Source organism: Panthera uncia, chromosome E1 (assembly GCF_023721935.1).
Source record: "Panthera uncia isolate 11264 chromosome E1, Puncia_PCG_1.0, whole genome shotgun sequence".
Taxonomy (NCBI): domain Eukaryota; kingdom Metazoa; phylum Chordata; class Mammalia; order Carnivora; family Felidae; genus Panthera; species Panthera uncia.
In genome coordinates this window covers 32294687-32438865 of record NC_064814.1, presented here as the reverse complement: position 1 = coordinate 32438865, position 144179 = coordinate 32294687, and the positions used below count along the sequence as shown (strand labels likewise).

The following is a 144179-nucleotide window of genomic DNA, read 5'->3' as shown; positions in this document are numbered from 1 at the left end:
CTGAGAGACTGCAGAGGTGCCCCCTCTCTATTAAAGCTAGCAGTCAGGTGTGAAAAGACACCAGAGAAGGCTCAACCTCACAAGACAACAGGGATCCCCATCAGCATCTGCCTCAGCTCCTCTCCTGGGTTCTAGATCATTGAGCTGGGTCTGAAAAAGGAGGAAAGGGACTATTCCCAAATGGAGCTGTAAAAATGAGCCAGCATGTTCCAGTAGGAGCCTGAGAGTACTCGTGGGATGAAATTTTGAGGGTGCTTGATCAAGGGAGCCAGAACCTAACACTGGAAAAAGTACAGTTTATTGAAACCTAACACTGGAAAAAGTATAGTTTATTGAAATCTCGTATCTCTACCCTCCCAGGATATGGGATTTAATATTGAGCAAGAACCCCAGGGGATGGTGCAAATTCACTGCTAGGGCAGCTCTTAGAAACATGGAGAAAGTGATGGTCCACTCTGAATGAAGTCAAAACATCTGAATTGCTGACAGATGGTAGAGGAAAGAATCAAGAAAGTGAGAGAAGTAAACACATTGGAATAGATATTTTGTGAGGCCGGATGACCTACCAAAGGATACTACATGTATGTATATTACATATACCCAGACAATGCTACATTTGTCAAAGCTATCAGGAATATGCTAGTGAGAGAGGCACCAGCATCAGTTAAAGTTTCAGTGGTGGCTAGGGTTACCAGTAGGAGAGACTGTCATAGGGCTTGGCCCACTGACAAAAATGGGCCTGATGGGGCCCTGAAGCAGTAGAGACTAGGGGGCAGCACCTAACTACCATAAGCCAAGGCGGGGTGGGCGGGGATCCCACAATTATTGCCATGACCAGCAAAGTGGAATGGCAGCCAAGGGGGCTTGACTCAAAGAAAGCTGTGGAGATGGTTAATAGAATCCTAAGGGGCAAAATAGATAGGCAGCTAATGTGGGTATTGCTTAACATACATCATCCAAAGAAAGCAGGGATGGAGAGCACAAAGCTGAGAGCAGTTGTCCAATAAAAAGCCATGATTGGGGCATCTGGGTGGGTCAGTCGGTTGAGTGGGCGACTCTTGATTTTGGCTCAGGTCATGATCTTGCCGTTCGTGAGATCATGCCCCACATGGGGCTCTGTACTGACAGAAATGACCCTGCTTGGGATTATCTCTCTTCTCTCTCTCTCTTGTCTCTCAAAATAAATAAATAAACTTTAAAAAAAAAGTCATGATTGGGGAACCAGCAAGAACTCCATTTGAACTACAAGTTATGGCTCCTGCCTGGACATTTTTAATCCCTGTGTCCACGGATGAGCAAGCAAGACTCACCATCTTGGCAAAAGTAATTGGCTGTTGTTACAAAATGGCGGGAAGGAGGAATATGTATGGGAGTCAGGTGATCCACTGAGTGCTTTATATAGTATCTCCTTGCCCAACTAAGAATGTATAGGGACAAGTACAGCAACCAAAGCCTGAGAAAGGTATGGTCACCAGTGGCTCAGACCCATCAGAAATGAAGGTTGTGTTTCACCACCAGGTAAGTCACTGAGACCAATAGAGATAATAGATAAGGGCAAATAAATTTAGAATAGATAGTGGAGAAGGGAGAGAATTAGTACCACTTGTGGCCCCAAGGCCACTGCAGTGACAAGGACTATAGTTCATCCTACTAACCTCCCTCTTCTAAGTTTCTCTGCAAGAAGAAAGACCCACCACAGTCCTGGAGGAGCTGATCCCCAAATGTGAAGTGGTGGATCTGGATGGTGAAAGGGTGGACTGTGACGGTCAGGAAGATGTACTACTTGGATCCCCCTTCAAGAAAGAACTTACATCCAGCTGCAAGGGGAACAATTAGCAGATGATCTCCAGCTGCAGTGTCTCAGACTATACTCAATTTTTGAGCTGAGGCCATGCTTTTCCCTGGAAAATAACTGAACATGATGGGAATATGAGAGCCTGACTAGTTCTGCCCAACAGAGATACCCTCTGATTGTCAATCTTTACTCCAGAGCTTCCAAGTGAGTTGGCCAAAACTTTGTTCTAAGCATCTCCTTATTCAATCTTTTTTCCTCCCTACTTTTCTTTCACAAGTGGCAGATCCACACCAGGGTCCAGAGGCTTTACCTGTCCTATCCTGCCTCCTCCCCCTTTTTTTCTTTTTTTTCAACGTTTTTTTTTTTTTTTTTTTTTTAATTTATTTTTTTGGGACAGAGAGAGACAGAGCATGAACGGGGGAGGGTCAGAGAGAGAGGGAGACACAGAATCGGAAACAGGCTCCAGGCTCCGAGCCATCAGCCCAGAGCCCGACGCGGGGCTCGAACTCACGGACCGCGAGATCGTGACCTGGCTGAAGTCGGACGCTCAACCGACTGCGCCACCCAGGCGCCCCCCCCTTTTTTTCTATTACAGGCATTTCACCAAAATCAACTCCTTACACTCTTAACTCCATCTCAGTGTCTGCTTCCTGGAAGATACAACTGATACAGAGGATTACAAAAGATGGCTTCCTGCCTGTATGACTTTGGACAAGCCACTCAATCTCTCTATGCTTCAGTTTTCTCAGTATAAATGAGGATATTTGTACCTCTCTCATAGGGTTGTTGGGGGCTTAAATGTGATATTTAAGAGATTTATGAGAATTAAATGAGAGAATGCATGTAAAATGTCCAGCAGTCTTGCACATGTGATAAATGTTAGCTGTTATGCTGATAGAAGAGATAAGGCAGACTATTGGAATTTTTTAGGTTTCTCCCATCCAGGCAGATATGTTCATTTTCCTAGCACTGGAGAATAGTTATTAGTTTTTTCCCCCAGTATGATTAACATCTTCACCTGTAGTGAGAAGTATTGGTTATGCCAAATCAAGACAGTAACAATAGACCCGAAAGATACGTAATTATAATTGTTTCTAGAAATGTGATTTTTTATTAATATAATAATGACAGTCAAAATTTGAGATAGAAATTGAATTGTGATTTTGTAACTGAATGTAAATTTACATGTTAAAACAGGAAGAACAATATGCATTTTCCATATCTAAAAACAAGGATGATTTATCCTCCTGCAATGAATTTTGATGTAACATGCATGGGGTCACTGCTGTGATACATTTTGGTTTTCTATAATATGTGGTGTCCTTTTTAAATCAAACTTTTCATTTAATCTCATTCTCGTGTATAAACATGTACACATCTATTTTGGTTACAGTTTTCACAAAGGTAGGAAGAGGAATACCAATAGGAACTTTATCCAAAAGGTTAGAAGAGTCTAATTCAGCAAAAAAAAAAAAAAAAAAAAAAAAAATGTTTATTAGTCCAGTGGCTAAAAGTGCCTATTATGTTATTTGAGCTGACTTTAAGTCTCATCTGAACTACATTTATGGTGAAAGGCATTCATTAAAGTACTTATTGGGGTGCCTGGGTGGCTCAGTCAGTTAAGCATCCAACTTCGGCTCAGGTCATGATCTTGCGGTCCGTCAGTTCGAGCCCCATGTCAGGCTCTGTGCTGACAGCTCAGAGCCTAGAGCCTGTTTCAGATTCTGTGTCTCCCTTTCTCTCTGACCCTCCCCCCGTTCATGCTGTGTCTCCCTGTCTCAAAAATAAATAAACGTTAAAAAAAATTATAAAAAATAAAATAAAATAAAGTACTTATTACTTCCTCTGGTGAGTCCCTCGGCTAGTGGAATTTTATTTTATTTCATTTTTTGAGCCAATCTTTTAAAAATTTAAATACAATGTAACATTGGTTTCAGGAGTAGAATTCAGTGATTCATCACTTACATACAACACCCAGGGCTCATCACCAGTTCCTTCCTTAGTACCCATCACACTAGCAGAATTTTTTTTTAATGTTTATTTATCTACTTTGAGAGAGAAGAGTGCAAGTGGGGGAGGGCAGAGAGAGAGGGAGAGAGATGAATTCCAAGCAGGCTCTTCGAAGAAAGCCCAACAGGGGGCTCAAACTCATGAACTGTGAGATGATGACCTGAGCCAAAATCAAGAGTTAGACATTTAACCAACTAAGCCACCCAGGCACCCCATGCTAGTGGAATTTTAAAAGACATGTAAGCTGAAGGATTTACTTAATTATATTCTGCATTTGATTTTAATGGGGAAACCAATCATTACAATGCACTAAGCCATGAGGTAGAATTACCATCCTTTAGGAGAGAAGTTGACACTCTTTTATGTTTAATTTGGTAAATTTTTTTTTATCACCATGCCATTTTCTGCATCTGTTGCTGTTCAAATTAATTTTGAAGCAATTTTCTTACTGTAGATGGACACTGTGAGGATGAAAAATTCTCACCCTGGAAGCATCCTGGTACTTTATTTAGCCTTTCCCCCAAGAACTCGCCCTGAAAATCAGATTAATAAATTCACAAATGTACACATCATTTCTGAAAAAAAAATTTTTTTAACTCTGCGGGTCTAGTCAATTAGAACAAAAATAATTGCCTTTTCTGTTTCTTAAAATATTATCCTAAATTTCTGTTTCAACCTCCTAACAATCTCCTTGAAGATCAGTTGAATATAAAATCATAAAGATACACCTGGTCCAAAACAACAATTAAACACATCGTCCCTCCTTCTACTTTAAAGACACCGAAGCATAACAATATATAGTCTACATATTCCATGCCTAGTCATTAGTTGCTGTTTCGCAAAAATAAAGCCACTGGCATATCATGTAATGTTTCTTCCTGATTCACTGCTCCTCCCTGTGACTGTTTAGAAGCTCTTTCTATCCCTATATTTGCTTCCAACATTGCACACATTTTCTTCTCGCGCTTAAAAAGAAATGTCAAGTTCCTGATCTTTTGTTAAAGATTCATTGCCAGAAATGGTTTCACAGCAGGAGCCTTCGTAGGGAGAGAGTTGGCTCACATTCCTGCTAAGAACTTAACCTGGGAATGATGGAAAAATAATTATAATCAATGTCAGAGAGCATGTGGGTTTCTACCGAGAAGCCTGCCAAATAAGACCCACACTAATCCTTCCCATCTACTATCAGTCAGTTGACTCTAGCGGACAAATTCCTCATATTTGAATAAACGAAAGCCCAAATCTCACACATATTTCTCCCACATCTTAGAGGTTTCTGAAAGAAACCAGTAAGTGCCTTGCATATTTCTTAAGCTTAGTTTCCATAAACCTACAGTTACTGTGTTTTCGTGTCTACAAATGTGGTAGTGCCTTATTTCTACTTCATCCTTTAACCTGGGTGATCCATTATGATCAGTCTATAGATAGTGGAAGAAATGAGGCCATTTAAAAATATACACTGAAAAAAACCCCACATTTGAATTGCATTGCACTTTGTGTTGATGTGTCTTTCAGCTGGATACACCTCAACAGTATGTATCATTTCTGAAAGGGGAATAATGCTGAGCTGATTAAATGGAGGCAGAGACACCTAGTGCATATCATTGCGGAATAAGGTCCTAGATGATTTAATTAAGATATTTATTGGTAAAGAGTGGCTTTCCAAACATTTTTCCACTGCGTTTATGTTTCACTTTGCCATCTACCCTGCTTCGCTTTTCTTGGGTTATGTGCCAGGTAGTTTATAAATATATATATATACATATATATTTATATAAATGTATATGTATATATGTGTTTGTGTGCATATATATATATATATATATATATATATTTTTTTTTTTAGGAGAGGATTTTCTGTTTGCAGAATCCCAGAACAGAGGGAAATCAGAGGCAGATTTGAATTTTCCTCACAAGCCTCTGTATTTCAAACATTTAAAGCCTTAGAATAATTTGCTTCTTTTCTACACAGTGGAAAGATAAAATCAAGCCTGTCTTAAACTAGCATTCTATTATTTTTGTAAGTGTAAATAAATCAATAAACACAATAAACATATTGCATTCTTTCTGGCTACACAATGCAGAGAGTAGACAAGGTGGGGGGGGGACATTCTTATTAAATATTGGTGGTTCTTATTTCCAATATTTAGAGAATTTTAAGCAAAGAGAGAAATGAATTGGAAATGAGGTTGCTGTTTGCTATTATGGAGCCCCATTTACAGATCTAGCATTTAATTAACAAAGATACAATATATTTGGCAGCTGCCTCTTTATCCTAATGCCCTTCTACTCCTATTGAGATATTCAATATAGCTGTCTGAGCATTCAAGTCATATTGTAAAGCAAAGATTTTTAGAGAGGAATTGTATATTGACATGGTTATTCCCCTAGCCATGCAACTCAGCCCCAACTCCCAGTGCTAAATTTACAAAGATGAAATGGCATTTTCCCCAAAGCTGCATTGTCAGCTGTTAGGAAGACTTGCATTTCACTTCTTATTTCCTCCAGCATAGTTTGTAAAACCTTGTGAAAACTCCAAGATGACCAATATCCCTGAAATAAACAGGGTGCAATTCTGTATTTACAGACTAACATGAACCAGAAATGGACATTCTCACATAGCAACTATTGAGAGCAGGATGAAAACCGGAACTCAAAGACTTTAAGGTTTTTGACTCAGAAAAAAATTCTAGCTATATTTTCTCTGTAACTGGTTTGACAGGACCTAGAAATCCAATTTGCCAGATACTGGTCCCATGTATTTTGTGAGGATACTATGTATATTACCAAAATGCCTCATAATTCAATTTATGAGGTAGCCAAATAAGATTATGGGAGCTTTCTTTCTTTCTTTCTTTGAGCAGGCTGTGCTATGTTTATTAATAATAAAAACACCTCACCCACTCGTTCACTATAAAGGCACTATAAATGCCCTAGTGAATTATGTTCCCAAGTTTATTAGTAAGTTCGTTACTTAAAAAATCCAAATGGTTTTTCCTTAGACACAATGGTATAAATGGTAGTTATATTCCAAGCATAAACCCCAAATTTGATTGACCTCTAAATCATAGGAGTAAGACCAGTCTGAGTTCCGGTTGCTAGGAGTCACATCTCTGCTGATCATTCTCCATTTATCACCTGCTCTGTGCTTTGAAAGGCTGGGCTACAAATGTATTCATTCACCTGCATTTCCTTTCAGGCTGGTTTTTACTTGGTTTTAGCCAAGAAAGGGCATGGATCATCGATGAGAGAGTAAGAGGAGAGTCAGGATGGGGTATTTCTTTGGCTATTCCTATCCTGCTTAGCTGTTGCCAATCTGGCAGTGGCTATGTTTCTCCAGACTACATCTGTAGCTGGATGGCCCTTCCTCCAAAGCTCCAGCTCTTACTGGGCCATAGGGACACCATTCATTTGCTTCCTTTGTCCTCACCTTTTGAGGGGTATAATCGCTCCATGCTCATGCCAGTCTTTGGTGTCTCAACATCCTGTGTTGGTTCTCATAACCCTGCCCATGTCTCAGTTAGCAATTCCTTCATTAGGGGCACCTGGGTGGCTCAGTCAGTTAAGCATCTGACTCTTGATTTTGGCTTAGGGCATGATCTCACGGTTTGTGAGTTTGAGTCCCACATCAGGTTCTGGGCTGACAGTGCAGAGCCTGCTTGAAATCCTCTCTCTTTCTCTCTCTGCCCCTCCCACACTCATGCTCTCTCTCTCACTCAAAACTAAATAAATAAACATTTTTTTAAAAAAAAGAAATAATTCCTTTGGGTGCCTGGATGGCTCAGTTGGTTAAGTGTCCAACTTCTGCTTAGGCTATGATCTCGCTGTTCATGGGCTCGAGCCCCTCATCGGGCTCTATACTGACAGCTCAGAGCCTGCAACCTGCTTCAGATTCTGTGTCTCCCTGTCTCTCTCTCTCACAAAAATAAATAAACATAGGGGCGCCTGGGTGGCTCAGTCGGTTAAGCGGCCGACTTCGGCTCAGGTCATGATCTCGCGGTCTGTGAGTTCGAGCCCCGTGTCGGGCTCTGTGCTAACAGCTCAGAGCCTGGAGCCTGTTTCAGAGTCTGTGTCTCCCACTCTCTGACCCTCCCCTGTTCATGCTCTATCTCTCTCTGTCTCAAAAATAAATAAACATTAAAAAAAAATTTAAAAAAAAAACATAAAAAAATTTTTTTAAAGAAATAATTCCTTCATTAAAATATCTTCATTTGTATGATCCATCAAGACCCTGACTAGGACAGTGAAGGATGAATGGGAAAAAGAATTTCTTATTTCTTTGCTGGGTGCAGATGTTGCTGCCAGAATTTCAAGCAGGATCATTCATGTATCTAAGAGATACTAATTATGCTCTTCTTATGTGCCATTCAGTGTGAATAAAACAGATCTGGTCCCTGCCTTCAAGGAATTGACATTCCTACTTGGGAATACAAACTTAGTAAATACACAAACAAGTAAACAAAATGGTTATATATTCTGGGAAGTGTAGTTTAGGAAATACACAGGATGCACTGATAGAGGATCATTGAGGAGGGAGGGCCATTTTGGATAGGGTGGTCAGGGAAGGGCTTGTTGAGAAGGTGACATTTCACTGAGACCTCAAGGTTGAAGAGGAGACAGCCACTAGGAAAAGAGATGGCAAAGGGTGGAGAAGACGTGTTCCAGGCAGAAGTTGTTGAAAGTGTAAAGGCATGGGTGGGAGGAACAAACGTGGTCCACAAACCAGGACCTATGGCAGCTATTTGACTTCGAAGGAAATTGATGACAGATATTTGCAAGCCACATGGGGGGTTGAGGAAAGAAAAGTATGACTGGAGTAGAGGCCAGGTGGAGAATGGCACAAGATGAGGCTTGAAAGTTTGCTCAGAGAGCTCAGGGCAGAGCCCTGTAGGCCAGCATGAAGAATATGGATTTTATTCCAAGTATAATGGGAAGCCATGAAGAGTTCCAAAGTACAAAGTGATACAATCTTGTTGGGATGAGCACTGGGTGTTGTACCTAAGCCAATGTGACAATAAATTACATTAAAAAAAAAACAAACAAAAAAAGTGTTACAATCTAGCTGCTCTATGGAGAAGGGCTTCAGGGGAAAACAAGTGGAACTGGGGAGAAGAGTCAGAATTCTATTACAATCCAGGACGAAGATGACTATGTTTTGCTGTAAAGAGGTGGGAGTGGAGATGTAGAGAAGCAGACCTCTTCGAGTTTCATGTTGGAGATAGAGCTGACAGGACTTGATAGGGAACGGTTAGGAATGGGGTGAGGCCGGGGAAAGGGAAGACTCAAGGTGACTCCCAGGTTTCTGGCTTGGGCCACTGGCTGAATGGTGGAGATGTTAACTGAGAGGAGAAAGACTAGGGGAAGAATAGGGATGGAAAGATTGGTACGGTGAACATGTCTAAGAGTCACCCAAAGGTAAATGTCAAGCAGGCAGATGGCTCTCAGAGCCTGGGGCTCTGAGGACAGATTTGAGTTGTTTCTTAGTCAAGTAGATTCCTCAGGCCAACCTGGCTTAGGCCAAAAGTGATCTCCACCAGGCCTGGATGTAGTCACTAGAAAGCCATATGGGGTTTAGGTGTAAAGCCCCATTTAGTAAAAAGCATGCCTAGATCTTGCTTTGTCATTAGTGTACATATTTTCTTTGAAAACCTCAAAGAAGGAAATGGCTGGTTGAAAACAAGATTTGAGAATTCCTAGGTCCCTGATTAAACACCATCATAATCTTGCCTCTAGAGTTCCTATTTTAACATGACTTAATGGTATATTTAAAGAAGAGCCTCCAGAGTCCAGTTTGGCAGATGTACAATAATGTCCTTATGGGGAGGCACCCATAATAAAATATAAGGTTCCAAGGCTTTTCATTCCGGTTGTCATGGCAACAGCAGCAAGAGCTCTGGAGGTAGGAAGAAGGAAGAGGGAGGCGAGTGGAGAAACCAGGAGCTGTGGTGTGGTGGCTGTTAGTCTTGGGAAGATAATTAAAGATAGATATTTGTAAGCTGAATGGAGAACATACCCTATAAATTCAGGCAGTTATAAGTATATAGTTTGTAATTGGACAATTTGTTCATTCTAAGGACCGGAAATACACTTAAAAGCTTTTTCAGACCCGGGGCCTGGGAGTACATCATGCAACTGTTCTATCCCCTGTGCCCATTGCACCGCCTGGAGCTCCATGTACTTGAATGAATGAGCAGACGAGTTCCAAAAAGAAGAAACACTACTTATTTTATTTGGGTTTTAAATTGCTAGGTGGACAGATCCTTTGGGTAAAGATTCTATTTTACATCAAAACCACATACATCTTAACTACAAGTGTTGGTGAGGATATGGAGAAAAAGGAACCCTCATGCGCTGTTGGTGGGAATGCAAACTGGTGCAGCCACTGTGGAAAACAGTATGGAGGTTCCTTAAAAAAGTAAAAATAGAACGACCATATGATCCAGCAATTCCACTACTGGGTATTTACCCAAAGAGTACAAAAACACTAATTCAAAAAGATATATGCATCCTTATGTTTATTGCAGCATTATTTACAGAAGCCAAACTATGGAAACAAGTGTCCAGCGATAGGTGAATAAATAAAGAAGAATATATATATATATATATATATATATATATATAATGGAATATTAAACATAAAAAAGAATGAAATCTTGCCATTTGCAACAACATGGATGGAACTAGAAAGTGTAAAGCTAAGTGAAATAAGTCTGTTAGAGAACAACAAATAAACACAATATGATTTCACTCATATGTGGAATTTAAAAAACAATAAAAACAAAAAAGGAAACAAAGAGACAAACCAAAAAACAGACTCTTAACTCTAGAGAACAGTTACCAGAGTGGAGGTGGGTGGGGGATGGATGAAATAGGTGAAGGAGATTAAGAATACACTTATCATGATGAACACCGAGTAATGTATAGAATTGTTGAATCATTATATTTTACACCTGAAACTAATATAACACTGTGTGTTAACTATACTGGAATTAAAATTTAAAAAAAAAAATTTTTTAACGTTTATTTATTTTTGAGACAGAGAGAGACAAAGCATGAACGGGGGAGGGTCAGAGAGAGGGAGACACAGAATCTGAAACAGGCTCCAGGCTCTGAGCTGTCAGCACAGAGCCCGACGCGGGGCTCGAACTCACGGACTGCGAGATCATGACCTGAGCCGAAGTCGGCCGCTTAACCGACTGAGCCACCCAGGCACCCCTAAAAAAATTTTTTTTAAAGCATATTCATATTATGGTCAGTAATTATAGGTGACAAGCCTAAAAGGAAGACTCACCCCCAAACAAAAGACCAAGTCTGGAAGTCTCACTCTTTAGGACTAATTCTAACAATCATTCACTAACTGTGGATGGGATATTATATAACTACATACTTCCGATGAAGGTCCATTATATAATAGGCTTTGGATTAGATTCTTGAGGTGATTAAATATTATTTATAAACTGAGGATCCAGGCACTTGGGTGGCTCAGTTGGTTGAGTATTTGACTCTTGGTCTCAGCTCAGGTCTTGATCTCAAGGTCATTGAGTTCAAGCCCTGCGTTGGGCTCCATGCTGAGTGTGAAGACTACAAAACAAACAAACAAACAAACAAAATGTTTTAAAAATAAATAAATAAATTGAGGATCCTCAATGTATTGAAAGTTGTGAAAGTGAAGAAAGGGGACAGTGTGGACAAGAGATTCCTGTCAACCCTAAAAATCAAGGCGACCTGGAGAATGAAAATTCGTTCAAGGGTATGTAGTACATCAGGTGCTCACAAATATCCAGACATTCAAAAGGGCAAATCCCCAATGGTACGGACCCGTCCATAGCCTATGCAAAATATCTCTCAAAACCTTTCATTTATTTTTGCTCTAATTCTGTGCTCACCAAGTAGCCAATATTGTAATTACTAATTCTGTTTCCTTCAGATGCTGAAGAGAGTACCCTGGATGAGAAACACATATACCCCAATAACTGGAAAAGTATATTTTCCTTCTTCAAGTTGCGCTGAGGATAAAATTCAAACCCCACCAAGATTGCACAGACCTTGTGATCTGGCCACTACTGATTTCTCCAAGCTCAACTCCCAATACTGCCCCCCTTCACTGTAAGTTGTAGTCACACTGGTTCCTTTCCATTTCTGAAACACTCCAAAATGTTCCCTGCCTACAGCCTTTGCCCTTCTAGTTTACCTGAGAGCAATGCTTTTCCTCAGATCCCCCTATGGCTGGTTACTTCTTACCAATCCTGTCTCAGCTAAATGTCACCTCCCCACACAGGCTTTCTGTGATCTCTGTGCCTACCATTGCAACCCTTCCCCTTTTATGCCCCCTACCACCACCACGGTCCCTAGCTATCCCTTAGCCTGTCTTATTACTATATAATATCTTGTTTACTTTTTTATTATCTGATTCCCAAACTGGAATAAAAGTCCAACATAGCTGCAGCCCCAGCAATGACCACAGAGTTAATACTCAATAAATACTTGTGAAATCAAGTGAATGGGATGGGGTGAGAAATGACATATGAGCTGCTCTGCACTAGAGAGAAGAGATACAAATAGGGAGTGCGATCTGAGATAGATGGAACCTTCCCTTGTGCCCACAATGTAACTTCTACAAAGCACCACTGAAGTACCAGTCATTGCATATATTTTTGGTTTTGTGTGTCCCTTTACCCCAACTCCAGTGTAGACCATGAACAACTTGAAAACAAGAACCGTCTTGTTCTTGTCGGCGTCCCCAATGTCCCAATAAATGTTCACCGGATCCCTCAATTCCCTGCTGAGGGAAATCGGCAGTTCAGAGAAAAAAATAGAGATTTCCTGTTAGATGAGCTTTACTTAATTGGCTGGATAAGCGCCTGCCAGAATGAGCAGTTTCTATAAGAAAACAAAAAGATACACTGTATGGTAGTGGCAGCACCAAAAGATAGCCTTAGGTGAATCCTTTAGCCCTCCATCTGTAGTCTCCATCAGCACCCTCCAAGTAACCTCCAAAAAGATTTCAGGCAACCCCCCAGCCAGATGGCCGGCGTGAGCTCTTCCTGCCTAGAAATGCTACCACCATGTCTGTCCATGGAAATCAGACAGAAACAGCGACTACTTGACAAAAGTCCAGAAACAGACTTATAAAAACAGCCTAGCTGAAAGTAAGGGTGCACAAAGGAAGCACCAGTAAAGACCAGCATTCAACAAGGAGTGACTGGAAAGAACTGTTTAATGTTTTAAACACTGCCAAGCTGAGTAACATGAGACCGAACTTGTTATTTTGCTCGACTATATATAGTTTGCATCCTGGAATTCACTCATACTATATATAGTAGAGTTTTATTCATGCACTCCAACTGATTATGTGTGCTGGGCTGAAGTGTTACAGTGGTGCCAGAAATGAAGAGAAAATGGAAATCTTCCACAGACCTATGGGCATGTTCTTTACGCCCACTGCCATTTTCACTAATGCGTGGCGGCGGCAGAAAGCTAATTGAGACCAGCCATGGAATAACAGGCTAGAACCTCTGCTGCAAAGAATGCCTCTTTTCAGTCTTTTCCTTGTGGAGTATTTATTTATTTAAGAACTGGCTATGGTCATCATTCAGAAATACAAAGAGGGTTTAAAGGCCCAAATAATTACCCAGCTTTTATAACAAAAGAACAATACAAAAATAGTTTCTTGTCCTGTCTCACTCAAGAAAGCCAGTTCTATTAAACTGCTCATCATTAGCTGTTTCATAAATCTCAGTCTTTGGGATTTAAGTAATTTTTATTTAACTGCTGCTCTTTCTTGATTAAAATAGCAATTGTTCTGACCTGCTTCCTAAAGTAACATGTCCTCTGAATAGCCTGTTTTAGGCTGAGAAACTCATTTTAATTTCGGAGTCTCAGGTCTCTTTTAAAAAGCTACTTTTGGTCATCTCCTTAAAACTGGAGATGTCTGGTAAAGTTCCTCAAGGGTCTTTACTGAGAGGGGAGTGTGGTAGACATATTTAGTGTTCTTACTGCCCAGCATCTATCATCCCTTATTGACAATATACCCCAGTTTCCCTTTGGGGTATTATTTCTCTCCTTTCTACCATCACACTTCCCATGAAGCACACTTCACTCCTGTGCCCACAGCACAGCCAATGGTAGCATGCTATCTCTTTGATTACAGGGATGGATTGGGAGTTGAGCACATGGTTCAAAATAGGCCAATCAAAACCCATAAGACTCAGGCAGCTGGGTGGCTCACTCAGTTAAACATTTGACTCTTGGTTTCAGCTCAGGTCATGATCTCATGGTTCATGAGTTCAAGCCCCACATCAGGCTCCATGCTGACAGTATGGAGTCTGCTTGGGATTCCCTCTCTCTCTACCTCTATCTCTCTCTTGGCCCCTCCCCCCACTCTCTCACTCCTCAAAATAAATAAATAAACTTAAAAAAAAAAACCATAAGACTCAATTCTGGGACATTTACTGGAGCTCTTTGAGGAAAAGGTGGTCTTTTTTCTGTACTTGGTTGTGGTGGTCTTGATTGCCCATAGCTGCCAGAGACCACTGGCAACTATAGAACAGAACTAACTCAGGAAGTAGAGCTGAGGATCCCGATCCCGATCTTCCAAGTATTTTTTATTTCAACTTAACTTTGTTTTTCATGATTCCAAACTGAAAGGTATACACAAATAGATTCTACTCTTTCTCTTGCCCCACTCCAGCTCTTTTCCTTAATGGGTAATAATTTTTATTGTTTTTGGTTTATTCTTCCAGTGTTTCTTCATGCAAATAAAATAAAATATGAATATATTTTTTACTTCCCCATTTTTGTTCTGCATGCATTTTATTTCTTCAATATATGTTCATTCAAGGAATACCCTTCTTTGAAATTCTATGGTGCCTTTGATTATTCCTGGTTGCTTTCCACATAATATTTGAAATGGCTCAGAGCCTTATTTAGCATATCCTACCACTTCTCTGCTTTGTTACCCTGGAGACATCATGATTTAATACTGGAGAATCCTATTTCACCAGAATTAGAGAATTCAAATGGAGGAGCTAAAATGAGGGTCCCATGCCAAACTAAAAAAAGACTTTCTAGAAAGTCTAATCTGAATACTACCAAACAGAGACTATTTCAGGCAGTGGGGGAAAAGCAGAGGGGGATGCCAAGAAGCCTAATTTTTTAGACCAAAAACAGAGATTGGCAGTGACAGGTACCTGAGCAGATAACCCAGAAAGAAGAGTATACATTGCTACCAAATGATCCATTATTTTGAATAGATGTCAAATTCAGTTCTTTTGGTTGGTCAGAAATCTCTGATCAAAGTAATACACTGACCCACATGATCTCTTTTTTTTTTTTTTAATTTTTAAATGTTTTTATTTTATTTTTGAGAGAGAGAGAGAGAGAGAGACAAACAGACAGAGTATGAGTGGGGGAGGGGCAGAGAGAGAGGGAGACAATCTGAAGCAGGCTCCAGGCTCTGAGCTGTCAGCACAGAACCCGACACAGGCTCAAACCCACGAACGGCGAGATCATGACCTGAGCCAAAGTTGGACGCTTAACTGACTGAGCCACCCAGGCACCCCTGTTTGTTTGTCTTTTTAAAGTTTATTTTGGTCACTTTTTCTTTTCTTATATTGCAGAACTGTATATTGATATACCCAGTGAGGGCTGATATTTTCTCTGACTTGGATAGATTTTAAACAGGTTACATAAACACATTACCATTTATGGTTTCGTGCAGGTCTTTTTCTTTTTTAATGTTTATTTATTTTTTTGATAGAGAAAGACAGACGGTGAGAGAGGGGGGGGCAGAGAGAGAGGGAAACACAGAATCTGAAGCAGGCTCCAGGCTCTGAGCTGTCAGCATAGAGCCTGAGGTGGGGCTCGAGCCCATGAACAGTGAGATCATAATCTGAGCCGAAGTCGGATGCTTAATCAACTGAAGCCAGGTGCCCCCATGCACATCTTAATAGAAGTAAATGAGCTAGGCATTCTGTTCTTTTATCCTTTAAGCATTAAATAAATAAATAAATAAATAGCATTTATCGCTTACTCTCTTTTTGATCTAAAATTCTAATTGGGGAGTTAGAAGAGTCATGAGAAATTTTTTTTTAGGTAAATATATTTGCCAATTGTGTTTTACCAAGCTACAAACCCCAAGGAATGAATGAAATACAAAGCAGATGTTCACAAAGAAAATAGACCTTATAACAATATACTGCAGTAGTCCCCTCTCCCCCACCACCCCCTTCCCCCCACCTTATCCACAGGGATATATTCCAAGACCTCCAGTGAATGCCTGAAACTGCAGATAGTACTGATCCCTATATATACTGTTTTTACCTATACCTTGGAGATATCGTAGGTTTGGTTCCAGACGACCGCAATAAAGCAAATATCACAATAAAGCAAGTCAAATGAATTTTTTGGTTTCCCAGTGTATATAAAAGTTATGTTTACACTATACTGTAGTCTATTAACTGTGAAATAGCATTAAGTCTAAAAAAACACACCAATGTATATACTTTAATTTTAAAATATTGCTAAAAAAATGCTAGTCATTGTCTGAGATTTCAGTGAGTGGTTAATCACTGATCACAGATCACCATAACAAATATAATAATAATGAAAAAGTGTGAAATATTGGAAGAAGTACTAAAATGTGACACAGAGCAGAAAGTGAGCAAATGCTATTGGAAAAATGGAACCAATAGATTTGTTCCCTGCAGGGTTGCCACAAACCTTCAATTTATAAAAACACACTATTTATGGAGCGCAATAAAGTGAAGCACAATAAAATGAGCTATGGCCATACATACATACCTATGACACAGTTTAATTTACAAACGAGGCCCAGGGGCACCTGGGGGGCTCAGTTAGTTAAGCGTCTGACTCCTGGTTTTGGCTCAGATCATGATTTCAAGGTTTGTGAGTTGGAGCCCTGAGCCCTGCATCAGGCTTCGTGATGATAGTGCCCAGCCTGCTTAGGATTCTCTCTCTCTCCCTCTCTCTCTGCCCCTCCTCTGCTTGTGCTCTCTCTCTCTCTCTCTCTCTCTCTCAAAAATTAATAAACTTAAAACAGCAACAGATGAGGCACAGTAAGAGATTAACAACAAAAACTAATAATAAAAGAGTAATAATATATTGTAATAAAACTTACGTGAGTGTGGTCCTTCTCTCTCTCTCAAAATATTGTACTATATTCACCCTCCTTCTCCTGATGATGTGAGATAACATGCCTATGTGATGAGATGAAGTGCGGTAAATGACCTAGCCTTAGGCTGCTATGGACCTTCTGAGAGTCAGAAGGAACATTTGCTTCCTGACCACAGATGACTGTGGGGGTGGAGGTGGGGGGGGGGGGGAACTGAAGTGGCAGAAAACAAAACCCCAGATAAGGGAGGGGGCAGGGGATTAATGAATAGTTTTGGTAAAACGTAGCCTTTGTAACTACGGGATAAAGCTTCATCTTTTCTGTCCTAAAAATGAAATATTGTTTGCTGGTCAGGTGATGTTGTGAATGCATTTCCAGATGCTGGATCTTAGGAAACAATTATTGAACATACTTTATTCTCAAATATGTGCTACTATTAATTAAGATAAATGTTTTATTCTATTGTCAAATTTCAGTAATTTTGTTTTGGGTGCAAGAAAGCCACCAAAAACATTTATTTTGGAGCTAATGCTATTTTTCTAAGAAAGCACATTTTATGAAAGCTAATTCAGCATAAACTTATCCTAGCCATAAATCCATAGACTCAAAATGTGATTTGGCTTCCAGATTTACACTTGTTTCAATTAAAAAAGGTTTCAATTAAAAATCACTAAGTTATGCCTACACATCAATTAATTTTTGCCTCAGGGCATGAACCATTTCTATATTAAGTAGCCTAATAGAAAACACTTTACTTTAAAGGTTTTATTTCTTCACTAACACACCATGTGTGAAAATACATTCTTGGCACAATATATTATACAATAGAGTTTGATTACTTACGCATGTTCCTGACATTTAAAATACCTGTATTGTCTTCAGGAGGTAATACAGAGTATATGAGGCTATAGACTACAAACAATAGAAAAACAAGTTGGTTCACAATTTGAATAGACTGGAATGTGTAACCAAAGAACAATGGAGACACTCCTTGTTTGTGGCTTTCTTAGAATGTAGTAAACAACCGTCTTTCAAGGACCGGGTTAGCAACCAAAAATTGTAACAAAACAAAATCTTAAGGAAGCCTTGCAGAAGAGAAACTAGTACATTAGATGAGTAATCCAGAGGGGGAGTGGGGTGGGGGAAGGAGACAATGAAATCCACAAGAAGATTTGGCCATCTAGAAACCTGGATTTATAGGGGCACCTGGGTGGCTCATTCGGTTAAGTATCCAACTTCAGCTCAGGTCATGATTTCATGGTTTGTGAGTTTGAGCCCCACATCTGGCTCTGTGCTGACAGCTCAGAGACTGGAGCCTGCTTCAGGTTCTGTGTCTCCCTCTCTCTCTGCCCCTGCTCCACTCACCCTCTGTCTCTGTCTCTGTCTCTCTCTTGCAAAAATTAATAAACATTTAAAAAAAAAAAAAAAAGAAACCTGGATGTATATACATTTATATAATACTAAGGGCATTTGATTCTGCTATGATGCCGACCTAAAAGATAGTGGAATTAAAAACAAAAAACTGCAATAATTAGTACAATCGCTTCTTTGTTTTTCTTCCCTCCTAACTGCTAACCACCCCATCACAGAGCTTCCACTTCCTCTTTCCTTGCTCACCAAGGACCTTTGATTCACTTTTACTCTTTACAAAATTTAATTGACAATGATGCTGTTATAAATATCAAATTATTCTTCGTGAAATTATCTGCTTTATAATGACTAAATGTCACCATTATATTCTAAATCCACTTCCCTTATAAAAATGCCTTTATGGAATGAGTCATTTTTCTTTCAAGGCTTCTCAAGCTGAGAATGTCTTATCAGTCATAATTTTTTAAAATAGTATCAGGGCACAGATCTTCTAGGTCTCAAACCATTTTATAGGGCATTTAGGTCTAATACATTTGTGCCTCTGCTGCATTTGTGTGAGGGCTATTGTTAGCATTGGACCTGAGGTTTTACAAAGTAGTTAGTGAGGGATTAAATTAATTTAGGTCAGACCTTTAGCCACTGGCTATCATAATAATACATTTTCTACTATTTGCATGTTTCCATATATTTCCAGAACATCATGGTTTTGCTATTTACTTTGTAGAATTTGCAACTCCTTCAATTACCTCAGAGTTATTTTTAATTCTTAAAACAAGATTAAATTGCTTACATTTAAAAAATGTAATACATACTATTTAAAATATATTTATATATTTTATATATGATTCCATATATAATGTGTATATGTATACACGCATGCACACACACACACACACACACACACACACACATAATGGTGCCTTTGGAGAAAGAAGGAAAACTCCAAACTAAATGCAAGCAATATGGAAATTTCTTTGCCCTAGATTAATTTACTTAGAACAGAGGACTCTTTGTCCATGTCTGGTGGCAAAAGAGAAGTTCTAATGATCAATATTCTACAGGATTCTATCAAACAAGCCTGAATTGAGTTGCTTTTTTGAATGTTGTTTGCATAATTTAGTTAAAAAAGGAAATGTCTAGAAAGGACGGATGGGGAAAAAATAAATTTCTGTGATGTTAAATTCCTATATGTGCACTCTGACGATTTAAACATTACTCAACACACGTGCTAGTCAGCTTAAGTTGCTAACTGAATATAGGTCCCAAGAGATTAATAAATGTACCTACCACCTTTGGAGAACTCTAGTTACAGATCAGCCATTTCCTCTTCCTGTCCCTGCTTCTCAATAAGTGACTGCTGTTTCACATTATCCAGAGTGGCATAGTCCAACTTAAGTAAAACATCGTGGTTCTTAATGAGAAGTTTCAAATGCATCTTGCCCTCATAGTTAGCTTTTAGTGAACAGCCAGGGCTAAAGAGCTGCTATTAAAAGAACGGTATTTTCTTTATAGCCGGTTCTTGCCCTGAGACTAAAGTATGTTTGGTTAAGGATACTAAGTTGAGACAGGCTCCTTCATAAAAAAGAAGAAGAAGATGAAGAAGGAGAAGAAAAGAAATATTAAGAACAAGTTCTGCGATGTTTTTATAATGATTCAAACTGAAAGCAAACGAATGCTCCACTTTTTAGCACACAAAAAAAGAATGAGTATATATTTCATTCTATTTATTTTTTGAGTTATTGCCAAGAAAAGACAGTTCTTTATATAATCCCATGTGGAATGAGTCTTAGGGGTAAAAAAAAATGGATTATGTGCCTTAAGAAGGACGATGCTACAGATTCAAGAAGAGAGGATCCAGAGGGACTGACAAAACTCTTAATTGCTCAGACTTGAGGGGACTGTCCCTGAGTTGAGATAAGTGATTTTCAGGATATGCAGTTTTTAAAAAATGGCTGCTTTGGTGGTGTTTACCTTTCATACTTTTCTTCTCTGCAACCACGCATGACCAAATTCAATTATTATTTTTATTCTCACACTTGAACAGGTATAAGTGCCCCTCTCACCACCTTCCACTTCCCCTAATACATGACTTCTCTCTTTTGTCTCCTTATTTTACCCTCTCTTTGCTCTCTCTTACCCTTCCTCCTGAGGATTTCCTAAGCAGTGTTTACAGGTTGCCTGCCACGCACCAAAAACATCTCTCACCATAATCTCAGGCCTTTTCCTTCTATATACTTCTTATGGGCAGCCTGTGTAAGAACTGCCCAGTCCTGTTATTCTGGAATCGCTCTCCCCTGTTCATTCTTTCTCTAAAGATAAAGCAAGGAACTCTAATGTTGAGAACATGTCTAACCAGAATGAACATGAAAACCAGCCAAAGAAAATGTCCCCATTTCCCCTTCTCAAGTTTATGAGGAAATATATAATGTGGGTCTACATCTGTGTTATCGCACTTAGTTTATACAGATCATGAGAGAAAGATTTGATTCCTGGCTCTGCTACTTATTGTCTGGGTGATCTTGGACAAGTTACTTAACCAGATGCCTGAAATCCTTTCTGGAACAAGGCAATGGTATAAACAAATAAATGATCTTGCTCAAACTTAATTTCCTAATTTAGAGGAAAGATAGCTTAGAGGTTAAAAGCACAGCCTCTGAACTTAAATATCCTTGGGTGGGAGTCCGGGACTTTCCATTGACTTGAAATAAGGCCTTAGTTTCCTCATTTGTGAAGTAGAGACAATAATAATATCAACCTCATAAGGTTGTGGTAAACACTGAGTGAGATGATGCATAGAAAGCTTTTAACACATGGGAATGCAAGCTGGTGCAGCCACTCTGGAAAACAGTATGGAGGTTCCTCAAAAAAACTAAAAATAGAACTACCTTATGACCCAGCAATTGCACTACTAGGCATTTATCCAGGGATACAGATGTGCTGTTTTGAAGGGACACATGCACCCCAATGTTTACAGCAGCACTATCAACAATAGCCAAAGTATGGAAAGAGCCCAAATTGTCCATCGATGGATGAATGAATAAAGAACATGTGGTATATATATACATTGGAGTATTACTTGGCAATCAAAATGAATGAAATCTTGCCATTTGCAACTACGTGGATGGAACTGGAGGGTATTATGCTAAGTGAAATTAGTCAGAGAAAGACAAAAATCACATGACTTCACTCATATGAGGACTTTAAGAGACAAAACAGATGAACATAAGTGAAGGGAAACAAAAATAATACAAAAACAAGGAGGGGGACAAAACAGAAGAGACTCATAAATATGGAGAACAAACTAAGGGTTACTGGAGGGGTTGTGGGAGGGGGGATGGGCTAAATGGGTAAGGGGCACTAAGGAATCTACTCCTGAAATCATTGTTGCCACTATATGCTAACTACTTTGGATGTAAATTTTAAAAAATAAAAAATAAAATTAAAAAAAAAAGAAAAGAAAGCTTTTTTTAAAATGTTTATTCATTTTTGAAAGACAGAGAGAGACAGAGCACAAGCAGGGGTGGGGTGGAGAGAGAGGGGGACACAGAATCTGAAGCAGGCTCCAGGCTCTGAGCTGTCAGCACAGAGCCTGATGCGGGGCTTGAACCCATGAGCTGCGAGATCATGACCCGAGCTGAAGTCAGATGCTCAACTGACTGAGCCACCCAGGTGCCCCAGAAAAGAAAGCTTTTAACACAGTGCCTGGAACTCCATATGATCACTAATGCTGTTTTGTTTTTTTTTTTATTTTTTTAATGTTTATTTATTTTTGAGAGGGGAGGACAGAGAGAGACACACACACAGAATCTGAAGCAGGCTCCAGGCTCTGAGCTGTCAGCACAGGGCCTGATGCGGGGCTCAAACCCACGAACCACAAGATCATGACCTGGGTAGAAGTTGGACACTTAACTGACTGAGTCACCCAGATGCCCCTATACTGTTATTTTTAATAAGGTATCATCATGACAAAATCTTGGAGGCTGTATCACAATGTTAAAAATGAAATACCATTTTATGGAAATAATCTGTGAAATAATAATAGTCATATATATATAATATATATATTATATATATATAATATAATTATAATATATATATATGGCTCTGCCCTTGGTTCTTGGCTCAGAACTCCTAATACTCTTGTAAATAGGGGGTGGTAGAAGAATTTTTTGTTCTAACATGTAGTCTTTGGTTCCTGACATAGAGCTCCAAAGATCTTCGTAATTTCCTCCATGATAGGACTGTCTTTTGTTCTAATGAGGTGACTCTTGGTGGGTTCCTAGATGGGAGCTGGTCATTAGAGAGACCAAGCTGTGATTCAAAGCTTGGAATTTTCAGCACGCCCTCCCAATTCTCTACTCCAGAGAAGATGCATCATGCCTATGTGATGAAGCCTCCATAAAAGTCCCAAAAATGCAGAGTTCAGAGCTTCTAGGTAATTATTTTCACATGCAAGTCAAAAAGATAAGACTTTTTAAGCAATCTGTTCAACCCAAATTAACAACAATCTCTTAATATAATCAAATATTTAGCATTTAAATTTCCAGTGTCTCAGTCTCACAGTTCATAGGCTCAGGCCCCACATCAGGCTCTGTGCTAACAGCCCAGAGCCTGGAACCTGCTTTGGATTCTGCATCTCCCTCTCTCTTTACCCCTCCCGCAGTTGCACTCTTTCTCTCTCTTTCAAAAATAAGTAAATATTAAAAACAATTAAACTTCCAATGTCTCATGTCATAATTTTATTTAATGTGTGTGAATCAGGATCAAAATAATGACCACATATTGCAACATGCCATTGTCTTTTAAGTTTAAAAAAATTTTTTTGAATGCTTATTTATTTTTGAGAGAGAGAGAGACAGAGCATGAGTGGGAATGGGGCAGAGAGAGAGCGGGAGACATAGAATCTGAAGCAGGCTCCAGGCTCTGAGCTGTCAGCACAGAGCCCAACGCGGGGCTCAAACTCATGGACTGCAAGATCATGACCTGAGCCAAAGTCGGACACTCAACCAACTAAGCCACCCAGGCACCCCTATGTCTTCTAAGTTTAAATTCCCTTGCCATCCCATTTTCCTATTTCTTGCAATTTATTAGTTGAATAAATTGGGTTATTTGTCCTAAAATTTCCTATAATCTGGATTTTGCTGCCTGCACCCCTGTGGTGCAATTTTACTTACTTTTTTGTGTTTTTTTTTTGTTTGTTTGTTTGTTTTTCATCTGCATTTCCTGTATATTGGTAATTGGATATCAGTGCTGAATCAGATTCAAGTTTGATTTTTTTTATCAACACTACTTGATGGGTGGTATTGAGTTCTTTCATTGGGAGGCACATAATATCTAGTTGTCTTTTTGGGACATTGACAGTCATTGATGCTCAATGACTAGATCCATTAATTTGTTAAGAATTACAAAATGGGGCGGGGCGGGGAGGGGGGGACACCTGGGTGGCTCAGTCGGTTAAGCGGCCGACTCAGGTCATGATCTTGCAGTCCGTGAGTTTGAGCCCCGCGTCGGGCTCTGTGCTGACAGCTTGGAGCCTGGAGCCTGTTTCAGATTCTGTGTCTCCCTCTCTCTGACCCTCCCCTGTTCATGCTCTGTCTCTCACTGTCTCAAAAATAAATAAAATGTTAAAAAAAAATTAAAAAAAAGAATTACAAAATGGGGGAAAAGAGAATTATAACATGGGGATATTTTGTTTCAAAGATGCATTTATCATTTGTTATCTGGAAGTTCCGTAAAGAGAAATTTTCCTCTACCTACCATGTGGTTACCCAAGGATACAATTAGAATAGAAAAAGCAGAATGGCATAATAAATACTTCAGTCATTTCCTTTACTTTCCAGTTTTCAAAACAGTGAGTTATTAAATTACTATTTAAAATTCAAGTAGGGACTTATTATGAAAAAAAAAAAGAACTTTAGAATGTACAGTGTATAAGCATCAGAGTTTTTGTTTTATTTCTTAAAATTTTAATGACACATAAAAATAAAAGGCTAAGAATTTCAAGGTTGGCAGCTGTGTACAGACCCAGAGAACATTCTGTCTATACAGGAGCACAAAGGAAGATTCTGGAGAGCTCTGGGAAAACTGTGGAAGTGGCATGTGCTAACATTTGGGATACATTGTTAATAGGTACACGACTGGGTACTGAAATGCTTGGGAAAAATTGGATGGGTTCACGAACAAATAAGCAAATAAAAACACATGGCAATTTTTAACATAGGAAAAATAAAGATTGTTGAAGATAGGCGGTGTGGTTAAGAATGCAACTTGGCTTGTCTGTTAACAGTATTTGTTTGGCCATAATAATGTAAACACAGCCTTTGGTATAACAAAAGTGTTGATATGCTTATGCAGGGAACACAGGAAAAAGGGAAATGGGAAATGTGGTATGGAGATACAAAACCCTCCTCTCTACAGCATGGTGGGGAGTCAGTAGATTTTATCTAAATCATTCAGTCAAGAAGCTATATAAAAGAATATTATTTAGAAAGAGTAATAAATGTTAGGAAAAAAACAGTTAAAAGAGTTGAAGTGATTGCCTCTGGGGAGTAGAACTGGGTGGTATGTGGGGATGTTGCAGGGGACTGATTTTTTATTAGAAATCTTAGGCAACATTCATGCTATTATATACGTGTATTACATGTATAAAATAGAAATTAACATATAAATAAAGGGATAAATTGTCCATGCAAGATGAAAAATATAGAAAAAAGAGCTGAAGGGTGAAGTTTACTCTCAGGTCAGAAAAAACAACACACAAAAACGTTTCAGCTTGCATTTAATCTGTAGATTTAACAAAAATCTCTTTCACATACTCGCAGTAGGCTTCTATGCCTAAAAAACTTCTCTACTTCCAGTACATTCTTTTTCTTTTTCTTTTTCTTTTTTTAACGTTTATTTACTATTGAGACAGAGAGAGAGACAGAGCATGAGCAAGGGAGGGGCAGGGGGAGGGGGAGACACAGAATCTGAGGCAGGCTCCAGGCTCTGAGTTGTCAGCACAGAGCTCGATGCGGGGCTCAAACTCACAAACTGTGAGATCATGACCTGAGCGGAAGTCGGACGCCTAACCAACTCAGCCACCCAGGTGCCCCAACTTCCAGTACATTCTTAATCATAACCACCAGCTTGCACTGCAGTCCTTCACAGATTATCCAGTCACTTTTGTCTTATGATCTCATGCCTAAATCTAAACCTGATTTCCAGCTAAATCCTCTTCTGAATCAGCGTATCAACTACATTGATCTCACAAGCAGTATGTGATCAAGCCCCAGTAAACACTACAAAGGCTTGGGTAAACTTCCCTTTTTGGCAATACTGTGAGCACAAGGTCACACACATCATGGTCAGGACTCCATGATCCCATGGCGAGAAGAGGGCCAGAAGTTCTATGTTAGGACCCCTCCTGGACTCTGCCCTTGTGTCTCTGCCTTGTCTGATTTTAATTTGTATTCTTTTGCTATATTAAAACTGAAATCATAAGTGTAGTACTTCCTGAGTTCTGTGTGTTGCTCTAGCAAATTATAGAATTGAGGGTGGTCATAGGAACCTCTGAATTGATAGCCAGCTAGTCTGAAATGAGGAGGGCCCTGGTTTTGAAGTCTGGGGTGGTCCAGAGCCAGCGGCCAAGAAGAACCCGCGGGCAGGAAGAGCTGCACCGGGGTCGTGAGGGGTAACTCATTACATACCCTCAGATTGAGAGGGGGGTCAGGGATAGAGTAAGTCTCCAAGGAATTTTGGAAGCAAGGTTTCCAGGACCTTGAGGGACTAGCTGTTGCTAGGGAAACACCATTTATTACTGTTTACTAAAACCTCAGTCATGAGACCCTTCAGATGTATATCAGGGGCCATAAGCTTGAAGTACGATTGCCAGCATATATCTTGGAGGAGTTGAGATAAAGGCAGTTTCCAAAGGAATTTTTATATGTTAAAGTAGACTTACAAGATCCTCCAGGTTGGGATAATGTTAAGCTAAGATTCCCTTTTGCCCCTAGCAAAGTGTCATCATCCAGGCAGCTGAACTCCTAGAGGGAGGTCACTCTACTGGTTTCAAGGACTTGTCAATGGGCTGTAGCCAGTATGGGAATTTAATTTTTCATTTGCCTCAGTTTCCCACAACACCATGGCAAGCATTTAAACCCCTTTCCTTTGTTCTTGGGCAGCCAGGAGTATCCGAGGAAAATCACATACATTCATATCACATACCTGGGAGTGGGGGTGCTGTTAGCCTCCACTTTACCCCCAGCTTGCCCATGCTCCCTCATCACTGGGAACCCACAAACTTGTGACTGGTGTCTAAGTGAGAGAAGTCATGTGGGGACTGTTCCCCAAAATGTACACTTAGCTAAACTCATTGTAGTAGCTGAACATTAGGGAGGTGCCAGTGTAGGAAAGGCCACGTGGGAACTGCAAGTCCTTCTAAGTGAGTATCAGACTCTGCTCACTTCTCTAGTCTGTGCTGCAGCGCCCTCCCCACACCTCCAGCCACTGGACAACCACCTCAGGCTCAGCATGTCTTCCTATAGCCCCAGATCTCAGAGACCAATCCTGTCCTTAGACTACAGGTGTTTAAGGAGCTCTGGCCCAACACTCTGGGACTCAACACTAGCGCTCTGTCAGAGCACAGGGAGAAACAGTCAACAGACCTGGTGTAGCAGCTGGGGTCTTGTTAGAAAGAAGTTGACTAGGGCCTGGGTGGCTCAGTCGATTAAGTGTCCAACTGTTGATCTCAGCTCAGGTCTTGATCTCAGGGTTGTGAGTTTCAAGCCCCAGGTTGGCTTCTGCACTGGGCATGGAGGAAAGGAAGGAAGGAAGGCAGGCAGAAAGAGACAGAGAAGGAGGGAGGGAAGGAAGGAAGGAAGGAAAGAAGAAAGCAAAGAAGGATTTAAAGGAATTTCCTACAAAAGGGTGGTCCCAGGCAACCAAAGGGATAGATCAGTTGGTAGCCAAGAATAGCAGCCCTAGACTCACAGACAGAAGGAGGGAAAATGGAAGAAGATTCTGTAAAGGCAGCTGTTCTGTGCCACAGCCAGTGGCAAGTAACCTGTTTTTTCTTCCCCCTTGTCTGCAGGGCTCTCCAGTAACAGACGCAGCTGGAGTTAGGGGCAAGGGAGGCTGTTGACATAGCCCATGTAGGTCAGCTGATGGGGTGGAGAGGAACAGAAAGCAGATCTGGAGGTATAGAAGGGAGATATTAAGCACCTGGTTTCAGATCTGTTCTCTGTAACTACCAGCTATGTGATCTTTAACACGTCATGTAAACTCAGTTCCCTCTTTGATAAAACAGAGGGTTTCAGTAACCAAGGACCAAAAGGAAATAATGTACATGAAGTATTTAGCATAGCAAGGTCATAGCAGAGGCTCTGTATCCAGCAGACAGTAGTACGAAGTAGGATTGCTGCTCTGCCTCTGCCTTTAAGCCTAGCTCTCACACCTGGGCTTCTGACTTGCTTCTGAGACCCAGATGCCCCCAGTACCCCATTCTGATAATAGGATCCAGGTTATTTTTATTGTGCCAGAGGCCCTGTTATTCACTTTATCCTACAGCCTCCTAGGAATGACACCTTGCTGCAGGCTTGTAGGTAACCATGGAAACCCGCTGCCTTCATCAGGTGACTAAAAGCAAATTGGTAACAGCCTGATGAAGGTGAAGGGGAGAGAAGCTGAAAACAAAGACTTTTAGGAGGCAGGTTAAGCAAAAACCATGCTCCTGACTTGGAGTTGAATATTTTGATCCCTAGAGACAGTTAGCACCCAGCTCCACTCAGTGGACCCCTCCCTTAAGTCACAGTGCACATAGGACAGAGTGTACTCACAGTGCAAGGCAGGGTTGGAGGCCCCCATGCCACTCTGTCAGCTGACTTCCAGTGAGTTCGTAACTTGCAAACTCTGCAGGAGCCATTTTGATTAAAAAGCTCTCGGTTTCAATCAACCTCCTCTGAGAACTTGGTTCAGGAAACCAGGACTAGATTGGCCAGAAGCAGATGGAACACATCTACAATGTTATTTTTTTAATTTTATTTTTTGAAAAATTTTAAAGTTTCTTTATTTATTTTGAGAGAGAGAGAGGGACAGAGAAAGAGCATGAGCAGGGGAGGGGCAAAGAGAGGGAGAGAGAGAATCCCAAGCAGGCTCCTTGCTGCCAGCACAGAGCCTGATGCAGGGCCCTAGCCCACAAACCTCGAGATCACGACCTGAGCCGAAATCAAGAGTCTGACGTTTAACCGACTGAGCCACCTAGGCACCCCCAGAGCTACAATTTTAGAGAAAGGGAGCATATTAGATTTTTAGGGCTGCTGTTACAAAATACCACAAATTTCTAGGGGCACCTGGGTAGCTCAGTCGGTTGGGCATCCAACTTCAGCTCAGGTCATGATCTCGAGGCGTGTGAGTTCAAGCCCCGCGTCGGGCTCTGTGCTGATAGCTCAGAGCCTGGAGCCTGCTTCAGATTGTGTCTCCCTCTCCCTCTGCCCCTCCCCTGCTCACGCTCTGACTCTCTGTCTTTTAATAATGAATAAACGTTAAAAAAAAAAAAAAACAAAGTACCACAAATTTCTGGTTTTGACAGCAGAAGTTTATTGTCTTACAATTCTGGAAGCTAGAAGTCTGAGACTCAGGTGTCAGCTTTCCGAGGACTGTGAAGAAGATTCTGTTCTGTGCCTCTCTCCTAGTTTCTGGGGCTTATCTGTCCTTACTTTGGCATTCGTTGGCTTCTAGAAGCATCACCCTGACCTCTGCCTTCACTTTCACATGACATACTGTGTGTGTGTATGTGTGTATGTGTGTGTGTGTCAAATTATCCCTTTTTGTAAGGACACCAGTCATATTGGATTAGCCCCCACCCCTTAATGACCTCATCTTAACTAATTGCATCTGCAAGGACCCTATTTCCAAATAAGATCATATTTTAAGGTGCTAACACTTAGGACTTCAATGTATGGATTTTGAAGACACAATTCAACCCATAACATAAAGTGGGGAAATTTAATCACGTGATACCTGTCTTGGTTCTTAAATATTGACCCTTCTGGGATTTCTCACCACTGGGCTACCTTCCTATCCACAAGCCTCCGATATTCTGGGTTGTGCCTTTTGCCCTACACCACTAGTCTTGCCCATCTACATGCTCCCCTTCTGCAATCTAGCTCCCTCTGACCCCTGGGTATATACCTCTATATCTCTAATCTTCCACTATTTTTTCTGTCTGCGTGCAAAAATTGAGTGTTTTCTTAGAACTGGCCTCACTTCAAGGGTGTGATTAATCCAGGTCCCTGTTTCTTTAGCTGTGCCCCAGCATCTGTAGATAGTGGGGCCAAACCTAGCTGCCTTCTAAGGGAAACCAGCAGTGTTTGAAGTTCATGAAAGTGAGGACATTTAGATCCAAAGTTCAGAACCAAGTAGGAGAACGCTTAGGTAAGCAGAGTTACAGTGTATCTTGGTAGATCTAAGGATGTTTACTACTGGCCGCTTGAATGGATGGCCCAGGCCCATAGGCTGATTATGGCCACATGGAGGTCTGCAGATGGGTCCTACCCGAGGGTAAAGCAAGAGTAATCTGGCAGTGGTTAGGAACATGAATTTTGCTCACTAAGCCTTAATTTTTGCATCCATAAAATGAGACCCACAAACAAAAGTTATCTTATGGGATTTTTGAGGTGATTAAATGAATAATGAATGAATGGCCTTAACCCAGTGTCTGATAAAAACTAAGCATTCAATGGGGCGCCTGGGTGGCTCAGTCAGTTCAGTGTCCGACTTTGGCAAAGGTCATGATCTCATGGTTCATGGGTTCGAGCCCTGCATTGGGCTCAGTGCTGACAGCTCAGAGCCTGAAGCCTGCTTCAGATTCTATGTCTCCCCCTCTCTCTGCCTCTCTCCCATTCATCCTCTGTCTCTCTGTCTCTCAGAAATAATACATAAACATTAAAAAAAAATTTTAAAAAACCAACTAAGCATTCAATACATGTTTGCTATGGTAATCATGATGGCCATTTATAGACATTTTACTGTTTCTACAAAGTTCCATGAGGTTGACAACTAGTTTCTGGGTATGACAGATTAGAACTGCTGCTCCTTTCTTCTTGAAATTATTCACCCAAACAAAATTCCACAAACTCTTTGGGGGGAAATGTTAGCTATTCTTTGTGGTATTTCTACACAGTACTATAGCTAGGTTGTGACCATTGATCCAGAAGAGAAGCTACCAATTTGTGATCTACTTAGATAATAAGTAGCTCTCTCGGCATGAGCAGGAAAAGAGTAAAAGGTATCTTTTTCTTCCTCTCGAAATTCTATGGGTTCCTGAGATTCCAACACTGGGCTAGAAGTAGATCCTCTGAGTGATAACAATTATCCTACACACTTCCTAACTTAGCTCAAAAATACCCACACTCTTTCTAACAGGGTCAGGAGCACCTGATCATTTTAAAAAGATAATTTCCTCAGATGAGACGTGAACCGCACAAGTAATCATTATGTGCATCCCCTCCTGCCCCTCCACAGTGTGATTTAATGTATTTTAGGAACCTAAAGTTCAAAATGTGAGTTTCCTGGGTAGAAAAAACAATCTGTCAGAAAGCACTTAGGAAAAGGCATAGCAGACAGATTAAATATATGCAAAGATCTGTCCTTGGCCCTCTTTTCTGTTTTCCTTGACAATGTCATTCAAATTCCAGTTTGTGATGGAGGTTCAGGTATCTGCCTACAGCTGCAGCTGACAGTCTCTGGAAGGCTGGGTTCTCCATCTCTAGTGCCTACTGGAAGATCTGACACCATCGTAAAAGCAATAGATCTCAGAGGGAAGTGATCATGTCTACTCTTCCAGCCCTGTGTGTGTGTGTGTGTGTGTGTGTGTGTGTGTTTCTGTATTTTTCTCATGACACTCTCTTAGTCCGTTCAGGCTGGTAAAAACACAATAGACTGGGTGACTTAAACAACAAAATTTTATTTCTCATGATTCTGGAGGCTGGGAAGCTCAAGATCAAGATGCCAACAGATTCAGGGTCTGGTGAGGCCACTTCCTGGTTCATAGATGGCCACCTTCTCGCTGTGTCCTCAAATGGCAGAAGGAGTGGGAGAGGTCTTTAGGGTCCCTTTTATTAAGCACTAATACCATTCATAAGAGCTCCACCCTCATGACTGAATCACCTCTCAAAGACCCACCTCCTACTATCATCAAAATGGGGGTTAGGATTTCAACATATGAGTTTTGGGGCAACAAAAACATTCAGTACATAATGGACATTTACTGCTTTCTATGTTGTATTAATTTCTTTATATACATGTCTTATCTCCCTTATAAAATTTTCAACTTCTTTTAGATAAGATCTGTTTTTAATTCATTTATATTGTACAGTGTGCCTCTCAAACAGTGAGTGTTGGCTTTAGAGTTGGTTAGTCCTGGCCATATATAGGACCTCAAGGACATTCCCAAAGAGGGCTATGATCTTCTCAGCTGACACAGTTTATACTTACTGGGGAAATGAAACAGGGATGATCTTTGAAAACAGTTTTGCTGGTGAGTGAGCCAAGTGGTTTAAATCTTCCCATTGTTTACTCAATATTAGGAGATACAACACCCCACAGAATTGGGCTCAGTTATAGAGAAGATTTCCGAGTAAACATATTTATTTATTTATTTTTATTTTAAGAACAAGAGGGAGTGTGAGTAGGGGAAGGGCAGAGAAAGAGGAAGAGAGAGAATCCCAACCAGGCTCCTCCCCACTGTCAGTGCAGAGCCGGAGGTGAAGCTTGATCACACGAACTATGAGATCATTACCTGAACCAAAATCAAGAGCCAGACGCTTAACTGACTCAGCCACCCAGGCACCCCTGAACATATTTTTTAAATGACATTAAGATTTGTTAACAAAGAGGCTCACTTTATTGTCAAATTAGTACCAGAGGTGGGAACATCATAAAATGGATATAGGATTGTTGCATGATTTTTTTTATCTCAATACCTGAGATTTGTTGTCTCACAGCTTTGAAGAATGAAGAGGTGGACACAGAATAAAATGAGCAGCAGGCAAAAGTTTATTAGAATATAAGATTAGAAAGAATAGTATGAAAGCTCTCTTTGCAGAAAGGGGGCATCTGAAAGTGAATGCTCCCAACTATAGGCAAGGGTCTTCATTTTATAGGGTTTTGGTTGGCCCCTCCTTCCCCCCATTCCTTCTCAGGTTCTATCCTTATTGGCTTGATGACTCTAGGTGTTGGGTTGTCCACTCCTGATTGGCTCGACTCCATTGTGTGAGGAGTTAGAATACGGTCATACTGTCCCTCATAAACATAAGTTTTATGGTTTACTTACTTTAGTTAGGTATTTTGATTGTCAAATTCCTAAGGGGAACCTGAGGGGCATAGGTGGTGTCTGTTACATTCTTAAGAGGAGCCTTACGCTTGAGGAAGTTTGCTGTGGCCAACACTCCCAGCATTGTTCCAAAATGTGTGTTTTCCCCATCCAGGGACCTCAGGTCCTAACCATTCCCTCTCTGCCTATCTTATCTTATCTTTCCCCTATCATAGGATGAGAATTTCATTAAATACTAAGCAAAACAACATCTAAGTGCTGGAAAATAGACTATCCATGTGGATTATTGGAATAGTAGTTGGAGATTAAGAACCTAGTATTTTTTCCTGTGCCCAGTGAAATGAAGAATAAATAATGAGAATGAGAAAGAGGAGGAAAAGAAGAAGAAATATTTACTAAGAAATTGGACAGGGCACCTGGGTGGTTCAGTCAGTTAGGCATCGGACCCTTGATTTCGGCTCAAGTCATGATCTCATGGTTTGTGGTTTCGAACCCTATGTCAGGCTCTGTGCTGACAGCAGGAATCCTGCTTGGGATTCTTTTTCTCCCTCTCTCCCTGCCTCTCTCTCTCTCTCTCTCTCAAAAATAAGGAAAGAAAGAAAGAAAGAAAGAAAGAAAAAGAAAGAAAGAAATTGGAATGTGCTGGGTACCTGAGGTACACTATCTCATTAATCCAGAGTGGTAGGTAATATTATTTTGATTACACAGGTCACTAAATAGACATCACTCAGAGTATAAGCCATGGATCTGGGACCAAACTTGGTCCTGTCAATTTCCAGAATCCAACTCTTTTTTGTTGCTGTTTTTTGCTTATGTGAACATTATGTCTAAACAACAATAAAGATTTTAAAAGAAAACAAACACAATCTTATAAATGGTGGATATCTTATGGTAAAGACTTCTTTGTACTTTTTGTAGATGTGTTTAGAAATTTTTTGCTTGGATCAACTCTGTTTAGTTAAATACACATAACTGTAGTATATTCAGTTTTCAGTGAATTTTCCTAGATAATCAAATGAGATTTGGTGGCATATCTCATGATTCTCTATCCTCCCCCCACCAATCCTCATTCCAGAAGTCCTAGAAATGGCTAGGATTTAGAACAGAAACTCTGTGGCATGCTGCCTACCTAGATTCCCTGCTTCAGGACAGAAGCACTCATTCTCCCACCTGCTAGGAGAGTTGGTTGACAGCTCTCAGATAAACATCTTTCCAAGAATTGCCCTTCCTCAACTGAAGAAGGCTACCTTGCTGAGGTCATGCCCTTCTCCCTGGTGGCAGCCACTGCTGATGACTGGCCAATGATGGGAGAGGTTTTTAGGTGCTTAGTAAGCAAACTGCGCTGGGAGAGGATGGGCTCAAGAAGCTCAAGATGCCAGGACAGGTCAAACTCTGTCCTCTTAGTGCCCGCACCAGCAGCTGCAGACATTCTGGCCCCCTTGATAACTCTTCCCCAAAATAGACACTGTGCTCAGGAGCATGGGAGCCAGGTATGGGGTCACCACCAAGGCTGAGAGGGAGGAAGAAGACCTCAATGACTTTAAAGAATTAGGTGGATACTGGTTAGAGTTGTTTGCCTTCACCTCTCGCTGGAGGAACAGCAGCTGCAGGCAGAGCTATTTTATGATGTGTGGCTGTTTGCCAGAAACAGTACTATTTAGCCATTAAGATGCAAAACAACAGTTTCACAGGATGTTTGAGGCTTTGTTTTTATTGTAGCTTTCTTACTAAGTGCCAGACACTGTGCCAAAATTTATGTGTGCACTATCTCATTTAATCTTTACAATAGCCCTTTGACACCAGGGTTGTATTAACCGATTAAAAAACCGAAGTTTAGAGAGATTAGGGAATTGCCCCTGGAATTCACCATAATAAAGAACATCTAGCAAGCATCAGCCAAGTCTGTCAGGAATTTCAGAGTTTTGACTGCTGTTTTCCACTGACCACCCTTGATGTTGTAGCTCACCACAATCATCCAAAGACCTCGTGTGACAAGCTGAAAAAGATCCAGCTACCATCTTCCTATCAGCAGCAGTGCCTAACAATGTGTTTTGTAGATAGAAACTGACTTGAATTAAAAGGTGCTGACAGATCTCTTTAAAAATAGATGTCAATGTGATAGACCACAAGCATATCAAAAAAGGCAGAGTTGACTTTTTATTCACACTGTGGAAAAGAATTGAAGTCCCATCCTCATTCATCAGAGTCTCCTATTACCTGTAACAAAGCAGAACTCGCAAAATCAGGTCCCAAGGTGATGTGTTTTTCTAAAACTAAAAGTAGAAATGAGTGAAATGCTGTCACTGCCCTCCGAGATAAGTGGTGAGGTGGACACATCTACCTGCGTGAACAGCTTCCTTCTGAGCAGTTCCCTGCTGCCTGCTTTGGCTCCCCACCCCCCTGCCCCCCGGGTCCCCAGGTGCTGACACAGTTCCTGGCACATAGGAGCCTTTGGATAAATCTATATGAAGGTCAATGTGCTGTTCTGAGTGTCGTCCCAGGGTACTGGGACCAGGAAAAAGAATCAACGTTTATCGAACACCCACTGAGCATCAGTACTACGCGAAGTGTTGGGGGTACAAAGGTGGATTCAGACAGCTACAAAATTTGCAGGGTCCAGTGCCAAATGGAAATGAGGGGTGCCTGCACCTTGTTCAGAAATTAAGAATTTCAAGACAGTGACAGCAGAGCATTGAACCAAATGTGGGGCTCTTTTGAGTATGGGGTCTTGTGTGACTGCATAGGTTACATGTCCAGGAAACTGGCCCCCAGTGAATTAGAAAGTTTCTGTTATCAAAGGGTTCTCAGCTCAGTGGTCAAGAAAAAGGCACACACAATGATGATTTGGTGTGATAAAAAGTGTGAGTTGGGGAGGGGGTATGAGTGTTATGAGAGCAAAGATTCATTTAGACCTCACACAGGTATTGTAATCTCCTTTTTTTTTTTAACCTAAACTATTTTTACTGTATTGCCTGTTTAATGGCTTTATTGTGGTATCGGTCACATACCATACAATTCAATCCACCCATTTAAAGTATAGAATTCAATGGTTTTTAGTATATTGATAGAGATGTGTAACCATTACCACAATCAATTTTAGCACATTTTCATCCCTCCAAAAAGAAACTCTATTCGCATTAACAGTCACTCCCCAGTTTCCTCCACTCCTCCCAGCCCTAGGTAACCAGTAATTTTGTTTCTGTCACTATAGATCTGCCTATTCCTAGGAATGGAATTGTTGGTTATATGGTAACTCTGTGTTCCTGTTTTGCTTTTTTTAAATAACAGCTTTATTGAGATGTAATTCATATACCATAAAATTTACCCTCTTAAAATGTGCAACTCAGTGGTTTTTTGTGTATTTACAGAGCTATACAATTGCTACTATCTAAAGCTAGAACATTCTCATCACCCCAAAAAGAAATCTCATACCCCTTAGCAGTCATTCCCTATTTCCCCCTCCCTGCAGGTCCTGGCAGCCACTAATCTGCCTTCTGTCTCTATGGATTTGCCTATCCTAGAAATTTCATATAAAACGGAATCGTTATATAATATATGGTGTCGGTGTCTGGCTTCTTTCACTTAGCATAGTATTTTCAAGGTTCACCCATTTTGTAGCACATGTATAATCTCCTATTTACAGATGAGGAAACCAAGACTCTGGGAAGCTAAATGATTTGCTCAAGCTCACACAAGTGAAAAGTAGCAATATCAGGGTGAACAACCATACCAGTTTACCCAGGACCGTCTCAATTTTAGCAGCGAATGTCCCATTCTTGGGAAATTCCTTAGTCCTAGTCAAACCAGGTGATCACCCCAGGCAGGACTCAGCCTAGTCTGCCTGCAGTACAATTGAATGGCTTTGTGTGAGAAAGAACAGCAGGACTCTTCAGGTGAAACCAAGCCAGCGTATCCTAGAATAGTAGGAAATTTGGACATTATCTCAATATCCCTTAAGTCAATTTTTGTGCTCCTTTCATTTATTTATCTAAGTTTCCATTTTAATATTCCCCAACTTCCCCCCACCCCTCCTCCACTATTTTTTTCCATAGCACTACACAATTCACTGATTACTTATTATTATTACTTATTATTATTGTTTCTGTCTGTCTCCACCACTCCTCTCCTTGAATATAAGCTTCACGGGAACAGGAGATTGCTTTTTTGTTCATTTAAGTATCTCGGTTGCCTAAAATAGTGTCTGGCTTGTATTTTACCGAATAATCCTTATCTGACACCTAGACCTTGCATTAGGATGTCTAGCAAGCCTATTTTAATATCTACCAGAAGGTGACTATGACAATTGGTCATGATAATACTCTTAAAATTCCTAGGTATAGTATGAAAGTCCAAGACTTTTCTTCTGTCTTTTTTTGATAAGTCTTAAACCTCCAAAGAAGTTGAAAGAATAGCTAAATAAACATCCTAAATCCTTATATAGATTTACTAATTATTAACATTTTGCCATAATTGCGTCTACACACATACACACACACACACACACACACACACTATCCATACTCAGTAGAGCACACAATTCTTGATCCCAGGGTTGGAAGTTCAAACCCCACGTTGGATGTAGAGATTACTTAAAAATGAAATCTTTTTTTTCTTTTTTAATTTTTTTTAATTTTTTTAAATTTTTTTTTTAACATTTATTTATTTTTGAGACAGAGAGAGAGCATGAACAGGGGAGGGTCAGAGAAAGAGGGAGACACAGAATCCCAAACAGGCTCCAGGCTCTGAGCTGTCAGCACAGAGCCCGACGCGGGGCTGGAACCCACGGACCGCGAGATCATGACCTGAGCTGAAGTCGGATGCTTAACCGACTGAGCCACCCAGGCGCCCCAAAAATGAAATCTTTAAAAAAAAAAAAAAGTAGGATGAAGTTGTATAAACCCTAAATTCCTAAAATATGGATCTTCTTGAAAAAGGAAATTCTACTAAATAACCACAATACAACTACTATCACACCTCAGAAAATTAACATTAGCTCAATGATATAATTTAATATAATATATGTCTATATTCAAATTTCTCCAATGGTTTTAAAAATGTCATTTATAAGCAGGCTTTTTTCTCCTCTGATGCAGAAGATTTACACAGTGCATTTGGTTGTTATCCGTTTACTCCCTGTTAGTCTAGAAAAATCTCTGCCTTTTGGTGGTTTTTGTGACATTGAACTTTTTTAAGAAACTAAGCTAGTTGTCTTACAAGTCTTTTCCAAATGCTGGATTTTCCTATTTCCTTATGTTTAGATTCAGACAAGAATTCTGCATAAGGGGTGTTGTGTACCTCTTACTGCGTAAGATCAGAAGCTGCACATTGTCTAACTATTGGTGATGCCAAAGTTTGATTGCTTGGTTAAGGTGATGTCTACCAGATTGTGCAATGGTAAAGATACATTTTCCTTTTGGAATTATTAACTGATCTCTGAGATGCTACTTTGAAGCCACATGATTATCTTGTTCCCCAATATCCTTTCACTCAGTAGCTTTAGCATCTGTTAATGATGGTACCCTGACACAATTATACTGGCAGCTGCAAACTCTAATATTCATCTACATTTACAAGCTGGCATGCTTTTGAATCACTGTGAACACAGGTTTTTCTACATTTCATTTAGTATGTTATAATCCACTACCATCATTAATTTTTTTTAACTTTATTTATTTATTTATTTATTTTGAGGGACAGTGCGAGTGGGGAGGGGCAGAGAGAGAGGGAAAGAGAGAGAATCCCAAGCAGGCTCTGTGCTGTCAGTGCAGAGCCCAACACAGGACTCTAACTCACGAACAATGAGATCATGACCTGAGCCGAGATCAAGAGTTGGACGCTTGAGGCATCCAGGTGGTTCAGTCGTTAAGCATCTAACTTTTGGTTTCGGCCCAGGTCATGATCTCACAGTTCATGGGTTCACGCCCTGCATCAGGCTCCGCACTGACAGCATGGAGCTTGCTTGGGATTCTCTCTCTCTCTCCCTCTCTCTCTGCCTCTTTCCTGCTCTCGCTCTCTCTCTCTCAAAATAAATAAATAAACATTAAAAAAAAAAAAAAAGAGTTGGATGCTTAACTGACTGAGTCACCCAGGCACCCCTACCATCATTAATTTTTTTGAAGCCCAGATTGCCCCAAATTTGGCAACTGAGTGCTCCTAAAACCCAAGCTTTATAATATTAGCTAATGTATGTGTCACAAAATATAATGATTTGGGGGCCACAAAATGCAAAAAAAATAGAGACCATATTTATATATTATTAAATGCTTTCTGGATAGTTTGTTGGCACAAAGTGTTTGCTACCTAAAACAAGTATAGAAAGAATCTGTTGACAATACCTTTAATATTCTTAGAAGCTATGTTGTAGAATGTTTTCTTTAAACTTGATGTATTGTAATAAGACTTCTTCCTAAGAATACCAATGAATTTTTATCTTTATATATATTTTTGAGCTTGTAACAAGATTTTAAATATCTTCAAACCAACTTTTCAAAGTGGCACATGAAGAGCTGGAAAATTAATACAACTGCTTTGGGTGCTGGAAATTTCATTTCCTGAGCAATGTTGATGGAGTATAAAAATAGAAGGAAACTCTAAGTAGCACCCAAACAGATAGAATTGAGTCGGATTGCAAGTTATAGAAAGACAGACAATGGCTTTACCCCATGGGGACTATATTTCTCCTCATATGATAAAAAAGCCAAGGTGGTCAGTTCAGGGCTAATGAAGCTGCTCAATGATATCATCAAGCTTTCCTCCTTCTTTCTATTCCACTATCCTTAGTCTGTCACTTTTGTCCCATGTTAAAAGATGACTACTGAACCTCTAGGTTGTTGCATTTGTGTCCTAGGTCAGGAAGAAGAGGGAAGGGATAGGAGGCCAAACTGAACGAAGGAACGTTCTCAGAAGCCCCAACCAGATACTTGTGTTTATATCTTGGCCAGAATTGGAACACATGGTCCCCTTCCCTGCAAGGGAGTCTACAGTAGAAGAAAGCAGAGAAGGAAGCTACAAATAGCTTTTGGTACTCAGTACACAGTATCTACAAGCATGTAAATAGCTAGGCATCTTTAGTTATATTTCATAAAAGTGACATCTAAAGATGTTAACATGGCCAAATTCTGTTGCCTTCCATTCATAAAACAAAACATTTTTGGGGCGCCTGGGTGGCGCAGTCGGTTAAGCGTCCGACTTCAGCCAGGTCACGATCTCGCGGTCCGTGAGTTCGAGCCCCGCGTCAGGCTCTGGGCTGATGGCTCGGAGCCTGGAGCCTGTTTCCGATTCTGTGTCTCCCTCTCTCTCTGCCCCTCCCCCGTTCATGCTCTGTCTCTCTCTGTCCCAAAAATAAATTAAAAAAAAAAAAAAAAAAAAAAAAACGTTGAAAACATTTTTTATTATTTTTTTTAAATTTACATCCAAGTTAGCATATAGTGCAATAATGAGTTCAGGAGTAGAATCCAGTGATTCATCCCCTTTATATAACACCCAGTGCTCAACCCAACAAGTGTCTTCCTTAATGCCCCTTGCCTGTTTAGCCCATGGCCCCACCCATAACCCCTCCAGCAACTCTCAGTTTGTTCTCTATATTTAAGAGTCCCTTATGTTTTGTTCCCCTCCCTGTTTTTTATATTATTTTTGCTTCCCTTCCCTTATGTTCATCTGTTTTGTATCTTAAATTTCACATGAGTTAAGTCATGATATTTGTCTTTCCCTAATTTCGCTTAGCATAATGTACTCTAGTTCCATCCACATTGTTGCAAATGGCAAGATTTCATTCTTTTTGATTGCCAAGTAATACTCCATTGTGTGTGTGTATGTATATGTGATATATGGTGTATATATTTGGTATATATATGGTATATATGGTGTATATATGATATATATATATGGTGTGTATATATATATAGGGTATATACATATATATGGTATATATATATTGGTGTGTGTGTGTGTGTATATATATATATATATATATATACACACACATATGTATATGTATATACCAAATCTTCTTTATCCATTCATCTGTCCATGGACATTTGGACTCTTTCCATACTTTGGTTATTGTCGATAGCGCTGCTATAAACATTGCGCTTTTGAGACAGCACACCTGTATCCTTTGGATAAATACCTAGTAGTGAAATTGCTGGGTCATAGGGTAGGTCTATTTTTAAGTTTTTGAGGAACCTCCACACTGTTTTCCAGAGTGGCTGCACTAGTTTGCATTCCCACCAGGAATGCAGAAGAGATCCTCTTTCTCTGCATCCTCCAACATCTGTTGTTGTCTGAGTTGTTCATTTTAGCCATTCTGACAGGTGTGAGGTAGTATCTCATTGTGATTTTGATTTGTATTTCCCTGATGATGAGTGATGTGGAGCACTTTTTCATGTGTCTGTTAGCCATCTGGATGTCTTCTTTGGAAAAGTGTCCATTCATGTCTTTTGCCCATTTCTTCACTAGACTATTTGTTTTTTTGGGTGTAGAGTTTGATAAGTTCTTTATAGATTTTGGATACTCACCCTGTATCTGATATGTTGTTTGCAAATATCTTCTCCCGTTCTGTCAGTTGCCTTTTATTCTTGCTGATTGTTTCCTTTGCCGTGCAGAAGCTTTTTATCGTGATGAGGTCCCAATAGTTCACTTTTGCTTTTGTTTCCTGTGCCTTTGGAGACATGTTGAGTAAGAAGTTGCTGTGGCCGAGGTCAAAGAAGTTTTAAAGCAAAAAAATTTTTGAGCATTTTCTATGTACTATTATTTCTTTGAGAATATAAAGCTAAAGGCAATATACGACTTCATTTGTTCTCTTTATAACATCATTTTGAAAGTTTCAAGTAGCAGTCCCAGCACTCAGGGGACAAACAGGTGTGCTCAGCTTTATGTTGCTTCTTCATATCAGTTTCAAACCCAATCAAAACAGGAATTGAATCACTCCATTGAGTTAACCAGCTCAGTCAACTATTCATTGTTCTGTCATGTGAACAGTTCCCTTTCTGAAAAATTACCCTAAATTACATTCGTATTCAGACAGTCTTGGCAAACTAACTGAGCTTGGTTGAACCAGCATTATTTGCAATGTTTATAGCAACTTGTATATGTTTATAGGACAAATATGATAGCTTGTATTATACTAAATGATAATAGAGATCTATTTGGGGTAACCTACCTACAAATGCAACTTAAAAATCCTAGCGCTATCACCCTAATTTCTTGTCTGAATAGGCAAAGCATAAACATGTAGATTTCCTTAAAAAAACTGTCGCATTAGGCTTCAAATTTGCTTAGATTTTCTAGATCAGAGATAGGCATACTATAGCCCATGGGCCAATTCTGGACTGTCTGTTTTAAATAAAGTTTTATTGGAACACAGACATACCCATGTGTTTATGTATTGTCTAAAGCTGCTTTGTAACTACAGCTGGCAGTGCTGAGTAGTTGTGATAGAGACTGTTCGGCCCTTAAAGCCTAAAATATTTGCTACCTGGCCCTTTACAGAAAAAGTTTTATTTATCATGACTTAGCATATATTAGGTGCTCAATAAATGCTTCTTCCTTTATTGAATGACTATATTCAAGGCTTTTTAGTTGGATATGATAAATCAAGAAACCAACAAATCTAAACACAAAGCATTTTATACATCCCCAATTTATCTAATATTTGCTTGTTTGATGGTAGCTTGCTTCTGTTGACAGACCATATGCCTCACAAAGAACATATTAATGCTTTGAGATTCCAGAATGCAAACTGCTCTAGGTCCAAGTTTTCAAAGAGTTGGTCTTTGGGCTAAATATGTCTCATTGACATGTTTTATTTGGCCCACATGATGTTACTGTTGTTTGTTTTTAAAGTAGCATTAGCTGCCAACATTTAAAAATAAGGAGACTTTACATAATAATCGAAATTTCCAGCTTCTCTTGAAGATTTGAAAGATCAGGCAGACAATGGGGGGTACACAAATGGATAGGGCCATAACCATCTGGGGCCGAGTAGCTGTTGCCTCCCCAGATGGGGTAAATGCTCTCCAGTTCACCACAGTTCCAACCACTCACTATAGTCTTACGGCTGACCCCAGCCAGGTACCTTATCTGCCTGGCCCTTCTGTAGACAATTGTACTTAGGATCATTACTCTAGGAGTATCATTAGCTACAAAGGCCCCTCAACTATCACACAAGTTGACAGCTATACATTTGCTTCATTCTCTTGGATTGAAAATAGACTGGTACATCTGAAGACAAAACAGGAAATATTGACAATGTTAAGACCGTTACCTTCGGGGCACCTGGGTGGCTCAGTAAGTTAAGCGTCCGACTTTGGTCCAGGTCATGATCTCACGGTTTGTGAGTTTGAACCCCAGGTTGGGCTCTGTGCTCACAGCTCAGAGCCTGGAGCCTGCTTTGGATTCTGTGTCTCCTTCTCTCTCTGCCTCTCCCCTGCTTGTGCTCTATCTCTGTCTCTGTCTCTCTCTCTCTCTCTCAAAAATAAATAAAATGTAACAAAAATATATATAAAAAAAAAAAAGACCGTTGCCTTCATTCCAACTAGAACACAACTTGATTCCACCCCCTCTTTCCTTTTTCAAACAAGCCTGAGGACTCAACCTGCTTCCCTTCCAGCTATTCAGGTCCTTCCACCCACTCCATCCCCTGGAGTTGTTTACCTCAACCCCTGGAGTGCTGTCTCCCCAGTTCCCTGCTTCCTTGCTGCCCTTGAACACAAACACCTTGGCCTTTTTTGTTTTTAGAGTTTTACTGTTAATCATTACAGGGAAACAGACAGGAAATAACAAAGGAGGAAATTACAAAATTAAAAAAAACCCTTACAGTCATAGTCCCTGATTCTCTTGATGAGGTGGCACCTGGAAGTATCCTGTTTTTATTCTGTCCTGTTAGGTTCTCATTGCTGGTGCATTATATTTTTTTACAAAGGGCCGAGAGATTTTGTATATCCAAATGGTGCTGAAGAATCGCCTTGATGGAACTGGAACCATTAGGTGGCAGCACAGGGCATATCTTTGCAAGTCTTTCTGTATCAGGCTGGTGGATGTGAGGCACCAAACTGTCTAGGAAAGGATAACTTAGTACCATATCAGGGCAAGCATTTGGGCTGAAACCAGCAAGAGGATAAGAGCCTACTAAGAGGCTCCCAGTCACATTGTGCTGTCAGGTAACCAAGTGTGGATTTCTTGTCTCCTCTGTGCCTTACCCTGATATGTTAAGAATCTTCAAGTCTGACACCTTGATTTTATAGACAGAGGCTTGACTGTCCTCCTGTTGGTTCCAGGCCATGAGACTAGTCAAACATTCTTGCAGTTTCGCTAGACCCCTCTGGTCTGTCCCTTCTGGTTAAAAGTCTGCTTCGTATAGTTAAAGACTAATTTTTCTAGTTTTAAAGGTGAAACTAAGATGGGGTCCTTTGCCTCTGACAGAGCAGGGCTTTTTATTAGAAACAGAGACTTCACTAGACACAGGTAAACAAAAGTAAGCTTTGGTTGTGTCTCAACTGACTTAACCCATCTGAGAGAAAAGTGAGGGCCCCTTATCCAGAAGGGGAGTTATGGCTCTCAACACTCTATACAGGCTAGTGTGTGCTCACCTTTATGGGACCAGCTAGTATCAATGTGGCTCTTAACAAGGATGGCCTAGCATATCAGGGCTAGGCCAGGCACATCCAAATAATTCACCAATCCTCTTAAATTACATTAGTAAAATCCACTCATACTCCTAGAATTTAAACACAGATTCAAACAACTGCTTTATAATAAAATCATGTCCTCAGGCTTCGATTAGCTTAGAGGACTGTCTCATGGCCAGAGGGGAAGAGGCCTTACTGTGAGATAGCATTTGCTTGAAGGGGTCAGATCTCAGAAGAAGAATTTTGTTGGAAACTACCACCACCAATACAGTCTTACTTGCTTATATAATTGCACAATTCTGAGTGTTGTAGGGCCTTGCTACTCAAGTTGTGGTCTTCTGACCAGCAGCAATACCTGGGAGCTGGTTAGAAATACAGAATTTCATGTGATGCCTGGGTGGCCCAGTTGGTTGAGCATCCAACTTTGGCTCAGGTCATGATCTCACAGTTTGTGAGTTCAAGCCCCACATTGAGTTCTGTGCTGACAGCTCAGAGGCTGGAGCCTGCTTCAGATTCTGTGTCTCCCTCTCTTTCTGCCCCTCTGCCACTCATGCTTTGTCTCCCTCAAAAATAAATAAACATTAAAAAAAAAAAAGAAAAAAATACAGAATCTCAGGCCCAACCCATTCCTGCTGAATCAGCATTTCCATTTTATCAAGATCCCCTATCAATGCCCATGCACAGTAAAGCTTGAGAAGCACTGCTTTAGAACACCCTAGAGAAATACACCCTTAAATGGTCCCAACCTCAAAGAACTTATGGACTAGCTTAAGAGCACAAACCACATATGTGAAAAATGTCTTGAGAATGACCAGTAAGAAATGTGTCATTAACACCATGTAGGGTGCTCTAGAACATATAGAACACACACATTTCGAAAGGGTACAAAAGAACTATTATGGTTAAGAGGTGTCTGTGAGGTGTCAGGTGTATTAATAAGCATGTATTAATGGAGAGGGAAAGGACAGGGGAAGGCATTTCAAGTGGAGAGATCAGGATAAAACCTGGGAGGAGGCAAATGAAATTCTAGGCAGGACAGTGGCCTACATATGTTTTATTATCTTATGCATGTCCCCAGACTTTCATGGGGTCCTTATTACATATTGCTTTCTGCTGTGGCTGCACATGCATATGACCTCAACACATGTTAGGTCTTTTGGTTTAGTCAGTGGTTCTTGTGGGAATTCTTCAAAAGCATTCACCAACATGCAAACTTTTTTCCTTTGGATTCAAACAGGCAGGTCCTTACCCTTTCCTTTCTTGTACAGTTGGCTGTGATTTCTAGCTCTTCTTTTATAATCCGGTAAAAGGAAATTCCTTACATGTGCACTCTCATAAATTGCTTGAGCCTTTCTAATGTGGTGCAAATCTTCCCTGTAAAGCTCTTAATCAGATCTCATAAAAGATTAGCCCAAATGTGTTTTCAGTTTCTAGATAAAGTTAATCATCCTGGAGGGCCAAGAATTAACATGAAAACTGGAAACTTGTGGCGTTCCTGTCTTTATGTCTAGGTTTAGTTTGCAAAGCAAAAGTGATTGCACAGGAAATGAAATCCAGAGTTTCAGTGTTTATTTTCCAAATGAGCTGGTGTGATAGTAACCCTCTCCTCTTCATACACGTATTTGATAACCCAGAGTTGACCCCAGGGTGAAACAGTGGGTTTGAAATGGAGAGTGTAAGAGCGCCCCCACTGGATGCCTGAGGGAAAGCACATTAGGAGAGCCTGTCAGGCTTTTCTGAAGCAGCACAGGTAAACTGGAGACTCCAGAAATGAAATATGATCAATTTGAGGAAATAACACCTTTTATACAATTCTTTAGAATGATTCCACCATAAGCTCAGGGACTCTTCCCCTTCTCTGAGCACCGTTGTGGGTCACTGACATGAGGATGGAGCGCCAAATCTGTCCCAGTGGGTGTCACCTTTGGCTTCAGGGCTGCAAATTCCTTTGACCAGCACCACTCTAGTAGGAAGGGCCTCAATTGCCCAGGAGCAGCTCCGTCACCGCCTACCAGCAAGCATCTTGTCACCAGCTGCCCAGTACACCCAGAAAAAAAAAAAAAAAAAAAAGGTTCCTGTATTCACAGAGATAATTTGAGTTGGTAGGAATAGCATCAGGGGAAGAGAATGGCGTCACCAAATCAATACTTGAGCTTCACAAATTAATGTCTTGCTCTGGCTCTGAGTTTATATTCAGGAGGCCACTGCTCCCAGACAGAGACACTAAACGGAACAGACATTTCGTTCCCAACAAGAGCAAATTCCCTTTCCTTAATGAGGAGTCAACTAGAGACCTGATATGTTAAAGAAAATTCATTGAGAACATCCATTAACTGTGAATTTTATGTTTATTGTGGCACACCTCTAGGAAACAATGTGGAGATGCTGGGAGAGGGGAGCTGCATGCCTGATGTGAATGCTGATTATGGAAATGAATCTTTCTACACCCATGTTCACGGCAGCATTATGTGCAATAGCTAAAACAGAAGTAACCCAAGTGTTCATGGATAGATGAATGGTAAAACAAAAACAAAAACAAAAAATGTGGTAGATACATACAATGAGATGTCATTCAGCCTTTTTAAAGGAAGGAAACCTTGATATGAGCCACAATATGGATGAATGTTGAAGACATTATATTAAGTGAAATAAACCAGTCACAAAAGGATGAATATTATATGATTGCATTTACATGAAGCACCTAGCGTAGTTACGTTCGTAGAAATAGAAAGTAGAATGGTGGTTTCCAGGGTCTCAGGTGAGGGGCAATGGGAGTTATTAGTGGACACGGAGTTTCAGTTTAAGAAGATGAGAAAGCTCTGGAGATGGCTGGTGGTGATGGTTGCACAACAATGTGAACGGACTTATTGTTACTGAACTGTACACTTAAAAATGGTTAAGATGGTAAATTTACGTTATGCATATTTTGTCACAATAGGGGGGGAAATGAAATTTTCATCCATCAGTTAGAGAGCAAGCCCTTTATTTATTTACTTTTTTTCGTTTATAGCCTGCATTTTTTTTCAATATACAAAATTTATTGTCAAATTGGTTTCCATACAACACCCAGTGCTCATCCCAAAAGATGCCCTCTTCAATACCCATCACCCACCCTCCCCTCCCTCCCACCCCCCATCAACCCTCAGCTTGTTCTCAGTTTTTAAGAGTCTCTTATGGCAAGCCCTTTATTTAAAGGAATCTCAACATCATTGGTTCCAAGGAGATTTCTTGGAAATGTTCAATGGAGTACAAATAGTTTAACCCCTGATTGAGTTTACTTTTGGACATAAATTTATAATCATAGAGGTTGACAAACTGATTACATATCAAACAGCCATTTAAAACAACACAGATTGCAACATGGTGACATAAGATTTACCAGCTAAGCAGTTTTTCAGTTTTTGTAACTCAGGGGTTTTCAAACTTGAATGTGAATGGGAATCACGGAGGCATCTTGTTAAAAACGCAGATTCTGATTTAGTAGGCTTGGGCTGAAGTTTAAAATTCCGTTTGTCTAAACAGCTCCAGGTGCTGCTGATTCTGCTGGTCCAGGGACCCATTTTAAGTAGCAAGAGTGTAGATCTCTCTTCAGTTAAGATTCCTGGCCACACCTTGGAGATAATAGCCCCCTCCTTAAAACTGAACATTGGCATGTCCAAATTTGAATAAAAGAAGAGTTTCTGGGTGTTATTAATTACTTCTGGGATCCTCTTACTTTTCTTCTTACTGCCATCAAAATTCAGGTCTTAGAGAACTACAACTCCTTCTTTTTCTTCAGCTCAAGCATGGACAAAACATAAATAAATCTTTAAGTATAGGCCAGATCACCTGCAATTTCCAAAATCATGCTTGCAGGAAGGATGAAGGAAGAAAGGAAGGAAGAGAAGCAGTCAAAACAGAGAGAGAGGGAGAGTGGGAAATAAGACAAAAACCAAAAGCAAAAGACTTCTGAAGTCCTTTATAAGAATCCTTCAGTGTCTGTCCATTGTTTTCAGGCTAAAAATTTAGACTCCACAGAAGGGCTTATCAGGGCCTGGTGAGGTCCCTGTCCACCTCTCCCAGATCATCTCTTGCCATTCCCCTCCATGTTCAGCCATTAGGAAGTCTATTTTTCCTTGCCTTTACAGTTATTCTCTTCCTGATCTGGAACCTCATCCCCCTCCTTGTATCACCTGGCTGAGGCACTGTCTCTTCTGGAAAGACTTCTCTAACCATGTTTGCCACCCTCATTTCCTCCCCTCTCTGTCTTCAGCTGCACTCAGTGCTTACCTCTATCACAATACTTCACTATATACATATACATATACATATACATATATATATATATATATACACTTTTAAATTTTTTAAATATATTTTTGAGAGAGACAGACACAGCATGAGCAGGGGAGGAGCAGATGGAAAGCGACACACAGAATCTGAAGCAGGCTCCAGGCTCTGAGCTGTCAGCACAGAGCCCAACACGGGGCTCAAACCCACAAACTGCAAGATCATGACCTCAGCCGAAATCAGACACTTAACTGACTGAGCCACCCAGGTGTCCCGTACTTCACAATATATTTTAATTGTATTGGACTGTGAGCTCTTTGAGAGGTGGAAGGATGTCTTTCGTCCGTAGAACAATGTCTAGAACAAACTCAAACAGTTCAATGTTTGTTGAAAGAATGAGCAAGTGCAAAAGAACTGTAACCTTGTGTGATGTTTGAGGAAGACATTGCTTAGTTCCTAAAACACCATGAAGCTGCCCTCAGAATGACTTTTCTAAAGGTCAAACACATTGACACCAATTTCGATGTTCCAGCAACTGCAACTGAACTCCCTTATTCTGATAAGCTGTATTACCCCAGCTTCCTCATTTTATAGCATCTTCTCTGGAAGACCAAATGCAAAGAAATACACAAGATGATAACAGTAATTTTTAAAATGGAATTTAGTGGAAGGCTAGAATCTCTTTGAATATTAGTATGCTAGTTGCATTCTTCTTATTGCCAGTGTGGCCCTAAAATAAGTCTTTAGAATTGCAGAGCCTCCAAATTGGAGGTCTCAGGACATCTAGCTGTTACTGGCAACCTCCAAATTGGTATATTTATAATGTATCTGTAGATTTTTACATAGATCCCGCCTGCTTTGTGCAAAGTACAATGCCAGGGCCTGTGGGGATTATCAAACTCCTAATGCCCTCAAAATCTTTGCCCTTTAGTGGTCTGTGCTATTTTATTTCATGGCCTCAGCACCTACCTATCCTCTGGTCAACCTCTAGCCTCCATCTCTCCTGTCAGCTCTAGACAGATGTTTCTACCAGCCAGCAGGGCTCTCACACCTGAATGTCATGCACACATCTTACATGTACAATGTCATCATCCCTCCTCCCAAACCAGTTCTTTTACTCACTACTCTGGTTAATGGAACCCTCATTTCCTCATCTACCCAGACTATTGATTTCTAAGTCATTCTTAACTGCTTCCTTTCCCACATCATCTCCCATCAATCAGTTCTCAAGTCTTCCTGTTCAATCTCTCAAGTCTTCCTTGAACCCATTCTTTTTTTTTTTAGTCTTCCTTGAACCCATTCTGTTCCCTCTTTTTCAACTATCAAGACCTTATCACTTCTCATCTAGGTTATTGAAATAACCTGTCTGCTGATTTCTTTGTCTCCAGTCCCTCCCCAGGATAACCCTTCCTGCAGACTACTGCTAGAGCATCTTTCTAAAACCCAAACCTAATATTGCCCTTCCATTACTTAGTCCTTCAACAAATCCCTTTTATCTGTAAAATAAAGTCCAAAGCCCACATCGAGAGCTACACAGCTCTATGTGACTTACCTTTTACCCCATTTCTCTTCTGACGCTCTCCCTACATACCTTAAGATCCCTCCAAACTCCTTACCGTTTCCTCGGTACACAATGTTGGCTCCTCCTGTAGGGACTTTCCAGATGCTCTACAGTTTCAGCCCAGAAAACTCTTGTTATCTTTAGATCAATTCAAATATCATCTCCTTTGTGAAGACTTCACCTCAAAGCACTTGGTACATGCTTCTATTATAGCACTTCTCATGTTATATTATAATTATTTTTTATATGCCTCCTCCCGTCTAGTTCCTCTAGGAATTGAGCTCCTAGAATATAGTGGCCATGTCTCACACTGTTTTGTATCTTGGTCTTTGACACAGTACTTAGTGCATTTCAAGCCTACCATGGGGACGCCTGGGCGGCTCAGTAGGTTAAGCGTCCAACTCTTGATTTTGGCTCAGGTCATGATCACATAGTTGGTGGGGTTGAGCCCTATGTCAGGCTCTGCACCGAGGGCATGGAGCCTGCTTGGGATTCTCTCTCTCTTTCTCTCTCTCTCTCTCTGTCCCTCCCCCACTCACACACTTTCTCTCAAAATAAATAAATATTTTTTTAAAAAACCTACCATAAATGTTCAATGAATGACTAACTGAATAATTGAATGAATAAATGATTGACTGTGATAGGAGTCAGAATAAGAGCAGTAAGAAAGGTGAAAATAGGGCCTCCTGGGTGGCTCAGTCAGTTAAGTGTCGGGCTTTGGCTCAGGTCATGATCTCATGGTTCTTGACTTCAAACCCTTTGTCAGGCTCTGTGCCAACAGCTCAGAGCCTGAAGCCTACTTTGGATTCTGTGTCTCCCTGTCTCTCTCTGCCCTCCCCTGCTCACACTCTGTTTCTCTCTCTCTCTATTTCAAAAAATAAATAAACATTAAAAAAAAAGAGAGAGAGGTGCAAATAAAGGTGCAACACTCTGCCATAGTGTTCAGAGGACTGAGTCATATTTATTTGGGAGACCAAAATAAGACTATATAATTGATTGCAATCTTTCAATTTAATCCTATATATTTGTTTATGCCTTAATGCAAGATTCACCCATGGCCCACTCCTCCAAATTTCACCCCAAAATGACACTAATTTTTAAGAGAGAGAGAGAGAGAGAGAAAGAGAGAGAGCATAAGTAGGAGAGGAGCAAAGGGAGAGAGAGAGAATCTTAAGCAGGCACCATGCCCAGAGCAGAGCCTGACTCGGGGCTTGATCCCACAATCAAGACCTGAGCCAAAACTAGGAGTTGGATGCTTGACCGACTGAGCCAACCATGTACCCCACAAAATGACACTAATTTTACCTTCTGTCTCTGGTGTAATAAACCTTTAGTTCATATAAAATATATGATATTTCACATAAGAATCTGGATTCATAATAATTTCCCTATTTGTAAATAGAGATCCCTTCTTTTTTTCTAAAAAGGATTTAAGCGACAACCTCCTAATGGCTTATGTGTTCCTACTGTAGCTTCTTGTATAGAAGGTACCTAAATGTTTGCCGAATGAAGATGTAAAGGATTGCTCAGGCCCCACTGATACTTTTGACTTGCTAGGCAAACTCTCATACCTTTAGAGAACTAGCTGTGGTACTTAGCTGAAGCAACCATCCCTATCCTGCATGTCCGACTGCATTTCTGTCCATTTCAATTCACTGGGGTTATATCTTTTTTCACACAGATCTTTTGAACTTAGAACACTGAAGACCTGTGTATCGTCATGGCTCATAGCTCTGTAGTGCTGATCTGCCCCAGTGTGGTTAATGTTTAGCCCCTAAACCATTGCTTGAATGTCCTTAAGTCTAAAAGAATAACAAACACATGCTAATGGATATCTTGGGTTTATTTACTGACAGGTGCTTTGTGAACAGCACCTCAGTTATCCTTTTAGCATCCCTCTCAGGCACATGTCATCCTCCTTTCCAAAAAGTGAAAAGGACACACAGAGCAGGAGAACCCAACACAAGGGCAATTCCAGAGGCACCTGATCAAGAAGCAAAGTCTAGGGGTGCCTGGGTGGCTCAGTCGGTTAAGCAGCCAACTTTGGCTCAGGTCATGATCTCGTGGTTCATGAATTCAAGCCCCACATCAGGTTCTGTGCTGACAGCTCAGAGCCTGGCGCCTGCTTCACATTCTGTCTCCCTCTCTCTCTGCCCCTCCCCCACTCATGTGCATGCTCGTGCTCTCTCTCTCTCTCTCTCTCTCAAAAATAAATAAACATTAAAAAAAATAATATTAACGAAAGAAGCAAAGTCTACTAACCTCCAGAACTTTCCTATGGGTCTGTTGTATATTGGGATCCTACACAGAATTGGAACACAAATTTCTGGATTCCCAGACCTGTGCTTGACTCACCAGGTAGTAATGAATGTTTTCTGCAGGCTGAATTGTTCCTTCAGAGCAGAATTATCTAGTATTTATTGTCTTTTCCTTCTATCATGGGCAATTATCAGTTGCCGCCCCCTCTCTTTTCCTAATAGGTCTCCAAATTTCTGTGCCATGTGGGAAGGGTCCAACTTTCTTTCTTTTAGGGATGAGTTCTACCGGCTATAAGCTCATCTGTGTATCCTATCACACTGAGCCCAGTCGCAGCTTTAGGGATGGCCTGTGATTTAAAATGGTATAATCAGAGTGGGCCTCGGGAGTTTGCAGGGAATGTTGGGACTTGGACTCTTTTCAGCCTGGTAAATGGTATGTCTTATTTCTGCTGCAGCCATAGTGAAAAGCTTAATGCTGGCAGGAGAGAGGAGCGGGTGCATCATGTGATGACAAGAGAATGAATCCACCCAGAGGAAGCAGAGCCAAGAAATGGATCCCTGTTGTTGGAGTCCTGGATCAAATCATGTGAGCCAATAAATTCTCTTTATTGCTTAAGCCTGTTTGAAGTTGTCTTATTTCACCTGGACCATTAAACCTTCTCATTGATATACCCTAGTTACATTATAAACTATGTGACAGGAGAGACCCTATCTATCTTGATCATTGTACCCCCTGGCATATAGTAGGTGTTCAATAAGTACAGCTGGGAGGAACACCTTCTATAAACTCCCTTTACTCATTTGACTACGAAGGAACCCGGCGTTCAACAGGAAAGTAGTGACATGGAACTAGGAGCCAGGATCTCACCTCAACACAAAGCTATTTCTAGCTACCAGCAAATCTCCCAGAAAATATGCTGGGATCTGTGTAGAGCCCACAACAGAGCAGTCTCCCCACTTCTCCGTGAGTTTTGAACTAAATTAGAGGACTGTTGTAAGCTAGGTGAGGACCAAAAATAACCTTTATTACTAATAAAGCTGATATTAGAGAACGTGGCTTATATTGTCAAACAAATGAGCTTCCCAATACTCATCCTCAGAACTAGACAGACTTGGCCACTCAGTGATAGCTGGGCCAGAACGGTCTCCCCTTTGCACCCTGGGGGAGCAGCGCTGACCCGCAATAAAAAAGAAAGAGAAGAGAGTATAAGACACAGTTTCTCCTTGCAAACTCACCAGTCATATGAAACCACTCCTCCTTCCCAGGGAAGAATGAGGGGGTGGAGAGGAGCCAGGAGTGTTATGCTAATTGGGCTCCTCACACAAGGATGAAAACAGCAAGAGTAGGAAGTCTCCCTAACACATGTCAACTATGATTTGGTCAGGTCAGTGGATTCTGCCTTGTTTTTAATCAAAACGGGTTATTTTTCAAAGTAGCAGAATTAGCTACTCCATGGAATAACTCTCACCACAGTAATACCAAGCTCTAGCAGGGGTTAGAAATCTTCATTTTAAATCATGCAAAATTCATAGGAAGAAATAAGAATTCATGTTAAAATGACACAATCAGGGGCACTAGGTGGCAACAACCCTTGTGTGCACTCCCCATGCCCATCAAAGGCATTTCAAGAGCACTGAAACCTCACACACTTCCCACACCGACTGTCAGTTTCTTTCTCGCTGATCTCAGAGCCACATGGTGCCTATTAGTCACCAGGAGAGCAGAGCCAACATTTAACTCTTTGGTGACACAAGGGAAACAGTCCTTCAAAGTGGATTCCAGGAAATCTAGGGAAATACTAGACAGGAAGTCTGTTACCACCTTCCAAATTTCCCCAATGTCAAGGGTGGGGTTGGGAGCATTTTTCAAAACAAATGGTCAGTCTTGCAAATGTGACTGTGTGCCTCAGGCTTTTGGTTTCACTCACCAGGGCATTTTTCCTGCTTTAGTGTTTTGGGTTTTTTTTTTATTTTTTTAAGGTAAACATTTACCATCAAGGCTCCAAGGGGATTTCCCCAAAACCATCGTTTGTAAATCTGAAGTTTGGTGGACAAAAGAATTACCAGATCAACTAGATATTTGGCACATAGGGTGCATTTGGTACATAAATATTTAAAATTCAACAAGTTTTACTGAAAACTGTGCTGTTGGCTGTTTAATGCCACTCTGAGCAGTGAGAACCAGGATGCCCTGAACCCAGCACGAATCTCTTCTGGCTGCTAAGACAAAGCTTTGATCTCATCCTGCACAGCTCCCTGGTGGACTTTTTGCTGGAGGTCACTAAGTAGGTTTTGCTGGCCAGTTCTGGGACAGAACCCAAGCTAACAGTGGAAACCCACAACACAGCAGATTGAGACAATATGTTCCCATCTTCTCTTCTCAAAGGCAAAGCTATTTTCTCCTCTATTACCTGCCCCTATTTTTACCATCAAAAGCTCTCCAATGCCACTTTAGCTATTGATAATTGGCAGTGAGTTTTGCAATTTAACAGCTGCCCAGAATCAATTCCAAGCAGCTGCACAGAAACCACTTCCAAGAAAGCAGATTTGGGGGTTACTCAGCTGCTTACCTGTCCTCTACTCCCTTTCGTCCCAGACGTCATCTGCGGGAAGAATCTGAAACTTGAAACGTGTCTCTGCCCAGTTCCGAGTATGCAGTAGATATTTGAGAAAGTCTCTTATTGATTAATGATTGATTGGTGTGTACCCAGAGGAAGGGAATGAGCATTTCCATGAAGAACTGCTGTGTAATTCATAATGAAGGGCATTCCTGCTGACCCATAACTCCTTTCTAATTTCAGTCCAAAAAGGCCCAGGGAAAGATGTGGGTAAAAAAGTTGGCCTCAGGAAAAAGCCAGTGAAGTCTGTTTGTTTCCCAGAAGAGAATCAGTTGAGAATTGCCAACTGTGATGGGCTCACCTCTGTCTTTGTTGTTTTATCCCACTCATCAACAGTACCAATGAGGGGGCGCCTGGGAAGCTGAGCTTCCTACCTCATCCAGGCCAGCTGGAACCATAACCCAAGGCTCTGGTTAGTTTCTCACAGCTTCTGCTCACATGCAGCACGGAGGTAGCGAGTCCCGTTACCATGACCTCTAAATGACACTTTCTCATACTGAAGACAGCGAGGCCTCCAATCACTTGAGAAATGGGAGGCACATATGTTTAGAGACAGTCTGTCATCTGGACAGCCTTGTAGGTGTTTTTTTTCTGTCTTTCCTCAGCTCCTGATCTGTTGGGTCTGGGGTAAGAAACCCTCCAAGGGCAGCAACCTTTTAAGAAGTGCTTGCTAATGCAAGAGGGAGAGCAAGGGCAAGAGCTGCTGTGGCCTAGAGCTGCTCAAGCGCCTGGAACCCTCAGGGTGCTCAGGCAGAGAGATTTCCAGGCCTGCCATTCCCTCGTGACTCTACATTGTGCTTCTTTAAATCAGCCTCCGCCGAGGAGGTATCATGGGGCCTGGTATTTACAGCAGTGACAGAGATCACACAACCATGGAGATGCCACCCCTGTTTGCACGCTGACCTAATGGTCAAGGGTCATTCCCTGGGCCCGAGAGCAACCTTTGTTCTGTTTCCTTTGTGCAAAATGCTAGGATGCCTCTGCCTTGAAGAGGTTGGCTCTGTTGTCAGCTGTGGGAAAAAACAGCCAGAGTTGCTATTTACACCCTGAATTGCAAGCTGGGTAAAAATAGCGCTAGGCAGCTCGGTCCAGCTTCAAACCCCACTGCAGAAAGAGATTATTTTTGGAAGAGAAGATTTTCCTCCCCACCCACAGATCTGAAAATGGTCACCTCCCGGGAGGAGAAGAGGAGAGACAATCCCACGCAAAGGTGAAAAATACCCCCTTCTCCACCTGCCTGCCCAAGACAGCACACCAAGAGACAGATTAGAAATGCCTTCCCCTGTCAGCCAGGTCAGGCCTCAGCACAGACCTGCAGGTGACCTAGTTCAAAGTACAGTGGGAATTAATTAACTTTGACTACAGTAAGTAGCCTGAACCTGGATATACGCCACCATCCTGTTGACTGTTATTACTGTTAGGCTATTTGTTTACCTTTTGAAAAAGGAAGAAAAAGGAATTGACCAAAAGAGTACCTAAGACCCCCAAACAATAGCTTAGAATATCTACTGCAGGAGGGCTTGGAAATTACTCTTCAACACCCTCAAGATGTGCTATAAAATGATGAACAAATTCCTGTAAGCCTGGTCTGGTCCACTTCTGTGTTTAGGGCTCCCTGATAACTGGAAGTTGAAACTCTTCCCTCATGAACTTGCTAGAGCTTAGGAGCTGGTGTCTGGGATCCTGGAGATCTCTTTCAGTTTCAGGAAGTGACCCATATGACAATCAGTGGAGGGGCACCTGGGTGGCTCAGTCAGTTAAGCGTCTGACTTCAGCTCAGGTCATGATCTCATACTTCATGAGTTCGAGCCCTGCGTCGGGCCTGGAGCCTGCTTCAGATTCTGTCTCCCTCCTTCTCTGCCCCTCCTTGGCTCATACTCTGTCTCTTTCTCTCTCTCAAAAATAAATAAACATTAAAAAAATTTTTTTAAAGTCAATCGGTGGAAGGAAAGTCCACCCTATCAGTTAAAAAAGTATTTTATAGATCTAAGTGTCTAAGGTGTCTATTATTATACACATGCGGATGGTTCCTAGTACATGTGAGAAAAATACCAGATCAACATTGAATTGTTCTGTAGTCTGAAAGTGGCCAAGCCACCCAGAGCTGAGCCTAATAGGTGCTTCGTAAATATTTTTAGGAGGGACAGGAAAAATCTTCCATATCCTATCTCCATCTGACCCTCTTTCTTCAGAGATCAGGAACCAAGATGAATCTTCCATCTGGAGGAAACATACCCATAGACATACCTAAGCAGCCAAAAGACTGGTGAGGAGATCACAGCACCTCCCAGCAACCCACACACAGACTGCCATCACCCTGACTCAGTGAGGGCACTGGAGTGGCAGCAGAGGGAGGGACAACTGGGTCTACGTGCCCAGGCACAAAGGCAGCTTGCTACAGCCTGGCCTTTCCTTAGACCACCGACAGACCTAGATTTCAGTCCTATCTTTGTCACCTTCTAGCTCTGTGACTGTCACTTTACCTCTTTGAATCTCACTTTTTCCCTCTGAGAAGACGGATAATAATAGCCACCTGATGGGGCTGGTGGGACTCACCGTAGCAGCATAGAGAGCAGGTGTTCCATGCCTGGTAGAGAGCAAGGGATACTATGAACCCAGCATCCGGGAGCAGTTCTATTTTTCCTATGGCATAGCATGCGCCAGATTTTAGAATCTATCCTGTTTCCAGCTGCCAGGTGATGGTGAGTCTACCAAATGGCTGAAGCCCTAACTCCCTGAGAAATGCACTGCATTTACAGAAACTGTTGAAAACTTTCTGCCACATTATCAGGCCTTTCTGGACCATGCCCTTCATTCACTGTGGATCTTCACCTCTCTGCTTCCACCTTCCTGTAACAGCCACTTCCCCAAGCCTTATCGAGAAGCCAGAAACAGAATCTCCCTACTCTGACATCTCTGCCAATGGGGAGCTCTAGCCAGTGCAGGGCTGGGTCAGCACTGGCTTCTCGGTTGAGGGAGGCCTCAGAAGGTAGCCCTCCACGGCCCTGCTCCAAGTCACATTGTGAGGGATGAGTTACAGCTCTGTTGCGGCTTAGCTATTTCAGCTATTTGTGCTCAGGGCCCTGAGACTCCCCAAGGACCTGGGAAAGATGGCTACATAGCCCTTTGATCGGGACCGCTTGGGTTTCTATTGCCAAAGTTGAGAAACCCAGATAGTGCTGACTCCGGCCCAGGAACAAAATGAGCTCAGGTCTCTCTCTCTCTCTCTTGCTGACCTCTCACTGAGGATTGTAGGCCAAGGTGGCCAGGCTCTCCTGTCCAGCCTAAGTCAGCCTCCTCCTGAGTCAGCTTTCTTCGCCTCCCTATTAATAGCCACTGCTTTGGCTGGCTTCACTCACAGTATGATTACAGTTTAATAATACATCTCAAATAAGGAAGCAGCGAACTTCCTGGAGTTGTGTTGCCGAGGGCCGGTAAGAGCTCACACTTGGTCCCAGAAGGCAGAGTTGGGGGCTTGATTTCTGCAGAAGGAGCAGCTGGATACAGGTTGGGGCAACTAAGTCATTGGCCTCCAGGACAAGTCACTGCTTTGGGGTTTCTGTCTTGCTGAGCTGCCCCCAATTTAGGGTGGGAGGCAAGCATTCGGAATAACTTTCATTTTATTGGAGCCTTGGACAGGGCGGCAAAACTACGGCTTTTATGCAATAAGAGTAGTCAGTTACCCTGAATGGAAGTTCTGGTCCAAGCTGGGGTTTGTCCTCACCCAGGTCACCTTTCCTCCAACACTATAATAATAAGGTGGCCTATTTAGAGAGGCTCTGATTGTCTGGATGGGACAAGGTGCTGAGAGCAGATTGAACGCCAGCAAAAAAAGTTGTTTTCATTCCACTCTCCTCTCCCTCCTCCTCTGTCTCTCCCCGGGAAAAGCAGACACACTGAACAACCCTTAGTGATAGATTGATACTATTAAGCAACGTAGTCAGGTCATCCTGTAATGTGTTCCAGCATTTTTGTTCTTTGAGAACCCTAAATTGGAAGAACACACAAGTTTAGGAGTGAGACACCCTGGGTTCAAATTATGACTCAGCCTCTTGGCTAAGAGGGCTTAGTAAATGTATTCTACTTTTCTGAACCTCCAACTTCTCACAAAGGGAATAATAATAATCTCTCCTGAAATGGTTTTAATGCAAATGAACTGAGACAACTGTGGAAAATATGCCTAGTATAGTACCTAGAATACAGAAGGTGATTAATAAACTCTTAATTTCCTTTCCAGAAGATAAAAGGCAGGAAGCATGAGGGCACACCAAGACTGTCCAAGCCTCTCACACTAGTGGAATAAAAAGACCAGCATCTCTAAATGTGTGGACTCATGACGTAAACATCTCTGATAATGAAGGCTCACAAGAACAACTAGAACTTTGTTTCCCTTCTCTAGATTCATACCACTCAGAAGTCCCAAATTGAGGCCTAGTCTGGCCCACAGTGCAACTTGCTGAGGTCACCGTGAGGAGTCTCCTGGCTCCATTTATCTTCCTTAGTAATATTTGTCACAGTTCGGAAACAAAGGATGGCATCAGGAAGAATGGGTAGGCGATGGGTAGGGAAGGGCATCTGTCTGTTCCACTACCATGTGCTTATCTATATTTCAGGGTCTCCCTTAAAAGAACCAGGTCAACCAAACCTCAAGAGTGAACTCTGCTATCAGCAAGGCCAAAGGAGAAACAAAGTATCATGCATGCCCTGTTTTCCAACCTGCTGAGAAATAAACTTCACCCCTCCCCGCAAAAAAACACTTGCTTACTAGATGGCAAATAATGGTCTCTTTAACCTGGTACCAGCTGGCTTCCTTCAACCAACTACTTCAAGTCCGTGGGGGTGGGGAGGCTGGCGGACTTTGTTCCTGCTACAGCTTGCTTCCTTCTTTCTTGCCAACAACCAGCATATATCTGATGGGAAACAGCCAGAGCTCCTGGCAGTGCAAAGTGGGGCAAGCCCTAGCATGACCTGCCCCCATGATCTGCCCCCAAGTGGGCACTGACAGGGGACAGGTGTAGGGGAGGAGAGAGCTGGGGCTAAATTGACTAAGGCTCATTTCCATAAAAGCAGCCCAGAATTCCCTTCACTTCAGTAGGCAGATGAGCAGGGCTTCCCCTGATATCTCTTGGATAATGATCCTTAATTCCTCTTTGAATCTATCCTTGGTATTAATTCTAACCTGATTTTATCTATAGGTACAATGTTGAAGGGATGAGTAAACCATAATTTATTCACATGCCACAGAGACCACTCGATCTAAGGATCAGACGCCCAGACACCATTCACTCCTTCAGTTGCTTAACAAATAGTTCTTGAACATTTACCTCACCGTTCTAGAACAGCAGCACCATTCTAGGTGCTGTTCTATACACGTTGGCAAATAAAACAAAGATGGTCTCTGCCCTACGGGGCGAGACAGACAATGTCCATGAAAATTACTAACTATGTAATTATAAATTGTGAGAAATGCTATTGAGAGAAGTATCAGGTACAGTAATAGAGAATTATGGGGGGGGGGTCTCATTTAGATGAGGGAAGGCATCTCTAGGAGGTGACATTTAAGGACTTGGGATTTCCATGGCAGTTGCCCATGAAGATCTTCCCTCACTGCTCAGCTAAGTTTCCTTGTCTTTTAATGAAAGGCTCTAAGAAGAATGAAAGTGTACCTCAGCCAGGGATGCAGTGAAGAACATTCTGGGAGAAGGTCAGGGGCTACAAAATGGTTCTTCTAGATCTCCTGCTGTGGATGAATTTGCTTCTCTTCCCTTTCTCCCCCACCCCCACACCCATCTGTCTTCTGTCCAGAACCTTTCTGGTACATTTTTTTCTTCCCTACAACCTCTTCCTTGTTCCTGTCCCCCAGCATGTTCTCATCACTATGAGCATACTGCTCTCCCTGACGCAGCTCACAGAAGCCCTTCTTTGTTTTTGAAAACAGTTTTCTCCTTGGTCCCTATAGTCCTGCCCTTGAATCCCCAGATGCCAAATAGCTCTGACCTACAGGAGCTAAAACTCACCATTCTTGCTGGGCCAGCAGGCTAATTAAGAAGTCTTCTTTCTATAACTCTATCTATCTCAGGATTGTTTTTCCTAAATTAGCATTAGCTAGTTCTGTATCAACACCATCTACTCCCCACTTTAAGGAGTTGGTCTCTAGACTGTTGTGGAACCAGCCTAGATATCAGAGCCAGAAGACCTGGGTTTGAATCCCAGCTCCCCCTTTTACCAGCTTTGTGACCGCAGACAAGTAAGGATTCTTCTCTGGGCCTCAGATTCCACATATGCAAGGTGAGAAGGAGGATAACACCTACTCTGAAGAGTTGTTATAAGAATTAGTCAAGAGGTATGCCAGATGAATGGAATGTTACAGTAGATGCACTACAAATAGGGGTCTTTGTTATTATATCAGCTATAAAATAACCTGTGTAGAATCTTGGCAGTGCCTCTTTCAGGAAAGGAACTGATTGCCTGTTAAGAATGGTGTCCAGATCTCCATTTCACCAACCACTTGGCCACCGTGGCTTTTTAATCTGTGTATTGCTAAAAACCAGGTGAAAGGATACTTCAGGACATGGTGAAGGGCATGGATCCCAGAATCTCAGATTGGAAGAAATCCTGAGAAAATTCTAGTCCAAGTTCTTTCTATCAGGCAGGACTGAATTTAACTCTCAGACAGATGGAAATCTTTTCCAATACATAGTTGAGCAACTGTCACCCTGCTGCCCCAGTAGTATTGTTCCTGTGATCACACACGTTGCTGGAATTACCTCAATCAGTCATTTAATCATTGATTTAAACAATATTTATGGAGCACCTACTATGTGCTGAGTACTATTCAAGGCACATAGATATGGAGGCAAGAAGACAAAGTCCTGCCCCTCATGAGACCAGCTATATGTAGAGATTGAAAAAGAAAGAAAAATAGCAAGAAGAGGGATGGACGGAGAGAGGGAAGGAGGAAGGAAAGAGAAAAAAAGGATGGAGGGAGGAAGAGGAAGGAAGGAAGGAAGGAAGGAAGGAAGGAAGGAAGGAAGGATAGACAGAGAAATGATATAAAGAAAATAAAACAAGGTAAGAGAATAGAGTGATGAGGGGCAGGGGTAATGAGGTAGTGTTGCCAGAGGAGGCCTCTCTGAGATGACATCTGACTAGAGACCTGATACACAAGGAGCCAGACATGTTAAGATATAGAGAAGAGCGTCCTAAGCAGTGGAGACCTCAGTGTAAAGTCCCTAAGCAGAAACAAGCTGGATGCATTCAAGGTACAGAAAGAATTTCCACATGGTTGTGGGTAGTGAAGCTGCAGGTGCCAGAGTATGTAGGGCCTTGAAGGTTGAATTTTATTCTAATTGCAGCATTTAAGCAGAGGACCAGCAAGATCTGATTTATGCTATGTAAGGATTCCTGTGGCTATTCTTGGAAATGTGCTATAAGGGGCATGAGTGAAAGTAAGGAGACCAGTTATGGAAGTTGTTGCAGGACTCCAGGAAAGGTAGATGAATGCTTGAACCAGGTTGTAGCATTGGAGATGGTGCAATCTGGCCAGATTTGAGATATATTTTAGGGGTAGAGCTAAAAAGACTTCCCTATGGGTTAGATATGGGGGTGGGGATTGATAGAGGGGAATCAAAGATGTCTTGATTTTGAACCTAGTAAGCTGGGAAGATAGTAGTGCTATATAATGAGATGGGATTGTCTGGGAAAAATTACTTATTTCATATCTTTCTTTTCCTCTAGACTGAAAGTTCTAGGCGGGCAGCGTTCCTAACTCTCATGTTCCCTGCTGTATGCTCAGTGTCTGGCGCAATGCCTGGCGTGCAAAGTAATAAAAGCAGCTACCAGTAGTAGAGTGTTAGTACATGCACAGTGCTGTGCTCCATACTTTATAGTCATTGTCTCATTGAATCCTCACAGGAGAACTGTGAGGAGATACTTGTTTGAATCCTTATTTTACAAACAAGGAACTGGGTTCAGAGAACTGACATAACAGCCTCAAGGCATCACTCTTACTAAGTAGTAATGCTTAACAGTGATGTGTCTGGCTCCAAATTCTTCTCTCTCTCTCTCTCTTTTTTAAAGTAGATTCCACACCCAGTGTGGAGCCCAGCACGGGACTCAAATTCACAACCCTGAAATCAAGACCTGAGCTGAGATCAAAAGTCGATGTTTAACCAACTGAGCCACCCAGGTGCCCTCTGGCTCCAAATTCTATGCATACCACATGGTGTGTGGGTGGATATAGATGGATGGGTGGGTGGATGGAGGGTTCGTGGGTGGATAGATGGATCAATGGATGTATGGACTGGAGGCAATATACTTACTGAAAATCATTTATAATAAAGTGACTAGAGGAAAAACATATAGTAAGTTCTAGAAAGCTTTAAGATATACACACACATACACACACACATATATATACATATTTGTATATATATGTATACATATATACATATATATACACATATACATATATACATATATATGCATATATACACATATATATACATACACACACACACACACACACACACATATATATATATATATATATATATATATATATATATATATATTTGAAGAAATTACCTTTCCAGGGAGTATTTTCTAGTACTTTTTTCAATGATCTGGGATTACTTTCAAAGCATTAGGATCACATGAAATATTTTTGATGTTTGAAAAATATCTTTGGGACAACTTGATCAGAATAAAGGCAGAAAATATTGCTGTGAATCAGGCAGCCCAGAACCTAGAGCTACTCAGCAGTATCACTTTCATGGCTAAACAAGAACAGCAAATCTTAGTTGGGGCCTACTAGGGTACAATCAGTTCCACAGTGTTTCTAGTAGGTGTTCGATTAGACTACAGCTTTCTCAAGGAGAGTATCCTACACCTAGCTCATGTTGGTACAGTGACTCAGGTCAGGAACCTGGGACCCAGCTTAGATCCCTCACTTTCTATCACTAAAATAATGAAAATACAAAATTTGTTGAGCAGTTACTGTGCCAGATGCTGTTCTAGGCACATAGATCTCATTTGATCTTTACCACAACCCTATGCTGCAAATCCTATTATTATCCTCATTTTACAGATGAGGAGGCTGAGGCAGATGGCTTAAGTAACTTGGCCAAGTCACACTGCTAGGAAGTCTATGGGATCAATGCAATCTGAAACCACATAGCCTGTGTAGGTAGCCCTTATGCCACCTCACTGAACAATCAAGTCCTGTGGATTCTGCCTTATTAATCATACTCTCATTCAGCTCTTCCTCTCTGTCTCCATGGTTACCTCCCTAGGTTAGACATTGCATCTTTTCTCATCTGCAATATTACCACATCCTCCTAAAGTATCTCCCTCTCTGCCTTTCTCTACTCCTTCCTTCCATAACTGACCAAGTTGGAATTTGATGCCCATCCGGTCATGTCATGTGTCTGTTCAAAATCTTTAAATAGCTTCTTGCTGCCCATGAGTTAAAACACAACTCCTTGGGGCACATGGGTGGCTCAGTTGGTTAAGCCTCAGCCTTTGGCTCAGGTCATGATATGGTGGCTCATGAGTTTGAGCCCCATATCAGGCTCTGTGCTGACAGCTCAGAGTCTGGAGCCTGCTTCAGATTCTGTGTCTCCCTCTCTCTCTGACCCTCCCCCACTCGTGCTGTCTCTCTCTCTCTCTCACACACAAAAATAAACATTAAAAAATATAAACAAACAAACAGAAACAAAACAAAACAAAACAAAACAAAACACCCAAACTCTTTAAAAGGCATTTCAAGACGTGGCTCCACCCACCTTATGCAGCCTCTTCCTCCTCTCCTGCTGTTTACCTTGAACCCTGTTACAGGCATCACCAAACGTGTGCTCTCTCAAATGTGAATACTGGGGTTGGGTTGCCCTCTCTGCCCACAATGCTTCCTTCTTATCTCATTGGTGCAACACCACACCTTCCCTTACATATGTGCATGTCTGCGCACATACCTTGTCTATCGGTGATCCCTCTATATTCTTTGAGACTCAGCTCCTAAGATGCCTCCTCTATGAAGCATTTTCTCACTCTCATAACCAAATTTAGAAACCTCTTCCTCTTCTTTGGCATTGCCCCTTCATAACTCTGATGAAACATACCATTTTTTTCATTGCAATTTTCTCTTTACAAACTGTCTCTCTTTATGATTGTAAGGTCCACGAGGGCAGGAACCATAGTTACCTTGTTACTGCTGTATCTCCAGCATCTGTACATGTTAAAAAGTCATTGTTAAGTGAATAAATGAGTGACTTGTTGAAATGAATTAATTTTCGAAGTAGAAGTAGATTTCAAAACCTGGGAAACGTTTTTTTCTCACACTTTCCCATTGTTAGACTTATCTACCTGGGGATTTTTACTGCAGTGGGGCTCAGATTATAGTTATAGAGTGGTTAAGAATGGAGACTTTGGAGTCACATTACCTAGGTTTAAAACTCGGGTCTACCATCTGCTAGCTGTGGGCATGTAGGAAGTCACCATCTCACTAAGCCTAAGGGTTTTGGGGGGGGGTGGTTTTGTTTTTGTTTGTTTTTACTTTAAAACTGAATTAATAATAGGGCCTACATTATAGGGTTAATGTGAAGGCTAATGAAAAAGGAACATATGGAGCATTTGATGACTGGCACAGAGCTAGTGCTCAATACATATGAGCTATTATTAGTAACTATTTTCCTGACAGCTTCACTTGACCCCATTATGTCACCATCACTCATGGAACCAAATGTCTAGAGTCTGGTTCTCAAACATAGACACTCAATTTTAGCAGGTTTTGCATTTACCATAGTACTGGGTCACCTTGGACACAGGACCTTGGGGAATATGGATCCAGATGGTAGCGGAAACTGGGAGTGGCTTTCTGCTTCTAAGTCATGATTTATTGCCTAGAAACCAAAAGTAAGCATTGCCAACCAATCAGCAGATTACCTGAATTCTTCAAAACTCCCACCCTTCTACCCCTTTGCTCTCCCTTGCATTTGGAAAAAGGTGATTGGTGTAGGCAGCCTGGATACAAACAGCAAAAGAAGGAAGGAGGAAAAGAAGTGGGATATAGAGACTTTCAGGGTAGACTACAGGCTGTTTTGTTCCTCCTGTTGGCCACACAGGGGTGTACAAGAAGCAACCTGGATAAACAGATCCCCCCGGTGTGTATCCCACACATGGTTGGAAGAAATGCCTTCCTTTCAATTCTCATGCAGAAAGAAGGGGTTGTAGTCTCTGTTTCAGACCTAAGTTTCCTAGATGCTGATTCTAGCAGCCTCTTTTAAATTTTTTTTTTTAACGTTTATTTATTTTTGAGACAGAGAGAGACAGAGCATGAACGGGGGAGGTTCAGAGAGAGGGAGACACAGAATCTGAAACAGGCTCCAGGCTCTGAGCTGTCAGCACAGAGCCCGACGCGGGGCTCAAACTCACGGACCTCGAAATCATGACCTGAGCTGAAGTTGGCCATTTAACTGACTGAGCCACCCAGGCGCCCCTAGCAGCCTCTTTTAGATGTCATAAGAGTATCTCGGGGATCTTGAACTAGATGGCCAAGATTATAAATTGTATTCATTGTGTGCCAATGAAGTGAATGAGGAGTAACAAGGAAAAGAACAAGATAATTCCTCAAAAGGTTTCAAAGGCTTCATGGCAAATCACTTTCTAGAAAGAAAGAAAGAAAGAAAGAAAGAAAGAAAGAAAGAAAGAAAGAAAGAAAGAACATAATTTGGGGTTAAGGGTGAAGTTTTCTTTTGAATGTGCAATCTTTTATAATTATTTTACATGTAGCTATTTTAGCAATGCTGTCATCGCAGCCATCCTTCTGCAAAGCTCACCTTTCTGGTTTAAAGGACACTAGGTTAGAAAACAAGAATTAATAGAAAGGGCTTGGCTTTATAATCTATGCCCAGAGAGAGAGAGAGTGGGTTTTTCTAAATGGATTAATCAGAAAGCAATCATTTTGGAGAGCTTATGAGCTCCTATACCTGGTCCCTCTTCCCAGTACCTGCTTTCTCACATCTTCATTTTTTCATTCTTTATGTATGTTTTCTTATGAAGCAAAAGGTATGTTTGTTCTTATAATGCAAAGTCACTTTTAAATTCTTTCCCACTCTTTACCTTGTTTGGTCAGAAAAGAATTTTTGTACATTTATCCCATGGGAGGAATGTGGCAGCAGAAATCAGGAAAAAAAAAGAGAGAGAGAGAGAATCTATGTCTCTCAGAATGACTCAATTGAAATATAAACAAACAAACAGACAATTCCAAATGCTGAGAAGCATGTGGAGAAACCGGAACTGTCATGGACTGCTGGTAGAAATGCAAAATGGCACAAACATTTTGGAAAAAGTTTGTTCCTTCTGAATACAAACAACCACTTGCCATATAACTCAACAATTTGACTTTGAGGGATTTCCCCAAGAATGGTAAAAATATATACATAATATGCACAAAAACCTATCCGCAAATGTTTATAGCAGCTTTTTCCATAATAGCCAGAAACTGGCAACAATACAAGTGCCCATTATGGATAAATATACTGCAGTATATCCATACAAGGGAATACTATTCAGCAATAAGAAAAAATGACCTACTGGGGTTCCTGGGTGGCTCAGTCAGTTACGTGTCCAACTTCGGCTCAGGGCATGAGCTCATGGGTCGTGAGTTCGAGCCCTGCATGGGGCTCTGCGCTGACAAGCTCAGAGCCTGGAGACTGCTTCGGATTCTTTGTCTCCCTCTCTCTTTGCCCCTCCCCCACTCATACTCTGTCTCTCTCTCAAAAATAAATAAACATTAAACAAATTTTTTTAAAAATAAGGAATGACCTACTCATGCATGCAATAACAGATGAATCTCTAAAGCATTATGTTAAAGTATTATGACAGATTCAATAGGCTACATACTATAAGGTGTTCTGAACAGGCAAAACTACAGGAACAGAAAATAGATCAGTGGTTGTCAGGGGCTAGAGATAGGAGGGGGATCACTATAAAACGGACATGAAGGAACTTTTAGAGGTGATTTAAATATTCTATATCTTAATTGTGATGGTTAGTTACACGACTGTACTCATTTGTTAAAACTCAGGTACACCTCAAGAAGGTGGATTCTGCAATCTGTAAACTATATCTGACTTGAAAAGCTATTTGTATTTCTTTGGCTTTTGAGTTTCGAAATCCTAGGCCATCAAAAGTAAGAAAAAAAGATTCCAGGGAAGAACAAAGCATTTGGGAGAAAATACCATAAATGAAAGCAAGATTTCCCCACCTCTCTCACTTGAAAACGATTCCCTCACCCAAAGAGATTAGGGGTGAGAGAGGGGGAAAGAAAGTAGTCAGAGAGATTAGTGAGGTCTGGAGGTAAAAAGGTTAAACCTAAAGAGACCCCATGGAAAGAATTAGAGTTCATGTTCATTGACTGCCCAACCTATGACTGAATTAGCTCACATGTGGCCTCACCAGGCCATAGTGCTGAGGACTTTCCTTGGGCAGCAGATAGCACATCACTCTCTGACCAACCAGCTGAAATGATCCATGTTTGTGCCTGAAACGTTGCTCAGCTCTTTGTCCAACATACCCCATGTGGAGAAACCCTTTTCCTTGCTATTACATGAGTGACTGCCAGCCCCCATGCTCCCCACCCCTTGTACTTTGGTTTGACTGAATGAAACCATTGAGAACCTTCACTCCCACCATGAGATGTGAAACACATGCCTGCTTTAGTTACCTTTTCTATCTTCTAAAGTTCTGTCTCATTTACCTTATTGTTTCCAATGGAATGAAGGTAAAAGCTAAAACAATCTTTCCTTTCTCCCACAACAGTCCATAAATATCACTAGTCTCCTCTTATGTCGAGGTTGAAAGGAATAATTCTTTTATTAGATGACCATCCTTACATCCACATGAATATTTGTTCATCCAACATCACTGAGCTGCTAGTTTTTCAACTGTAATGAGTCCGGGTACCTGGACTCTGGGAAGAGTCCTGGGGAAGGAGACAGACAATCTGGTAAGGACCATAGCACAGGCCTAGGTCAAGAGCTAGAGGGACCCAGTGTTAGGCAGCAAGAGGTCTCTGGGAAGCCTTTCTATAACTATACTTTCCAGTTCAAACTAGTAATTGCAATGGTAGCTCTGATCTTTTCTTCTTTGGGCAACCACCCACTCCCCTTTGTTAAATAAGTACTCCCTGAAGGGATTGAAGAAACTTCCTGAGGGCAGGGACCCTGTCTATTTATCTCTAGCACAATGTCTGGCTCAGAAATACTTGTTGAAAGAATGTGTAAGTTTTGGGGGATATTTACTATTTGCCAAATATCAAGACACATGTAAAGAAATATAAAATAAAATATGCTTAGAAAATGCATGCAAAGAAAAAGAATCATTATAAAACATCCTATTCTAATTCTTCTTATTTGTCTAGTGATTCACATGCATTTTTCCACTTTGAAAACCACACATCCCTGCCTTGCCTTCACCACTACGATAGCAACAATAACCAACATTTCTTCAGCTCTGGGGTGCCAGGCTCCATCTCAGCTCTTGATGTACATTATCACACTTAGTTCTTACCACAACTTTCTTTTAGAGATCAGTCAGCTGAGCCTCAAAAGGTAACCAACCTATCCGAGGTTACACAGCTAAATCTAGCCTGGAAGACTGCTTTTTAGTCCCACATGCCAGTTAGTCTCCTGCCTACAGAAAGGATCTTTACAGGCATGCTCATGTTGAGTTCTGCCTGCCTCATGGCATAGCTTATTAGGGCAAATCACCCATAGGCTACACCTGGGTCTACCCAAGGCAAGATGAAATATGTGATGCATTGGACACAACAGGTCCAAACCAGTTATCTCTGTGGTAACTTTGGCCTTTCCTTTGCAAGATGGCTACCCACACCTCCTTGTTAAACAGAAACTCCCACAGGTCCTTCCTATAGGTAGGGCCCCAGAAGGTCAGTGGCTCTTTCCTCAATCCTCCTCCCTCAGATGGCTGGCATTCTCACTGGTGCTATTTCTTTATAATATCATGGAGATATAAAATGAAATGAGGGGCGCCTGGGTGGCTCAGTCGGTTAAGCGGCCGACTTCAGCTCAGGTCACCATCTCGCGGTCCGTGAGTTCGAGCCCCGCGTCAGGCTCTGGGCTGACAGCTCAGAGTCTGGAGCCTGCTTCCGATTCTGTGTCTCCCTCTCTCTCTGCCCCTCCCCCGTTCATGCTCTGTCTCTCTCTGTCTCAAAAATAAATAAAACGTTAAAAAAAAAAAAATGAAATGAAACCTGAGTCTTGGGTATGTCCTGTCACCATGGAAACAACTTCAAACCTGGGTGCCTCCAGGAAAAGTGGGTGCTGTTCTTCCAATAGCAGTGGAAAAAAGGGACGGGGAACTGGACAAAGCCAAAACAAGCTCCTGCTGGGCTGGCAGCAGTTTCGGTAATACACATGGCATGTTCCACATTGGATTATGTCATCAGCAGCAACATTATCAACCTATATTCCTAATCTTTGACACTGTGCTGGCCTGGTACAGAACGTACCAACCAAATGAACGACAGGTCAAATTATCTTACTTTTGTGAAGGGACATTTTAAAGTCTATTAAGGTGGCTCAAAGAATATGGTAGGAAAAAAACAAACAGTAATAAATTTTAAGAACATACTGTGACTGAATTTTTGTTTCTCGGAATGGGAAACCAAAATTTTCCCAAGAGACTCCATTATTGAAGCCATAAATAAAATATCCCTGCTTGGTTGCTGTGCCTGCATGGCCTTGCTCTGGAGAATGAGCTCAGAATGAGAAGCAGGCAGTCCAGGGGAGGCTGGGGAGGTGAGCAAGATTTGAGACCATTCTGCTTCTTCTGCATGCTGCCTGCATATCAGACCAGGATGCAAGAATAAAAAGCAAATTATGCTTTACTGAAGACCAATAAAGATGGTTACCATGAAAATTATCAAACAGGATTCTAAAATTCAAGGATGTTTTTTTCTAGCTGATATCCTTCCTTTTTTCTTTCCATAAATGTACATACTCTGGAAGTAAAAGCAAGTGCATGGTGCAGGGACCAACTACTTGCCTGATCACCTAGGTGCTGTGTTCTAGTTTGTCTGCTCATAAAACTCATGACCAAGTGTTGGTGACTTAACTTCCTCTCTTCCTTTGTAGAGGTGGTGTGGAGAGATGAATATTAGATCCTAACTAGCACTATAGTGCTAGCAATACTCAGCCAAAAAAAAAAAAAAAAAAGGTGACACTTGCTAAGTCCTATTTGATTGAGTCAATGTGCTGGACACATTATGGCTACTATTTGATCCTAACAATAACTTGAGTATGGTTGCTGGTATCCCTAACTTCATGGATGATGGAAGATAGTCCCTAGAACTGCAGTTACTTCCTCAGAGTGATCAATACATAAGCATGCAGTCAGGCTTCAAATCCCCATCTGTCCAACTCCAAAGGCAACCTTCTTTCTACTTTATCCTGCTTATTTCTGAGCTTGGAATAAACCATTAGCATGATTTTAATTCAATATAAATATAACTTAACAGTTCTGTCATAGTTTTCAAATAATTTTCTAATGCCTTAAAAAATTCAGCTTTCCCAGCTATCCTGTCTCTCATTAAAATGATCCCATGGGGCACCTGGGTGGCTCAGTCGGTTAAGTGGTTAAGCGTCCAACTTCAGCTCAGGTCATGGTCTGATGGTCTATGAGTTTGAGCCCCATGTTGGGCTCGCTGCTGTCAGCACAGAGCCTGCTTGGATCCTCTGTCCCCCTGTCTCTGCCCCTCCCCCGCTTGTGCGCTTTCTCAAAAAATAAACATTAGGGGGAAAAAAGATCCTGTATCACCTAGAGGGGAATTAGAAGTCTCTTCATGACACGCAAACTTTTAATCTTTGGCTTGTTCCAAGCTGGCCTGGAGAGTTAGCCCTGAATGGCCCCACAGAGATGGTGTGGTATGTAAGGTACTTTAGTCACTTCTACGTAGGCAAGTTTTTTACTTTCATCATTTCTATCAGTCTGAACAACTGAACGCAACAATTTTTTCCTTAAAATCACAGCCCTACAATCAACAGGCCTGAAATCATATAAAATAAAGGTATAACAATTCTTCCTGAGGTTTGAACTCTTGACTTCCAATGGAAAAGACAGAATTTCTATTTCATAAAAAAAAGGGGGGGAGAATACAAGAGGAGAAAACAAAACCTCCATGATAGTTTGGGTGTGTGCTTGGTCTGATCTGCCAGTAAGTTTCCTATTTGGTAGTTATTCCTGTTTCCTGAATGGCAGGCTGGGGCCACAGATTGGGAGGGGGTGGGGGGCTTCGAATCAGAACAAGAATTTACAAATCCTAGCTCTTCCATGAGCATGTTATTTATGCTCTGAACCTTAGTTTATTCCTCTGTAAAATGGAGTATTTGCTTCATAGGATTGTTGCAAAATTAAGCAAATAATGTACATAAAAATAAAACACAACAGTCCTCTTCATTTCACTCCCAATTCAAATAGCAATCCGTAATCATAACAGCCATTTTATTACTGAGTCCTTACTATGTGCCAGGCACTGGGCACATAGATTATCTTTTTACTAAGTGAAACCAGTATTTGAAACCAGGTTCACTGACTCCAGAGAATGCCCTGTGCCCTGCTCTAGGTTCAGATTAAAGGATTTATGAGCAATTACTTCTGCAGGAAACAGCTGCCCATGAGGGTGGTGGTTGATGTGGCTGGATATTTGGCCAACTAGGGAGAGCCATGCATAACCCTTTGTTCTCCCACTCTGCATAATTAGTACCACTGATTTTCTGCTCCCAAGGATTAGTTGCCTGACTAAACTAGGCACATAATAGATGTCCAAAAAATGCTTGTTGAATAAATAAATGCAAATAGTAAACTGATTGCTCCTGATTTAACCATTTACCTACCTTGTGTAGGAAGCATTTAATGCCAACCTCCTCTCCATTCTCCTCGTAGGGATACTAACATATTAAACAGATTTTGAAAGCTGTTAGTTCTCCACCGTCCACATTAATTCAATGTTCACCAACCAGTTATTAAGTACGTACTATTAATCAAGGGGCCAGGGATTACACATGGGATCTATTGCAGGGTATTAGAAAACAACAAAGCCCAGCTTACACTCAGCTATGGGATACACAATACCTTTCAGGCAGCAGTGACCTTCGTGGCTTTGCTTAAATTAATTTTTAATTCACATTCCCTGAACCCCTACTTATTAAGCAGTCATGACAGGCAGGCTAAGAAAGCATCCTGTGAAGAAGCCATACAAGAATTAAGAAGGCTGAAGGAAAAGAGGTGCTAAAATTTGGAACACAGTGTAGGGAAAGACCATAGGGCTGGGAAGCCAGGCTATGATTCCTGACCCTGTCATTCCCATGAAAACTTCCTAACCTCAATTTCATCATCTATAAAATGGGAATAATCAGCATTTGTCATTACTTTCCCATAGGGTGGTGAGGACTCCTGGGATGATGTGAGGAAATGCCTCACTGCGAGGATCTTAAATGAGGTCACGTAGGCAAAGTGCCCAATTGAAGGTGTGGTGCAAGCCAAGCACTCCATGAACATCAGTGATCTCCCCTCACTTTCCCCAGCCTGATCTCCTGGACAGCCCCTGAGGTGTAAGAGCTTGAAGTGTGAGGATTGCTGGTTTGAAGCTGGTTGTATCTAGCACACATTATCTTTTCTCTCCTCCTGGTCTGCCAAAGGCAAACAAGAATGAAATGATAACAGACACATCCACTGAAGCAAAACAGGTCACAGGAATAAGATAATATACTCAAGGACAAATAAAAGTCAATTGCAGCTCAGCCCAGAATGCATAAGTAAAAATTCATGGGAAGTAGATAAGGTATTTCTTATTTTACACAGAACAGACTTTTAAAATAATTTCACCAATACGAAAACACACGAATATGTACACACTTGTGTGGTTTTAATATCTTCTTTCTTCACTATTTAAATTGCCCAACCAAGGTGAGAACTCTCTAAGCCATGGAGAAAAGCTTTTGGAAAAGTTATGGTATAAAATCAAGTGTAGGCAAAAATATTTACTGTGTTAAATGAAGGCACCAGAATACAAAATTACTTACACTGACTGGTTATGCAAAGCTATGCATGTAGATGATCCTGGAGGCAAACAAAAACAGCTGATTTATTAGAATGGTTGAACCGTCACCCAGCGCCTAGAATCTAATATATGTTTCATAGTTGTTCAGTGAGTGAGAAGACTTGATTCTCCGTATACTATAACTGAATACTCATTTCCCTTTGTTAGCCAGTTATTCAGAGATAATGCTGCCTCTTTGTGACATAATTTTGTTTTTTTACAATTCTTTTATCTCTTCATTTAATGCAATCCAATTTCCCCCAAAGAAATTTGTATAAGCAGAAAAATTTGGAGAGTCTAATATGGGGGTTAGTAGACAGAAATCCTAAAGGTCACTCATGCATTTCTGATACCAAAGATAAGAGAAACATTTGTAGATAAGCAGGAGACCTGATTTTTATTCATTAACTGGCCAAATATCCTTGGAGAAAACAATCCCACAGGGTCTCAGTTGACAGCTCTGTGAATGGGGTTAGACAGATGACCTCCTGCAGGCTTTTCAGTTACTTTAAATGTTAAAAGTCAAGATAAAACTTGCTGGGTCAATTAAGACTAGATGAGCCTTCCAAATATTTGAAAACTTTATTTTCTCAAATGAGCACCAACACAGATTGAAATATGACAGAAACAATGCACTTTTCTCTAATACTGAATAACTATGTACAAATACAGGAAAAAGTGAGGACAAATTATTTGAAAATAATTATCTTTGTTATTGAAGCAAAGTGACCTGAAAAATGCCACCAAAAAAAAAAAAAAAAAAGATAAAGAAAATAACAAAACCCAAACCCAACAAATACAGTTTGTAAACACAAGCATAAATAGACAGATTCTATTCTATCGAAAGATCGTCTCTGCAGGTTGGAAAAGGGAACCGACTCTCACTTTCACCAAAATGTTATATAAAAACATATGGGCAGATCCAATTTGGTGATGATTATAGCTTGTTTCTTCTTGGCTTTACCTTTCACTGATGGCAGATTTCATGACTGTATTTTGCTTAAAAAGATTAAACATCTCTTTCCTCCACCTTGACCACTAGTACGTTTTCTGTTAAGAGTCAGACTCTTTCTTAAAATATATAAGTTGATTGGGTTTAAGATTTCCTAGACTCTTCCTGAACCTGAGGCAATCTGATCTTAAAATAAAATAAGCTGTTTACCTACAAGGTATCGTGTATGATTTTACTGATGTTCTTTTAACCCAAACCAGTTAATGAGGTGGCTTTTACAACAAAGGGAACCCTACAGTACATAAAGAGTATACTCACATCTCAGAAACACAGATTTGACTCTGATCTTCACAAAACAACAGATTTCCTTTACAATCTGTGAAAGTTGAGCACACAACGAAAGAGGAGCAAACTGGCAATAGCTCCATGCTCAGAAAAACAAAATCCTCATGGTTTGCACTGTTGGTCCACTCAGAAACAAAACCACCAGAGAGAAAGAGAAGAAAAGTCTTATGTGCCGAAGGTGTAAACTGTAGATATAGCGTCCCCAATTAAAAAAAAAAAAAGAAAAAAAAACAGGAGGCACAATCCAAAGTGCTTTTTACACACACGTGTGCGTGAGTGTGCGCGTGTGCGCACACACACACACACATTAAAAACAAGATCCCAATTTGTTGGAAATTCTTCTAACAAAAGGAATCACTAAGTTGTTACTAAATTTGATTTTATTTATTTACTTTTCTAGCCAATATTGGTACAAGAAAATATTTCAATTCTCAACCTGGTAATGTAGTGCAGAGTCTGTTCCTTTGGGAAAGAAATGCAGAGAGGCATTGCTTTACTGCCTCAGTCCAGACTAACGTGATACAGATCTTTTTTTAAAAAGAGTATATTGATGATCACTATTTCCCTTAAAATATACTTCAAGAAATGCAGAGGAAACCATAGAATTTAAAAATGAAAATAAAAAGTGCTCTCAGGGGATCTGAGAAAACAGCACCAAATATATTATTTAAAAAATTAAATATTATTTACAAAAGTATATTTCACAAGCAACTTTTTAAATATATATATCCACTTGAAAATCTTTTTATAAAGGGGACACCTCTTTTCCACACAATGACCCACCAGTAAAGATTTACTCTATCCTATCTCCATGATCTTGCTGTCATAGGAGTTGGGGCAGCACTCAGTCAGGCCCAGCTGACAATCTGTGGCCATCAAGTTTGGCTGTATTTGATTCATATCAAATCAACCCATCAGCAGCCTGAGACTAACATCCTGGGGGTTTGGGTGTAACCCAGGGCTGCCAATGCCACATGACATAGGGCAGCATAGGGGAGATGGAACTAGAGGGTCTGCTGGCTAGATTTCAGTTGCAAATGAAGGCAGCTGCTGGCTGAGGTATAGAACTTCATGCCTTTCCTTTCTCACTCCTCCTCTCCCTGCCCTGCTACTCCCTGCACCCTGCCTAGGCTTTACCATCAAACTCCAATTCCCTGAACCTGCCAGGGGTGAATGGATGAGGTCTTTGGTTATGCTCTGAGTCAATAATTTGGTGAGGAAATTAAAGAATGAACTGACTGAGGCCATGAGTTGATGTGTCCCCATCACTCAGCTGCGGTCTCTCCAATACTGCTAGACATTAGGTAGACAAGCCATGAATGGAGATAAAGTTATAAGAAGCACTTTTGGTTTCATTGACACAAAGGGATAGCCTAATGAGTTGTGTTTTTTTCCTCTGTAGTTATGGAAAAACCAACATTCTACTCAGATCTTTCGCACCAAGTACGGCGCCATGCACCCACTGGATGCTCAATGGGTAATAGCTAAAAGAAAGAAAGAAAGAAAGAAAGAAAGAAAGAAAGAAAGACCAGAACCTGGGTCTAACTGAAGCCTGCTCTGATCCATGCAACAGTCAGAGGCCTCATCCCCAAGGAGCAACAGTGGCACATGGGTCTCTTCTCCCTGTTGAAAATTCTAGGGCACCCCATGTCTGGTTTCTATATCACCACACTCCATTTTTAGTTTCACAGACAAAACACCTACCCATGTTTAACCCCCATTTTCTTTCTATGAAAAGGAGTATCAATAGTCAGGACTTTCCCCGAGCAAAGGGGCTTATCAAAATCCATAAATGAAGGCCACTACCTTCAAGGGAGACAGAAAGAGGGATCTATAATTTTTGTGCTGGCAAGCCAGCTTAGGAATGTGAAAGTAGAAAATGCTTTTTATTGAGACCTTGGCCCTGGGAGCCAGAAGACCTTTTTCTCTGGGAGTGGAAATGAAATACTCCTTCTGAACATCATTCTGCTTTTTAGCAATGTGGGGAAAACTTAACCTCCCCAGGATACTAAAATACTGAAACATGTGGACTAAAAGCCTTTGGGAACAAGATTCAATTTCTAAGAATCCTTTTTTTTTTTTTTTTTTAATTGTCTTACAGAGGTGGTCTACAGCTAAACCTGGAGCCACCTGGTTTCCTGTCAGTCCCACAGTTCACTACCTCCAGGGCATGACCACGCCTACCTCGGGTCCCCCTTCTGCAATCAGCACACAGAGACAGAAAAAAGCATTTCCACCATGGATCACTCCCTAGAGGAATTTGTTTGAATTCTGGAAATGTTCTGGGTTGGCTGCTTGAATCTTGATTATTCAATTTTATAGATTCTTGCCTCTATGAACTCATTCTTTTTGTGACTTTTTAGGTGAATTTTTTCTATGGGATCAGCCCCCTTTCAAGAATGAGATACTCTAACATAACCTGCACATATCTTAACAATAATTACATTTTCAGTCTAAGCAATAAAATTAACTCAGTTAAATGAGTTTCGGTCATGCACCATGTACTGGCTGAAGTGTTGTAGAAAACACTTCATAGTGTCGGTTAACTGTAACAAACTCCTTTCTCTCATGAGCCTTATAGGGATTTGTTCCCCACTTCCCTAATATAATCAACTTTGGTTTGGGAGATGGGAGGTGGGGGCTAATATCAGAATTTATAACTTGATGTTTGACATCATATCTAAGCCCTCCCCACTGCTGGACCACTCTGACAATTTCTCTCCACACAAAGCATTCAAGTCCAAGGAGAATAGCTAGGGGCATGAGGAATCTACTGGCTGGGTTATCACTAAGCTCAAAGCCTTGGGACTTTGTTTTCCACAATCTACAATGATAGAACTGGAGAAAAACAACCAAAACTCTATGTACAAAGAATTGCTGATCTCACTGAAGCCATTGTATACCAAAGTGGAAATATACACTAACCTGTAATGGCTCAAATCTAAACTATTCCCAGCATTTCCCCACCTCACCCCCTTCCTTGCCACAATGCTCTTCTCTTATTAAGGGTCAGGAAAAAAAGGTCAGACAGAACTGCTAGCTGGTTCTACTTTTTTTTTTTTTTTTTCTGGCCCAATATCTGAGCCATTTCTGTAGGAGCTCCCAAACTACAGCCCCCTTTGTTCCCTGTTCTCAATTACTGATTTTACTTGGTTGGTGGTCAAAGCCTTTGGGATGTTTGGATCTTGCACCCATTGCAAAAGGCAGTCTCCCATCCTCTCACCAACAGTGGCTGAAGAGGCAAAGAAGATTACCTGAAGGGGCACTGAGGCATCAGAGTTATCAAAACCATCTGGGCTTTGCACTCTCTGCTGCCAGGACACCCCCAGCTGGACCCAGGAGGACCAGGCCCCTGTCCCACTAGTTAGGGCGCATTCTTGTGCTCACATGCTAACCGGACACAGCTGGTTCAGGAACAGAGCTTCTGATCAGAGAGAATGCAGTCATGAGGTATTTTTTTTCTTTGTCCTTTTAGACAAGTCGATTATTTCAAGCCTAAGTTACCAGGACTCCAGGAGCAGCACAATTTTGTTCCTACCTCTAACGTCCCGTCCCCTGACCAGCCCTGGGACCCTCACGGCTCCCCATTTCCTTCTTCCTTGCACCCCCGTGCTGTGCCACTGCTCTCCTGACAAGAGGCCATCAAGCAGCTCTTAATGAGCCCCAGGGCCCTTATCAAGGTGGGCTGCCCCATGCGGTCAGGCATCTGTTCCTTTCGTTGTTTTGTTTTCAGCCAACACTAGAACAGAGAGAAGCCAGGATCAACTCACAAACAGATACAAAGCAAAGAGACAGAGAGACAGCGATTTAGAGGCCGGTCACCAGAAAGACGGCTTCAGGGTGGGAGAATGCCCCAGATGGCAAGGCCCCTAAATGGATGGAACCAAGTGTTCAGTCACTCTCTCACGCTTGGGTAGAATGTTTGGTTGGATGGCGTTCACGTGGACACTGGGGTAGGTGGATACCCTCCAATCAGTCCCAGCCATTGTCCTTGATCATGTGTGCTAGCTCAATGATGTATTTGCCTTCTTTATATTTCTGGCTGCTTTCAAAGGCATGTTCCTAGGAGACACAAAGGAAGAGAAAAGACACCAAATGACCAAAGACAAGTAGGTGACTTTTTTTTTTTTTTTTTTTTTTTTTTTTGTAGCACAGGAGCAAAGGCAGGTCAATGACAGGGATCAGGACGAGCTTCAGCCAGACTCACTGGGAGAATTCTCACCATGCAAACATGCCAGGTCGCCTTCACTTAATACAGTTCTGAGGCAGCACCAGGACCTTCTCAACATTTACAATGGAGTTTAAATATTTTGCAATTTAAATGTTGTAAGTACTTTCTCAATATTTACCATAGAATTTCTTCAAGATCTTTGCTCATTTAAGTCTTTGCCCAGGGGCACCTGGGTGGCTCAGTCGGTTACTTGACTCCTGATTCTGGTTCAGGTCATGAGATCAAGCCCCATGTTGGGCTCCACAGTGACAGTGAGGAGGCTGCTTGGGATTCTCTCTCTCTGCCCTTCCCCTGCTCGCACTCTCTCTCTCTCTCTCTCTCAAACTAAATAAATAAACTTAAAAAAAAAAAGTCTTTGCCCAAATGTCACCATCTTAGTAAAATCTTTCCTGAATATTCTACTTTAAAAGCACAACTTCCACCCCAGAACTCTCTCTTCCCCCTCTCTTCCTGTTTCATTTTTCTCTATAGCACTTATCATTCTCAAATATACAATATAACCTCCAGGTCTATTTTACATATTATCTCCCATTACTACAACATAAATTACATGGAAGGCAGATATTTTCATTTATTTTGTTCAATGCTGTGTCCCTTGTGTTTAGAAGACTGCTTGCCATATAATAGGTCTTCAGTAAGTAACTATGGAGTGTGTGGTGTGTGTGTGTGTGTGTGTGTGTGTGTGTGTAAAATCTTAGGGGAACTTGGTTTCAGATGCTAATCAGAAATCTGCTCTAAGGATGATGTATCTATGAAGTTTATGTGTTATAATTCTCAATTGTACTTTGTTACACTTAGAGAAAAGACACTCAGGGAGAGACCAAAGTATGGTGAAGTCAAATAGGTCTCTTTTTTATTTATCTTTCTGTTTCTGTGTCATGTGTGTTAAGTCTGTTTTTCCTTCACTGCCTTTCTCTAGGGAGAAAGGAGCTATGTGAACTCCAGGTTGAAGAACCCAGCAGCCCTCAAGCCCCCACTCCCACCCCACCCCCCCACCCCAGCTGCCAGGCTTCCGGAGGAAAAACTCAATATAAACCACCTGGCCAATTACCATCCTAAATTTACGGCACTGTGGGTGGGCTCTCAGGCTAGTAAGTCCCATAGGAAGAAAAAAAAAAAGCCCTGCATAGGTATAGGATCAAAGAGGTATTTTATTCACAGGCATAGATGAATAAAAATATCTCAATGTATTATCAGAAAAACACTGGTCATCACGGTCATTATGGCTAAGTTTGGTGTGCAGAAACAGTGGATATCAGCTGCTGTTCTGAGTATTCCAAATTAGTAAGTAGCTAAACCCTACTGTCCATAGGTTCTGGGCAGCATGTGTATGAACTATATCTTCTGTCCTAGAGCTCCAGGGATTTGGGTCCCAGAATGAGAGCTCAGACTTGAGTCTCTTGCTGAGAGAGGAATCATTCCACAAAGTGGAGAGGGGAGAGGCCCTGAGAGAGAAAGTGCAAACACATCACACACATGCAAGAGCTGTGGGCTCAGCAGTAATTTCCCTGACACTTCATTATTCCTTGACTCCGTGTGTGTGTGTGTGTGTGTGTGTGCACGCACGCGCACGCTGTGTGATGTGTACACAATAGAGGAATGTGGTTCGAGAATACGACCTATTGTTCCATGGTAGCATGTTCAGGGTAGGCGGGAGGTAGAAAGAAAACTAGGAAAGTAAGACTATATCTCTATTGAACAACAACAAAAAAGCCAAAAGAAAAAAACATTTAATAGCCCCCAAGCCACAGGGCACTTGCAAAATGTCATAACTGGATTCCAGGGGACAGAGTACTAGATCTGAAGTCTACAGAAACCCCCAGACCTAACCCCATTTCTGTTTCCTGGCACCAGAAGCATCACTTAACCACTTTTGTTTATGACTGAGAACTTTCCATTTATAAGACTGGGATAAGTGAAAGTCCTTCACAGGATTACTGTGAGGGTGAGAAGAAATAATGGAATGAAAGCTTGGAGCACCAGCCTGGGACATGAGAGGTAATCAATAAATACTTGGGGAGATGAATGCTTCTCTATATCGTCCTGTGATATCACGATACTTGTCAAGCTGTTTTATGTCTACCTGTAGCTTTCCTCTCTCATATGATGACTATAAACACCCCTGAGGGTAAGGATTAGATCTCATTTACTTTTGTATCCAACACAAAGGCTTTTAATAAACCTTTGTCAAAGGAGTGAATCATTTTATGTGAAGTAAAGAGCAAAACCAACTAACTCAGATTTATCTTCTGTCTATAATCCTGCACATCTTTAATGGAATAAGATGACAAAAAAGGTTGGGAAAACAGAAGGGCAGAAAATTTCTAGATCCTCAAAACCAGAACTGTGGCTCCCAGATCACCCAGAGAGGGCCAGTGGCCATGCAGGGGTAACAGAATAGCCAGGACCAGTTTTTCCCACAAGGAGCAAATCAAGGCAACTGTAGGGATCTGTGACCATCTTGCCATCATGAAACATACCATCTAGGATCTTTCTTTCTAATTCTGAACATTTCAAGGGAGATGTGAAAGATGGAATCTAGGGGTGCCTGGGTGGCTCAGTCAGTTAAGTGTCTGACTCTTCATTTTGGCTCAGGTCATGATCTCACAATTGGTGAGATCGAGCCCTGAGTCAGGCTCTGTACTGACAGTGTGGAGCCTGCTTAGGATTCTCTCTACACCCCCCCCCCACCTCTCCCCTGCTCATGCTCTCTCTCTCAAAATAAACTTTAAAAAAACTTTTTTTAAAGTAAATAGACTTCATATTTTTAGAGCAGTTTTAGATTCACCGGAGAAGGCAAGGAGGCTTTCCCTGTATTCCCGGCTCCCCCTAATGCACAGCCTTCCCCAAAGTCCTGCAACCTACAACTGCACTCTGCGGGAACTTCTGACCACTCCTCCAGGCTCTTCCAAAGCTAACTATTGTCTAACTAACTGCAGGTCATATGAGCCAGCTTCACACTGACCCTGTGCAATTGACAGTACAGGGAATTTATGGCATTTTACATGGAATAAATCGTCCTCCCAAAGACAGGAAGACTCATTTCTCAATATTCCCACAATGATAGGGCAGAAAAAAGCACATGAACATATTTGCCAATAATAAAAACATCTGCCAAAAATAGCAATAACACAAGTTTATTTTCATTGAACATCTATACCTCCTCTCACCCCGGTGAAGTGCTCATCCGAAGTACCAACAAGACGTTAAAAATATTTGCTGAGGGGCACCTGGGTGGCTCAGTCAGTTGAGCATCATCTGATTTCAGCTCAGGTCATGATCTCATGGTTCATTAGTTCAAGCCCCACCACTTTGGCTCAGATCATGAGTTCATGGTTCATGAGTTCGAGTCCCATATTGGGTATACTCCTGTCAGCAGGGAGCCTGCTTCAGATCTTCTGTCTGCATCCCCCACTCCAACTCTGTCCCTCCCCGACTTGCACTCTCTCTCTCTCTCTCTCAAAAATACATATTTAAAAAAATACTTGTTGAGTTAAACAGCAAAGGAATGAACGTCTAGTAGGAAAAGTCCATCCATGACTATATTTGACAGTGGACATTAATTAACGTTTGAGGATACCTAGCATAGAGCCTAGAGCCTGGGTAACATGTTCTGAGAACATTTACTGGAGCAAAGAGCATGGGCTCCACAGTCAGACTCCTGGACACCTATATCCTGGTTTGGCCACATAACGGCTAGGTAACATTAGATATACCATTAACTTCTCTAAGCCTCAGTTTCCTCATCCATAAAATAGGGATTAAAATATGAACTACTTTCTAAGGATGCTGTGAATATAAATAGAATAATGTATGTCTGGAACACAGTAAGCTGTCAGGAAATGGTATACGCTGCTATTATTATTATTATTATTAATTAAATTGAAAAGCAGGTGTGTGTGTGTGTGTGTGTGTGTGTGCGCGTGCACGTGTGTGTGTGTCTGTCTCAGGGGCAGGTGTGAAGGAATGAGTAGAAGGGGACTATCAGAGAAAAGGGAAGAAGAGTGTGGTAGACAAGAGCGTGCCAGGAGTTGCTCTTTGGGCCCAGTTTCCTGTCCTCGCCTAAGATAATCCCACAAGGCCGTAGGAAGACAGTGGAAGAAAGAAATCTTTTAGCATGAGGCTCTCCCTTCCTCCCTCTCACTGCCAACCAGACTCCTCAGTACTTACATATTTCCAGCCCAGAGTGGTTTTGCAGTTTTCACAGTAAATGTCTGCAACTGCATGCAATCCTGTTAGCAACACTCGCTCTTCTGCAGGCCCGCAGCCCACATTAACTCTGTGCCAAGGGACAGAGAGAACGGGTAGTTAGTCACACATTCATCATCAGTCATTCAAGCTGAGCTTGCAGCAAAAAAAAGAAAAAAAACAACTGAGCACAGATGCCTCAAGAGAAGCCAACACCAAGAAGGGCATCATTTAAGACTGAGAGTGGTAACAACCCTGAAAAGGTAACCACGTGGAAACATCACCATTGAAATGATTTTGAGATCTGCAAGTTCTGATTCAGTGAGCCTATGAAAAATAGTCTTCATGGTTGAGACTTTGCTTGGAATGTTTCTAACTAATGCTTCTAACCCAAGGGGACAAACAGACGGCCACACTGTGAAAACCATGAGCTGAGTCCTCAGCTCAGAGCTTACTGAGGACTGAATGCAGCCAAACATGGCAACATGACATCAGCACCATGTTGTCCCAATTACAAGGATGAACGAGCCCCATATTATCTCAAGCTGAACATGCTAGATTTCCATTCTCACAGTTTATCACGCTTGTGCGAGCTTCATCCTCCTTTCCCAAGTAAGAGGCTATGAATGATGTGCCCAGGAATGATGGAAGGCCCTACAGGCTGCAGTCAGGGGGACTCTTCACTAACCGGGCCTTTCCTCTAGCCTGAGCTCCTGCAGCAGACATCGGGGTCTGTTGTTTGACCTCCCCTCTTCTCCAATGACTCATGGTTATGACCCGGTTATGACCATGGTTAGACCTGGTTATGAAGCCTCCATGATGAGGCTCTCAGAATCACTTCAGCTTCTTCTCTGTGAGACTATATAGCCCTCCGATCCTCTTATGTTCTTACTATGGGTAGTAAATGTATACTTTTTAGCCAAAGATGCTGCAAAAAAAAAAAAAAATATATATATATATATATCCACAAAGATAACTGGCTTCCAATTGTAGAGAATAATGTTCCACAGGGCTTTTATTGTGGCAGAGAAGGCAGGGACCAGTGTTGAATTAACACTGAGGGCTGCTTTTCCCCCACCCTGCAAAATTTGCAACAAACAACGGATGTACCATTCAGAGACACTTACACTGAGTTAAAGAGGTATGCTCGTCCTTGACTTCCTTGGAACGACTGAAATGCAAGAAAACAAATCGATAGTTAGGTATCCATTTCACCCACCCATTTGGAAAACCAGCCTCAAACCACAACAATCATGACCTTCCAGGATTGACACAGCAAAAAAAGAGCACTGAGCCATTTAATAGTCCAGCTGGCAGACAGCATGGGGGAGGACATGAGGGCAGAATAAACAGAGCTAAGAGTTTGGGCCAGCTCACACTTGGACTGTTTTCACTAGCCCAGGTGAGGAGATACAAAAACCAAACTCCACAATAGAATTGAAAACTTCTTCCCTCCTGACACCATCTGTTTTATTAATACCCCCGAGATAATCCACATTGGCCTTTCCTGGATCTTGGTTTCAGGCATCTGTGCTGGCCACAGCTTTCCTCTGAGTTGGCTAGGGAAATCAGTGTGTGCGCTCTTGCTTGCCCTCTTGGTCTAACCCTGCAGAAGACAGCAAAGAATCCCCAAGGCAAGAAAGAATAAACCACTAAACCTTCACTCCTCACTTCTGGGAGATTCTAACTGCTATGACAGTTACAATCCTCCTAAATTCCTTTTGAGGTGTAAGCAATTTGATCTCTAGGTCACAGGAATGCTCATCAAGCAGCAATCCCATTTTAAATTCTAGCTTAAATATGAGCTTCTTTCTTCCAACTGAAGGGGTAGCAGGCAATAGGGGAAACATGAGCCAGAACTTGCCACACAGTTTGGCATCTACTTCCATTAACACAGGCCCTATCTGTGTTTTCCTCCTCTGGTTACATTGAAATGTCTGGCTGACATGAGCCATCCGTGTTCTGCATTGCTGCCTGCATTTTTAATGCGGTCTGACAATCGTACTCTGCATCAAACATCCCAGTCTTCTCTGAAAACCACTCTAAAAACAAACAAATAAGGGACTCTCTCATGACCTCTACTGCTCAGTGGCTGGAGAAATCCGGTGGTGGCTGGTTAATAGATGACCAGAGGGTAGGAGAGAACCAGACAGGACACAGATCACTGCACACCAGACAGCCATTGTCAGAAATGCAGGACTTTAGGGATCAGTGCTGCCAGCCAGAAAGAAAGACAAAATTTTTGACTTGTGGAAAAACTGCCTTTGGGGCAGCTAGATTGCTGGTTGCCCAACAGAAAAATGTACCAGAAGCCTTTGCTCTCAGGTGGAGCTCCAAGAAGCATGCAGATGTTCCCCAGCTGCTGCTCAGACCCAAACCAGCTTTCTTTCCTTTGGGTTTTGGAACATTCCTGAGGAACATAAGAGCTCCAGACTGGAACTGAACATGAATGAGTGTCCCAGCCTCAAAATCTGGAGGTCTGTGCCACGTGTTTGGAAGAGACATGTCCCTGTGACACAGATTATGGATTTGCACAACCTGTTAGTTCAACCTTGGAGCACTAGGCACCCAAGCACTGCCAGGGTAGCAAAAGCCTCACAATCTGGCCCCACCAACCTCTGCGGTCTCTTCTCTTGCTGGAGTGTCCTTTGCTCTAGTCAGGCCGAACCACGTGCAATTCCTGGAATTTTGCGTTTCAACAACTTTGCCCACGATATTCCTTCAGATGGGGAGGCTCTTCCACCTGACCTATGCTAGGCCTGGGCTCAGCTTCCTCTCTTTCGTAAGGCTTTCCCCGACCCCTCCCCCCAGAAGACACACGTGTTGGCACCCATGTACTGGACACCTCTTGCTCCTTGTCTGTTCCTCTTTCTTAGTCCTTCACATACTGGATCTAATTTATCCACTTATTTTCTAACTCCTTCACTAGATCATGAGCTGCCTGAAGGTACAGGCCATGTCTTCTTCACTGTCTCTCTGAACCCCTACCACACAGCACATGATCTGACATACTGTAGGTTTTATTATTTATCCCACAGCTAAATTGCCTCTGTTTGCCTTGTTTTCTTTAAACAGTTTTATTGATGTATAACTGACATAATAAAGTGTGCATATTTTTTTAAATATTTATTTATTTTTGAGAGAGAGAGACAGAGCATGAGCAAGGGAAGGACAGAGAGAGAGGGAGACACGGAATCTGAAGCAGGCTCCAGGCTCTTGGCTGACAGCACAGAGCCCAATGTGGAGCTCAAACTCATGAATCATGAGATCATGATCTGAGTCAAAATAGGACTCAACCTACTGAGCCACCCAGGCATCCCTAAACTGTACATATTTAATGTGTACTATCTGTATGTACCTGTGAAAACATCACCGCAATCAAGAATATGGACCCAAAAGTTTCCTCTTGTCTGTCTTCATCGTACATAGCCTTTTCCTCCCCTCCTTGTCCCATTCCCCACTCATCCACAGGCAGCTGCTGCTGTCACTACAGTTTGTATTTTCTGTTTTCTTATAAATGAAAATCACACCCTTTGTAGGGTTTTTTGGTCTGGCTTCTCTCATGCAGCATAATTCTTTTAATATTCATCCATGTTGTTGCATTTTATCAAAAGATGCTTCCCTTTTTATTGCTGAGTTATTCCATTCTATGGATTTACAAAATTCCTTTATATTTGGTTTTTGATAAAGGATTTAGACTAGTCCACCTCCAAGTCCCCTCACAGCTCCAAAATTATACTTCTTATGATTCCATGGTTCTAAGTTATGGATAATCAGGAGAATCATCCTCTAAGAAACATTTGTTATGAACTTCAAGTTCAGTGCTTAGAAAAATGGGGCTATGGGAAAAGAAATGCTAGAAGAAAGCAGACAGGAAAATGACAACACAAAGCAACACAGCTCCACCATCTGTAACCAGACAGATGGATTTGTTTATCAAAGAAATCTGTTTATCAAATTTGTTTATCAAATTTATCAAATTTATTTATCAAAGAAATATAGATTATCTACTATGTCTAGGCATAGGCAGGAATGCAGGGAGAGAGGCAGCATTGTAAGACTTTCCAGGGTAGTAGTATTCCCAGAACATATACAAGACAATCAGGGTAGGGAAAAAACACTAAATTTTTAAACTATTTTTATTTCTAAAAACAAGCAAACAAACAAAACCAGAGTTTCAACAAACAGCCATAGAGATTGCCACTGGGATCTTCCCTCGGCTAGTATGTGCCATCTGTGTACAGAAATCTACAAGGAGGTGTGGGGCTCTCACTGAATGTGTGTGTGGCACTGACAATGGTACCCTTCAGCCTGTGCTTTTAGCATATTGTGAATACTGTTGTTTCTGTGCAATAGGATGACAATAGTGAGACTCAGCTTGTAAAAACAGGATATTTGAACAGTAGGATCCTTGCAATTTTTTTTGTAATAGGATAGAGCACCACAAAGAGGTTCACGCTTATATCAAAGTACTTAAAAATGTAAAGATAAGTTATGCCTTTTTCTTCTGCAAAAAGATGAGCATTCCAAGCTGGGCTTTGCAGTAAAAAGTAGCTGCCAGTAGTACGGTACTCTGCAATATTTTCCAAAGAATAAATTCGCTAAATCTACCCCTTCAAAGTAAAGGTGACATTTTAACAGGGAATGGGAATGTAACTTGTTTTCAAAGGGAATTTGTGCTATGGAGAGAACTGGTATTTGGCAATGTTTTCATTTAATATGCTCTTTGTAGTTTAGAATTGATATGATTATATAAAAATTGATTCAAAACGAATGATATTGAGAAGATAATGCAGGTGGAAATCTTTGTGTTAGAAAAGATGCTACCCCAGAAACAATTTATAAAAGAAAAAGACTGCTAAACGAACTTCATCAAAATTTTTAAACTTTTACTCTGAAAAATAGTTAAAGAGGAAAAGTTAAGCCATAGACTGGGAGAAAATATCCGGAAATCACATATATGACAAAGCGTTTGTATCTGAAATATATAAAGAACGCTTAAAACTCAACAATAAGAAAGAAAAAACCCAATTTTTAAAACGAGCAAAAGAGGACATGCCTGGCTGGCTCACTTGGTTAAGTGTCCAACTTGGGCTCAGGTCATGATCTCACAGTTAGTGAGTTCAAGCTCTTTGTCGGGCTCTGTGCTGACAGCTCAGAGACTAGAGCTTGCTTCAGATCCTGTGTCTCCCTCACTCTCTGCCCCTCCCCCGCTCATGCTCTGTTTCTGTTTCTCTCTCTCTCTCTCTCTCTCTCTCTCTCTCTCTCTCTGTCTCTCAAAAATGAATGTCAATTTTTTTTTTTTTTAATGAGCAAAAGAAACTCTCTGCTTCTCCCCATTCTCCCCAATGTACCAGACATTGGCATCTTCTGGTACAGTGCCAGCAACATTCGAGACAGGATGGTGAAGGCTGGAATACATAGATTTGGCCATATTGGGTGCCTGGTCACCAGGGCTGCTTTTACCTCTGGCAAAGTGGATACTGTCACCATCAATGCCCCTTTCATTGATCTCGACTACATGGTCTACATGTTCTAGTATGATTCCACCCATGGCAAATTCCCTGGCACAGTCAAAACTGAGAATAGGAAACTTGTCATGAATGGAAAGCCCATCTCCATCTTCCAGGAGCAAGACCCAGCCAGTATCAAATATGGTGATGCTGATGCTGAGTATGTTGTGGAATCCACTGGGGTCTTCACCACCATGAAGAAGGCTGGGGCCAAGAGGGTCATCATCTCTGCCCCTTCTGCTAATGCCCCATGTCTGATGGATATGAACCATAAGAAGTATGACAACTCCCTCAACCTTGTCAGCAATGCCCCCTGCACCACCAAAGGCTTGGCCTCTCTGGCCAAGGTCATCCATGACAACTTTGGCATTGTGGAGGGACTCATGACCAGTCCATGCCATCACTTCCAACCAGAAAACTATGGACAGCCCCTCTGGGAAGCAGTGGCGTGATGGCCAAAAGGTTGCCCAGAACATCATCTTTGCTTCCAGTGGTACTGCCAAGGCTGTAGGCAAGGTCATCCTTATGCTAAACGAGAAGCTCACTGGCATGGACTTCCTATCCCCACTTACAACATGTCAATAATGGATCTGACCTGCTACCTGGAGAAGGCTGCCAAATATGATGACATCAAGAAGGTGGTAAAGCAGGCATCAGAGGGCTCCCTCAAGGGTATTCTGGGTTACAGTGAGGAACAGGTTGTCTCCTGAAACTTTAACAGTGACACCCACCCTTCCATCTTTGATGCTGGGGCTGGCATTTCCCTTAATGACCACTGTGTCAATCTCATTTCCTGGTATGAAAATGAATTTGGCTATAGCCACCAGATGGTGGGCCTTATGGTCCACAAGGCCTCCAAGGAGTAAGAGCCCACTGGACCACCAGACCCAGCAAGAGGAAGAAGTAGAGAGAGGCCCTCAGCTGCTGAGGAGTCCTTGCCCCAACTCATCCCCCAACACACTTGAGAATCTCCTGACTTCCAGTTTCCATCCCAGACCCTCTGAAAAAGGGGAGGGACTTGGAGAGCCCTACTTTATCATATATCATCAATAAAGTATACTGTACCTAGTCAAAAATATTAAACGTTTTAAAATTTTTAAATAAGGGGCGCATGGGTGGCTCAGTTGGTTGAGCGTCCGACTTCGGCCCAGGTTATGATCCCATGCTTCGTGGGTTCAAGCCCCACGTCAGGCTCTGTGTTGACAGCTCAGAGCTTGGAGCCTGCTTCAGATTCTGTGTCTCCATCTGTTTCTGCCCCTCCCCCACTCTGTCTCCCAAAAATAAACATTTAAAAAAATTTTTTTTAATTTTTTAAATAAAATATAAAATGAGCAAAAGATCTGAACAGAATTCCCCCAAAATAAACAGATAGCAAACAGTCACATGAAAAGATGCTCAGCATCATTAGTCATTGGGGAAAGTGCAAATTAAAAATACAATGAGAAATCACCACACACCTATTAGAATGGTTAAAACTTTTTAAGCTGACAAAAACAAGTGCTGTCAAAAATGTGTAGGGGCGCCTGTGTGGCCCAGTTGGTTAAGAGGCTGACTTCAGCTCAGGTCATGATCTTACTTTTGTGGGTGGGTTCAAGCCCCGTGTCTGTGCTGACAGCTCAGAGCCTGGAACCTGCTTCAGATTCTGTGTTTCCCTCTCTTTCTGCCCCTCATCTGCTCACACTCCATCTCTCTCTCCTTCAAAAATAAATAAACATCCAAAAAAAAAAAAAAAAAGAATGTGTAGCAACTGGAAGTCTTTTATCCATTGCAAAACAGCATAGCCACTGTGGACAAGAATTTTGTGGTTTCATTTACCCAGGTTAATTGAAAATCTATGTTCATGTAAAAACCTGGAGGAGAATTTTTTCAGAGCAGCTTTATTCATAATTGTCCCAAACTGGAAACAACCTAAATGTCTCTCAGTTGGTGAATGGATAAACTGATACCTCCCATTTAATAGTAGTCTTTAATAAAAGGGGACAACCTGTTGATACACATAACAACATGGATGAATTTGAAATGTATCAGACTAAGATCAGTGGTTGCCAAAGGTTATGGGTAAAGGGAGAGTTTCACTATAAGGAGTAACATGGGAGATGGAATTGTGATCTTCATTATGGGGGTTACAAGACCATATATTTGTCAAAAGTCATAAGACTCTATACCAAAGAGTGAACTTTACTTTGCAAAATTAAAAAAAAAAAAATTAAGCCAATAAAAGTAAGTCGTCTCTGAAATCTCCCATCTGTACACTGTTTCTTTTTTTAGTGTTTATTTATTTTTGAGACAGAGACAGAGCATGAACAGGGGAGGGGCAGAGAGAGAGAGGGAGACACAGAAACTGAAACAGGCTCCAGGCTCCGAGCTGTCAGCACAGAGCCCAACGCGGGGCTCAAACCCACGAACTGTGAGATCATGACCTGAGCCGAAGTCGGACGCTTAACCGACTGAGCCACCCAGGCGCCCCTACACTGTGTTTCTATATTTGTACAATTAGGAATTATAAACAATTTCCTAATACTCTACTTAAAAGTATTCCAAACAAAGAGTCTCAGAGGGGTTTGAAGCCTTGTTAAAAAATATTTTTCTGCAAGTTTGCAAGAGCAAGCACGAAGTTCAGCAAAAACCTTTGTGTGATTGGATAAAATGGGTTGGATTGCAGGAATCATGATTTTCATAAGCACAGACATGCTCATGTTGCATTTGAACCTACCTTTCTTTGTAAGGGACTTTTTGACAAGGGAAATTGTTTAACTGAAGCACTGAAATATACTCTCATTAAGACATACCTTAGAATTAACTGTATCAGAAAGTGATTAACGGTAATTTTTTTTAAAAAAGAGCATGTTAAACCATACCTTCAATAAATAAGATTTGAAAACATATTTGTAATTGTTTTTTCTTCCTTTTAAATTATATTAATTATTTAAAATGTCTTTGAATATATGTTTCTAATGTATATATTACATAGAAGTACATGATACCACTTATAAGCTAAATATCCATATATTAGGAGTATATACTCAAACATCTTACTAATAGTGGTATGTGATTTTTAAAGTTTTGGGGGTGCCTGGGTGGCTCAGTCGGTTAAGCGTCTGACTTTGGGTCAGGTCATGATCTCACTGTTTGTGGGTTCGAGCCCCCCGCGTCGGGCTCTATGCTGACAGCTCGGAGTCTGGAGCCTGCTTCGAATTCTGTCTCCTCGCTCTCTGCCCCTCCCCTGCTTGCATTCTGTCTGTCTCTCTCTCTCTCTCTCTCTCTCTCTCTCTCTCCCTCTCTCTCTCTCTCTCTCTCTCAAAAATAAATAAACATTAAAAAAAAAACTTTTTTTAAAGTTTGGAGACCGCTGCTCCGGGGGTTTCTGTCTACTTCAGGGCAGGACCTACGACTAATTTCCTCTAGCCTGGCATAGCTTAGAAGTCCTAGAGAGTAGGGGTGGGAGAGGACACAGGGCATAGAAAAGAATGACAGCCAGGCCCAGAGGTGCCTCTCAGGGCCATTCTGGTTCCTCCAGGCCTGTTCTACGAAAGTCAGCTTGCAGAGGCCCACACTCTGCAATGAGCTGTCTTGGAGGCAATATCTACTCAGGTACCCCTTGAATAACTGCGCACCTGTTTCCTCAGCCTGGTACTCAGGACCAGCTGAATTTCCTGGGGCAAGACTTGGGAAGCTCTTCTACCATGGCTTCCACTCTGGGCCTCTGCCAAGTCAACATTTATGATGGGAAAAACAGCCATTGAGAACAACAGGCATCTTGCAAATAGACAGAGACAAGAATAGCCCCGGCTGGGTCACTGTATCCTGTGGGGCCCAGCCCAGCCTGGCATAACCAGGCACAGCCTGGCACTCTCTTGAGGGAGGGTGGTACCAAAGGTGGGGAGACTGAAAGGAAGTTAAGGAAGCAATTAGAATGAAGCAAACAGAATTTCAGCCCAGGAGATCCCAAACAGACTGTCAGACACATTTGTTTGCTGTCATTACTGCTAGGCAACAAGACAGCTCTTTTCCATGTTGTGTATCAACCAAGGCTGGTGTTCAGGACTCCAGGAAAGGTTTTCTGTTGTTGTTGTTGTTGTTGTTCGTGGTGGTGGTGGTGGTGGTGGTGGTGTGTGTGCGCGTGTGTGTGTGTGTGTGTTTAAATTACACAACGCTTTTCTTCTGTCCTTTAAAGGAAAGTAATAGTTCTAGGCCCAGCCCTTCCAGCCAGCTCAAAGGAACGGAAAGCGCTTTGAGTTTCCTGTTTAGTATCCATAACCACTGATTTCTGGCCCCTTTGAAAGTCTGGAAGGCAGCAATTCCTTCCAAAAGTAGGAGGACCATTGAAAATGAATACTTTTGGAGGGGGAGCAGGAATGGCAAAAGAGCAAACATGTGGGTTCCTTCCCCTTGGTACAGGCACAAGTCCTCATGCTTGAGCAGACTCAAGCATGAAGTCCTCCTAGCATGAAGCAGAGCCTCTCCAACATAGGCCCTCTTCTCTCACTGGGAAGGCCAACTGTTTTCAACTGAGCATGTGTTGTCTCAGGAGATGAAGGACACAGATGTCCACCCAACTGCAATATCTGGGAGTGAGGAGCAAATGTGCATTCGTAAGAGGATCTAGTCCTGGCATCAGAAAATCAGGATCAAATCTTGGTTTTACAACTACAACTTATTAGCTACTTGACCTTGGGAGAATTATTCAGCCTCTCTCAACTTCCACATCTTTTACATCAGTGGATGGAAACAATGCCTATTTCATAAGGGTTCTGAGGATAATAAGTAAAACAAGGTAAATGAAGTCTAGAGTAAAAGGAAGTTCAGTTCTCTATCTTTCCTCTTTGGCCTGTTCAGAAGCCTAGAAAAGAGAGATGAAAAGGCCGATTCTAATCTACTTGTGTTTAGAAAATCCTTTTCTTTGGTAACTATGATCTCCCCCTTTCTCTATTATGACAAAAGGCAAATGTTCCACTCTTTGCAACTCAATGTCTCCATAAAAATGGAGGGATAAGACTGAAGCTCCCCATGATCCTTTCCAGTCATGTTCTGTGAATTCTTTAAAGCACTTAGCGCTTGCTTCTCCATCCTACCATCCACAGGCAGTGCGAATTACATGGGCTTCAAAGAAGTAGAGTGCTAGAGTTTGAACCCTGGCTTTGCCATGTACCAGCTACAGCCACTAACTTGAGCAAGCCAATTAACTACTCTGAGACCAGATTTCCTAATCTGTAAAATGGGCACAATAAAATCGTATTCACACTCACACCAGCTTTCTATGAGAAATAAATGATACTGTGTATGAAAAAAAGTTCTCCATAAACTTCAAGGCTTTATATATATTTCGTTGTTGCTGTTACAATTTATTTTTATTATATAGCTATAAAAGAACTTATTAGTACAAACATAAAGTTGAGTTCATTTTAACTGAAACATAATTCACATTACCATAAAAGTCATCCTTTTTATATGATTCAGTGGCTCTTGATATATTCATAAGGTTGTGCAATCGTCACCACTATCTAATTCCAGAACATTTCCACACTCCAAAAAGAAATCTCATATTGTACCAGTCAACTTCCATGTCCCCTGCCCCAACCCTGACAACCACAAATCTACCCTCTGTCTCCACGTATTTGCTGAAGGCACTATATACCACACTATATACTATCTCAGCAAGAAGGTAGCAGAAGTATTAGGTAGAGATACAAAGGAGGGTTAGCAAACCCCCTGCCCTTGGGGTGTTGGTTAAACATCCCGCCTCGGCAGGTCTGACACTCTGCTGGGGAAGGCCAGGTCAGTCTTTTCTCCTCTCTCATTCTTTTTCCATCCATCGTCAAGCCCAGTGGAGCTTACCATTTAGGGTCAGGGTAAGCCATAGGCTCCATTCCAAAGAGCTGAAACCCATGGCGAATAATACTGGGTCCTGTTTGGATTTCACTCTTGAGGAAGCACATGGAGAAAGCACATAATAAAGAATAATGAAAATGATGAAAACTTCCAGAATTAGAACCCAAGTGCAACTTAAAGAGATTAGGAGAGTTTAGCTAAGAGGGAAGAAGATTAAAGGGGATTTCTTCCATTTTCTCTGAAAGAAACAGACAAGGAAATGGACATAGATGGAAATAAGAGAGACTTGGGTTAATTATAAGGGAAGAATTTCCTGACTCTGTATGATTTCAACACTAGGACACAGGTCACTAGGAAAGATGAGGAAAGAACAAAGCCATTTATATGTGTTTATCGTTTACCAAAAGCTTTCACATATCTGTCTAGAAACGTTGACATGGGGTAGAAAGTCATGTGCACTGACTAGGGGCAGAAGCATGGCCTCCTACAGGCCTCCTCCCCTGGCTCTAAGTTTTGTAGGTCTCCGTTCACTCTCACATTCCCTAAACAGATGGAGGGAGGGGTTGGGAAAGGACTGGCTCTAAAGGAGGAAATATCTGCTGTGTGGAGTCATAAAATTCCAAGGGCATGGGAGCATACATGATGCAAATGATGCAAGCAACGAATGGCAGACACAAAAGGTGCTGAGCGGTCTGGGCGCCACGTTTTATTGCTTAACGGGGGATATTCTGGGATCTAAGTCATTTAACGATCAGACCATTTACATTCACCTTCCTGTTGGCCTATATGAAACAGACTGCTTTTAGGGATGGACCTAGAATAGAGAAATGGAATGGAAACAGAATGGCATAAAGAGCCTGCAAAGTCAGCTCCCTCATGGTGTCATGTCTGCCTGATGTTCAGTGGAAAGGATGCAGGCTTGGGAGCAAGCTGTGTAACCTTGAGCAAGTCATTCTGAGCCTCAGGGCCCCATCCACAAAAGGGAGAAACACAACGCCCTATTCCAAAAGGATGTTGTATTAAATGAATGCCTGTACGTAAAGCACAGTGCCTGGCTCATGAAACAGCATTTAATAAATGTTTGTTTCCTTTCACACCACCACAGGCCTTCTGGATGTAAAACGGGATTTGCTGGACCAGTCTGGAAGAGCTGGGCTGTCTCACCAGTGCTTCCCCAGACTCTCTACCAAACCCCCTACAGCCACAGACCCCCACAGCTCCTCTCCCACACCTCTCCAAGTTGTTCTAAGGGCCTCAGATGTGGTTTGGAGCCGTGGGGCTGTTCTTTGTTGAACCAAGAGCAGATAAGACTCCCTAGTTTGTGGCAAAGGGTTAGGACAGTAGATGCCAATATAAACATGCAGCCAGTGGGAAAACAGATGCCGCCAGCTCTCAACATCCTGCATTGGCTCCTTGCTCTCCATAGAGAAGTCACAGAAAACATGCATTCTTCAGAAAGACAAAGAGCAGGGGATTCCCATAATCAGACAAACTCCATTCTCTACAGAAGAAAGCTGGACATGTCACCCTCACTAGGTCTGTTTGGGGAGACTGACCTCTGAGTTAAGAGACTAGAGGTAGTGGAATCAGAATGTAATAGCAGGCAGTCATTAATACTGGGGCCTCTGCAGTTCACTTCAAATATAAAACTAAAACTTTTAAGGGGGCTGAAATAATGGAACTTAAATTTCTCTCAAAACCATCAGGTCTCTGAAAATAATTCACTATGAGCTGCTAAAATTAAGAAGATAATGCAAGTTGGGGGTGCCTGGGTGGCTCAGTCGGTTGAGCATCCGACTTTGGCTCAGGTCATGATCTCGTGGTTTGTCAGTTTGAGCCCCGCGTTGGGCTCTGTGCTGACAGCTCGGAGCCTGAAGCCTGCTTCAGATTCTGTGTCTCTCTCTCTCTCTCTGCCCCTTCCCCGCTCATGCTCTGTCTCCATCTCTCAAAAATAAACAAACATTAAAAGCAGAAGAAGATGATGATAATGCAAGTTAATATACCTAGGAAGGACAAATACCAATTTTTGGATTTATGTTTCAATCTATACTTCTGTTTCCAAAGCCAACTAGACACCAGAAAATGAAATGTCCTCACACTACAAAAGATATCTGATGTCAGTGGGTAAAACCTCAGACTCTCAAGGTAAGTCTTCCCCTGCAACCAATCCAGGCAAAAAGACCAGAAAAGGCTTCAGAAACTGAAGCCACACACTATGGTGGGGGTGCTCTAAAAACCTTTTCTAACAAGCAATCACTGTAGTGAAATTGGAGAGTTTATAGAAGAAATTAAGCAGGCTCATTCAATTGGAAATTGTGAAATAATAACAGTACAGTTGTATACAGTGCTTACTATGTATATAGTGCTTACCATATGCCAGGCAAGATTCAAATTGTTTTACATAAACCAAGTAACTTAATCTGCTACTGATCTGATGAAGTAGGTACAATCGTTGTCCCCATTTTACAGATGAGAAAATTAAGTCCATGGTCAAACAACAAATAGATGACAGAGACCAGGGAGTCTGGTTCCAAAGTCTAAGGGAGAATGAAGATGGGATAACAAGGGTGTTGTCCAGGTGACTCACTAAAAGAAAGGAGCCTAACAGAATTAGACTAATACTGACATCAGAATGCACAAAGCACTTTCACACACATTAACTAATTCAATCTGTAAAACAGCAGAGGAAACTGAAACCCAGGGCTGTTCAAGTGACTTTCCCAGTTTCACAAAGCTTGTAAGTCAAGGTCAGAACATAAATCTACAGCTTTTGATTCCAAGTCCCAAGATTTTTCTAGAGTGTGTTCACCTGGAAAATCTGTCTCTTTGATGAAGAAGGATGGATCAAGTTGTCAGAATTGATGAAAATCTCTTAGGCTACTCAACTTCCTCTGCTCTGATTCCATATTTACTTAGCAACTGCCTAAATTTAATTCTCTCGCTCAAGTGGGTTTACCTTCAAGGAAGATAACACATAGTCTGAGCTTTCAGGATTATCTGTTCCACTGTAAATTAACAAATCAGAATTCTGGTCTACCAATTAGCTTCCTGTGAGTTGTGCTAGATGAACTGCTTCACCACAACTTGGCCATTCTTCAGTACATAGGTAAAATTAAATGTGTAAACCTACAATGCTTAAGGCTGACTGAAGACCACCAAAGGAATGTTCTTTGCAACCCAACATGAAAACAGCCTTCCGCACTCACTACTGAGTGAATGATTCTCATTTCACAAGCTGTGAGAACAAATAATTAAAAGCAAAGAGGCCCATTAAAATCCTTTCTTTGGCACCTGGACTTCACAACAAGGAAAGAGCAGAGAACCCAGAAAAATGCTTGGGGAGTTAGCTAAAAAAAAAGAATGAGAAAGAAAGACTTAACTAATAGCATTCTATAGGAATCTCCTGCAGTGGATTGCAGTTTTGGTATAGCAAAAGATCTCAAAACAAAACAAAATATACACATGACCGTATCCAGTTTTAATTTCATAGACCATTGGGATATGAAGGATCTCCAAAGGTCAGCCACTCATCTGATGCATGGCTGTCACCCACGTTTCTATCAAACCTTGTCCAGGGATAGGGAACTCTTTACCTCCCCAGGAAGCCCATTCTACTGCCAGTCACTCTGCCTGTCCCTAATTCCTCGTATGAGCTGAACTCTTATCTCCTGAGAGTTCCCAGAATGCTCCATCTTTATATCTTCTGGTGCCAAATAACACTTGGAGTGATATCTTTAAAGCTATAATCTTGCTTGCATCAAGGTTTCTTTGTATGGGCTGAACTTCTCCCAGCTTAGTAGCCTGGTATAATGGAAGAATTATACAGTTGTATGAACTAGATTCAATTCCCAGTTCTGGCACTTTCTTTACCATGTGCTCTTGGATATGTTCACCTCTCTGGTCTCATGTTCCTCATCTGCCAAATGGCAGAACAATACCCACCTCACAGACAGTGAAACGCCTGGCACAGAACAGGCTTTCTATAAATGGCAGTACCCTTCCTTCTACCAGTTCCTTCAAATTTCTGTATGTGGTGTGGTTTTAACCCTCACCAAGTTTTCCACTATCTTCTAAACCTCATTTTTCATTCCATCCTAGTTGTTCTCTAAATACCTTCAACACTTTGCTCTCCTGGAAATGTTAATCATAGCGCAAGGCTTTAAACAATTGGACTTCAGGTTGCATACACTATAAAGTAGACTAACGTGTTCTTCCCACTGTGGCAGGAACTCTGTCCAACGTCAGGCTTTCCTCCAGTGAGCACAGTAGCATGCATCTACATTTAATCCCTATGTTCACACACACACACACACACACACGGACTAGGTTTAGGAGTAGAGTTATAAGAAATAGTTACAAGGGAAGAGACAATCATGGTGGGTTTGAAGAAATCACAGCCAAAGGGCTCTTACGAAAGAGACAAGAGCATATAAATGAGGATAGGGTGCTGGTCAAAGTGTTAATGCCGGGCACTGGTGATTCTAGGTATTCCTTCTAGAAACAGAACACGACACTGGGTCACAACAACCATCCTACACACTCATGCCCCTGTCAGGCAAGGCTAGATCATCTGCCTCCAACTGCATGATGTCCTTGGGCAGATCCCTGATCCTCTGAACTGGGAGTTGCATCATCTGTGAAATGAGGGGGTTGAGTAAGGTCTCTTTCGAGGATGAACATTGTGTGAATCCACTTTCTCAAGAGAGTAAACGCCTCACATATTAAATGAGCATTTCTGACTCAGAGTTAGACCTCTTCTCTCATGTTTTTAAACTTCCTGTTTATCTGCATAAAAAGTCTTTTCTGTTCATCAGCTGGCCTATCTTATCTGACAATTCCTATTTTAGGACTCTCATCCTCAAGACATAGAAACTTAAAACCTTTTCACATACTCTGGTGCTCAACCTTCTTCCCTGGCCAAAACCAAAGCCCCAGACACATTGTGAGATATCAGGCATTGGAAAATCATCTCCTGGGCAAAACAGTTTTGTGTCGCATGAATGTAGTCTATGATTTAAAAACTGGGGGGAAATCTAGGGGCACCTGGCTAGCTCAGTCAGTTAAGCATCTGACTTTGGCTCAGGTCATGATCTCACAGTCTGTGAGTTCGAGCCCTGCGCTGGGCTCTGTGCTGACAGCTTGGAGCTTAGAGCCTGCTTCAAATTCTGCATCTCTCTCTCTCTCTCTCTGCCTCTTCCCTGCTCGTGCTGCGTCTCTCTCTCTCAAAAATAAATAAAAACATTAAAAAATAAAATAAAATAAAAACTGGGGGAAATCTAAATGTCCAATAGTAAGGGTATGGCTTAGAATCTTGTGATATGATCCTAATGAGGAATACTGTGCCTCCATAATTATAAATCAACAAATATTTAATGAGCAGCTGTGCCCCAGATCTGGCTGGGCACAAAGAAGAATGTAGCAAGCTAGATCTGCCCTGAAGGTGCTTATAATCTAGCTAACTAGAAAACAGGACTAAAATACACAAAATATGTATAAAACAATGTGTATCCTTGTGACACATTATGGACATTAAAGGAGTTTTTGAGAACATGAATGGAACTGAAGAAGATGAGATCATTTGGGGGGGGGGAGATTTAGCAGGGGCATTCCTTGGAGAGGAAGTAAGATTTGAAGAAACATGAGCACTTAGCACAGCCTCAGCACAACCCATCTACATATATCCCCATCCCCTTCCTAGAAGAGGGTAATAACTCCTTGAGAAGCCAGCAGTGGTCCCTAGATGTTTGCAATCATATCTTGTGTCTTCCATAGTTTGATACCACCTAAGGGCACTGTCTCAAGTATTATCAGTGTTTTATAAGTGAGGAAAGATAGCTGAGGGGGATAGAACCACTCCTGAAAGCCAGATCTCAAGAAGTCCCTGCCTCTCTTTTGGGCATCTACTTTGTTTTGAAGTGAGTGTAAGCATTGTCTATTGTGTACACATCTAACATAGGACATTCTTACCACTCCCCTTTCCACTAATTTTTTCTTATTGATGGGGGTGGAGAGGGTGTGGGATCCTTAACAGCATTGGGCAGCAAATTTGAAAGCAGAACTTGTTAGTTTTTAAACAAGGACCAGCCAGTTGGACCACAGAGTGGGTGTTTCCATGCGAATTCCAGCACTTTCAAGTTGCTCCATGAACTGAGCCCAGCCAGGACAGCAAACCTTGTTGGGGTTTTTTTGTTGTTTTTTTTTTTTGTTTTTGCAGCCAGCTCTTTGCTTAGGTCTAGAGAGGGACTCAATTAGCATCATGGAAACACAGAGCAGATTTCAGAAAGGAAAGGTCAGCTAGCTGCAAGCCCTAGCACTTGCTATCAGCCATCTGCCAGGCAGGAAGTGCTACTCAGATCTATTTTTAATCATCTTCCCTAGGCGAGGGCTCCTGGGAGAATGCAGAAGCCAGGCTTATTCCAAGACAAACATTTAATTGCTACCTTTCTGTACACATTCTTAAATAGTCTCTGGATACTCAAGACCAACTTATACATAGATGCCCAGTTCTTGGGTTCTGTCATGCTGGCACCTACCTACAGGGTTGTATTTGGAGGCCCTAGTTGAGGACCTCTTCTTGAGGAAATTTCCTGACTGATAGAGCAACTCCACATAACATAACAATCCCTATAACCAGGTTCCAGGGATTTGCTCTGGTTGCAAGTGACAGAGAAGAGAGAAGTTGTGGAAGTCCAGGAGCACATGTTCACTCCCGACAGCAGTGAGACTGGCAATGCTAACTGTGCAAACTTCCTGCTCATTTTTATTTTAAGTGCATCTATCTCTTCAAAAAGGTAAATTAAAACCACTTCGTCTGGCAGTAACTCATCTGTTACTCAAGATATGGGTTGGCTAAAGAAAGAGGAAAGGTTTCATCTTAATTCCCAGGGACCCAGGCTGTGCTGTGGCTGGTCGTCCAGGCACAGGAACATTTTGTCCGCTGGCTTCATCCCCCTCCTGACTAGGAGCAGTACTCACGTCTCAGTTCCACCCAGCCCAAGGAATGAAACATCTCTGCAAGGTCTGGACAGGGAGTCTGCAGGCCATGGCCATAGCAGATTATGCAGAAAGAGAGCCTGGCTCAGAAGCTCCTGCATTCTTCCAGCCCACACACTGAATACAGAGTTTCCTTGTCTCTTGACACTTAAAAACTTTCAGCCTCCAATTTCCACCCTTAGGTAAAGCCTAAGCATATGTACAGTTGTACCAATAAAAGATGAAAGCTAGGCAGCGAGCCACCACCCAGGGCCTGCCCCATCAAACACAATAGCAGGGAGCCGTAGCACCCATGCTTTGTGCAGAATGACAAAAGGACAAAGGGGTCTGCTCCAGGTGTTACCCACCTCTCCTCCCTCCCCCTTGCCTCCTCTTAGGAGCTTATCTGTCAGTGAGCAGCCAATGGGAAAGCTAAGCCGAAAGGGCACCTTGGCTGTGGGATCTTTGCCTGGCGATGTGAAATAAGAGACTGAGTATTTGGGGCAACTTAACACCAGCAGGAGCCCAGCCAGAGGGTCAGGGAGGAAGGGACTGAATAGGCAGACATGTGCTTCACAGGAGATCTAACTCCCAGGGGTGGGGGGTGGGGGGTGGAATCCCTCCCCTCAGTGCTATGGAACTCTGCCCTGGTGAGCTGGGGCACACATGTCCCTGAAAAGAAAAAAGCCACTGCACAGGGTCACTCTCCCTGACCCAGTTGGACCACAAATTAATTAGGGCTTCTGAGCCGTGCTGACTCTTGAGTTCTTCTTTTTGGTTTCAGGAGCAAAAGGAGCTAATTAGTAAACAGCTTAAGAAATAATAACTTCTTCCCCTGCTGAGAATCACCTGTGCTCTTCCTTCATCCCTTCCCCTGCTTGCCATGGCTCTATGGGTCAAAAAACTCTATTTTAAAAAATCCAGAGGGGCACCTGGGGGTGGCTCAGTCAGTTAAGCAGCCGACTTTGGCTCAGGTCATGATCTCATGGTTCATGAGTTTGAGTCCTACATTGGGCTCTGTGCTGACAGCTCAGAACCTCGAGCCTGCTTCAGATTCTGTGTCTCCCCCACATCTCTCTCTCTCTCTCTCTCTCTCTCTCTCTGCCCCTCCCCCACTTGTGTGTGCGCTCGTGCTCTCTCTCTGTCTCAAAAATAAATAAACATTAAAAAAAGAAAAAAAAAACAACAGAGACCATAGGGTATGATGTTCCATAGGGTGTCATGTTTGGTTCAAGTTCAAGACCCCAGGAATAGGGGTTTACCTGGAGATTTCTGAGCCAGGCAGACAGCCTGGGAAGCACCAAGAGAGTAGGCTGGGCTGGGTTTCTCTGCTAATTTAGAGCAAGAAACAGTGTGGTGGAGCACTGAAGGGTATGAACTGGGAGTCATGCCTGAATTCCAATTCTGATTCCACCCTTTCCTAACTGGTTCCCCTTGATCAATTCAATTTGTCTAAGCCTCACTTTCTTCATCCCAAAATGGTAACAATGGTAGTACATCTCTCTCTGGGTCAGTATGAGACAAAAGATGTGAGACAAAAGATGTAAATACCAGCACTGCACTGGTATTTAGTTAACACTCAGTAAAATGATAACTACTGTCATCATTATTAGAGGAAGATCTCCAAAGAGTTCTCTTCTTTTTCAAACAAATGTTAGTCAAAACCACCAATTGTGCCTTCAGGGAGTGTAAAGTGCTAGAAGGTAGACAGTGAACACTAGGGCCAGCATGTCTGGCTACCTTCAAAGCAAGGAGAAGGCTGGGACTAGGGTGAGGCAAGCCAGGAAGCCAGCACCTAGCATCTTTAAGGAGGCCCTTGCTCTGAGGTGCTGCCTTTGTACAGCCCCAAGAGTGAATGCTTTTCAAGTCCTGTATCCTAGGTGACTTGTTTCCTTCCCTTAGGCAGGGCCTTCATTCCCAGTCACATTCAGACCTACAGAATAGGAATTTCTGGAAGTAGGTCCTGAAGATCAGTCTTTTTATCCCAGGTTATTCTGATGTGCTGTCAGATTTGGGGATCTCTGCTCAGAATCCCCATTTTCTAAGGCCAGTTTCAACTACATTCAGGCATATGCTAAAACACTGGAAAGTACAGAAGCCATCTATTTCTCCCCTTCACTTTGCCCTGTCCCAAACCCCATGACTACACCAAAAGCCACATGAATTCTGAAACTCAGTTCTCACTTTAACATAATAGAAAACCTCATAAACGTGGGGGTGCAATTGCCAGCTTATAATGACTCAGTGAGCTTCAAGAAGCCATACAAGAAAGTCGGGCTAAAGGGAGTACCTGGCCCAGCAAACCAGGGAACTTTGAAAGGCCCTCTTCTCAGAGTTATGAAGGTTTGGTGTCCGCCAATGATTTATCTGTCTTCTGATTAACTGAAGGCATCACAAGGAGGAAATGAGCCTGGCTGTGAATTACAGCACTGGCTTAATTATCAGGGTTTATTAACTTTATACAATATCAACATTCCTGTTCACACAGAGCTCATGGATATACAGTTTATAGAAGCTGGAGGAGTTGACTTTATGAACTAGGCTATATTATAATATTCTAGTCCAATCTCAATCAAATGCTATCATTCCCTTGCTTAAAAAGTGCTTTCAATGGCTCCCTACACATACAAAACTGAATCTAAATTCCTTAGCTGGGCCTTCTGAGCCTTGTGCAATCCACACCTCCTGACCTCCTGCTTCCCTCTCTCACCCTCTCCATCTCTTCCTGTGATTCCTTAGGCTTGATCTCCTCTAGAGGATTTCTCTGCCTCTGCTCAGAATGGACTTGCCCCCTCCACCGACTTTTCTTGTTCACTTAGAAAAAATTCATCCTGCTCTTTGCCCCTAAAGCATCCTGAATAACCACTCCCCAAAGCCTGTATTTCACTACATCTTATAATAATTTACCTGTTGGTCTTCCCCACTAGATCACGAGCTACTTAAGGGCAAACATTTTCATGTGTCCATTGCAGTTTTCCCAGTGCCTCATATTCAGTATGTGCTGAGTGGTCAGAGAGGTTATGCGACTTACTCAATGCCACGCTGAAGAGTTAGTGGTAGAGCCAGGCCTAGAACAGAGGTGGCTTGACCCTTCATTCAGGACTTTAAAGTGACGCCACTGACTCTGTCTGCAGGGCCCCACATTGTGTTCCCATTACAGTGATGACATTGCGTGAAAATATGTGCTCTGTCTGGCTTGGTCAGCTTGTAACCTTTGGTGGGAACCTATGGGTGCTAGATGGCTGGGCTGAAGTTTGGCCTATGCAGTTGACAACACAGTGTCAAACGGAACTAGTCAATGAACACAGTGTGTCAGCTCCTACACTATCTATAGCAAATGTAACCACTGTGTTGGCTTTAGATTCCTCCTGAAATCACATAAACATATTTCTCCAACATACATTTCACAACTGGTGCCCATCTTGTAGCCTAGGAATCAGCAAATGTGCAAGGGCCAAACTGAGCTTCTTACCTGTTTCAGAAGTATTTAACTGGAACACGGCTATGCTCATTTGTTTATGTATTCTCTATGGCTGCAGAGTTGGATGGCTGAGACCATATGGCCAGCAGCACCTAAAAATTTACTATCTGGCCTTTGCAGAAAATTTTGCCAACCATTTAGCTGCAGGAAGAGGGAATGAAGACTCCAAAGAGGCCCCTCCCTTCTACCAAGAGACTGGTTGCCCCCACCCTGGAAGGTAGTGGACCAAGTGGCTTTTGCATGATGTCATTTCTTTTTTTAGCACTGGTTACAGGCCTGGGATTCAGGAGATTTTGCCTGACAGAGACACGGAGGGGCCTGAAACACCTAGCACATGGCCTAACATATAATGGTGCTTAGGAAATGTTTTTTAAATAAATAAACAAAGGAATGGGAGGTCAGCCTGTCTGTGTCCATCCTCCCCCCTGTCAGTTTCAAGGTGACCAGTCATACAGGTGCCTGGCAGCAGCCTGGTGACCTAGATTTGTCAGCCCTTATCTTATCGGCTTTCCTTCCCTGTGTGTTTACCCAGTACCTGCCCCCACAGTGCCCAGGGCAGACTGGCCTGTTGTTTTTACACAGAAGGAGACAGACAGGGAGGACCTTTCCTCCCCCACAGATACACTTTGCTTTTTCTCTCTCCTGCTGAAGCCAGGATCAAGAAATATGGGGACTTGGAACTTAAGGAGCTCCAATAAGTCTGGTTTCTCCAACTTCCTCTCTCCTTTGGTTTCCTGGGTGAATTTGTCTGGGCGAGGGGGAGGTGGGAAGAGAGGTCTTTAAAGGGCTCCTCAGAGCCCTACCTGTCATTTAGAACATTCTGCATCAAGAGGGGAGGGACTGAGGGTAAAATTGTGCAGCTTTCAGAAGTAAACAAAGCAACCAGCACCCAATGGTTAGAGGCCTGTTCTTGAGAACAGACATTCCTCCAAAGCCACATCAGAGAACAGTGGGTCTAATTCTCCGGCCACCTCGAGCTGCAAGAGCCTAGCTGGCAGTTTTACCAGTCTGGGAGAGCCTAGGCTGACATTGCAGCAGAGGACAGGGACGGTGAAGAAAAAAGTTCTGCACAGTTGGGCATCTCATGGAAATTAGGCAAATTGGATGGAAAGCAATATGGAAATGTTGGTTTCTTGGCTGCCCCAGACAGCCCTGGGTACCAGGTACAAATGGGGATCCCTTCTACTGCCACCAGCTGCTTCTGCAGATAATGGGCTTTCCAGTGACCAAAGGGTCCTGGGCACAAGGTGGCTGAGGGCAAAGCATACATCTGTTTGCCACTATATTCCCAATATCTAACATGTGAGAGGAGTCGCTAAATGTGGAACAAATGGTAGGGTTCAGTGCAGGAGGTTTCATTCTGGGATCTTTTGTTTGGGCAAGGAAAAACTTTTCTGTCCCCTCCGGTATCTGTTGGAGAGTTAAAGCAAATGCTGTTGTTGGGACCAGCCCTAACAGGGAGGAAAAGGAGTTTCCTGGACCCCCAAAGTTAGATCATTTTCCTTCTGACAATATAAGTTGTCCCTTCAAAGGCCCAAAGGTGTTGGAGGCAGAAGGGAGGGGAGAGCCAGTGCCACCTGCTCAGCCTCTCTCATCACTGGTCTGGGAGGGGAGGGAGTTCATGGACTGATTAGATGTTGTTGTTTTTAGCAGCAGCTGGTGGAGCCATCTCCTCCTCTCTTCCTCTCCTCCCCCCTCCTTCCCTGAGTCACACTCCAGCCACTAGCAATAAGCAAGGGAGGGGAGGGGAGGGGAGGGGAGGGAAGCAGAGAGCTAAAGCTCCCCGGGTTAGGCAGCCCTGACCTCAGAGACAATGCTCTGGGTCACCGGGTCAAACCCTCCCTTCAGGAGCTGGCTGAGTGCTTTGCAAACAAAGGTATCAGAGATTCTTTTGGGGTTTGTTTTTTTAAAGATAATGAAAATAGCTCCACATCCCCCTTCCCTCCCCCCCCCACCCCCCACCAATGAAGCATCCCAGGGTGAACCAGACTGACTAGCAATTCTCAGCTATGGCTCCAACACCCAGGTTGCCTGGGTTGCTGTTGTCACAGTAGTCTAAGGTCTCTGTAACTGGTTGACGTGTGGGTCAGAGGAAAACTCGCCATCTGACAGCTTAGATGGGAAGGGGGCAGGGGCAGATTTTCCATTTAAATTTTGGAGAGGCTTGACAGCTGTTTGCAGGTAAGCCCAACCCCGCCTGTCCAAGAGCAGAGGCTGCCACTGTTATTTAATCACCTCCAGAAACCTGCTAGTCCCTTTGGAATTATAAGGAGCAAGAGATTCAGTGTTTATAGAGGTCTCAGAAGACCACTGGTAATTGTATAGCTAAAGGGCTAATAGCTGAGACTCAGACAAAAGGAAGGAACTGTTTACCAGGACTATTAGGGGTGCCAGGATCTGGGAATGTTTGCTACTTTGGTTTTGCTTAATGAGTATTCATAGATAGCAAGTATCAGCCTTTATGGAGCATTTACTATTATGTCAGGCACTCTGAGAAGTACCTTATATTGATCACCTCACTTCGTTTCCACAAAAACCTTACAGGTATCTAATATTAACAGTAATCCCATTTTCCCAATGAGGATATTAAGACACAGAGAGATTATTCAACTTGCATAACCACTAAGTGAAGAAAGAAGTCAGGGTTTGAACCCAGGTAGTCTGGCTCAGAGATTGCATTGTTAACCACTAAGTTATGCTGCCTTGCATTATCTTCTGATAATGATGTACTAGAATCAGAAAAAGGGAGGGATGGAACACTTTAATGACAGTCTAATCTAACGCCTCATTTGGATGGATGAAGAAAAAGGAAAGCTACAGAGCACAGTCTTGCCGAAGATCATACACCTTGATGCTTCTGTTTTAGCCATCAGCCCTCTCCCCTAGACCTGCCTCCAGCATCTACAACCACGAGTTATATGTAAGGCAGTAGGTGGTATGGCAGAGAGGAGGTGGCAAAGTACAAAGTCAAGAGGCACTCAGTTTCTCTGGTCGTTGGTTTCCTAATCTGTAAAATGAGGAGCTGAAGGGGAACATCTAGGTTCAAAGGCCCCTCTAGCTCTAATGTTCTGAGAGTCTATGACTCCAGGTCATTTAGAATCTTATTAGGAAGCAAGACAATTATATGTAAAAAGTGCCCATAACCACAATAACACAGACCATATTATTACAAGACAGTCATTATTAACTACCAAATGAACAACCAGACAGTGAACTTCTATAGGCGTTCGGTGGAGGGAGGGACTCCTACAGTCCAGCAAGACAACCTAGAAAATACTTAAACTAGTCTTCAGAAATGGGTAGAGAGTGAATAGAGAGAAAGGAAGAAGGACTTTTCAGACAAGGCAAATGATAGGAGGGAATACAGGGTAGGATTTACCACCAATATCAATGAGAGACCAGAAGACAGCTGATGCCAAAAGGAGCCACTTAGGTCATGACTGTCAAGCTATGGTAAAGAAGGCATAGACCTATCTAGACCTGTATCCCACACAGCTTCTTGGTAACCTACGACCTTAGAAAAGTCGCTTAATTCCCACCTTGAAGGGAGGTGGTAAAGTAAGTGATGGAGTAATAAGGAAAATGTCTAAAGGGCCCCCTAGCACACAGTAGATGTTCAATAAATAGTAGTAAAGCAACAATGTAGATTTTTCATCCTCTTTTTTTTTTTAGGTTACCAACACAACCTCATCTGTAACACTCTTTTGCCCCCCACAGTGAGCCTTACACTCCCAAATACCTCAAAGATAACACTCTAAGTACAGGAATCATGTTGGCTTCATCTCTCTATCCCTAGCACCCAGCCCAGAGCCTGGCAAGTTGTTTGAAATCCAAAAAAGATTATTGAACTGAACAATCAGCATATGACGGTGGATTCTGGTCAGGCCCCAAAAAACAAAACAGCCAAACCAGCATTGGTGCAGCTTTACTATTCCAGAGACAGAGGGAGTGCCAATGCTCAAATAAAAACACAGGGCAGGGGTCCTGTACCTACTTCTTGTTTCTCAGGAAAGACACCCTGTTGAAAAGAGTTTCTTTGGATCTTAAGTACACAAGCTTGCAATCATCAGCCTCCTTATTGAATGCCAAAACACTAATGTACAAACCAATCTTATGATTGGAACCTTACAGGCATTTGCAAACCACAGAGTTAATTTTCAGGGTACGCCTCATAGCTCAAGTCAACATTTCCTTTTGGTATTTAAAGCAACCACATAGAAAGGATCACATTTGAGCAGATTCATGCTCCAGCTGCCTGCAGTCTGTAGCAAAAAAAAAAAAAAAAAAATCCACAGATGATTCACCAGACTTGGTCGCTAGCAGCTCCTCTACAATAAACTGGTGAGCAATTCTACTCGTGCCTAGATCATTAATTTTCACAGGGAGCAGGTATGACTATGGGCCAGGTCTGTCTTCCATCCAGAGTATGACCTCCTAAACTCAATTCCTCTTGTTCATGACTACAAGTGATAGAATATTTTAAACCTTAGAATGCTTATATTTCTTTCCCAAGCAATGCTCAACAAAACTTCACTGAATAACTTCCATGTGCCCCAAACACCTGTAGATCACTGCAATGCATACACACTGGTTCCTCCATCTCTGGTCTCTTCTTTAGTAGTTCACCTACCACACTGTGACATTTGCCATCTCAAAGCAAAGCTCTTTCTGGCTGTGTCACTACTTGCTCAAAAGTTTCAGTGGCACCCAACTGCCAGCAGTATAAAGCCAGGACTTCTATTCTCCCAACAGTCTGGCTTCAATTCCTTCGACCTGTTTTCACACAGCTCCTCAATATCTAACCTACAGGAATGGCTGCTCCCTCATGCTTCCTGCCTGCACTTCTTTGTTCATGCTGCTCTTTTTACTGGTCCCTCCCCATCCATTTCCACATGTCCAGGTTCTTGCTTCAAGGCACACCTCAATGTCACTTCTACCAAGTCTTCCCAGAACTTCAATTCCTAGACAGATGGATTTTAACGGTGTCTTTTTTTGGTTTTTTTGATCAACAACTTTTGAGAGCCTGCAGAAAGCTACGGAACCCTCTCTTGAAAAACAGATATGCACATAGAATTGAACATACAGGTTCAGAGATTCCCTGAAGCCAGTCCATGAGCTCCAAATTAAGACCCTCTTATGTCTGTCTCTATTTTGGAATAATAATCATCATTTGTTCATGTATTCACTGAAAATCTACCAGTCTTTAGGAGCTGTGCAGAGTGCTGGAGAAACAAAGATGGTATCACAATTATCTCCTCAAGCATTTCACAAGCTAATGGAGATATGTGCTGCTACACTGTGATAAGCGCCCTAAGATAAACATAAGGTGAAATACAAATTTCAAGAAGGGATGACTTATGAACCTATTATCTCCCAGCTAGAGTCCAAGTTCCTTGAGGATAAAATCCTTGAGGGTAATATTATAATATCTACTAGAGTGCTACACAGAGTACATATTTAGTACATGTGCAATTACAGAACAGTGCCCATGAGACAAAACTGCATGTACAGGCACAGCCCCCACTGCCCTCCACCCCCACCTCCCAGTGGCCTCTGAGATCCAGTGAAGGTGGTTCTATGTTCGAACAATCATGCTATACAATTTATCCTAGCAATAATTTATGACTTATCCTACGCTGAAGTGATTCATTCTCTGTCCCAATGGAGAAAAGATACCATAATATACTACCCCTTACATGCTTCGAATGGTTTCTTTTCACCAAGGAACACTGTAATCTAACCATATCCCTTTGTCTGGAGGTTTTCTGTATAAGATCTGTCACCCCTTCCCAAGTGATCAACAGACAGCCCTTTTGCACTCCTCCAGAACTATCACTTCATCAGAAGATTAGGGCTTTCAAAGGTCAGATAGTTGGGAAAAAGAAGTCAGTGATTTATAAGGTTTTGCAAAAGCTAAATTGATTGAATGTGTTTTTAAACGGGGCTTATTGGTTTATGTTGGAACTCTTCCATAATTTATCACTTCTGCCTTTGCTGTACCTCAGAAATGCTGTTTAGGAAACCAACAAACACTGCAAAAGAAGCAAAGGTACCCACTATGGTATGGGTCCTACCAACATGGTTGTTACTGACATCCTTTTTCTTAAAGCCCATCGGCAACTCTGGTACAATCATAGGTCACGTTATTTCAGAAACAAAAATTTCACTTTTTATGCTATAGACATCTATAGGTTTACATATAATCTAGTTTTCCCCTCCTGCTAGAATAGAAATACTAATTTTACTGCATTACAGTTTTTTAAGAATCATTGTCACATACCCATTGGACACCAAAAACCTTTCAATTAATAAAATTGGAATTCAACATATATTTTGCTAGTTAGGAAAGCTCAGAATTATCTTCAAGAGCCACATCGTATTGTATATATTCTTTATGAATTATACTGCTTGCTGTGACACAGCTGTCATTAACACTACTAAATACAATCCAAAGCTCACTATAACATTTTCTTTTTTTTTTTTTAATTTTTTTTTTAACGTTTATTTATTTTTGAGACAGGGAGAGACAGCATGAATGAGGGAGGATCAGAGAGAGAGGGAGACACAGAATCTGAAACAGGCTCCAGGCTCTGAGCTGTCAGCACAGAGCCTGACACGGGGTTCGAACTTACGGACCGCGAGATCATGACCTGAGCCGAAGTTGGATGCTTAACCAACTGAGCCACCCAGGTGCCCCTCACTATAACATTTTCAAGACACTTAGAGAAAAAGAAATGAGTGGATTTTTAGAAATTCTATTCTTATATTTATTTTTAACATCGAACTTTCCAGGATATTTATTATACATTAAAGACAAGCTGGTGGATGGTGTAAATGAAGAGAAACACATCCCTGACGAGTAGAATGGAAAGGATAGAACAGATCTCTGGACTTCCACATCAGCACCCCTCTATGTCCACTACCTATAAGCCACTGTGTTATGGGTACTAGTCTTTTTGAGAATCACTGGTGTTGAACACTAGTGCTCAGAAGCAGAGGTTCAGAAGCCACGGCGGGCAGAGGGGGCCTCTCAGTAGCCACTAGACCAATACATGGCCTCAGAACACCCTCCTCCCCACCACTTTTCTCAAAGCAATGCTGTACCTTACATCTAAGCAGGCAAGGAAAACCAAAATGCTACTGCTGTAAGGCAAATGGAACCCTACAGGGAACAAAAAGAACTGGCCTCCTAAAACCTCCCAGCCTCACAAGGAGGCTTGAAAAGAGCCAGAGCTCTTCACACAGAGCACAGCTGAGGGAGCACGAAATACAGATGTGTGGTTCTGAGGCTGTGGAACCTCAGGCCAGTCACTAAGTTGCCCACAGCCTGTTTCCTCATGAAGAGAGGCTGGGCTAGATGATCTGCAATTCTAGGAGTTCTGTATTTGCCACCAGAAGATAATCTGACCTGAAGATTGGACATAGCAATAAACAGCTTTCTACCTTCCCCCTGCACTGGACACCCACTCTGCAGCCTCCTACAACAGCTTCCCTCCAAGGACCAGAGCAAACTGGGTCTTGGAATGAAGCCATCATCCCCAAAGTGAGTTTGTGAGAGGTTAATCCAACTCACCATTCCCAAATATCCTGCTCCACGATGCCATCAAATGGTGATAGGTTGGCAGGAGAGAAACAAAGGAAGGATCTCAGACAGAAAATTTACATGAAAAAAATTTGTGAAGATCCAGGCTTCCATAATAGCTAGTTTCCACTGCAATGAGCATTCGATTGTTCCCGCTTGGGGCAACTAGCTGTTCCAACTGAAACTATTATTATTTGATAACCACAGTATATTTTTATAATGGGGCTTGCACCGTGAAGTGAGAAACAACAATGTGAGCAATTCCTCATGCCAACTTAAAATACCTCTGCATGCAAACACTCCAGCATTTAGACCACAACACCCCCTAAGAAAATGTAGGATGTCTCAGCACATTCCCTAGATAGTTCTGTCATCAATTCAAAGAGCACCCCCACCCCCATCCTACAGAGCAATACTGTTACCTTTGTGCAGACACACACAAACTTTACTGTCGTCCTCTTCTATGGCCTTTTCCTCTTAAATCAAACTCCTGGGCTCCAGGTTCTAAAGTGAAACTACCTTAGCTAGACTAAATTTGCTTGGTATCAGGCAAGAACAATCCCCTCCATCACCCCCAATCCCGCTTTGGACCAAGAGAAGCAAAGGGACTACACTATGTATTTGCATAGGAGCTTTGTGATCTGCCAACCACCCCCACACCCATGATCTCATCCAGCCTCGTAACAACCCAATGAGGTAAACCTCCTCACCGAACCTTCAAATATGGTTATATCTACTTTCCAGGACTGTTATGGAGATGGCACATAGTAAGCACACAGGAAGTGCTAGCTACTGGGCATTACACACAGCAAATATTACTTCACTCCTTTTATTAGTGAGAAACTGAGGGGCGCCTGGGTGGCTCAGTCGGTTAAGCATCTGACTTCGGCTCAGGTCCTGATCTCACGGTTCGTGGGTTAGAGCCCTGCGTCAGGCTCTGTGCTGACAGCTCGGAGCCTGGAGCCTACTTCGGATTCTGTGTCTCCCTCTTTCTCTGCCCCTCCCCTGTTCATGCTGTCTCTGTCTCTCAAAAATAAATAGATGTAAAAAAAAAAAAATTATTAGTGAGAAACTGAGACTCAGAGGTTGGACAGTTGATTCCAGGCAATGAGGCCTCTGGGGATTTACAGCAAGCCAGGATGGTGGAAAGCCTGGTGCAGGATTCTTTCCACCACCTCAGTATAGACCCTAATTGTTCAAAACTTTGCAACTACACATTTCCACGGGAGCCCAAAGTCCTGACTCTGTTCCCAGTTCTCTACCAGCCGCATACTCCAAGCTTTAGTTCTCTGGACCTTTGTGTTCACTTCTCCATAAGGAAGTCAGACTCACTTTTTTTTTTTTTTTTTTAAACCAAACAACGGAATGTCAGGCTTCCAGATGAAAGGCTCTATTACAAGTACAAAGTATCATTTAATTACACTGCTGCTCCAGTTATCTGCTTCCCAGCTCCTAACTCCCACTGGGCAGATTCTGAAACCGCATAAGAGATTATGTCAAGAGGGGAGAACAGGAGAAACATTCTCTCCCTGAACTTTCTTAAATGGAAGAGAGAAACAAAATGAAAAGAAAGGCCCATTTTCCAAGGAGGGGGTTGGGGCAGTGATCTTTCCGTTAAGTGGACCTGCATAAGAATCTATAGATTATTTAATGCTGGGGGTGGCTGCGGAATGAAATAAAGGAATCTTTGTGCCGTGCCAGCTACAGTTCCCTCACCCTCTCCCCACAGCCAGGCATTTAACCCAACTTTTTAAATCATCAAGCTCTAATGCACCCCATCTGTGCACCGGTTGTGGCCATTGAAACTGAAGCCTGTGCTGACTTTGGCCTGGACTTGTGAATGAGCCTTTCTGCCCCAGAAGGGGCAGGAAGGAGGACATGAGGCCAACAAAGACATTTTTTGCTCATCACTGGTCTTCTCCTAAGGCTCAGGATCCACCCATCTGTTTATCTGTTCATTTACTGAGCTCTTGCCATGGGTCAGGTTCTAACCCAGAGACACCAAACTAGTAGATATGGTCCCAGATGAAGGAGAATGTATAAAAGTTCCTGGGAGAGAGGAAAGAGGTGAGGAAGAAGGGATGCTGTTGGCTGAGGCACAGAGGACTGAAATACCCCCATCTGCATATTCAGGGATGTTGCTTAGTTCCAAGTGGTTGGAAAATAAAGCAACGAACTGGCAAGAAATCAAACTCAAAAGGCCAGATTGTCCAAGGCCCTGAATACCAGGCTCCAAACATCAGTGTGGAAGGCCACTACCATCTCCACACGTTCCTTTCTGTACATCTCACAAGACCCAGCTCAAATACCACCCCTTCCAGAAATCCTTCTTGAACACACTCAAAGTAATTGCTCTCTCTCCTTTAAGCCTCCAATTTGCATTCTTGGACAGCCTGTATGAGTCTCAACTTCTCCATCCATAAAATGATTACTATAGCCTACCTTAAAGTCTTCTTATGAGGGTTAAGTGAGATAACATTTACAAAGTGTCAAGTCGCAGTTTTTAATACACAGAAGGTGCTAAAATACATTTTATTGTTACCTCAATTTCTTATGATACATAGCACTTTCTCGTGGTATTAAAAGGATGTCTTGACTTCCATTTTTCCCTGGAGATTTTCAGAAATAGGACAGCTCACATTTTCCCTCCAAGCTTGTAGGCCCCCTTCCAAAGCCAAGAGGACTGATCCTCTCTTTCCTCACTGACACAGCCTCCCCACATCCAAAATTCCAGACTTGAGGGGTTCCCAAAAGATTCAAGCTGAATCTGAGACAAGACGAGTCTATTGACAGAGAAGGGAGCTACAGGCTGGCTGGAACATAAATGGCATAAAGGAAAGTAATTAGCAGAAACCTAGAGAAGTAAAAGCGGGCCAGAGGTCAAGACTCTGAGGGCTCCAGGATTCAAACTCTGTAGTAACCCTAGATCTTGGAATAGGCCTAGAAGGAGGACTTCCATTCTTAGTCCTGATTTGAGAAGCCCCACAACCACACATGGTTGTTCAAACAGACTCCTTCACTTCCTGTCAAATTAGCCAGCTGGACGGGACTGTTCTAGAACTACTGACCCTTCATCTCCCAGCCTTCTCTCTGGCTGGGCTATCGAGCCAGAGTCAGGGAAAAGTGATGCCACCTTTTCTAGAAGTTCTTGTAAACAGATCAAGAGCACTTTTTTTTTTTTTAATTTAGTCTGGGTATGATTACAGGTTGGCTTGTTTTTTTATTTAATGGCATAAAGTCCCGGTTCTGAGGAAGGATGGTTTTTAGAGGGAAAAGGTCCCCATGATCTTTATCCTTTTTGTGCAGCCTAGTAAAACCCATTTCTCCTCTCATGGGAATTTAGGGCCAGGAGGGAGGTAGCTACCCTGAGAATGTTGCCTGAAGGAGCCAGTTTCTGGATTGAACAACTGGGATGTTTATTGATTTATTAATAATCTCCTTGCCCCAACTTTAGGAAGCAGTTGCTAATGCTTTTCCAGGAAAATAAGGTTCCATTATTTCTTCTAATTTTGATCAAGTGTCACACCATATTATCTCATGTAGAAGCCCTAAAGATCCCCACAGGACAAGGTCAGCTCTTTACCAAGCCACTTTTGGTCCTCCCCAAAGGACACCCGTTTTAGTAACTCAGTCATCTTGTAACCTTCCCAGGGGGCTTAGCAGGCAATATCCTTTCTCATGTCAGCTAAGAAGTGAGATATCCTCTGAGATATCCTGCCCCTACCAACTTTCTTAGAGCTCACTTTCCAGGCATGCAGCCCTCTACACGGCATTCATCTGCCAACCTGAGTTAAGCCAGCCTAGCGAAAGGCTCCAATCATTCTTCAGCCCCTCTCCCCTCTGGCCTGTGAGCCACCAACTTCCCCAGCCACCAACAGGGATGACATTTAATTTCCAAAATTACATTCTAAACTAGTACACTCTCCCTCCAACTCAGAGTTATTTCTCAGTTGAGTGAGATAGCCAGGAAGGGAACCTGTAAAAACAAAAAACAAAACAAAACAAAAAACCCCACAAATATCCCAGGCTCTTTGGGAGAGTTTATAAACCTGTGCAACCTTATGAGCCAGAAATGCCCCCCACACCCGGGGTGGGCAAGCAAGGCCTGCAGGGAACATGTACCTTGGAAATGAGTTCATCATGATTGGCCAAGTGGGCTCTGCAGTGAATGCAGCTGTAGGTCCGGTGGCAGGAAGGCAAATATGCCTGGAAAGTCTTGGATCTTGTCATCTTCACCATTGGCGCCGTGGAGCGTGGAGTGAACTCTGGAGTGGCCCACGAGGCACTCCCACAGGACGGGTCGCACGGGAAACACCGGAAGACACAGGTAAAGGCCGTGGTTTAGCAGGGGGTGGGTGTGGGGCACGCTCCACACACTGGTGATGTCTTCAGAGAAAGGACCCTCAAGCAGAGGTCTAGGGCTGGTTCTCAGCAGCCTGCAGTGCCAAGATAAGGGGAATATCATTAACTGATGGAACAGGGCTTCGTGCAAAGCAAGTAGAGTCCAACTGCCACCCAAGAGAGAGGGCAACATTTATAGGAAAAAATGACCCCTTCTCTGTCTCTTGTCATCATTGCCAAGATGCCCAATGAATGAGAAAGAAACTACTGGAGATCCCAGTGTCGCTGCTTTTCTAGAGTTGGAGGTTCAGTATCAACTCAGGGTACTCAACAGCCACCCCACCTACCCTCCACCAACATTCAGAAATGGGCATGATCACCATTCTTAGGGGACCCTATAAGAGGCCAGGCTTAAGGATGCGCCACCTGTAGCCCCAGGGAGAAGACTCCTAAGGGCCTCCTCTTCTGAGCCAACCAAGATATATGGCTAAAGGAAAAGGCAAAGTTCAGCCTCTACAAAGTCACTACATCAACAGTCACAGATTTATGTCTCATCCATTTCCAGATACCTGGAGTCTTCCAACACTTGAAACCACTACCAGCAGAAACCACCATGCTCCATCCCACCCTTTGCTTTATGGATCAAGCATGGGATACAAAGGATCAAGTTCCCAACCAGCAGGGTCCCTTATGGTTAGCAAGCTCTTTTGCCATACCTTGCCCAGAAACAGATGCTTAGTACTTTGTTTGTTTGTTTGTTTGTTTGTTTGTTTGAAAAGCAAGCAAGGAAATGAATGAAACAAATGGCACAATCAGACTCCTGCATCTAAAATTCACAATGACAGTGAATTTTACCAGAATCTCTCCTCAACCCTCAAAGTTCCCATTAGTCATCCCACAGTGCCAAACATCTCTTCCGCCATTGCCTCAGCAATTTTATTCTACTAGGAACCAAGGACACTGAGAAAGTGGGTGGCTTCCAGGCTATGTCCAAGTAAAGGTCTGAGGGCAAAACCTCAATACATACCCTGCTTCTCTGGCTCCCCCACCTAAAGCTTCTGAACCTGCCTATTCCTTGGGCTTCACTAACAGGGGTGGTGTTCCCACTTGCCTACCTCCCAGGAGAGCCACAGTGTTAATTAATGCCTGCATCATGCTTTGAAGATAAAATTATTTAGAGAGCCGGGGGAGGAAGACAAATAAAATCAGATCTTCTGGGTTGTGTCTGGGATCCATCTGGATGTTTAGAGAACGTTGCAAATCATAGTCCTCTTTTTCCCCTAAACCTCACTAACCAAATCTTCCAAAGGGATGCTGCCCTCCTCCCTGATATCTTTCCCACCACAGCAGTCACTGAGAGCCACTATACCCTCACTATACCTCTAGGACTCTGTATATCTTCCTGAATGGCCAACAGCATGGGCCAGCATTAGGCTGAAGGACAACAGTGGCTCCACATTCAGGATGACCAATTACACATGAGGTGTCCAACTACTGAAGGGATTCAGACTTACAGGGGCCCAGGTATAGTGTTTTCCCTGCTTGGTCTCCCCACCACTATTTTTAAAGATGTGAAATCAGGGTAAACTGAACAGTACAGAAATACCTGGAAGAATTTGGAAGTGAGAATTAGTTTCCCTAGCTTTACCTCAGAGTTAGGCCTGGCCATAAGAGGAGATGAGGAAGGAAGATACATGACCCCTTGGACCCAGAGCCCCTCCTTCTCACCATGGACATCTTTTGATAGCAGATAAGGTGAGTCTGGTCAAAACAAAAACCCATGGTAGACCAATGGTGTTGGGTGTTGAGGTGTTACAGGGTGGTAGAAAGAGACAAGTACCCTGCCTAGGTTTCCTGAAATACCCTTGAACTTTCCAATATCTCTGTTTCACTCGCAGGAAGGGCAGTTATCTCCAGGAAAGAAAGGGGTGGTAGGTCAGGGTAGAAAATAGGAAAGGCAAGCAGGGAAATGAGCTCAAGGCTTGCCCCAGGCCAGCTTCTGAAGTCCACAGCCTTAGCTGCCCAGTGGGGAGCACTAGGAGCGTGGGTCCCATCAGTCTTATACAAACACTGAAGGAAGAAAAGGAAACAACGAGCCCTGGCTGCCAGTCTGGGTTTATAGAGCAGCCACAGAGTCTGTTTTCTTATACATGCAGACAGCTTCTAAATTATGCATTTCCCCAGAGTAGAATTATTTCTTCTCTCACTTCTCTTCTGTAGGAAACGAGAGGGGAAGGAAAAAAAAAAAAGTTTGTACACAGGGATTTCTGGTTATGCTCAGCTTCAAATCTGAATTCCAAAACTTGTTCAAAGCTCCTTCTGAGGAATAACCATTTATAGTCTGTACTCAATGTGAACATGTCACATACAAACACATACCCATGCACACACATTCACTGCATACCATAGTTCTGAACTTAAAAAGACAAAAGAAAAATTGACCCCATAAGCAATATCTCAGGCTGCTTGGTACTAGAGAAACCCTGGGGAGCCTAAACAGCAGGCATGAGACTTTGCTGTTCATTCTGCTCCTCTCCCTCTTTTCATAGGAATTCACAGGCATCTAAAGGAAAAGCAAGGAAAGAAAAAGTGGCTTGCTGAAATATGCATCTTGTCCAAGCACTACAGGGCAAGCTGGAAGTAATGAGAGGGGGTAAGTAGAAAGCAAGCTGAAGCAGAATCAAGAGAGGGTCCTTGTGTCTAAAAAGAGAAACAGTAGGCTGTCACAGAAAAAAAAAAAAAAAAAAGGATGACAGCTAGGTCCAAAAAGTAATCATCTATTACTGTCTTCTTCCCTCTTAAGTGAAAATTTTAAAAGCTGTGTCTTTGAGTCAATTCTTAGGAAGGAAGGTAAAATAGATGGATTTTTTTTTTTCTTTAAGGGAAGAAACTAGGGTATGAGGCTGCAGAACTCACCACATTTTGATTGTTGGACTTTGGTACCTGTAATGGGGCCATAAGCTCCATGGGGCTTCACGAGTCCAACTCGTTGAACATACTGGAGTCCAAATTGATTTCCAACAATAATCAAATGAGCTCGATATTTAAAAGCCTCAGGGCACATGTACAAATTAAACACCATTTTAAGTGAAACAATAATCCATCACAATGGAAATTAAAGGAAGATTTGCTACCAGCCCCAGCTGGCTCCTGCTGATCAGCATGGAAAGAAAAGATGTGAACTATTATGATTAAAAACAAAGACCCCAGATACTGCACTTTGAGAGCCAAATGCACAGGGAGCACACAGCAAACCTGGCTGTCCCACCTGACAGGCCTTTTCCACCAGGAGCCACAACCGCGGCTGGAACTCAGAAGAAAAATTTCTGAATGTCCCCAGGATGGAGAGGCAGAAGGGACAAATTCTCCAGGGAAGCCATGAAAGAACTCGATGAATGAGGTGGGAGACAAGGGACCACACAAACTGAGAAGGTGGAACTCACTAGGGGAAGTAACACCTCCAGCCACAGGACAGCACCAGTCTGTTGTTTTTGTGGGGTACTTTGGTGGAGGGTAGGCAAAGACTGCCTGGAAAAGAAGTGGGCTGTGGAATCACAAACCATTCCTTCTCCTCTCTAGCTCAATGACCTTTAGCAATTTATTCAACCACTGGACCCTCAGCTTCCCCAACTCAAATACCAACATACACAGGGTCATGAGCAGCAAATGACATGTCAGAACACAGTGTTGGCATACAATTATACCAAATTATAGCTATTATTTTTAGTGGTCAATTAGAAAAAGATGCTGCTACAAAGAAAGAAAGAAAGAAAGAAAGAAAGAAAGAAAGAAAGAAAGAAAGAAAAAAGAGGCTTGAGGATTATATCGCCACTTCCATTAGGACCCTCTCACTTGTCCTTGGGCAGCACAGGAGATGGCACTTTTGGGGTGACATTTCTCCAAACCTAGACTTTTCAAGGCAACAAGGAGGTGATGGATGACACTGGAGGAGCCATAGAAGTGCTTCCCTAATTGCTACTGAGGTCCTTCGAAGAGGTGGGTTCTTCGGTGGCCATGCTCCTACACGCCCTAAAGGACTGCCAAGAACACATCTCTGATTTATACAGCCCTAGCAGGCCCCTGAGCCTCTTTTCCCTTTCAAATCCATCCTCTGTATTGCAGCCATTGTTACCTATTTAAAAAGCAGATTTGACCGTTTTGTCACTCCCAAGGCCTTCAGAAAGGCAATAGAGGGGGTGCCTGGATGGCTCAGTTGGTTAAGCATCCAGTGTCTAACTTTGGCTCAGGTCATGATCTCATGGTTCGTGCATTTGTGGGTTCAAGCCCCACATTGGGCACTCTGCTGTCAGTGCAGAACCTGCTTCATACCTTCTGTCCCTCTCTCTCTCTTTCTGCCCCTCCCCTGCTCACACTCTCAAAAATAAACATTTTATAAAAATTTTTAAAAGTTAAAAAAAAAAAAAAGAAAAAGAAAAGCAACACAGAACAGTAGTTAAGATGGGTTCTAGAACCATACTCAGGGTTTTTAAATCTGTTTTAACCTTTACAGGCTGTGTGACCTTGGGGAAATTTACTTAACCTCTCTGAACCATGCTACCATCCTCATTAGAAAACAGGAATAATAATATCAGCTTCATAAGACTCTGTGAAGATTAACTAATACTCAGCTTGTGCACCTGTAAGTACACAATAAATTCCTAGTGTGTACTACCACTGATAACCATCTACCATTGACACCCACAAACTGCTTCAGATTCATCTCTACCACACCTCATACTCTATACTCCCATTTTTTAAACTAACATTTAAGGGTCTACCATGTGTCAGGGACTCTCCTAAGTGCTCAGATTTGGCTATCAAACTCTTAGTTCCCTCTAATACACCATACTTGCATTTCACCCTTCCACAGTTTTGTTGATGCCATTCCCTCAGCCTGACACATTCTTCCCACCTCTTCTTACTAGGCCCTTTAACTTGTCCATTAAGATTCAGCTAAGGGGCTCCTGGGTGGCTTAGTCAGTTGAGCATCCAACTCTTGATTTTGACTCAGATTGTGATCCCAGGGTCTTGGGATTGAGCCCTGTGTTGGGGTTCCCACTGGGTGTGGAGCCTGCTTGGGATTCTCTCTCTCTCTCTCTCTCTCTCTCTCTCTCTCTCCCTCTCTCTCTCCCTCCCTCCCTCTCTGCACCCTCCCTCCCCTGCTCATGCTCTTAAAAAAAAAAAAAAAAAAAAGACTCCACTCAAGTGCCACCCCCAACATGGGGCTTATTGGTTCTTCCTCTGTGCTCACCTCCGTCTTAAGGAACCAAAATTATCCTTTTCTACCTCTGTATCCTCCATCAGAGGTAAGTTCCAAGGACAAGGACCACATTTTTGTGCTCCCTGGACTCAGCAGCAGAGAGCACAGAGTAGCAGCCATTATTTTTTTTAATTTTTTTTAATGTTTTTTATTTATTTTTGAGACAGAGAGAGACAGAGCATGAACGGGGGAGGGGCAGAGAGAGAGGGAGACACAGAATCCGAAGCAGGCTCCAGGCTCTGAGCCATCAGCCCAGAGCCCGACGCGGGGCTCGAACTCAGGGACCGCGAGATCGTGACCTGAGCCGAAGTCGGACGCTTAACCGACTGAGCCACCCAGGCGCCCCAGTAGCAGCCATTATTGAACTGAACTCCCTCCGCTTCCCATTGGGCTGCTGACTAGACCAGTCCACCCCTGTGTGGATAGCAGACATGATTGAGGTCCCTCCTTTCCCCCTCAAAGTAATGAGGTAGGAGGCAAAGATACTCTGGGTCCCCAGGGCCCATGAAATACTACTCTCCTCTGACAGCCCCCACTTAGATCCTGTGCTGAGATGCTCAGAACTATGGTCCTTGGCTACAGAAGATGTTCTAAGTCCTGGGCATTAATCAAAGGCCTGTCATTGGCATCCAACTCCATTCTTTGCCTTTGTGGGGGCTAGGTTAAATTACACATATATTGAGAGAGAAACCCTTAATAGAGGTGGCAGTGGAAAAGGACCAGGTGAGCCATTTCTGGAACTGGGAAGGAGGAAAAAGAGATAATGGCTGTGGAAGGCCTCTATCCCAGGAGGAAGGTCCTGAACCCAGACCCGGGAGTAGAGAGACCCAGTTTTCCTGGATCATCAAATAAGAGAAGTGGCTGGTGGTGTTAGTCCACTGGTGAGGGATTACAGGATCTAGAGGGCAACAGACTTGGTTGGGTCTAGTCTCGGGTTTTCTCACCAGCTGCATCACCACTGGGCAAGTTGCCTGAAAGGGAAGAACAACAGCGCCTACCTTGTGGAGGAGACAAAAGAATCAAATGAGATATTGCAAGTGAAGCATTCAAGCATAGCACCTGGATGAGTTAGCATTCAATAACCCTAATTAGCTGTAATCATCCTTACCAGCAAGGGAGAAAAAGCACGGGAACTGTTTCTATTCACAAGACCCAAATGGGCAGTGTTCCTATCTCCCACATTGACTCAAAGTGGTTACAGGGTTAGGGCCTAAATTAATCCACTTAAAGGTACACTGCTTTAAGTAGATTTTTGTGGCTTAGCTGGGGATCTAACATTATTGCTATATCATTCCAAACAGACCATTCTGTCACTTAGTGCTGTGGAAAAGTTACCTCTGTAGCCCACCCTGATTCAACTAACCCCACAATGGGGCCACTAGTGAAAACTTTACTGAAATACCCCTATTACAACTACCATGGAGCTGATGAGCAAGGCACACAGGAAAATCAATGTCATCATTCCTAGTTACCCACTGTGTAGAACTGGACCCAGGCAGCACTTCAAATTCATTCAGATGATAATAAAAGCCAGCTTGGATCTTCAAGGAACCATTCTTTATTTCTTTTTTTTCTTTCTTTCTTTCTTTCCTTTTTTTTGGAATTTGAAAGTTTACTTTTTTATTTTGGGAGAGAGAGAGAGCAGGGGAGAGGTGGGGAGAGACACAGAAGAGAGAGGGAGGGAGAGAATCCCAAGCAGGCTCCACACTGCCAGTGCAGAGTCCAAAGTGGGGCTGAATCTCACAAACCAGTAGATCATGACGTGAGCTGAAATCAAGAGTCAGACGCTTAAGGGACTGAGTCACCCAGGCACCCAGAACCACTCTCATAAACAAAGTTAACCATTCATCTCTACCCTGGACATAGGGCTGAGGCTTGATTTCACAAGGATTATCTGTCCTTGTAATCCTACATGATCTCTAGGATTCCTTTGTCTCTTAAAGTCCTGATTCCATATTGTAATGATGTCTCTGCCAGATGAATCCTGCCCCAGAGCACAGAATCCATCCACCATCCTTTATTCTGCTAAGACCTTGATTTCAGCGAGGTCACAGAACATACCAGTCGTGCAGAGTCCACTCAGAAATGGCTGTTGGATGGTGTCTTTGCAACATCTGTTAGCGAAGCATTGTATTACCACAAGGCCCTTAGTTCAGCACTCTATCTACCTGGGGAGGTCGCCACATGAGGCTTACATCTGTTAGAACATCTGCATAGGAAAAAGGTAGTTCCCCTTGAACATCCTGAAACTTGCATGTAATTCACTAGACACTAGATAGAGGTAGCTGTTACTAGCTATGAAGAGATCAGATATTACTTGTTTCTACAATTTAGATAATAATATAAAAAGCCCAAACAATCTGTCTGAAGATTCATTACCAAGGACACTTGGCTAATGTTCATCAATGGCTTCCTTCTTTTTCTTACACAACTCACATCTCCAAAAAGGATTAAAGGTAACTTACAAAAGCATATACTTTTAACATAGATTAAGAAATTACTGGGGCACCTGGGTGGCTCAGTGGGTTAAGCGTCTGACCTCAGCTCAGGTCATGATCTCATGGTTCGCAAGTTCAAGCCCCACATTGGGCTCTGTGCTGATAGCTCAGAGCCTGGAGCCTGCTTCGGATTCTGTGTCTCCCTCTCTCTCTGCTCCTCCCTGGCTCGTGCTCCGTCTCTGTCTCTCAAAACTAAATAAACATTAAAAAAATTTTTTTAAGTTAAAAAAAAATTAGGGTAGGAGGAATATAAGAACACAAGGAGAGTTAAGACAGAGAAATGCATGCTGTTAACGTTGCTAAATATTTACTAAATTTCAATTGCAAATTTGGCTTTGAGCTCCCGAGTAAGCAAGGCAGAAGAAAAATATCAGTACTTATAAGGTTGACATTTCCTACAAAATAAAAGCATTTTGGTTGTTCAGGCTATTTTCTGAGAGCTTTCTCCTGTGGGTGGTTGTAGAGATGATGAGCAGTGAACACAGTGGACAAGATCCTCAGCATACAGCAATAGTTCCCACCATGAAACTCTTGCAAGACTATTTCTTAGAGGTCCCTCCATGAAAATGCACAGCAAAACAAACACCAAAGGGCAATTCAGTAAAAGGGATTCTACATGGGGGTCAAATCAGGGCAGCCCAAGAGCATGGCTTTCTGATGGTCTGGCTGGATCCAGTGATGTAGACTCTCCAGAGGAATGGAAGAGTTACAGAGCTTTCTGGCAAAGATCCATGAATATCATTTATCACAACCAGGCTTTTGAGTAACAAAAACATGGGCAGCGCCTCCAACATGCCAAGTCCAAACACTAATATTTTTTAATGCTAACACTATTTGGCCCTGGTGTTGCATTCAGTTAGTTCTCTTGTGGGCTACTTTTTCCTTAAACTCTCCCCTTATGGCCTATCATGCCTCTCCTGGCTCTTCTCTCTCACTGAGCCTCAATCTCCCTGGCTGCTCTTCTTCCTTCCTCCTCCTCCTTGGAGGTGCTTCTACCATGTCCCTGACTGCTTGCTCCCCATAGACATTCTCATCCATATCCAAGTCTTCTAAACCTCTGCCTTCTGGTCATGAAGCCTGGGTCCCTTTCTATAGGATGCCTCTAACTTGTTCTAGGAAGACACTTCAAATTAAATGCATCCAAAGCCAGCACCATCTTTCCCCTTCTCCTGGCTCCTACCACCTTTACCCTAATTCTGCTCCCTTCTCCTGAAGGCCCATATACCGAAGCAGGAAAGACCCTTTATTCTCTCTTGCTTCTATGTCATACTCTATCAGTCCCCTAGACAATTGGCTCTGGCTCTGCAAACCAGCCTCCCATAGCCATCTTCACAGCTACAGCCAGCAGCACTGTGTGAGCCCTACCCTCTCTCACCCTGAACTCACGTGACAGCATCCTAAACTGGTCTCCCTGACTCAGCTCTTACCTCTCCAGCCCATTCTAGAATTCTATTTATACAACACAATCTGATCACATCTCTCTCATGTTTCAAAACCTCTAGTGGTTTCCTAGCAGCCTATAGGATGAGGTCCAACCCCTCAGGTGGCACCAAGAAACTGGGCTGATTCCCCTTATCTTCACCATCACCTTCCCACCTCCTCCAAACCTGTTTCCCCAGAAGACTAAGCTTGTGCACTACCTTTTCCCAAGTTGTTTTAGACTCCTGAAAAGCCTTAACCTGTATTCGATGTCTGGAAGATGCCTACTCATCCCTTAATACCCAGATAAGACCCTAAGCATTGGTGGTGGCCCCCTTTTCCCAGCATGCAAAAGACTTGTCTCCTGAATGGTACTCTATCACACTGTGTGTCTTCCAGACTGGGAACTTCCTACAGTCACAAGCCCAGTCTTTACTGTCCCTTGGTTTCCCTAGGACTCCTACTCTCAGGCACATCAGAGAGTCTTTTATTCTTTTTTCCAGAGGGACTTGATAGATGGTAATTAACTGAGTAAAATGAGTGACCATCAGTGAAACTGTGCTGCCCTGTAAAGCTGATATTTTTAATCTTATTTAAAACACTATCCAGTGCATTTAAAATGTCTAATTCTGGCCATTACATGGGACTCAAATACCATTAATGCTCCACAAAGTTAAAAAGCCAGCAAACTCTTGTGACATCAACCCACATGGACTGGCAGATGGCACATGATACTCAGTCCCATGGAGCCATATCTCCAATGCAACACACAACAAGACAGACCCTCTGATGGTTTTACCCAGCTTCTGTCTGATGGCAGAAGTGTTCCCCATTCTGCCTCCCCTGGCCATTCACACCATCTGTGCACCACCCTGGGTAGCTTCCCAAGGGACCCTCCCCACACTGGCATTGACTTCTGACCCCTGGAGAAACCCTCAGACTTCCAACCCAGGAAGTTATTTCTCCCAGAGTGGTCCCCACAAAAGCCCCAGGGCAGTCTGAGTCTGAGAAAAATTAAGCATCAGATTTGGTTCAGGCCAGCAAGGAAAGCGGTCCCTCCACCCTGCCTCTAGTCCATGCACAAAAGAGGGCCACATCTGCCCTTTTCCTTCAGCTCCCAGAGATTGCCACCCTCAGCATCAGTCCTTCATTTGGTATTTGGCCATGCTCAGAGAAGATAATCCTGGTTAAAACAAAACCAATACATTTTTCTCATGATCTGGGATCCAGAGAGGGATCGTGTCCATTGCTTTGCCCCCATGACAGGGCTACACTTGAACTACAATGTAAAACAGTTATTTAGAAGATCTATCAAGAAAACATTTTGGAAAGTAGGATAAGAGATGTGGCCCATCTTTAAAAGTTACTTCGCCAGGGAACCCTCCCCCTTGTCTCCACCAACCCCTACTACACAGATTCCTCCTCCCAGCACTCTTCACAGCTACAGTTGTACTTTTACTGAGGTGATTATTTGATTTTCATCTGTAGCTCACACTCTCAAAGATCAAATATTATTTACTGAATAAATGAATGTCTTTGGATCCCAGGCACTGTATGACCTTGATTTCTCTTTAACTGCTACTCCCCAGGGCACAGCTGGGGCCCCAATTAGTTACAAACCATCCATCTCAAATCTGCCAATACAATTCTGTTGTTCAGCTCTCAGCATGCCTTTGGCTTCCTCACTTTAATCTCCCAATTCAAATAAATCCAAAACTCTAGACTCTGACATCTGTGGCTGGGCTCCCCGCCTTTCCACAATTGGAATTTGGAAATTGAACTTCAAACTCAAGAGAAAAAAAAAGGGCAGAAGCATTTTCAAAAGGATGCCTGTGTGTCTAAAGTCCCAACCATCACCAGCTCGAAGATGGATGTATTTTGTCCTAGGAATTATTAAACTGTCATCTCATATTGCCATCTATTGAAGAAGAAAAGAGACAGTAGGGTGGGAGAGAGAAACTGATTCTAGCGCAAATTTCTGGATCTCTCCTGTTATGGGACTGGCAGATAGGTTTTAGTAAGAATTACAGCTTCTTTTCCTTTCAGGTCTAGCCTATCAAGGGGCACCATGCACGTTGCCAGTGCAGTTTTTTCATATAATTTAAGAAACATCCTCCACAAAGCTAGTTGTTTATGGATCAGTCTTCCCACTAGATTGTGAGCCATTCCTGGCCAAAGAGCACATCTGGTTAATCATCCTTCATACCCAGCCCAAAGCCTGGCTTGCTGGAAGAGCTCAGAAAGGTTGGTTGAAAATGTGGGAAGTGAGGGGAGGAGGTAAGGATAAGTCATCTGAGGCCATGCACAACTATCAGTAAGACTCCAGGACTCTATAGTTTATTAATTTCCTATTTTGAGCCTATGATGGGCCAAGTACTTGATATGCATTATCTCAATTAATCCTAACAACCCAGGGAGGCAGGCATTATTATGATTACCCTTGTTTAAAAGATGAGGAAAAAGCTCAAGAAGTTAAACAATTTGCCCAAGGTCACTCTACTAGAAAGTACCAGAACCTTGGCACAAAAACAGATACTCAGATCAATGGAACAGAATAGAGAACCCAGAAATGGACCCACAAATGTATGGCCAACTAATCTTTGATAAAGCAGGAAAGAATTATCCAATGGAATACAGATAGTCTCTTCAGCAAGTGGTGCTGGGAAAACTGGACAGTGACATGCAGGAAAATGAAGCTGGACCACTTCCTTACACCATACACAAAAATAAACTCAAAATGGATGAAAGACCTAAATATAAGACAGGAAGCCATCAAAATCCTCGAGGAGAAAGCAGGCAAAAACCTCTCTGCCCTCAGCCTCAGCAACTTCTTACTTAACACGTATCCGGAGGCAAGGGAAACTAAAGCAAAAATGAACTACTGGGACCTCATCAGAATAAAAAGCTTCTGCACAGTGAAGGAAACAATCATCAAAACTAAAAGGCAACAGAAGGAATGGAAAAAGATATTTGCAAACGACATATCATTTAAAGGGTTAGTATACAAAATCTATAAAGAACTTATCAAACTCAACACCCAAAAAACAAATATTCAGTGAAGAAATGGGCAAAAGACATGAATAGACACTTCTCCAAAGAAGACATCCAGATAGCCAACCAACACATGAAAAAATACTCCACATCACTCATCATCAGGGAAATACAAATCAAAACCACAATGAGATACCATCTCGCACCTATCAGAATGGCTAACATTAACCACTCAGGCAACAACAGATGTTGGAGAGGATGCAGAGAGAGGATTCCTTTTGCACTGCTGGTGGGAATGAAAACTGGTACAGCCACTCTGGAAAACAGTATGGAGGTTCCTCAAAAAATTAAAAATAGAACTACCCTACGACCCAGCAATTGCACTACTAGGTATTCATCCAAGGGATATAGGTATGCTGTTTCAAAGGGACACATGCACCCCCATGTTTATAGCAGCACTATCAGCAATAGCCAAAGTATGGAAAGAGCCCAAATGTCCATTGATGGATGAATGGATAAAGAAAATGTGGTGTATATATATACAATGGAGTATTACTCAGCAATCAAAAAGAATGAAATATTCCCATTTGTAACTACGTGGATGGAACTAGAGGGTACTATGCTAAGCAAAATTAGAGAAAGACAAATATCATATGACTTCACTCATATGAGGACTTGAAGATACAAAAGAGATGAACATAAGGGAAGAGAAGCAAAAATAATATAAAAACAGGGAGGGGGGACAAAACATAAGAGGCTCTTAAATACAGAGAACAAACAGAGGGTTACTGGAGGGGTTGTGGGAGAGGGGATGGGCTAAATTGGTAAGGGGCAGTAAGGAATCTACTCTTGAAATCATTGTTGCACTATATGCTAACTAACCTGGATGTAAATTTTAAAAATAAATTAAATAAATAAATAAATATTAAATAAATAAATAAATAAATAAATAGTACCAGAACCAAGATTTGAATCCTGGGACAACCCCCACCCAAGGATGTTTTAATCCTGACAAGTCAGAGAAGAGTCCAAAGATGGGTATCCTTGGCCCTTGAGCTCATTAGAGCCACAAGCAGAACATCTTCCAGAGGGAGAGTCTAAATCAACTAGTTATAATGCAAACAAAAATGTCAAGTTCTCTTAAAACATCTTCAGACTCTCAGGGTTGGTTCACTGCTTCAACTTTTAATTACAGAAATACAAGAAAACAAATGAGGGAAGGGAATAACCTCAACCAGAAGATAGGACAACAGATCAGACACAATAGCTAGTTTTCAGTTCCTATCAAATCTTCCTGCTCATGGATTTTTAGCTTTAACGCTGCAGTTATATAGGGATACTTTTTTCCTCAAATCCTAAGGAAACAAAGAATCATGTAAGTCAAAATAACCGAAAGCCCCATTTAATTTGCATTTATACATAATACATATGTTTATACCTTTAATACAGCAAATACTGAAAGAGAATTCATTTCTACCTATGGTCCACTTGGTGGTGGATCAACTTAGGGAGGGACCCCCCCACACACACAAAGGACCAAAGTGGTAAAAGAAGAGATAAACAGGAGGCAAATATAATGGAGGACACACACAGGAGCCATACGAACAAAAGAAAAGGAAGTGGTAAAAATACAGTAAGGGAAAGGAGGCTAAAGGTCATAGATGCTTAGTAGTTGGTTTCTGCTAGGGATATCTACTACCTCCGTGATTTCCAGACCTCAGAAATGTGTGTGGGGCTGGGCTCCATTACAAAAATGGGAAATTGAGGGGAGGGGGAGGGTTATAATTTGCTTGCTTTTATTAGATTCCCTATCCTGAAAATTCTGATTTTGTAGGCCTTTGGTTGGCCTAGAAATCCTTATGGCACCCAGGTTTGAGACTCTCTAGGGATAGTCCCATTTTTGGAGAATGCCTATTATCTGTATCAACTAACCACTGTTCACAGAGTTCTTCTGTGAATGGAAGCCACAGTCCATTTCCATGAACTTACTCTAAACTGTAACAATAGTAGCCCAAGCAAAATCCCAATGTTCTCTTTCCAACATCTCATGTGCCTACTGAACATTCCCCATACATTACCTCTTAATGTTCACACCTCTGTGCCTTTGCACACACTGTTCCCCCTGGAGTGTTTCTGCATGTTTAAATCCTCATCATTCTTCACAGCCCCATCTCCAAAATGCCTATACTTCTTTTTGTATCTTCAAACTCTCGGTACCTTATTGACACATACACCTTAATCACCCTATTAGAGTATATGCTTAAGAGTATATGTGGCAGGGGCCATATCTTAACTCATCTTTATCTCCCAAAGGTCCCATATTATCTGTTGAATTATTATTAGCCAGGAAAACAAAGTAAAACCAAGGTTCAGTTTCAGCCTTAGGCCAGAGGTTCCTCTTCTGTAGCTCAAAATAGGAATCAAAATTTTCCTGACTCAGGCAGGATGTGCTCAAAGCCTACCCTCTCTTGCCCCAGGTACTCACAACCAGAACAGCATAGGAAAGCAAAACAAAACAAATCATTAGGAAGGTCAGTATTTCCTATGATTAAATTTCCTATCAGATAAAATAATGCCACTTTCTTCAGTCAAACCAAACTCAACGACTGTTCACTCCCAGAAGACCCTGTTTGGGCCTCAGTGGAACACATGTGCCATATGGATATCAAGCCTTCCTTTCCTAACAAAAAATAGGCAAGGGAACTTGAGCCACTAGAGACTAATTTCATTCTGAGCTGGCAATCTAGTTTCAGATCAAAACCACTAAATCTGGATATACCACATTCTCAAGACCACAGGGGAAGGCTGTAGCTCAGGAAACACGAGAGCACAGTGCTGCTGACCCAACCAGGAATGTGAGTGGCAGTGTTGCACCTCTCTGGCAGAATGCTCCTTTGCCCCATCACAGAGAGGAGGTAGGCTTTGCCTAGGACCAAGACATTATGGGGCAGGGGCACCTGGGTGGCTCAGTCGGTTGAGCGTCTGACTTCGGCTCAGGTCATGATCTCACGGTTCGTGGGTTTGAGCCCCGCGTCAGGCTCCGTGCTGACTGCTTGCTCAGAGCCTGGAGGCTGCTTCAGATTCTGTGTCTCCTTCTCTCTCTGTCCATCCCCTGCTCGTGCTCTGTCTCAATCTGTCTCTCAAAAATAAATAAATGTAAAAAATAAATAAATAAAAAGACACTATGGGGTATTTGGTATTTTATTCAAGAGTTGGTATTTTTCCAGAAATATACAGGAGTAGAAACAACCCTGGGCCTGAGAAACAAAATGTATGGTTTACAGTCTCTGCTTTGCCCTAATTAGCTCTGTGTCTTAAACAAGTCCTTTTTGCCTATTTGAGCCTCAATGTTTATATCTCTAAAATGTAAAATCTAAAATGATTTTAATACCCAAACCAGCATATATCCAATTAAAAGAGAAATATAAATCATTAACTTGAAATTAGAGAAAATAAAAATTACAAGTTTAACACTGGAAAAAATTAGGATGTAGGGCCCTATAGTTACTAAAGTCAGGCCACAAATTTGGCTCTGTGCCTCCTGGCACCCAGAACAAAAAGAGAAACATGATAAGTTATACATTTCCAATTGCCCAAAAAGAAATATCATGCCCGTTCCTCAGGAGAGGAAAGTTTTTTCTGGCACTCATTCCTGAAAGAAATTTCTTCCTATTAACTTTTTAAAGGGGACACTAAGTGAAATTGTAGCTTAAGACTTCAACGACATCAACCCTTATAAGAAATGTAGTAGCAAGTTATATAAAGCTGTTTAGGACAACGTCCTCCAGGAAAGCAAAGGGCAGTGAAAGTTCATTTCAGTGAAAATAACTCAAGAGGCTGAGGTAATATGGCCCAAATATGCACCTTTCAGTAAGCCAGCTTAATCCAAGGATAAAACTAAGAATGGCCAGAGGAACAGGTAGACAACATGTCCTTCCAAAAACTTGCATAAATATGACTTCTTCCATATGGGTGTTATTAAAAGTTGGGCAGTAGGGGGCCCCTGGGTGACTCAGTCGGTTAAGTGTCCAACTTTGGCTCAGTTCATGATCTTGTGGTTGGTGAGTTCAAACCCTGCATCTGGCTCTGTGCTGATAGCCTGGAGCCTGCTTCATATTCTTTGTCTCCCTCTCTCTCTCTGCCCCTCCGTCACTTTGTGTGTGCGTGTGCGTGTGTGTGTGTGTGTGTGTGTGTGTGTTGTGTCCATGCGCGTACTCTCTCTCTCTCAAAAACAAACATTTTAAAAAAAATTTTTTTTTAAGTTGGGCAGCAATTTGCAATGAGGTGATTTCGAACTTCTGTTCTGGTTCTGATAGATCTAAGTGACATGTTTGGTCTTCATTTATTGGCACTAATTAAAGATCTGGTGGTTTTCTGCCTCTTATTGCACATTCCCAAATCAATGGATTGGGAATTCCTGCCAAAGAGAGGAGGGAAACCTATTGATATGAGTGTTATTAAAAGCTAACAGCAGGTGCCTGGGTGGCTCAGTTGGTTAAGTGTCCTGTTTTCAGTTCAGGTCATGATCTCATAGTTGTGAGATCAAGCCCCCAGTCAGGATCTGAGCTGGCCCTAGAGAGCCATGGGATTCTCTCACCCCCTCCCCTGTGCACAGGTATGCACACACTCGAGCTCTTTCTCAAAAGTAAATAAATAAATAAATAAAAGCTAACTCAAGTGTGTATGTGCCCAGTTTCCCATACATTCTCTCATTTAATCTTCCCATCAATTCTGTGATAGTAACTGGTATTAGACCTTTTTTACAAAAGGAACAGAGATTTAGAGAAGTTTAGCAAATTGCCCAAGGTCACAGAGCTAATTATCCCAATCTTCCTGGTTCCTCTAGTCCTGCTTACAGTGCCTCCTTGTATCGATGAAATGTGATTACTGGTAGAAATGCTTATTTGTCAGGAGAACAGTAAAAACAAAATAAAGCTACTAGGGGAGGCAAGAGCTGTTTATTAACAACAAAATGACAACAGAGCTTTTAGAGACCTATAAAAAGTATAAAAGGGTGAAAAATATTGTGAAAAGCAGAAGTCCTAAAATAAATTCCAAGAGAACAGTAGCCCACCCCAGGAAAAGGAAGAGAAAAATTATTTTTCTCTTCTCTTAAAAATAAAAGTATTGGGGCGCCTGGGTGGCTCAGTCAGTTGAGCGTCCAACTCTTGACTTCGGTTGTCATGATCATGCAGTTGGTGGGATCAAGCCTGCATTGAGATCCGTGCTGACAGTGCACCTAGCCTGCAAGGGAGGCACCTAGCCTCTCTCTCTGCCTCTCCCTCTGCTTGCACGTGCTCTCTCTCTCTCAAAATAAGTAAGGAAACATTTTTTTTAAGTATTATTCATATTCTTAAAGACTCAAACCATTGACTCTCTTTAGTCATTCACCCATTCCACCAACCGATATTTATCCAATGCTACCCACACCAGGTACTGTCAATAGTGAGCAAGACAGAGAAACTCCCAAGCTTCCAATCTAGCCATCAAGTAGGCAATGTATTTCCATATGGTATTAAAGTTCTTTGAAAAAAACAAAGTTAAGGAGATTCAATAAAGTTGAGGGGCAGGGAAAGGAGGAGCTGTTCTGAGAGGAGCTCTCTGAGACCCAAGTGAGAGAAGCCAATCATGTAAAAAATTATAGAAAGGCATTCCGGAAAGAGGAACTACCAGTATAAAGGCCCAATGACAAAAACAAACCTTCCAGATTTTAGAAACCTGAGGAAAGCTGGTGCAGTTGGAGCAGAGTGGACCAGCCACATAGGAGAGGAGGAGAGAGAAGTTGGGGGAAGGAGATAGGCTGTGCAATGCCTACAGGGAAAGGAGTTGGATTATGTCTGAAGGGCAATACGAAACCACTGGAAAACTATAAACAGGGGAGTAGCATAATCCAATTTATTTTTAAACTCTCAGGGGCTATATTCACAAATCTCAGGGAAATTCAGGTAGGTGTGGTCCTTTAAAGAAGCAAGTAAGAGGCACCTGCCTGGGTGGCTCAGTTAGGCCCAGGACTCTCGGTTTGGGCTCAGGTTATGATCTTAGTTTGAGGGTTCACGACTCCTGCACTGTCAGTGCAGAGCCTACTTGGGATTCTCTCTCTCTCTCTCTCTCTCTCTCTCAAAATAAATAAGTAAACTTAAAAAAATATATAAAGATGCAAGTAAATATCATCTTTTGTTAAGGATGACATCATTGAAAACTATCAACTCTAATAAAATACCTTTAGCCGGAAGGCCCTGACTTCCCATAACAGGAGGCTACATTTTAAAAAGATGCTTCCTTTTCCAGAGCTTAATACCCTTTCATGCTAAATGATGCAATTGTCAGAGCACCTAGTGGTTTGTTGATGGACCCTAGGGAAATGCCAAGATAATTTACAAAGGAAACTGATCCTGAACCTCCATTTGAGTCCCACCTGGACATCTCTTCCCTCTGCTTTTCTATACTAGGATATCCTATCCTTTGCCATGCATTTGTTGCTTTCTTTTTTATTACTGGCTCAAAACTAAATATTCCAAATGTAAGCTGTTTGACCAAACTGAATATTATCAATTTCAACAATCCTACAGTTAGTGTTCCCATATAAACCATATCTTTGGCAGGAAGGACCATAGTTGAATTTGAATTTGGATAGGGTTCTATTTGAAGCTAAATGCAGCTTTGATTAATTCAAGGAAATTTCTTTTACCAACATGTTTGGACACAATAAAGGAAAACATCTAACATGTGGATACATCAGGTTTGTGCTTGACGGCTGAGATAGAGGTAACAGCATCAGAAACTGGGTAACTAACAAGGTTCACCTGCACGCAGAAGTCAAGCTATCATCACAGGAAAGAACCAGGGCTGAGGTAGGTAGGCAAGGAGGTCAGGGGAACTTATGTCCCTTCTTATTAACAACTGTTGACAGATAAGGCCCTGACTCTCCCAGACCCCCTCCAAAAATCACCAACCTGCCCTTCCCCCAGGCCACATGGCCTAGAATACCCAGCTATTAAACAGCATCAACATTTTCTGCTGGCCAATTGTTAACATCCCAGGCATAATAACTATGTCACTGTCTCAAAACTATTAAAATCATTAAAACAGTAAAAAGTCACATAATCTATGAATAGTAGAGCAGATTCATCAGAACTACTCACAACCCCAACCCCACGCACCTAGAAACATCCAGGGGTACAGAACACAGCAGCCCTCAAATAGATTGGGCAGGGTGGTGTGGATGCGATGGGGGGTCTTATGGCCAAGGCTTCATGACAGCTGAAAGCAAACCACACTATGCCCTTAGACTTCTCAAAGCCTAAGCTAGTGCTGTCAGATGAGTGATCTTGGGTTTGTATAGAGTGGGTCACACACTTGACTAAGGCTTTGCACACTTCATATCCAGTTTATGCCATTTCTTATTGACCACCTATATCACAATCTCATGACCCACTGAGAAAAATATCTCCAGAGTGTACTGACAGACTGCAGTTTTTAAATACTTTTTTTAATGTTTATTTATATTTGAAAGAGAGAGACACGGTGCATGAATGGGGGAGGGGCAAAGAGAGACAGAGGCAGTATCCAAAGCAGGCTCCAGGCTCTGAGCTATCAGCAGAGAGCCTTATGCGGGGCTCAAACTCACAAGCCAGGAGATCATGACCTAAGCCAAAGTTGGACGCCTAACCAACTGAGCCACCCAGGTGCCCCCAGACGGCATTTTTAATACTACTCAGCTCATCTTTATGTACATTTAAGTTTGAGGACCTCTGTCCTACAGCAATGTTTCTTAAACTGTGGGTCATCACCCATTCACTCATTTGGTCAAGAAATCAAGTTAACAGGCCATGACCAACAGTTGAGTTTTTGTTTTTGTTTTTTAATTAAGAAGAAAATCTATATATGGAGCACACTGTAGGTAGTGAGGGCAATTATTTCCTAGAACTTCATGCAGGTGTGGACCTCAGTGCAGAGATGCAAAAGGTATTCCTTATTTTGGACCCCAAAGTTTGAAAACCACTCTCCTAGAGGAAAGAAGGAAAATAATACTCTTGTGCATGTTTATTTTCCATTTTCCATCCCTAACTCCAAGCTTTCTTATTTTAGTTCAAACACAAGATATCAAGACAGATCCCAGAAATTCTATTATTAAATCCTAAACCAATATGAGCTAAGGAGGGGGATGAACCCAAGGCCCCCACCCCTGCCTGAGACCTTTACCACAAAGATGGGGATAAGGGATGGTGCCAAAGGGAAGTTTGCACAACTCTCCTCAGGCTGGACCTTTTCCTTGGTAAAGAACTTATAGCCATTCATGTCACAATTCAGAAGAATTAAAATGTTCCTCATCAGGGGCAAGACTCAGCCTTAGTATTGAGTGCTAAGGAGATGAGGGGAGAATAGACAACTGAGATTTGGCCCATCTTTGCATCCTGTGGCAATGATGAAGTCAAAGGAAAGCCAACCCCACTGATGGCAAGGCCTGAAGTTCTCACAACGAGGAGACTACTGAAGAGCGTCAAGCATGCGAGGTCAAGTCCTACTGCAGAGCCAGTGACAGGAGTTACCTTGGTCAAGGCACTTAACTTCTAAACCCCCTGAGTTCCTTGCTCTGCCAGTGTTCCCTCACCAAATGAGATACAGAGAAGCGGCTTGCCTAATGCTCTGGGTCAGGGAAACCCATCTTGCTGGGCCAGAAGACAGGAACAAGAGAGGAAGGGCACAGAAAGGAGGATGAGTAGCTAGATTAGCCTTTAGACTCACCAGAAGCAAGTACTCAGTTAAAAGAGCCAAGACTCGAAGACAACAAGTTGACAAGAAGGCCAGAAAGCAAAGCCCCATAAAACCCAGAAGCAGTTTGGTGTGCCATTCACGGCGGTGAGACTGTGGGAGGGTCCGCTACTTGCAGCAGAAAAAAAAAACAAAAAAACAAAAAAACAAAAAAAACGGAGGGCACTCACTCACTTGGCTTTTTAAGTGCTTGTATGCTGCGAGTGAAGTCAGAGGTGGCAGTCTCTTGGGCTGGGTCCAAAAGAACAGGTGGTTTCCCCAACCCCCAACGGGAGAAAAGCCACCACTGGACTAAAGACACCCAGGAGGTCGGCGGCCAAGGAGGGTGAACTTAAAGCAGTGACAGGTCAGGGCTGCCCCTCAGCGCCAGTTCCTGGGAGGTATTCGCTGGAGAGGCCCCTGCATTCCGTCGGGCAGGAGAGAACTCGGCGCCCACCCCCTTGGCAAGGGCAGTGGGGAGGCTCCGGGAAGCGGCCAGGCAGGAACTCGGCTGCGGTTACCTCGGCCCAGGGCCGGCCAAGCGCTCCTGGGAGTTTCGAGGGCGGCCAGTCCCCCACAGGCGGGAGCCCCGGGGGCGACGCCCCGGACCCAGTGTCTCCAGCGGAGACCCAGCGTCACCGGGGACAGAAAGCGTCCGAAGCCCACCCTCTCCCGACCCCCCACGGAGCCCGAACGCACAGAAACTGTGCTAAGAAGCAGCGACCCGGTGTCCAAGTCCCGTCCGCCAAACCGCGCACCCTAGACTTACTTGCCCGGCTTCTCGCACAGCTCCTCCGCCCCGACCCGGGGACCCGCGCCACCACGGGTCCCGCCGCGGGCAGCTGCCCGGGCCCTGCAGTGTTTGTAAACAAACCGGTCACGTGGCCCCGGCGGCCCGCTTCCCGCCCCTCGCGCCCGCGGCCTCCACGGGCACCCCACGCCGGACCTCGCCTCGGGGGCGCAGCGCACCTCGCGGGAGCCGGGCCGGACGGGCCACGGGACCGGTGCCCACTGCCGGGTGCCCCGCGCCCGCGCTGACAGCGCGCCCCACGCCCACGCGCGCCCGGCCCGCGCCGCGCTCCAGGCTCGCTCACCCGGCAGCAAGCTGCCCCGTCCGGCCAGCGCGGGGCTCGGCTCTGCGGGGGTGCGCAGCAGCAGAGGGCCGCCCGGCTGGCTCCCGGGCTCCGGGCGCGCTCTTAAAGCCACAGTCTCCGCCACTGCCGCCGCCGCCACTCCGCATCCCTCCGGGTCGGGGCCGGGGGCTGCCCTGTGACGGACGCGCCCCCGCGCCTATCCCCTCGCCCTAGCACATAGCAACACGCCGCGGGTTGGCCCGGCTCGGCCGCAGCCCATGCTCCCCGAGCCAATCAGCGAAGGACGGAACTCCGCCCCCCGCTTCCCCAGCCTCCCACCCCCACCCCTCGGCGCTGGCCGGGCTGGGGTGCGGGGAGTGCGGAGTGCCGGGTCTGAGCAGGGTGGGCTTTCAGTGCCTGAGGGGAGACCTTTTATTTGTGTTTGGGGTTTGTCCGCAGGTCAAGGCTGGGATTCCTAGAACCTAGGAATAGGAGTGGGTAAGCTGTAATGGTGCTTGTAGGGTCAAGACAGTAACGCGCTCGTTACACGTTAGCCATCTCTAACTCAGAGCCTAAGTTACCTTAAGAGGTTCTCAGGACCCGGTCCGATTGAATTTAATAAAATAATGCCAACCCAGCCCAGGCCCTACTCAGAAGCAAGCCATTTCTCCACTTCTCCCTGCTCTGCTAGTAATTTCAGCGAGTTACAAGTAGGAAAGACGTGGAGGGGAATTGGAAGGCGCCCAGCCCCCTATTGCTGCCGATTTTCCAAAGATTTTGAAGGGAAATGCGGATGGCTAGCCCAGAAAAGTGGAATGGCCAGTGAACAGAGGGAGAAGCCCACGTTCTGGGTCAGTGAAGTGGTGCTTTTCAAGTAAGAGAAGGTTAAAAAATAAGCCCAGGCAGTCAGGAAATCCAGGAAGGCACCAGGTGGGTGGAGTGGGGCAGTCTCCCTGCAGGAAAACAGGTCAGTTTGAGAAAGAATGCTGGCAGGGGTCAGGGGAAGAGAGCAGCCCAGCCTTTTCACTTCACCACTAAAGTTCTGCAATTCCCCAGAGAGCAGTAGGAAACCCCATGTTTTATTGAGCAGCTCTCAGGATGTGAGATGCCTCTGGAGATACCGCTGACTTCAACTCCCTTTCATATACTGGTTTGGACATAAACTAAGAATGTTACTGAGGTAGATCCCCAGGTGGCTGTAGCTTCACCTGCAACTCCATCCAGCTGTCTTTAAAATATATTTGATTCAGATACTATACATTGCATTCATACTGTGTTCAGTTAATATACCTTGTATGGTTGGATGTGAATCCAGTCCTAATGTCAGTAAAATGTTTGTTAAAAACAACACAAATACCTCAAATTCATCAGCATCATACATATGTATCAGTCTCAAATTTGCAGTTTGGGTGTGTAATCCGGAGCACCATGTCACTATCACTGTTCACATTTGACAAACCTGGAAAGCCTAAAGCTGAAAAAAAAGAAAAAAGAAACCTTTTCAGATAAGAAAGAATCACAAACAAGAAAGGTTTAACACTTAATCCTTTATCTAAAATGTGATGGATTCTTTAGATTATCAAGAGCTTGATTTCTAGCCCCGATGTGCCCCCTGGGCAAATTTCTTTGTCTCTCTAGGCCTTAGTTTTCACAGTTGAAAACAAAGATCCAGATAGCCTGATCTCTAAAGTCCCTTCCCCTCCAAAATTCTAAGTAAAGCCAGGAAGTCAAACTTGTTACAACGTTTCAGCAATATTCTAGAGAGTTTTTGTGTTGCCAGATCAACACTTCCCAACAGTAGATGCTGCCTTAGTTTAACACCCTAGGATACTGGGATGTTATGTAACAAGATTGGTGGCTACTGTTTCTGTTTAAATAAAAGATAACATTAGCTTAGGAGGACAAGCTTGGTGCAGTGGTTCGGAGGGAGATCTGAGGACCCCTGCAGGCCTGCTGTGTGTATGCAGGGGACTGGAGAAGGGAATCAGACAGTAGGACCAGGAGACAATAGAACCAGCCAGCCAGCCAATGGCAACAACAAAAAATATTTACTAAGCCTGATCATACCTCTTCCCAGTCAAAAGGGCCAAGCATGGTGAGTTGCTAAGCATGAGGGTAGAAGTGGAACAAGTAGTAGAAGCGACTTCTGTCCCTCACTGAAAGCAAACACTTCTGACTGCCCCTCTGTACACACATACTCAGTGCCTATTACATGCAGAACTTCCTGCTTCACTTGGATGGTAGAATTCTGAAGACTACCCAGGAGAGAAGCTGGGGCCAATGGACAGTGTATGAGAATAGACAGATATTTATCCTGTAGGGCAAAAAATGGGATGGAGAGAATGTAGGGAAGTCAAAAAGTTATTCAGATTTTACCAAAGAGCTCTTTAAAAAAAAAAAAAAAAATCCTGGACAGTAAAAGTTTGAGATGTTCCTGGCTTCCCAGACAGGTTATCAGTATGGCTTTGTCAATGGCCCAGTACCCTTGTCTCCTCTGCATAAGGCCAAATTCATTCATTCCCAAAGCCTTAACAGCCATTCTTTTCCAGCAACCTCTCCAGTCCCATGTTCCCACTGTTGCCACATTCACATCGTTGTATTTCATATGTTTACATACATGTTCCTTTCCCCCATCCCCACACCAATCCATCAGCAGCTCTTGTCAGCTCTACTTCAAAAGTATCTATTTGCTCTGTTCTACCACCCTGGGTGAAACCACCCACATCTCTTGCCGAGGGTAACCAACAGCTGATCTCCCTTCTTCCAATCCATTCTCTGTACAACACCAAATGGTACTTTTTCAAAACAAACTCCTTAAGTTGGTCCATAAGGCCCTACTAACCAGCTCTGCCAATCTCTCTGGTCTTCCCCTGCAGCTCCTTTGCTCATGCTGCTACAGTCAAGATGGCTGCCTTTCTGTTCCTCAAATAACACCAGGCCTAGTCCTGTTAACAGTATTTTTATTTGCTGTTCCTTCCACCAGAAACACTTTGCCACAGAAGACTGCCTCCTTGCTACTTGGTTCTCAGGTCAAATACCTCTTCCAACTACCCAATCTGCTCCCCCTCCCAGAGTACTTTCTATCATACTCTCTCCCACCTTATTTTCTTTATGACACATATAACTCTCTGAAATTACCTTGTTCGTTTATTTATTCGTCTTCTGTTTCTGTCCCATCCAGCTCTAAAGTGTAAACTCCATGAAAGCGTCAGGGACCTTGGTCTGTCTTGCTTCCTGTTATATTCCTAGTGCCAAGAAGAGTGTCTGATTCTCAACCAATGTTTGTTTGTTCAGTAACTAACTGAACAAACGAATGAACATGTCCACAGCCTCACATCTTTGTCTCCACAGTTTCTCTCACTTAGAACATTATTCTCTCCTTAACCCCCCACCTTCCCCCTCTGCTTTTTCTTCTCATCATTCCATCTCAAAGCCTTTTTGCTTAATGACTCAGTCCAAAGATCAGATCAAATGTCACTCCTTTGGAGGAATTTCCCTTAACCTCCCTAGAAGAATTCATTCTTTTTCTCCTCAGTACCTTCACAGCACTTTATTCATAGCTCTATTATATCACTCAACACTCTGCATTCCCTAGTAGGAGTTATCAGTTATCCATCCCTTCTGCCAGTGCCTCCTGGGCTGGAACCTTATCAGATGTCTTTGTATTTTCAGCACCTGGCACATGGTAGGCCCTCTCTTGAGGTTTATATCTGAATTGAATCCAGTAGGGATCCAAGCGGGAATGGATAGCATCGGTCCTCAGAGTATACTGATCAACAGATAGCAGTCTTACTTTGTAGTATGACAACATTAAACCTGAAATGTCAGGGTATCCTATAGTAATAGAGGCAACCTACATTTTAAAATCACAGTACAATAGAAAGTTCCTGGAGGTTAAAGGCTACAAGCTTTCACACTACCATATCACCTGGGAAAACACTGCCCTCTGTCTGTGTGGGGAGGGGAAGTTGCTCATCCCAGGCTTCATTATATCCCCTCCTCCTCCCCCCACCCCACCCGCCCCCAAAGTCCCATGACATTACATCACAGAGGAAGGCTTGGTGCCATCTTCCTGTGAACAGATCATGGTAACAGTGCTTTGTTTCTTTATGTACAATAAATGCTTTCTCTGATCCTTGTCCAACTCCTTCATTTTCTGTCATGAAAGTGGCTGATTATATGCTTTTCAGACTGCAAATGGGTTAAGTGTTGTACCTCAGCCCTCCTGAACATACCCTAACAAAAAACTGCCATTATTTATTGAGCACATATTGTGTACAGAGCAGTTTCTATTCTATCTAGCTATATTTAATCCTCAAAGCAACCTGGAAGATAGATAATTTTCTCTCTCTTTTTTTTAAAGCTGATCGTATGGAATTTGAACCCTGACCTATCTGGCTTCAAAGTCCAGTCATTCTCTTTATTCCCTACCATCAAAGAATAAAAATGCTTCTCTCCTCTTCTCTTCAAATATCTCAGTCACCTTTACAAGGAAACGTATCTGAACATCAAGCAAAGCAAAACCCTTTGCCAAGCTAAAGGGCCTGGAAACAAGAGTTATAAGAGCTTAGCACTTCCATCTTAAAAACAACAGTAACAATAATATTTATCTTGCTCTTCCTATGTTCTAGGAGCTGGTATAGACACTTTACATGCATTGTTTAATTTAATCCAATCTTCACAA

General features: G+C 42.5%; 1 protein-coding gene and 1 pseudogene across 7 annotated transcripts; one reads left to right on the top strand and one right to left on the bottom strand.

Annotated features, from left to right (window-relative positions):
- Positions 1-34563: 34563 nt before the first annotated feature.
- On the bottom strand, positions 34564-143478 carry YPEL2 (yippee like 2). 7 transcript variants are annotated; one of them, XM_049637805.1, is made up of 6 exons: positions 143424-143478; positions 140853-140969; positions 117285-117598; positions 84913-84956; positions 83768-83876; positions 45190-46279 (listed from the first exon to the last, which is right to left on the bottom strand). In XM_049637805.1, the coding sequence occupies exons 3-6, from the start codon at positions 117399-117401 to the stop codon at positions 46085-46087; spliced, it is 465 nt and encodes a 154-aa protein (XP_049493762.1). In that variant the 5' UTR covers positions 117402-117598; positions 140853-140969; positions 143424-143478; the 3' UTR covers positions 45190-46084. The 7 variants fall into 7 exon arrangements, with proteins under 7 accessions (XP_049493765.1, XP_049493763.1, XP_049493762.1 ...); XM_049637804.1 differs by lacking the exon at positions 143424-143478 and adding an exon at positions 142634-142740; XM_049637808.1 differs by lacking the exons at positions 45190-46279; positions 140853-140969; positions 143424-143478 and adding exons at positions 34564-34836; positions 139192-139504.
- On the top strand, positions 88858-90179 carry LOC125927434 (glyceraldehyde-3-phosphate dehydrogenase-like; annotated as a pseudogene).
- Positions 143479-144179: the final 701 nt, after the last annotated feature.

What these genes read in the sequence shown, in the direction of transcription:
- YPEL2 (XM_049637805.1), bottom strand. Translation starts at nt 117,401, where the DNA reads ATGGTGAAGATGACAAGATCCAAGACTTTCCAGGCATATTTGCCTTCC. An exon ending in ATGATGAACTCATTTCCAAG is followed by an intron (nt 84,957 to 117,284) that starts GTACATGTTCCC and finishes CTTGCATTTCAG; the next exon opens with TCGTTCCAAGGAAGTCAAGG. An exon ending in CCACTCTGGGCTGGAAATAT is followed by an intron (nt 46,280 to 83,767) that starts GTAAGTACTGAG and finishes TGTACTGGGCAG; the next exon opens with CTGGTGACAAGATGCTTGCT.